The sequence below is a fragment of the Mercenaria mercenaria genome, chromosome 1, assembly GCF_021730395.1.
Source record: "Mercenaria mercenaria strain notata chromosome 1, MADL_Memer_1, whole genome shotgun sequence".
Taxonomy (NCBI): Eukaryota; Metazoa; Mollusca; class Bivalvia; order Venerida; family Veneridae; genus Mercenaria; species Mercenaria mercenaria.
Genome location: NC_069361.1, coordinates 35,618,426 through 35,746,080, shown reverse-complemented (window position 1 = coordinate 35,746,080; position 127,655 = coordinate 35,618,426). Strand labels below are relative to the sequence as shown.

General features: G+C 35.2%; 5 protein-coding genes and 1 long non-coding RNA gene across 6 annotated transcripts; 5 read left to right on the top strand and 1 right to left on the bottom strand.

Moving 5' to 3' along the window:
* The first annotated feature begins 32,196 nt into the window (after window positions 1-32,196).
* LOC128556153 (uncharacterized) lies at window positions 32,197-35,303 on the top strand. The gene is made up of 3 exons (XM_053540188.1): window positions 32,197-32,599; window positions 32,942-33,553; window positions 33,799-35,303. The coding sequence occupies exons 1-3, from the start codon at window positions 32,197-32,199 to the stop codon at window positions 35,301-35,303; spliced, it is 2,520 nt and encodes an 839-aa protein (XP_053396163.1).
* Window positions 35,304-53,278: 17,975 nt separating this feature from the next.
* LOC123523771 (galactoside alpha-(1,2)-fucosyltransferase 2-like) lies at window positions 53,279-54,706 on the bottom strand. Its single transcript, XM_053540103.1, has 2 exons — window positions 54,073-54,706; window positions 53,279-53,613 (listed from the first exon to the last, which is right to left on the bottom strand). The coding sequence occupies exons 1-2, from the start codon at window positions 54,704-54,706 to the stop codon at window positions 53,279-53,281; spliced, it is 969 nt and encodes a 322-aa protein (XP_053396078.1).
* A 15,561-nt stretch (window positions 54,707-70,267) lies between these two features.
* On the top strand, window positions 70,268-74,876 carry LOC123542318 (toll-like receptor 4). Its single transcript, XM_045328119.2, has 2 exons — window positions 70,268-70,323; window positions 71,645-74,876. The coding sequence occupies exon 2, from the start codon at window positions 71,667-71,669 to the stop codon at window positions 74,292-74,294; it is 2,628 nt and encodes an 875-aa protein (XP_045184054.2). The 5' UTR covers window positions 70,268-70,323; window positions 71,645-71,666; the 3' UTR covers window positions 74,295-74,876.
* Window positions 74,877-89,091: 14,215 nt separating this feature from the next.
* Window positions 89,092-95,152, top strand: LOC123542331 (uncharacterized). The gene is made up of 3 exons (XM_045328140.2): window positions 89,092-89,246; window positions 91,472-91,606; window positions 93,924-95,152. The coding sequence occupies exons 1-3, from the start codon at window positions 89,135-89,137 to the stop codon at window positions 94,109-94,111; spliced, it is 435 nt and encodes a 144-aa protein (XP_045184075.2). The 5' UTR covers window positions 89,092-89,134; the 3' UTR covers window positions 94,112-95,152.
* A 3,143-nt stretch (window positions 95,153-98,295) lies between these two features.
* Window positions 98,296-104,772, top strand: LOC123545687 (serine protease inhibitor Cvsi-2-like). The gene is made up of 3 exons (XM_045332002.2): window positions 98,296-98,442; window positions 98,707-98,823; window positions 104,629-104,772. The coding sequence occupies exons 1-3, from the start codon at window positions 98,406-98,408 to the stop codon at window positions 104,718-104,720; spliced, it is 246 nt and encodes an 81-aa protein (XP_045187937.2). The 5' UTR covers window positions 98,296-98,405; the 3' UTR covers window positions 104,721-104,772.
* Window positions 104,773-118,615: 13,843 nt separating this feature from the next.
* On the top strand, window positions 118,616-125,638 carry LOC123545688 (uncharacterized). The gene is made up of 3 exons (XR_006685415.1): window positions 118,616-118,875; window positions 119,886-120,005; window positions 125,537-125,638. It is a non-coding gene; the product is annotated as an uncharacterized LOC123545688 (long non-coding RNA).
* Window positions 125,639-127,655: the final 2,017 nt, after the last annotated feature.

Below are 127,655 nucleotides of genomic sequence, written 5' to 3'. Positions count from 1 at the left end.
TGCAAAGACAAATGTAATTTTAATTCTGTAACCTGCGCGGGATGTCAGTTCTGCGCTAATAGCAAATCCTGAATTTAAATATATTCAATTTATAAAACATATCATTTATGTACCTTTTAAAACTGTAGTAGAAATAGATAGAAACAAGAGTGGTTTCCGTCGTTTCTGTGCAAGACGTATGTCCTGCGTTAATAGAAAGTTTTAACATTACTCCGATAATTTCATACGCTATGTCAACTTTAATTTTGTTTTTACAAGTACAGACTAAAATTGTAGCTAGAATATAAAGTTACTTCTACATAATTCGCGGGATGACGGTCCTGCACTAATCGCAATTCCTGAAATGTCAACAATATACCAAATATATGTCATTTTTTACAATTCTAATTGATATTATTTTTTTTCATGCTTTTATAATGCAAAATAGATAGAATAACAAGTAAATTCCATCAAAACTTGCACCAAAATTTACATTTTGTAGCTGCGCAAAATGTGTGTCCTGCTCTAATAAAAAATCTGAAAATTACTCTGTGTACTAGAATATCTTTCATAAACCATGTAAATTTTATCATTGTTTTCCGGGCTGAAAGTCTAGCTTTTGCCAAAATGAATATCTTGATACATCTGTAATCGGCGCGGGATATCTGTCCTGCGCTAATAGCAAATCCTGAAATGATGCCGAAACTTCAAATATATAACTCTCACGATAGAATGACGTCACGTTAACGTGCGTTGACGTCAAAGATTTTGTTGCGAGAAAGAAAAAGCGCTTGTATATTTATCTACTGTTTTAGATTAAGGGCATACTGGTATTGGAATCGAAATAAATTATAGCAAAACCATGTTTTAACACTCTTTATACACTCGGGCGTTCATCAGGGCCGTCGCCGGCTACGTAAAAGTGGTCCGGCTTTCGGCGTCCCGTGAGTGCTGAAGACAGGAGAGGGGGAAATCACGAGAGAGGGATTTCCCCTTCCCTATCCTCTCTCTCTCTTAACGGGGGTTCGGGGTTCTCCCCCGAGAAATTTTTTACATTTGGGATGCCAGTAAGTGCGTTTTTCTTGCATCTCGAAAGCAGTTTCTGTTAAGATTTTTAGTCAATTTATGTTATTTTTCAAGGATAACTTTCCAACATTTGGCCATTTTTAGCAGATTGCTATAAATGTTGATTTATTTATTATAGTTGATATGTATGTCGTCATTATTTAAGATAGATAATCATATCTGAAAGTAATAATTAGAAGAAATTAGCTTTCGATAAGTTTTGTTTTAAACACAATTGATTTCCATTTTTTAAACATATAGCATGTTTTTTTTATTTAAACAATTATTATAGATTATAAAAGAAATCGTCCTTTATATCATACTGGATGAAAGATCCATCAGGAAATTGTTTAGTTATGATTAATCCAGTCAAGCAGGGTTGATAAATTAGACACGAAAGTGTCAAATTTGTTTTCACACCTTCGGACATTCATGACCGATACCACTCTTGGTGGATAGTTACATTAACAAGGCAATATTTTGACACTTTTAAAAGCAAAAGATGAAAGTTAATGCAAAAATCTGGTCCGGACGATTACATCCGATATCATGCTTGGCCAAAAAAGTGGTCCGGCCATGACCGGATCGGCCGGACCGTCCGCGACGGCTTTGTTCATACGTCGTACAAAAAAAAAGCACTCGGGATTCGCTCTCATGATATTATCACGCCCGACGTATAACCGCCCGTCGTGCATAAACATGCATAGACATACATCTGCGCAGATAACAAATGTAAAATTTCGTCCTCGTTATGACAGAAATCACTCTTTTTCTATTCATTTTTACAGTACTCATTTGAAAGTTTCATAAATAGTGTGTTTTATGAATGAAATATATTTGAAATACAGTGTAATTTCAAACTTTGCTATTAGCGCAGGACCGACCTCCCACTCAAGTTACAGCTGTAACATTATAGATCCATTTAGATTTGTAAAAAAACTACAGTTTTAGTCTGTAATCGTAAATCAAAGTAAAAGTTAATATGATTTATAAAAGATATTCAAGTTATCAGAGTAATTTCCAGATTTATTATTAGCGCAGATACACATTTTGCGCAGATAAAAAATGTAATATTTCGTTCTCGTTATGACAGAAATCACTCTTTTTCTATTCATTTTTTACAGTATTCATTTGAAAGTTGCATAAATACATGTAGTTTGTTTTATGAATGAAATATATTTGAAATACAGTGTAATTTCAAACTTTGCTATTAGCACAGGACCGACCTCCCAAGCAAGTTACAGGTGTAACATTATAGATCCATTTAGATTTGTAAAAAAAAGCTATAGTTTTAGTCTGTTATCATAAATCTAAGTAAAAGTTAATATGATTTATAAAAGGTATTCAAGTTAACAGAGTAATTTCCAGATTTATTATTAGAGCAGACACACATCTTGCGCAGATAAAAAATGTAATATTTCTATCTCGTTATGACAAAAATCAGTCTTTGTCTATTCATTTTTACAGTATTTATTTGAAAGTTACATAAATAGTATGTTTTATGAATGAAATATATTTGAAATACAGTGTAATTTCAAACTTTGCTATTAGCGCAGGACCGACCTCCCAAGCAAGTTACAGTTGTAAGATTATAGATCCATTTAGAAAAATTATAGTTTTAGTCTGTAATTGTAAATCAAAGTAAAAGTTGATATGATTTATAAAAGATACTCAAGTTATCAGAGTAATTTCCAGATTTATTATTAGCGAAGACACACATCTTGCGCAGATAAAAAGTGTAATATTTCGTTCTCGTTATGACAGAAATCACTCTTTTTCTAATCATTTTTTTACAGTATTCATTTGAAAGTTACATAAATAGTATGTTTTATGAATGAAATATATTTGAAATACAGTGTAATTTCAAACTTTGCTATTAGCGCAGGACCGACCTCCAACGCAAGTTACAGGTGTAACATTATATATCTATTTAGATTTGTAAAAAAACTATAGTTTTAGTCTGTTATCATAAATCTAAGTAAAAGTTAATATGATTTATAAAAGATATTCAAGTTATCAGAGTAATTTCCAGATTTTCATTTAGCGCAGGGCACCGAACGCATATCTTGTGCAGCTACAAAATATAAAATTTCGTTTACGTTTTGATGAAAATTAGGTCTACTCTTTATTCAATCGATTTTGTACTATAAAATAATAATAATAATATAGATAAGATCTGTAAGAATTTTCTTTTAATTCAGTACGATGGTAAAATTCAACAACAACACGTGAATATTTATCTTTTATCAACGTTTATCAACGTTTCGGCGCTTACGCCATCATCAGGATTTTTTTTTTCTTCTTTTAATTCTGTGACTTTTTATTTCATCTTTTATCTTAAACATGTTGAGAGATATGCTCCCGTTGGTAAAAAGAATATTATTGCGAAATTTCAAGAAATTTCAATATAATAAAAACGATATTTTGCTAAGTGTGTGCTCGGGTGAAGTAGAAAATTATAAAAATAGCCTAAAACATACCAGAGGACGACCTGTGCAAGCTGGAGGAAATCACACCTTCACGCATGTTTGGGTTTTATTGCATCGTGTGTAAGATCGGAGGTATTGAAACCTGGTGACTGACTGCCGTGAATTTACTGATGTAGAAACAAATTCATGACACATAATTTAAGTACCAAGATATTCAGCATTGACATCAAAATTTATTGATAAATTGACCAACTGCATGATTTATCAAACACGAAATGCAAATTTCAGATATATAAAGTTACATTTGTTATTTGCGCTGCGCATTTTGTAAATCGTGCAGGTTAAATTTATCCTGCGCAACGATTGGTAAATCGTTACGCATATAACCAACGTACAAATATTTGTTATATGCGCTGCGCGTTTGGTAAATAGCGCAGATTGGTTATTTGCGCTCAACAATAACATGGCGTAAGCAAAAGATAAGAAAGGTATAACATAACAGTTTATTTTTTAGCATTTTTTGAGCTAGATAACAGCTTCCGTTCTGACCACTTTCAGTTCCTAAGGCTAGTTAAATTCTCCAGGAAATTCGATTCACGCATTAATCAATTTTACGTTAAAATATTCATTTTTGCGGAAATGATTTTAGAAGATGCGGTGTTTATGGATAGCAAATGATCTAAAGATGGGAAACTGTACAATACATATCTAAAGCTGTAATTCTGAGACATGAAAAAAAAGCTCTCTGTTTTCCATTCCACGCTATCCCCCGGCTTTGGGAAAACCCTGTCTTAAACAGGTATTATATTTCCGCCTGTATAAATTTATCAAATATACTATGTGTACATTTGTATTATCTGCATTTTTTTGTCTTGTTTAGTGTCAGCGTTTTACAGCAGGTTTAGTTTTGCAAATGTAAACTAATTCATTTTTCTAACTCGTGGAAACGTAGGTCGATGCATATTTTAGTTGCTGTCACCATCGTCCTCGTTTCTTATATATAATAATGGCTTCCGGTGCGACAGACGATATCATAAATCACTTGTCCTATAATTTGCACTTATAGAAGCATATAATTTGCACTTATAGAAGCAACTCAAATATTAAAAGGATCGCTTATTAAGTGGCTAAGTGCTACAGTATGATCAGCCATTTTGGATTGTTAGCTTTATGTATTTACATTTTTATACACGGATTACGGGGGGCACGTGCACAGACAATATGCTCAAATGATGACAATCCTATGATATGGAACAATATTGCTGAAAAGGACATTGAATCTTGGCACCTTTGTTCAGATAAGTGAGTACATTAATTTGCATATTTCTTGTTTACAAATATCTTGATGTGGAGTTTTATTGCTTTAAATTCCCCGTGTATGTTCATTTAACCCATAGTTCCGGTGCGATATGGCCTATGTCATTAGTAGTCAATATTGAACGTCATGACAGATTTTGTGAAATTTGTTGAAACAGACACACAGAAGATGAATACCATATTACTTTAATACACCAAACAATACAGAGGTGTTAGATTTTTTTCATTATAATGAGAGGTCAACTATGCTTATATATGCGGTCATTTAGTTGTTTTGACATCAGTCGAGTAATAAATGAAACAATCAATTTATCTATTTTAACAATTGTTCAAGTTTAAGCCAACTTGAACTTTAATCACAGTTGGCACTACAAAGAAATAAATAATACCGAACACTTCAGTTCAGTTTTTATTTGGCAAATCGGCATACATCATGCCTTTGGCCAATTTAACAATTTTCAATGATGAATATGGCCAAGACATACAACAACATGTAAAAATACATTTAAACAGAATTGAATAACGTGTTGAAGAGTATTTTACAAATATACACAAACTATACATATAGCTTTTAAGAAGCAACTTCTGTTTCAAGGCTTGTCTTTCTAAACTGAAAAGCCTCATAAATATATTTTGCAGTTTTATATAACCCTAATTTACTTTTAGATGACATAATATTTACAAATTTTGCACACTAGGCCATGCACAGTGACCAAGGTACTTGTTTCTTAAATTAGCATATGCAGGACAGCTTAACAAAAAATGATACTCGGATTCAACCATATTGGAGTTACACATTTTACATATACGTTCATGTCTTTGAGTTCCATGAAATCTTCCAAATTCAATTTCTAGATTATGAGAACTCATTCTAAAACATGCAAAACATTTTCTTAGTTTAACATTTGTTATTGTATCTAAATATTTTTCATATCCAAAAAAAGGTTTAAATTTTCTATAATAATCTAATTTTGACACATTAATAATTGATTCATTCCATGATTGCAAATATTGATCTCGTAAACGCTGTTTTAAACAGGAAAATAATTAACATCTGGTCTAAAGTTAATAAAAATATCACTAAAACCTAAATTATGTTAATTGCTTTGTTGTAATTGTATTTAAAATAATGGATTAACAAAACAGAAAAATTGTTCTGTTTTGTAAATTTTCTCTTGTTATTGTTTAATCATGTGGTTGTACTTGTACATATTTATACAGTGGACCATATTGTAAATTGGCTCTGCGAAATATGTCATCCACTACAAATAAAGTCATTACTTACTTACACATGTACTTACTTACTATTTTGTCAAGTCATTAGATTCAGAAAGTGGTATTATAGAGGATTTTATGGCAGAAAAAATTTATAACATTTTACTCAGTAATGGCCTGTATCAGATAGAAAATCTGTGCTAAATAAGATGCAAGGTTAAGTCCTAGAACTGATAAACAGCAGAAATATAATTCATTTTAGAAGTACCAGTCCCAGCACACAGATAGTCTGCCAACATATTGAGAAAATATGACTTCTGATGGTATTTTTTGTTAATGCTCGGATATTAGTATAAAAGTGTTTCTTAGGATCGATCAAGAAATTTAAAAGGGGCTGTCGCCTTCTAGGGTTCCTAGTTAAAGTACAATGGGGTCAAAGGTCAAATAAGTGCATTTACAAATAAACTATGCCGCTATGCTTTCTTTTTATTTTCATATACCATCTAAATTGGTTTAAATATTGTGTCTCAACGCCCATTTGTATTTTGTAAATAAAACTGATGAAAATATATAAAATATATATATAATATATATATAATATTATAATGAATAATATATATCTGGGAAAAGTGGCATAAGATGGCAAAGTGTGTTTTACTTGACATGTTTGCTAATCTTTACATGTGGATGAACTAGAGAAATATTTTTGGAACTGTCATATCCAATGGTTATTTCAATGTAATTTCAAGGTCACAGACATGTCAAGGTCAAAACTGAACTTTTAAAAATGACTTCTATGTTATTAAAGGTAGCAAAATAGTGCGTATATTAATAATATACTCAACAACTTTTCTAACTCTACACTTGTTTTATTCCCTTCATCGCCAAATTTTGACAGATTTGAATGAATGTTATACACAATGTTAAATGATAACTTTATTATAATATAACATAAAAACGGCCATAGCCTGATGTAAATTCCCTTAAATTAAAAGTCACATAATTAGTAAATTTCAAATCACAGTAGTACACTTCGATCCTATTAATTCAATGAAATTCAAATTATTGTATTCTGAATGTTTAACTATTTTTAGTTGTAATGGAACATCCGTCTATATTTTCAATATGAACATGTTAATTTTTTATCAGATTTGTGACGTCATTAATGACACCACATTAATGACAAAATTGATTAATCCCGCAGATGGCAGTACTTACGGCACAGACCAGCACCAAGTTGAATACATTCTGTGACATTTATTTGGGAGAGGTGGAGGATGTACCGTATTTGAACGAATGTACGCACAATTGATATCGCCTATTTAATTGAACTGCTCATTTAACAATGTGTCCAATTTTCATTCAAATCTATCAAAATTTGGAAGAGATAAAAAATAAAAGTCAGGTGTTGAGTTAGAAAATTTGTTGAGGCCTCACCAAATTAAAAAGTTGTTCATCGGATTTGCCGCTCGTATATTTTCAGAAACACAAGAAAAATATTTTTTTTTGTTTTTGGCTTGCGCTCGCCCCATTGAAAAAAATCAATCCAAAATTTTTTGGTGCACTACTTTTTACGGACGTAAAAGTGTATAAATGCTTATAATTCCAGTCCTAGATTGTTCTCAAATGGATTTTTAATCAAAATAAATACATACTACGCACACATCGTCTATAATAAATCATAACACTTATATTTAGTTGCATTAAAGTTGTTTCCCCTTTATGCAGTTACGCCATTTTCTTCAAATGTTTACCAAATTACATGCTAAAAAATCGATTTATTTCATTGAAAACTGGATGAAGACAAGCTTACTAATTTATTTGATAACATCAATCTACATTATTTTGGTAAGGGTAAATACTTATTGATGCATGTCACTTATCTGTTTTCTGTTTTTCCTGTCCAAATGATCAGCATTTGCATACGGAAGTTGGTGGGGTAAGGAATTTACATTATGAGTTGTTTTCAGAACCGTTTCGATTTTCAAATTTTCCAATCATTTAGTTGACTAATGTTAATGCTACTGCACGTTAATCTCCATTTCAGACTTTAATTGAGACTTTGATTCAAAATATTTAAATTTTGTTATGAAAGTTTTAAGTTAGAAAAAGAGCTGTACAATAAGACATCATGCTCGACTTTTCTGAATTAGAGCATTGCCAGTAAAAGGGGCATGATAGTCAGAAGCTTTGAAAGTACAGAGTTATTGGTCATTATATAAAACTTAATATTTGATGTATCAAAAACTTTGTAAAGTCAGCTAAGAATGCTACATTTTCATAGCAGTAAATATTCAAGTCACATATGTATGTGATAAGTATGGTGTAAGGTTATGCATTGTTGTTTATTACATATTTTCTAACAGCATTTTCAAAAGCATGCATTATTTGATTACAGTGTACTGTATGACACTGTTAATACATTTTTTTCACCAGTTCGCTTTGTTGTGCGTCTGCAGGTCAGATTTTCTCAATCCCTGGGGACTTACTTTTTAATTTAAAAGGGCTATGCATTCTATTTTAAGGTTTTTATTAGTCAGCCGAGAGCCAAATGAAAATAAATATATTTCTTCGCTCTTCGCTCGCTCCTGATTTTCTCAAAAACCTAAACAAATATTTAAATTATTTTTTCGCTCGCCGCCTCAATTTTTTCAGAAAAAAATCCGATGAACAACTTATCAATTTGGTGTGGCCTTAGAAATAATATGTTTTAAAGCTACATCAACTAGAAAGATAATCTTATTGAATATTATTTTATAGGAAATTACGACAAAAAGTAAGATATGAGCCATTTTAAACATCTCCGTTGCCATGGTTACTTTACACTTTAAGAAAAATAGGGTACCATGTATAGTGCTTGGTATTTTGCTAATAATATTACCCAAATATTCCATGTTGGTCATTAACAGAATGGCACTGAAGCCGTCAAAAACCCCTATTTTTATACATAGTTGTTTAAAATGAGAGAAAATGCGTTACCATAGAAACACGAGCCCCGCGACATATACATTTTAAGCTTATATTAGAAAGCTAACGTGCATACTAGTAAAATTATAGATTATGCCGACTTCTACGGATATCAATGAAACTAAAATACACTGAAAAGTGTTAAATATCCGTATTTTCCTTCTTCTTTCAATATGAAATAGCTTTGGAGGGTCATGTTCTTAAAACCTGGATAAAAATTGAACTTGAAGGGACAGAGACAAACGAAACTGAGATTTTAGCAGTTAAAACTTCATATTACACGAAATACAAAAAGATGCCGGGGTTCAACTAATCTGAATTTACCCTTGTAACAAGGTAACCTACCTCCTTAAATTCTTTTTACAAAGCAAAGTTACGGAAAGAATATTTTCAAGGAGTGAAAGGTCAAATTCAAGGAGTTTTTTTCAAAATTCAAGTACTTTTCCAGGTTTTTTAGGGTTTTTGTCATTTTCAAGGAGTTTTCAAGGACTACCATCGAATTCAAGGACTTTTCAAGGCCTGTGCGAACCCTGGAAGAGTTCCTTAACCATCTCATTACCAAAGGGCTCCTCAGGTCTTTCTCAATTATGGAAGCAGATGCATTGTTTTCAGGCTCACCGCCTTCTGTGTGCGAATCGACAGAGACCTGTACCATGGCTTGACTCTGAAAGCAGACAATAGAGCTCATTTTACACTTACTATGACAAAGCTTTTCACATATATTTGAGCAACTTCATACATACATTGAGGTATTTAACTTCAGACACTCAAACAACCACAACCTTATCAATCTTTATTTATACAGTTTGAGATATTTTTTTACATACTAATACTTCTGCCTGACATACAGAGGTATCTGTTTTGAAATGGCTTACTCATATCTGGGCAAACTTGGTACAAACTTATTGTGGCATTACCAGCACCTAGATATCCTGCCACAACGCATACATGCAATGGTTATAATATCAGTATTATGTATATTATAAATGCAGCTGGATATAACTGGTCCATTACTCATTTAGACCAGGGCCGTAGCAACAGGGGGGCCAGGGCCCCCCCAATAATTTGACCGATTATGGTAATTATCTTAGCATTTTTACAGCGAGTCAATTTTAGCTTATTTTCATAATGTAATGCCCTCCCCCCTCCCCCCATCTGAAAATGCTTCGGTCCTGCAGACAAGTCAAGTTTTCTCTAAAATACCACAAGAGACATGTACAGTTGCCTCATTAGACTACTACTGTTACAGAGAGCTCTATCTACTGCTTACGGTAATTGTCCTGTTTCTGGTCATGGGCCTTTGTAATATAAGGTAAATTTTATCAGTTAGGAAATATTTTCTTTACAAAGTTTACTAAGTCTTGTTTCTTTGTTACATTAAATTTACCATAAGCTGGATGTTAACCTGTCCTATTTCTTTTTTTTTTTTTTTTTTTTTTTTTTGCTGTTTAGGCCTGCTATTACATTTTTAGGTTAAGGGACCTACTTCAACAATAACATGAAAATCTCAGAATTCTTAATACACATGTGTTTTGATGAATCTTTGGTTTTGAGTCCTCAGGTAAGTTCAAACAGACAATCTAAAATATGTTAAATTGTAGAGTGCAACATGACCAAATAATGCACTCACCAATAGACAGAGGACTGAAGGAAGCTGCTGTTACATTATACATGCACTTGCCTACCTTTGGCACAATAAAACTACAGAATGCCAGAAAAAAAGAAAACTGTGAAACAGTAAAATTGAATAATAGCCACATGTCTGTAAGACAGCGTGCTCCACTATTCAGGGATTTGACAGTAAAAGGAATATATGTCTGCATAAGAGACCTCTACTTTAAAAGGAAGATACACAAAGGGGCATAATTCCATCAAATACACAAATTTGAGTTATTAGGATTGTTACAACACATGCAGATGATGATGATAAAGATATATTTTGAGTTTCAAGTCATTATCTTATATAGCACCAAATTTATATCTGGAAAACGAAGTTTGTAAAAAATTTAAGTATAAAAGGGGCATAATTCGGTCAAAATTACAAATCAGAGTTATGGGGATTGTTACCACACATGCAGATGATGATGATAAAGATACATTTTAAGTTTCAAGTCTTTATCGTATATTGCATTAAAGAAGTATCCAGAAAGCGAAGATTGCAAAAAAAGTTTAAGTACAAAAGGAGAATAATTCTGTCAAAAACACAATTAGAGTTATGGGGTATGTAGCTGTACATGCAGATGACTATAAACGAATACTTTTAATTTCAAGCCATTATCTTTTAAAGTACCAAAGATATGTCTATAAACGAAGCTTTCGAAAAAAATTAACATGAAAATAATTCTAAATATAACTCCTTGGTGACCTTGACCTTGGGTATAATGGGCCCAGCCCCTACTTTGTTTGTATGCTGGACAATGTTTATGTGAACTTACAGTATGATATAAGCAAAAGTAACAAAAATATGACACAAAAACAAAGGTTGCCGAAAAACTTTAACCTTAACAAGAGATCACAGAGTGATCTTGGCGCCCACCAATGTGCCATTTTTGAGTGTTCCAAATTTCAAGACTTATTGACTAGCTCAAGGTCAAATTTCATTTCCGTACACAACACAAATCTATGCATGTGGTCCAAATTTGAAGCCTGTACCTTCAAAAATGTGAAAGTAGGTCACTAGGTCAATGTCAAGGTCAAAGTTTGTTTCGGTACACAAAACTATGCATGTGGTCCTAAATTTGAAGCCTGTAGCTACAGAAATGTGAAAGTAGGTCACTAGGTCAATCTTAAGGTCACAGTTTATTTTGGTACAAAAAACTATATAAGTGGTCCAAATTTGAAGGCTGTAGCTTGAGAAATGTGAAAGTAGGTCACTAGGTCAATGTCAAAGTTTGTTTCGGTACACAATCCTATGCATGTGGTCTAAATTTGAAGCCTGTAGCTACAGAAATGTGAAAGTAGGTCACTAGGTCAATCTTAAGGTCAAAGTTCATTTCGGTACACAAAACTATGCAAGTGGTCCAAATTTGAAGGGTGTAGCTCAAGAAATGTGAAAGTAGGTCACTAGGTCAAAATCAAGGTCAAATTTTTTTCGGAACACAGAACTATGCATGTGGTCCAAATTTGAAGCCTGTATCTTCAAAAATGTGAAAGCAGGTCACTAGGTCAATGTAAAGGTCAAAGTTTGTTCGGTACACAAAACTATGTAAGTGGTCCAAATTTGAAGGCTGTAGCTCGAGAAATGTGAAAGTAGGTCACTAGGTCAAAATCAAGGTCAAATTTTTTTCGGAACACAGAACTATGCATGTGGTCCAAATTTGAAGCCTGTACCTTCAAACATGTGAAAGTAGGTCACTAGGTCAAAATAAAGGTCAAAGTTTGTTTCAGTACACAAAACTATGCATGTGGTCCAAATCTGAAGGCTATAGCTTGAGAAATGTGAAAGTAGGTCACTAGGTCAAAATCAAGGTCAAATTTCATTTCGGAACACAAAACTATGCATGTGGTCCAAATTTGAAGCCTGTACCTTCAAAAATGTGAAAGTAGGTCACTAGGTCAATGTCAAGGTCAAAGTTTTTTTCAGTGCTCAAAACTATGCATGTGGTTCAAATTTGAAGGCTGTAGCTACAGAAATGTGAAAGTAGGTCACTAGGTCAAAACCAAGGTCAACTCATGTCAAGGTTCATCTTGCCACTCAAAACCATACATGTGGTCCAAATTTGAATGTTATAGGTTACTGACAAGAAGATTTTAAAAGCTTTTCCCTATATAAGTCTATATGAACCATGTGACCCCAAGGGCGGGGCCATATTTGACCCTAGGGGGATAATTTGAACAAACTTGGTAGAGAACCACTAGATGATGCTACATAACAAATATCAAAGCCCTAGGTTTTGTGGTTTGGGCAAGAAGATATTCAAAGTTTTTCCCTATATAAGTCTATGTAAACCATGTGACCCCCGGGGCGGGGCCATATTTGACCCTAGGGGGATAATTTGAAAAATCTTAGTAGAAGACCACTAGATGATGTCACATATAAAATATCAAAGCTCAAGGCCCTATGGTTTTGAACAAGAGGTTTTTCAAAGTTTTTCCCTATATAAGTCTATATAAAACATGTGACCCCCAGGGCGGGGCCATATTAGACCCCAGGGAAAGAATTTGAATCATCTTGGTAGAGGACCACTAGATGATGCTTCATACCAAATATCAAAGCCCTAAGCTCTGTGGTTCTGGACAAGAAGATTTTCAAAGTTTTTCCCTATATAAATCTATGTAAATTATAGAAATAAACAAAGGGCCATAACTCATTAAAAAATTGTTGAACCAGTCTGATTTTCAGGGGGACACAACAAGAGTACCAATACATCATTCTGACAAAGTTTGGTCAAAATCCCCCTGGTAGTTTCTGAGGAGATGCGATAACGAGAAATTGTTAACGGAAGGACGGACGGACGGAAGGACGTCGGACCACGGACGCAGAGTGATTTGAATAGCCCACCATCTGATGATGGTGGGCTAAAAATGTGAAAGTAGGTCACTAGGTCAATGTAAAGGTCAAAGTTTGTTTCGGTACACAAAACTATGCATGTGGTCCAAATTTGAAGGCTGTAGCTTGAGAAATGTAAAAGTAGGTCACTAGGTCAAAATCAAGGTCAAATTTTATTTCGGAATACAAAACTATGCATGTGGTCCAAATTTGAAGCCTGTAGCTACAGAAATGTGAAAGTAGGTCACTAGGTCAATGTAAAGGCCAAAGATCATTTCAGTACACAAAACTATGCAAGTGGTCCAAATTTGAAGGCTGTAGCTTGAGAAATGTAAAAGTAGGTCACTAGGTCAAAATCAAGGTCAAATTTTATTTCAGAATACAAAACTATGCATGTGGTCCAAATTTGAAGCCTGTACCTTCAAAAATGTGAAAGTAGGTCACTAGGTCAATGTCAAGGTCAAAGTTTTTTTCAGTACACAAAACTATGCATGTAGTCCAAATTTGAAGGCTGTAGCTTGAGAAATGTGAAAGTAGGTCACTAGGTCAAAATCAATGTCAAATTTCATTTTGAAACACAAAACTATGCATATGGTCCAAATTTGATGCCTGTAACTTCAAAAATGTGAAAGTAGGTCACTAGGTCAAAATAAAGGTCAAAGTTTTTTCATGTGGTCCAAATTTGAAGGCTGTAGCTACAGAAATGTGAAAGTAGGTCACTAGGTCAAAATCAAGGTCAACTCATGTCAAGGTTCATCTTGTCACTCAAAAATATACATGTGGTCCAAGTTTGAATGTTGTAGTTACTGACAAGAACATTTTAAAAGCTTTTCCCTAAATAAGTCCATATGAACCATGTGACCCCCGGGGCGGGGTCAAATTTAACCGTAGGAGGATAATTTAAACAAACTTGGTAGAGAACCACTAGATGATGCTACATTACAAGTATCAAAGCCCTAGGCTTTGTGGTTTGGACAAGAAGATTTTCAAAGTTTTTCCCTATATAAGTCTATGTAAACCATATGACCCCCGGGGCGGGGCCATATTTGACCCTAGGGGTATAATTTGAATAATCTTAGTTGAAGACCACTAGATGATGTCACATACAAAATATCAAAGCCCTAGGCCCTGTGGTTTTGGACAAGAGGTTATTCAAAGTTTTTCCCTATATAAGTCTATATAAACCATGTGACCCCCAGGGTGGAGCCATATTTGCCCCCAGAGAAATAATCTGAATCATCTTGGTAGAGGACCACTAAATGATGCTTCATACCAAATATCAAAGCCCTAGGCTCTGTGGTTTTGGACAAGAAGGTTTTCAAAGTTTTTCCCTATATAAATCTATATAAATTATAGAAATAAACAAAGGGCCATAACTCACTCATAAATTGTTGAACCAGTCTGATTTTCAGAGGGACACAACTAGGGTACCAATACATCATTCTGACAAAGTTTGGTCAAAATCCCTCCAGTAGTTTCTGAGGAGATGCGATAACGAGAAATTGTTAATGACGGACGGATGGACGGACCATGGACGCAGAGTGATTTTAATAGCCCACCATCTGATGATGGTGGGCTAAAAATAACCTAAGTATAAGACCTTGGTGACCTTGACTATAATGGGCTCAGCCTCTACACATACTTTGGTTGTATACTGGACAATGTTTATGTGAAGTTACAGTAAGATATAAGCTGGGGCGAGTAGTATAGCCCTCTATTCGCCGAATAGTGGAGCTAAAAAGGCAACATTACATGTATTAAATGTTTTTATGTATTAAAACATGTGACAATTAAGTAGAACCCTACAGGTGTACATACTATCTGTGGTTCAATGGCAGTGTTTATCTCTCTACAAAAAAACCTAAAACACTGATTTTATCCTGCTTGTTTTTATTTTGCATCTATTTTTGAGCCAAAATACTGCCAATTTAGTGCAATGCACCTGTTATCACTAGAATAAACTGGTTGTCAGTTAAAAAGAGACCAAACTGAGTATTTTGAAATACTAAAAGTATAAAGGATTTCTGGTTTTACTGTCAAAATTGTCAGTGGAAACAGCTGCTTGTATTAAGTCCCAATCCGTGACTCTAGTTACCTCCCCTGACAGTCTGTCCACAGAGTCACAAGCAGCTATTATCATAAATCAGTGTAATTTAGGTACTTCAGTCTTTCAGACATAATTGCAAGCATAATGATGATTTAATGGTGAAAAGAAAAATATCTGGAATAGCCAATTTATTCTTGTGCTTGTCTTGTGAAATACACAATATACGACCTGTCATAAGCACTTCGTAGTACCTGAAGAAAGTCACCCACTGACCTACATTATCGGTTTGTTATTTTGCCATAGGTGACGTCACATATTTATTACGTCACTACTGGTGTATTTCATTTATAGTGACGTCAGGTACCATACAGGATGAACACAACGTCTCAGGCTAATTCTAAATGTATTAGCGCAACATTATTTGTACATTTACTACGATCTAAAGTTGAATTATAAAATTTTAAGACAAAACCATACATGCCATAATTTTTCAGGACATTTCCGGGATTCTGAGTTCAAATTTCCGGGATTTTTACCCTTTGTCCGGGACATACACCGTGACATTATTCGTCTGTTTCATGTATAAATATCATAAAATTACATGTAGTTTCCGGAGATAAACATTGTTCACTCTCTTAGGAATAATTTGCTGCAAATATCGTCTAGCTTTCTAAGGGAGGTAAATAGGGTAATTCACGTCTATAGTTCGGCACGTGAACTGGTTGCGTTCCAGAGGTGAACAGACTTAGGAGACTTACGAAGAATTAACCTGGTCATCGTGATTTAGAATCCAACTTATTTGGTTTCATTTTAAAGCTTAAACGTTTATCGAATCATTAATAAAATGAAATCCTCAAAGGAATAAAATAAATCTTGTAGATTATAAATTGATATAAATATTTCGGGTTGGGTAAATTTTCATGGATCTGTCAGCAAAGGCATTCAATAGTCAAAATTTTAATTTAGAATATGTGTGACAATCAATCTACATTTTAAAAGATTACAACCTTTTAAAATAATTATCGTTTAATTGACCGTTTTCAGCCATTTCTTCCATAAAGGCTACATCAGTACATGTAGCTTCACCGCCTACGTGCTAAAAACAACGAGATTTTCGGCTATTGTTCCTAATATTAAATTATTATAAAACTGTTACTGATTGCATAATTCTGACAATTCATAATCAGGGTCATCAAAATAGCTGACTGTAAATTAATCTGGGTCATCAAAAGATCGTGGGGCGCCATCAATATGAGTGTTGATCGAAGCTGGCTTAATCAACATGTGTCCCGCTCGAGGGCATGAAACTGATATCGGATAATTAGGAATAAACAATGTGACACCGGGGACTGTTTATTGTGTTTTATAATGTAAAATTCAACAATTTATAGACCAAAAAAAGTTTTTTGGGGGGGGGGGGGTATTTTTGTTTTCTGTATTTTTAATTTTCCGGGACATTTCAACACTGTCCGAGACACCGGGACGAGTATGTCATTTCCGGGACAATCCCGGACAATATGGGACATATAACATGTATGCAAAACAAATATTTGGAAAGATTTATTCACATATATTCTCATGTGCTTGTTCCTTCACGAACACCTGGAATAAACATTGGTGAACAAATCAAGTACCCCTTCACATTGTGCTAAATGCTGTATGTTCATGCTGGAACAAATGATACGGGGACTGGAAACCGGCATTTATCTTATCTTATGCTGTCGTCCAATCGAAGCGTATATGCCGTAGGTTATTCTGCTATTACTCAAACACTTAAATTACGCCTTACAGTTTAACTCATCCTTTCAGTGAAAATCTGGAAAAGCATTTGTTGATTTTTTTGTTGAAAACAAAAGTTCTGCCATGAAATTATTGCTTGCATCTGTTTTTAAATGGAAAATATCTACATTAATGTTACTTTTCGCCCTGTGAAAATGGCTAAATCTAGACTTGTCTTACCCAGAGAGAAAGATGTCGTTTTTTACATGGTATTTGCCTTGTTGATTCAGAGTATTTAGAACAAAAAAATTAGGACATATTTTAATGAAAATAGCAAGTCAAAACTGTTGCCTGAAAATATTTGTTTATGATATTGCTCTGTTCTTCACCATTTAAATGCGTGTTAAACCAAAGAGCTATAAAAATAAATATACTTCTTTGGTTAAACCTAGATGATTTTCTGCAGTTTTATCTAAAAGTTTGGAATACTAAATGTATACAACTTCGTTGTCGGCCTTTTTAAAAAAAAATATTGTTATTTTAATTTAAATACATTGTATTTTTCACACATCAGTTTTAAGATTAAATTCATTAAACTAATTTTTGGAGTTTAAACAACAATTTCGTTTAAAACATTCCCTACGTTCAAGAAGAATGTTTGTTTCTGTATGTAGAAATCTGACATTATAAACAATAATTATAATTATGGATCTACAAGATTAAGAAAAGGGTCAGCTTTCTGTTATTTTCCAATTTTTTTATTAAAATCCAACAAAAATCGGCCCTTTGATATAAAGGTTTGAAGTTACGTGGTAAAATATTTCTTCAGGGAAGTGAGCTCGAGTTAATTCGTAATAATTAAGCATATCACCACATGCAGTCGCATGCTGTTTTTGCTTCAGAATCCCTTTAGATCAATCTCTGATCATCTAATTATCGCCACTTAACATGTGACTGGTGAACCCTTTGAACAATAAGTGTTATAGCTCCATGATTAACATGAGGTCATATGCTAATTACACGCTAATCGACAGTGGCGAAAACAAAATATCGATCGCTAACGACTGGTCGATATTTACAGGTATGGACGACAGCATTATACAGATAAAATTAATGTATTGATTTATACGGAGTTTCTACTCCCCGTATTAGACCTTCCTGGTTCATGTATATATTTGATAGCAGTTTTTCTATAGTTGTTTATGCAGAAGCATGTCAAATAGCGTTTCTATAGTATTATTAGTAATTATTCCAAACAAACAAATTTATGGTACCGTACATACATGTAATTCTTTATGTCCTATATAATAAATTAATAACCCTCTTTTCAGAACAGTTTATAAAAATAATCAGAATAGGATATTTTTATCAAACCCTGGGAAATTAAATACAAACAGTATAACTTGAGAGTGGTAATGCACTAGGATCTGCAAAGGTATGCAGTCGATACCTGGCTAGAATATGCTAGGGACTAAGGGTGTGAGGTTAATGCCTATATAGCCAAAACTAGAGTTGTCACAGGAGTGACGAATTATACCCCCACAATATGGCCTTGTCACAGGACTAAGCCAATGTCAAAGCAGAACTTGCTTGACGTTTGACCCACTGACCTCAAATTCAATAAAGGTAATCTGCTGGTCATGATGAACCTCCCTATGAAGTTTCATGATCCTCGGCCCAAGCGTTCTTAAGTTATTGCCTGGAGAAGCTGTAAATGTTACGGGTCATTCTGACCTTTGGAACTCAAAATCAATATGGGTTATGTGCTGGTCAAGACCAGTCTCCCTATTAAGTTTCATGATTCTAGTCCCAAGCATTCTGAAGTTATTGTTCGAATACCATTTTAATGTTCTGGGTCACTGTGACCGTAACTGTTTTGTGTTACTGTGACCTTGACCTTTGACCTACTAACCTCAAAGTCAAACTTGTATTTTATCGTGTTACACCTGTGTACAAAAATTTATGATCCTAGACCCAACCGTTCTCAAGTTATCATCTGGAAACCATTCAAATGTTCCGAGTCACTGTGACCTTTGACCTATAGACCTCAAAGTCAAACTTGACCCGTATTTCATGATGTTACACCTGTGTACCAATTAAAATTTACTATCCTAGGACCAAGCGTCCAGAAACCGTTTAACTGTTCAGGGTCACTGTGACCTTGACATTGACCTATATATAATCATAGGCCTAAGCGTTCTCAAGTTATCATCCAGAAACCGTTTAAATGTTCAGGGTCACTGTGACTTGACCTTTGACCTACTGACCCCAAAGTCAAACTTTACCTGTATTTTCTGATGTTACATCTTTGTACCAAAAATTATTTAAATTGGTCAAGCCTTTCATGAGTTATCATCCTGAAACCATGAAAACCAACAGACTGTCACCGACCTACATGCTCACTACTATATACCCCCCTAAAATTCGTTTTGTGGTGGTATAATAATTTGTTGCGACTGCAGCGAGATTGAAGACCATTTTACGGCTGCCACCAGTCATGTCCAAACTCAAGGTACATATATCCAGTTTGATTATTGTTATTATACCAGATTTATGTATTTACATAAATCTGTTTACCAAGTAATACACCCCGGAGGCATTGATTTTTATATTTCACCCAACGGTGAACTTAGATACTGATTGTGCCCATAATTTAATTAATTCATATTACATTGTTAAACAATGTCAGAAATTTCAACAAAGTATACATTAATTTAACCATTTACATTTTAAAAATCATATTTCATTTGTAAGTTTAAATTTTTTTTTTTTATTTAAACTAAAGCAGGGTTTTAGAAATCCCATGTCCGGAGCTTGGGGGCTACCAGAAAATTCTGTAGGGCTACTAAATATTTTCAGAGCGTGCCTGCTGGCGTACTTTAAAACCCTATATCGAGTAGCCCGGAAATCAATAATCTAGTCTTCACATATCAGGCCCTTCCCCAGAAATTTTTTAAGGCGCTGGGGTAAAGTTTGTGTGGCAGGATAAGGGGTGGGTGCGGGAGGGGTACCCCCTGCCGTGTTCGATTTTTTTTTTTAAATCGAACCCAAATTGTGCTTTTTTAAGTATAGCATATGCAAAAAAACACAACAACATGTATTTCATTACTTCTACATTTTCACATAATGTTATAACCATCAGTATATCATAATAATTATAGTGTTATTTCTAGAGCTCAAAAAGGTCAGAGTGCTGCCAAAAAGGGACAGAGTGTTGTCCGAAAGGGGCAGGGTGCTCTTTTCAACCTGAAAGTTATCATAGCAGTAGTTGCCTTTCTAGATGTCTATAGTTAATATGTATTCCATTTATCTTTATTGCACACTTAATGGAAATGTCACAGAATAAATTTAAGTGGTAAATCTTCAAAAAACCAGTAACAAAGTTTACAAAGGTTTTTTACTTACTTTATAGTTTAGGTTAAGCCATTCAAGCCTTTCTCTTAAAAAATGTCACCAAGAATGTCAACTTATTCATATGAATATGAAATAGTGGAGGGTCTTAATATATTAGCTTACAGTATATAATTTTGAAACCAAGATCATGTTGTAAACAACATAGTTAAAGGCCTGTTTCAGGTCACATTGTAAACTAATAATTATCAAAAGTCATGTTGTATCGATCAGGTCTTTCATCAATATTTCATTAACAGAAAAGTGCTATTACAGTCAGGTTAAAGTTTACTAAAACGCATATCCAAAATATACTATCCGGATACTGGTACACTTTCGGAATGTTGTCCGAAAGTAGTTTTTACTCAGTTACATGACCTACTAGGGTAAACCAGAGATAGTTCCTCAAATTTTGATGTTTCTCATCGTAAAAAAATACACCGACTGTCAGCTTTTTTTGAAGGAAATACGGAAAAATTGCATACCACATCGGGAGTAATAAGACTCGTGAACGGTCATTCTAAACTTACTTTTACTTTCGATATTCATTAAAATTTGTGCATTTTCTAGTTTAACTTACAGTAGAATCAAACTGCATTGATATATACTTGTTATTATACTAAACAACGGTCTAATTTAAATTTTGCACAAAGAAATCTAGGGCACTTTTCACATGCTTGGTAATCAGCTGGCCGCTTACGCACCCCTTTTTGACATTTCACAGCATCCATACTATTTATCAATTAGTTTTAACACTTCATTGATTCTCATTACCTGTGTGCACTCGCCGTGACGTAATTTGCTGATCAAAAAAATCGTCGAGGCATGTCAACAGGGAAATTACATATACACTACACATGAGGTATCTCACGGGGATGAAATCGCTTACTGATTTAAGACGCCGCGCTAATAATTGAGGCACCGCGCGGGATATTTAAGCGCTGCGGGAAGCTGTATTTCGTGTTTTAAGCGCGGCGCCTTATGCGGCTGGGGAAGGGCCTGCATATAATCCCACTTGTTTACCGTGTAATACATACCGGTGGGTCTTCCTCCACCATTTAAGCTGGAAAGTCGCCATATGACCTATCATGTGTTGGTGCGACGTTAAATCAAAAAAAAAAAAATTATCTTATGACCTATTGTCACAGTCGGCAAAAAATTTACTGTTTTTAATCGTACCCAGAGGCAAATGTTTATAAAGTGTTCACACAAAATTTTAGACTGATCCAAAAGCTTCCAAGTTGCTGATCTGTACATAGTGTTCAAAACAATATGCAAACCGGGCAGTCCCATTAGCTCAAATCTCCGCAGCCTTTGCAGAAAATTGGAAAATGTGCAGAGAGAGTAGAAGAAATGCGGAAAAGCATAAATTACGCATTTTCTCCAACATTTCCATGCAGAGATTTTACGTAAATGTGGAAAATAAGCAGATATTCAATACTTGGGTATTTTTCAGATGCGGAGATTTGTACATTAACTTTCCACTGTGCGGACTTTTCAACTTAGTCTATGTAGATATGCGGAGTACAATCATTTGGACTACCAGACCCCTAGCCACTGCTTAAGCGGAATGAGTAGAATAAAAAAAAGTGGAAACTCCACAGGTCGACAAAAACAAAAATTTGCAGGCTCGGTTTGAACCCACCTGTTCAAGGACGGTTGTGGAATTGCATGCTACCTCTAGCCCCGGGTTGAGCAGAACTCAACATTTACACATGCTACATTGTCAAGACTTAGTAAAAAAATAATTTACTGCAGTAGAGACATTCACAGGTGTGTTAGGCAGTTGTTTAATAAAATCAGTAACTGCTCCAAAATAATTCCTATAGTACTTCGCGATTTCAAAATTTAGTGCCTATGCTGGAGCGAATGTAGGCAATACAGTGGGTGGGGTAAAGTTTAGTCAAAATAATTCGACGTTCAGATGGTTTTATATTTGTGACTGGCAATCAAAACAAGTACGATTCTTACATGCATTACAAAGATCTATACGCAAACTGTCTCCTAAGACCGCAATAACTTGAGTTTTGATCGCAAATGCATTCCACCATCACAAAACGAAAAGAATCAATGCCTACATCGTCTCGGCCATTGTTGTTGTTGTTCACTCTAATCCGTTCTGTTCCCTCCGTATCCTGCATGTAGTCGCAAATCCACAGTCCAATTAGAAGTTAATTCAGTTGACAATGAATCTTTCCAGTAGCGCATAATTACGAAAAATAATCTACTTAAATATTGAAAAGACTAGTTAGCGGGAATCATGTAACTGTGTAGAGTGTGTGTAAGTTTTGACACCGGCTTAAAGAGGTACATGACACTGCGCAACCGATGTGCGCAGGATATGTAGGGGTAGGTTATTAATAAAACCCGGCCCAACCCGGCCCCGACCAAACCACGGAAATAGCCGATTCCGATTGTACGGAAACCACCGGAAACTTACGGACGGAAGGCTAATATAATTACGAATGGTTATACCGTCATCTTAATCAAGGCAAATTTATGTGTATTTTATTTCATTATTACAAAGTACAAGCAAAGTATTTAATATTGATGATACGTATGTTTGATGAAGTATTGCACTTGACATAAGCAAAGACCTAAAATAACAAGATATTTGAATCACACTCAATCAAAGAAGTAATACGTTCGGCAGTCGATGTGTCATTTTGTGTACCGGACAGACATGAGATAGCAGTTTGCAGGATACTTTCAACAGAACTTGACAGGCTAGTTAATGGTACGTCGTTATTTCACACCTAACGATGTGACACTAGGTTGTGTAGTACGGCGAAGGGGCCTTTACCGTGCACTGGAAGTATTTATAAAATTTGGTTGCCCAACCAAGATAGCGTTTTAGCATAAGTATTAATTTAATAAAAATATCTTGCCTTAGGGAACATATGAATATAAACACTCTTATATTAAGGTTGTCAAAGATTTGCATTGATAAGTACACATTTTGCGAAAATTAACTAGAAATGATAGTTTATGAAATTATTATTATACTCCTTTTGCCTGTCTCGGTTGCGCAACCAAGATAGATCGAAAATAGATGAACTTCGAAACTATGCGCTGTTTTCATACTTGCCATTTGTTTCAGGTTGTTGAAGTATTCAAATTTGAATATAAAACTATAAATTATATCAAAAGCTAAAAAAATAGTCCACTTTTTACATTTTTTCGTATTAAAGGGAGGCAATTACAAAATTTCATATTAAAAAGTATCAAAGTAAACATTTCCAGAAGAGGTATAACTCTATGTAATAGGTATTTGTTCCTGAAATACAAGAAAACTGAAAAAAAATATCATCAAATGTTGCTCAAATGATAAATCATATGATTTAGCTTTAAACAAAACCGGGTGATATGTATGGAGATGATACCCGGAGTTACAGTAAGTTGTAGAAATGAATGAACTGGAGTATAAAATATGAAAGATCGGTGCCGTTTCCAAATCTTTTCGCAAAGTTTCGAACCCGGACCCCCACCCTCGAAACATGCCCGCTCAGTCTGTTTAAAACAAAACAATAAAAAAAACGGTAAATATCTAATATGGATAAATGGGAGGGTAGTGATAGCAATGAACTTTCGTGTTTTAACAATTTACTGCTAACGTTATTTTTGTTTATTAGATAATTTAATTTTTGATTTCTCTTTCTTTTATATTTGAAATAATACTAGCATATCTTTTTAACACAGAATTAAAAAAAAAAACCGGTCTGGTCGGACTACGAACTATTTCAGCCTATGCTTATACAACTATTCACACAATGTTAACTTTTTTGTTTTTAAAATGAACATTTTAAAGCATGGATTACAAATGTGTGCAATTCAGATGTTAAATTATTATACCCCTAACAATGTCCAATGCAATTTTCCCATTAGTTTAACTTGAATAACATATCATATTTCCAAGCGTTTTTAAATCTCGTGCGCAAAATTGTTATTTTCAATTTCTGCGCATGTGATATTATACAATTATTGCCTTTTGGTGAGGTCGATATGAGCCGCGCCATGGGAAAACCAACATCCGCGCAGTCTGGTCAGGATCCATGCTGTTTGCTAACGGTTTCTCTAATCGCAATAGGCATTGTTGGTTTTCTCGTGGCGTGGCTCATATGTAGATTTATCGGCCTGATAAAAGCAATATCAACCTCGGGCGAATTTATCGACTTGATATCGCTTTAACAGGTCGATAAATCCACATATCGACCACACATAAAAGGTGATAATTGTTTTATTATTAAATCCAGCCTACCCATAAGTATAAACATTAGATACAAATGTCTGCAGCCTTAGGTCATATTTCGTGGTTAATTGTATACGACGTCGCATTGTTTTAACGTAATAACGTGTTGACGTCACAGCTGGGGGTCAATACGTGTGTTTGGCTCCGCCTTCGAGAAAATACGACTTTTTATTGTTGAACAAGTGACTACATCTAGAACAATGGAAAGGACTATAAATATAGATTTAATGATAAAAACAATAATTTCATATCACATGCGCAACAACGCTATTTTGTTTTTCTGCGCATGTGATATTACATTTTCATGTCTCCCTATGAGAGATCGATACTTTCGTACTGATTAAAAGACGATGCACTTATTTATACATAGGATTAAATTACTTTATCTTGTGTTCATACATGTGTGAACCCGGCCTATTTTTCTTTTCTGCTTTTGAATGATTTGTTCTACATGCAAAATTTTGAAAACAATTTTTCATCAGATATTAAACTGAAACTCGGTAGCCTAGAGGTAAAGCGTCCGCTTCGAGTGCGGGAGGTCGTGGGTTTGATCCCCGGCCGCATCATACCAAAGACGTAAAAAATGGTACTAGTAGCTTCCTCGCTTGGCGCTCTGACAGCATTAAGAGGATAGTGCTAGGACTGGTCAGCCCGGTGTCAGTATAATGTGACTGGGTGGGGTATCATGCCACGTGTCTACGGCGTGATATTCCAGTGAGGCAGCACTATAAAGTTGAGCATTGTGCTCACTGCTACAAGTAGACACCGTCGTTTATATGACTGAAAAATTGTTGAAAAAGACGTTAAACCCGAACACACACACACACATAAACTGAAACTATCACCATCAGATTGGAAATTAACTAACTACTAACTACTAAGAAAATGAGTGCTCTCATTATATGTTTCGTAGTTATCGCCGTTTTTCGAATGTTACTGCTGCTGATTTTGTTGAAGTATGCCCATAAATACAGCGATATGTAACCTCAAGACTATACCTATCAAAAAGTTTTTTTTATACAGCAAAGTCGCGATAATTTCTAAGTGCTTACTAGTAAAGCCTCCTTAATTCTGTCTTCATTATTTGGTAAGTAATAACTTTTTTAATGTTAAAACAATCATTTCACCGGTAACATGGCTGCCATGTAAAATAACAAAAAACGGTCAAGCCATTTGAAAATCAACAATCTTTGTAGATACATCTTAAAGAAGTCAAAAAATTGCTACAGATGCGTATAAAAGGGACATTATTGTACTAGCTTGATAAAAACAAATGAAAATATACATAATAGTGTAGTATCAGACGATCAGCCATTCCCTTTGTTTGAGAATCTTCGCGGGTCAGTTGATCCGAAAACAATCAACAAATATCTATCCTAATATCTACTACGGATAATGTCTGAAACCCTCAGTACTCCAAATCTAAAGAGGGGTCATATGGAGACAGTAAGTCCATCTGAACAGGGCCAGGATCATGCTGGAGCTCCAGACCCGACCCGCTCCAGATTGTTGTCCCCCGACATGTACCCACATGCGCCACAACAAATACCTGTGCCGCTTGATCCAAATCAACAGCCACCTCCAGGTGCCACTATGCTAAACATTGTCGATATAATTACATCGGTGGTATCAAGCCCTCAGATAACAGAACAAATAAAATTTGCCATGACCCCAGTCATATCAACCATAGTAGAAGCCATAGTTAAACCTGTTGCTGAAAATTTGAACAAATGTTTGTCTGACATAGAAGAAATAAAACAGAAACAATCAAACTTATCTGACCTCCAGTCTAACAAAATAAAAAGCCTAGAAGCAGAAAATAAAAAAATGAAAATACAAATACAAAACCAGCAGGAAGACATCACTGAACTGTCAAATAAACTTTCAGACCAGGAACAATATAGCAGGAGAAATAATCTCAGATTTCACAACGTTAACCTTAATGAAACAGGTGTAAAGTGTGGTGGATCTACTGGGGCTAGTAAAAAATCAACAGATGATGCAGTAGTTGAAATCTGCCAAAAAATGGGCCTCACCAATATTAAAAAATCAGACATAGACAGAAGTCATATCATTGGAAAAGTTAACAAGAATGGCAATTACCAAATTATATGTAAATTTGTGAGCTACAGAAGCAAAAATGACATCTACAAAAACAAATCTGAACTTAAGAAAGCAAAAACAGAAGCATTCAGTGTATTTGTCACAGAAGACCTAACAAAATCCAAACAATTCATTGTAAATAGACTGGGGGATCTTAGAAAACTCAAGAAAGTTCACTCCTATTGGACAATAGATGGTAGAATTTTCTACAAAATCACAGAAGATGGTTCAGTCAACATGGTCAGATTCATTGAGGAACTGAACCATCTTATGCCAGATGGAGCTGCCAGACCTGATGAGGAGTCTATGTACTGAATTGTTACTAATTTGTTAATTAAAAGTCAGTCTTCCAGATACAATATGTTTTGGTACAATATAAAAAAAATATATCAATTTGTATATGAAATTTACCTACCCACATTTGTTTGTTTACATTTGCCTATATACAATTTGTTTGAATTTATTTGGACCATTTGGTTAATGAAAATGTCTGTGTTATTGACATAATATTTTGTGTACTACATGCATAAAATATCAATTTGTATATCAAATTATTCATTTAAATTTACTTAGTATTTTGCCACCACACAACTTGCTTGACACATGAACATATTTAACTATGCTGTTTATGGAAAAAAGTATGTCTTCTTGATACACCATGTTTGGTTTCTACATACATAAATTACCAATCTGTATATCAAATTTATTAATCTAAATCTATTTTAATTTTGCCAAGTTACTAGTTCTTAGAAACATGAATATATTTGGCTATATATGTTATCATTAATAAAGTATGTTTTCTTGACATAATATGTCTTGCACTATCTAATACATTCATTGGTCTTACCTAACTTTGTGCCACAACACAATTAGCTTGACACATATATTTGACAATATATTTTTGCCAATGTTGTTTATAAAAAAAAAGTATGTCTTCTTGATATACCATGTTGGGTTTAGCTATCTGTAAATCAATTTTACTTGGTTAAATTCATTTATAATTTTTTGCCCAATTACTACTTGTTTGAAACATGTACATATATTTGGTTTTACATGTTGTTCTTGAAAAGTATGTTTTCTTGACATAATCTGCTTGGCACAACATACATAACTGAAAAACTTTTATTCAGCTTTAAAAATTCAAATCAAATTTTCTTCTTACATTACACAATTTGCTTGATATATGAACCAACCTGACCATGTTGTAATTATTATACAATATCCATGATACATACACTCACCTGACTATGTTGTTATTATTATACAATATCCATGATATATGCACTCACCTGACTATGTTGTTATTATTATACAATATCCATGATACATGCACTCACCTGACTATGTTGTTATTATTATACAATATCCATGATACATGCACTCACCTGACTATGTTGTTATTATTATACAATATCCATGATACATGCACTCACCTGACTATGTTATTATTATTATACAATATCCATGATACATGCACTCAACTGACTATATTGTTATTTCAATACAATATCCATGATACATGCACTCACCTGACTATGTTATTATTATTATACAATATCCATGATACATGCACTCAACTGACTATATTGTTAATTTTTATACAATATCCATGATACATGCACTCACTTGACTATGTTATTATTATTATACAATATCCATGATACATGCACTCACCTGACTATGCTGTTATTTTTATACAATATCCATGATACATGCACTTACTTGACTATGTTATTATTATTATACAATATCCATGATACATGCACTCACCTGACTATGTTGTTATTCTTATATAATATCCATGATACATGCACTCACCTGATTATGTTGTTATCATTATACAATATCCATGATACATGCACTTACCTGACTATATTGTTATTTTTATACAACTTGCTTGATACATGCACTCACCTTACAATGCTGTTATTGTTAAAAAATCTACTTGTTGCAAAAAACTATCTGACTATGTTGTTATTATTATTCAGTCTGCTTGATAATGTACTCATCTGACTATGTTTGTTATTATAACACAATTTGCTTGATACATGCACTCACCTGACTATGCTGTTATTATTGTACAATTTGCTTGATACAAGAAACCATCTGACTATGTTGTTAGTATTATACAATTTGCTTGTTACATATAATTATCTGACAATGTTGTTATTATTACACAATTTGCTTGATACATATACTCATCTGACAATGTTGTTATTAAATTACACAATTTGCTTGATACATATACTCATCTGACTATGTTGTTTTCATTATACAATTTGCTTGATAAAGGACCTATTTGACTATGTTGTTATTATTATACAAGCTGCTTGATACATGTACTCACCTGACTATGCTTTATTATTATACTATATGCATGATACAAGAACCCATCTGACTTGTTGTTATTAATACACAGTCTGCTTGATACATGTACTCACCTGACTATGATGTTATTATTATACAATTTGCTTGACAAAGGAACCCATCTGACTATGTTGTTTTTATTATACAATCTGCTTGATACATGTACTCATCTGACTATGCTTTATTATTGTACAATATGCATGATTCAAGAACTCATCTGACTATGATGTTATTATAATACAGTTTGCTTGATACACAAACCTATCTGACTATGTTATTATTATTTGACAACCTGCTTGATACATGTACTAATCTGACTTTGCTGTTATTATTATACTATATGCATGATACAAGAACCCATCTGACTATGTTGTTATTATTATACAATCTGCTTGATCCATGTACTCATCTGACTATGTTATTATTATTATACATTTTGCTTGACACATGCACTCACCTGACTATGATGTTATTATTTTACAATTTGATTGATACAAGAACCCATCTGACTATGCTGGTACTATTATACAATTTGCTTGATTCATATACTCACCTGACTACGTTATTATCACTATACTATTTGCTTGATACACATACTCACCTGACTATGTTGTCATCATTATAGAATTTGCTTGATATATGTACTCACCTGACTATGTTGTCATCATTATAGAATTTGCTCGATACATGTACTCATCTGACTATGTTTTATCATTATACTTTGCTTGATATATGTACTCATTTGACTACGAATATATTTAAAGTCATTTATCTTTATTCACTATACTATTTGTTTTATACATGAATCAGTCGGCCAAATTGTTAATGAATCAGTCTGATTTATTGATTTACTATTTGAGCACTACATACATTAACTATCAATTTATTTATCAAATTTATTTACCTTTCTGCCACCATAAAATTTGTTTGATACCTAAATTTATTTGAATTTGTTGTTAATGAAACGATCTATTTAATTGGCTTCACATATTGTGAACTTCATACATGAAAAATCAAATTGTATATATTTCATTACCGAATTCATTTATTTTAAATACATGAGCTAATTTGACCTTTGTACAATTTTGATCATACACAAACTCATTTGGACCTATTGTTGATGAAAATGTCTGTTGATCTGTCTGTTCTATTTATCGTTTATTTAACGTGTCAGGTACTACAAACATATAATTTATCAATGTGTATTTTATTATTATTATTACTATTTATTTATTTTACTCAGCTAATTGTCATTATACTTTTTGACAAATTCTTCTTTTTTACCATCAATTAAAATCCAATGTAACTCATCCTGAATGATTACCAGTAGCCTAGACCAAAATGTACATAAATTAGCAAACATACAATAAACAACATCAAAGTTCACTCTAAACTCCATTTTTTCCGCTATCTAAAATCCGATATAACGAACACTATATAATACACAATGTAAAACAAAAATATTTCACTGAAAACAAAAATTCCATTTAAAAGGCAACAACCCAACTGCAAACAACTGAAATACACAAAATATAGTCTCGATCACACGTTGAAAACCTATTTTTCTATACAAACTCTGTAAATTTACCTAAAATATATCACGGAAAACATGTGGACGACGTCTGTATTAAACTAATTGTCACCTTTATGTCATTACTACACCAATACTGACTTCCTACAAAACCATGCATGATTATCATGCGCAAAAACTTTTCAACATTTATCTTCTAATACACATGTAGTATGTATACATTAAATAGCCGTAATGCTAGCGAGCTAATAAGTCAAGTTTCTTAAAAAAAAATCACCTTTATGTTTAAACATCTCTTGCCTATTTCAAGCAAGGGTCTCTTAAAATTAGCCCGAAATTAAAGTAGCGCGATTTACTACATACTTTGAACTGAAAATGTTATGTCTAATCTATACAAACATCTACTCGAAGTACGTTAATATTTCCAACGGCAGTCTTGCAATTTCTTTTCGTGCAAGAACTGCAGTGTTTGGAACATTGATTTCGTTGGAATAACTTGCATTATGCCTTTACATGTATCACTACGATCTCAAATTAAAAAGTTATCAATATTTAACGGTTACGTAGCTTTAATCAAACGAAAATTTCTCGTTGTAAGCAAGTGTTCAATATAAGGGAGAATATTCGTAACACCGTCTCATTATGCTTGCTGGAGTAATCTCCCATTTTATACTCGTATATAAATTATTGTTGTCTTTTTTTCCTTCTTTTTTTTTTAAACATCTCTAGGGTCTATAAAGTATTTACAGTCTATAACTAGCCAATGAACCATAGGTACCCACACCTCATGTGAGACAACGTATCACATATTCGCAACTGTAAAGATCAGAATCTTATTTCATACATTAAGCAGTTAAGTTTCAATGGCGATGACCAAAATGTTTCGGAAATTAACATGAACTCTCTATTGTACATATTCATTTTTACACGTCTTTCACTTATTATTTTAAAACTTGTAATTTATGCACGTTCCATTCTCTCGTCGTCGGAGGGGCTGATCCGCACTATTGCAGCAAAATACCTCTATCGAAGACTGGTGGCTAAACTACAGATACTAATCACATATCAGCCTCCTTGATCATGGAAATTCATGACTCAAACAAAAAGCGCCATCCAGTCACACTTTTCTTATGCAATCACTTAAACATACATGTACATTCTGTTACGGTCAGTACTTTCATTCGAACATACATATCTTCTCAACTGTTGCCTCTACTTCTCATAATCTCTGGAAATGTACACCCACATCCAGGACCCAATAGTACAATTTCATCAGAAAATTCATCTTTATCCGCATACAGTGAAATATTGCAAAGTGGTCTTTCTGTTATGCATTTAAATATTCAAAGTCTCAAGCCTAAAATTGACATTTTAGAAATAGAAGCTCAGCCTTACGATATTCTTATCTTCACAGAATCCTGGCTATCTCCTGCAACATCAAATGACGATCTTCTTATACCTAACTTTCAAACACCGTTTCGCTGTGATCGTAATGATCGCATAGGTGGAGGAGTCACTATCTACATTCGAGATGGCCTTCTCGCCAAACATCGTGACGACCTTTCTGTTGCTGGAATAGAGGCTCTCTGGCTTGAAATAAATTTCAGACATCGTGTCATCATTGTAGGAGGCATCTATCGTCCTCCGGATTCAAATAATCAGCAATGGCTTCTTCTTGAACAGTCCATAGACCAAGCTTTTAACCAACCTTGTGATAATATCCTAGTTGCTGGTGACTTTAACATCAACATCCTAAACACTCAGACAAACAAGATATCAAATCTAATTTCCTCTTATCAGGCAGAACAATTAATTTCATCACCAACACATTTCACAGAAAACTCATCCTCTCTTATTGATCTCATTTTGTTAAAAATAATAATCACGTACTAACAAGCTTTGTTGCCGATCCATTCATTCCTGACATGATTCGATTTCACTGCCCTATTGTTGCTGTTCTTAAACTAGACAAACCTATAAATACTACATTCAAAAGAAAAGTATGGTTGTACGACAAGGTAACTATGATCAATACAAAACAATACTGCATAATACTACCTGGACACCATAATAGAAAACACTGACCTTAACAAAGCCACTGAAGACATCACACACGCAATATTAACTGCAGCACTACAATCAATTCCAAATAAAACAGTCACAATAAGACCAAACGACATTCCTTGGCTAAATAACACGATAAGAAAGGCTATTAGGAAGCGCAAGAAGTTACACAAAACAGCAAAACGACTTAACACTGAACAAGCTTGGACAATGTTTAAAACAATACGTAACGAGGTTACAAAACTAATACGAATATCAAAACAAAACTACCAAAATAAACTCATTGAACAAGTAAATTCCAACACAATAACAGCAAAACTCTGGTTCAAAACTGCTAAAAAACTAACAAATAAAACAACAGCTCAGACAATTCCAACGCTACAAGACCAAAATACACAAGCATCTACAGACCAAGAAAAGACAGAACTCCTTAACCATTTCTTTTGCTCACAATCCACCATAGATGACACTAATGAAATTTTGCCACCATGCCCATCCTCTACTACAGCTACCCTAACGAATATTCTTATTACACCAACAGACGTCTCTGATGCTATATCCCTCATTGATCCATCTAAAGCATGTGGTCCTGATCTCATCAGCCCTAAACTTCTTCGAGAAGGTAAGGCAGAACTTTCTGAACCTCTTTCCAAGTTTTTCAATAAGTTATTGTCGTATGCCTTCTTCCCCTCGTCCTGGAAACTAGCAAACGTTACTCCAGTTTTAAAAAATCAGATCCCTCAAAACCTTCGAACTATCGACCAATCTCCCTTCTAAGTTGCATAGGCAAACTTATGGAACGGTGTATTCACAAATATCTCTACAACTATCTCACTCAAAACAATCTTCTTACTTCTCTTCAATCAGGCTTTATCAAAGGTGACTCTACAGTGAACCAACTGGTATATCTTCATAACGACATCTGCAATGCTCTCGATAACGGCAAAGAAATTCGAGCCGTGTTCTGTGACGTTTCAAAGGCCTTCGACAGGGTGTGGGATCGCGGACTTCTTCATAAGCTATCCTCTCTAGGTGTTAAGGGCTTACTTCTGGACTGGATAACCTCATACCTTTCCACGCGTAAGCAGCGAGTTGTGTACGCAAATACATTTTCCTCTTGGTCGACAATCAACGCTGGTGTCCCGCAAGGATCTATTCTAGGGCCTTTGTTATTCCTAACATACATTAACGACATTGTTTCAAACATCGGTTCTAAAATTCGTCTTTTTGCAGATGATACTAGTCTTTATATCATCGTAGATGATCCAGCTTTAGCCAGTACCACTCTGAACACTGATCTTGAAACTATACACTCTTGGTCCAAAGCATGGCTTGTGACATTCAACCCATCAAAAACAGAATCCATGATCTTTTCAAGGAAACTCTACAAACCCAATCATCCTCAATTAAATATGAACAATATACCAATCACTGAAGTGACTGAACACAAACATCTCGGTCTCACCTTTTCCTCGGATCTAAAATGGTCCTCACATATATCTATTACTTTGAAAAAAGCTTGGCAACGAATTGGAATAATGAGATCCCTTAAATTTCTATTAAATCGACAAAGTCTCGAACGAATGTACTTTTCATTTATTCGTCCAATCCTGGAATATTCTGATGTTGTTTGGGACAACTGTACAGAAGCTCTTAAGAATGAAATCGAGGCCGTCCAGAACGAGGCTGCACGTATAGTCACCGGTGCCACTAAACTCTGTAACATCCAGAAACTCTTATTCGATCTCGGTTGGGAACCTCTGACAGAACGACGAAAAAAACATCGCCTTGTTTTGTTCTATAAAATGGTCAATGGTCTATCACCCGCCTACCTGTCTTCACTAATTCCTGAAAACCAACATAATATCAATACTAGATTTAATCAAAGAAACATCAGAAATATCCTTTGCCAGTCACATTCATACAAATCTTCCTTTCTTCCTAAGACAATAAACGACTGGAACTTACTTCCTCAACATATCAAATTATCTCCTTCAGTCAATGCCTTCAAATCAAATCTGAATAAAAACCTACCGAAATCAAATCCTTTATTTAATGCTGGATCCAGAAAAGGCCAAATTCTTCATGCTCGATTACGTCTAGGCTGTAGCTCCCTTAACTATGACCTCAACCGCCGAGGAATCACAAACACCGCTAGATGTGATTGTGGTGAGATAGAAACTGTCGACCATTATCTGCTCCATTGTCGAAAATACCAAAATCTTCGAACTGACATATTTTCCAATCTCCAATGCGCTCTAACTCTTAACAATCTACTGTATGGTGATGAACATCTATCTTATCAACATAATATTTCCCTATTCACTGACGTTCAACGATTTATCATCTCAACAAATAGATTCAGTACATAAGCTGCGACAATCAACATCTCCCCTCTCCCACCCCCAAACGACGACGAGAGACAATAGCATAAACATGCTCGTTAATTCTTCAGTCATCATTAAAACACATACACACACACTCACACACACACAAACAAAAAAAACACAAAAAAACCCACCCCTAAAAACACACACACACAAAAACTTTGCATTATGCATTTATTTTTCACATTCATATTCCGATTAACACAACATGATACACATACTTACACAGCCTAGTTACTATTCTTCATCTAACCTCTGTTTTTCTTATGGAGCGGAATTCATATAAGTTTTAAGTAGCTTGTTTTCCAATCCATTCGATGGAAAATTTCTTTGTTTGTTTGTTTGTACTATTTTGATTGATGTATGTCTTTTAATCAAACTTTGTTAATTTAAATATAGTACTCATGTTTGTATATACAATTTGTGGAAATAAATACAGTTTAAACTAATCATTTCATTAATTTTTCGGTATAATAAAATAAATAATGTATTCCTGAGAGGGTGATCCCTCGAAATAACTCTATCCGTGACTAATATTTTTCAATGCGACAATTGTAAGTTACTGTAGAGAAAGAGTTTAGTATTTAAAATGTAAATGTATAATAAAATGTTAACGAAAATGGGCTTAAAATCCCAAAAGGCCACAACAGGAAATAATTCTTCCCGGCTAATTCTGACTTTTAAGTTGGTCGGGACTTTGATATGCACAGTCAAAATTTCCCTAGCACCGCAGTGAAATGAACCTGGTAGTCATTTTATAATTTTATTTCATTCAAAAATATTTCAGGAACATTTTCAGAAAATAAAAGATACATACTGAGTGGCGAACAATCAGTAAAATGTTTAATAAGAAGTACTATATTGTGTTTTTCATTACGCCGCTTTTGTGTGTAACATGTATTCAGGTATACACGCGTATTCTTGCATAAAAACTACTTTTTTTCACTGGACCCGCCCATGTATAAACGGGAGAAAAATCGTGTGCAAACAAGGCAATTCACGTGCTGTTAATACATGATTTTTATTTTTGAAATGCTTTGCCAGGGACGTATGTATGTATTTCTGCGCAGACTGATATTTGGCATCTGCATCTTGTTTCTTCCATAATAACCCCTTCTTGTAGCATTATAGATACATTGTAATCCATAGTATGTTTAGCTGTATCAGTTTCCAACCCCAAACGTACTGCCCCCATCAATGTACGCTCTAGCTTCTCTTAGAGTTTACTCCCTTTACAAAGCGTCTGTTCAGTTATTGTAAATAACTGTGATAAATAAGTATCGCGTGTAACTTGTGCTATTGCCCGTTTTTAGGTATTATATTAATGATTTTTGTTAGTATCAGTCGGTTTGTTTTTACCTGATTGTTCGCAGAATTCATATAATAAACCTCGAAAGCTAGTCACTAGCTTCGTACTCATCCGTACTCTGTTTGTTCGTACTCAAAATAATTCGAATGTAAAGTTGTTATTCTTAAAATAATTGTGTTCCTGTTTATCAATTTTTTTAGTTATATGCAAAATTATGTGTAATGTAACGTTTGTAATAACTAAAAATAAAAATAAGATGCTCAAAAACCCTCAAATCACGCTTTTAGTAGTGTTGTTGTTATGTGTGCCCCGGTTATGGATATTTAAAACATGTTTACCGTTTCCAAGAACAACAAGAATGGTAAATAAAAAATGTACCGGAATCGTCAAGTCATCACATATGAAAACAATGCATTTAGTCGTCGTGTAATGATTTTTTATGCAAGAATAGCGACAATACACGTTTGTTTTGTGTATTAACGCCTGCAGAAGCCCTTGGGATATGTTTGTGACCTCGACCTTCGGTCTCGGTCACAAACAAACCCGCGGGATTCTGCAGACGTTAATACACAAAAAAACGTGTATTATCCCTACAACAATAAAGATCGGAAAGAAATCGAAAATGGCTAACAAAATAAGAATATAATTAAAATGAAACTTATGCTGTTGTAAACTTTTTTTGGTGATTAACTTATTTTCCCTTGGATACAAGCATTTGTATGTAAAAATTGAGTGTGCAATAGCTGCGCGTGAAAATAGGAAAATAGGGTAGGAGAAAATTAGAACATTATACCGCGAAAACGAAGAAGGAGACCCCTGTGTATTTTTCGCTCATATTACAATTCAAATTTTTTTTATCATAATTGTATTTGTGAAAAAAAGAACACACTACTTAGTCATTCCGTTTGAAAATATATAGGTTACTTTTTGGATATAATGGACAACCTCCCCCCCCCCCCCCCCCCCCCCCCCCCCGCCACAAAAAAAAAAATTAATCTCCGTAAAAACAGAAACGTCACAACTGTATATATTTAGGGTTGAGCTAAAATGTGATTTCTCGGCGCCATTTGCGTAAGAAGTACGAATTTTACCTTTTCAATACAATGTAGGCCCTAATATCGGGTGAAGATCAACTTTTACTACTATTTAAACAAGTTATGAAGGATGAAACTTGTTTTTGGAAAATCCCGCTCATTACACCTTCTTTACCATAAAGTTGAAAAAAATATGTAAGGTTAAAACTTTTCTTACTCTGTATATAAAAAAAGAAAAAGAAAAAAAAGAGCAACAGTTTAATTTGTATAATTACAATAGGTTTGGTTCTACCAATGAAAAACTCACAAAACGTAGGGTCTCAGAATGCGACAGCATTAAAGCTGCCCAATATAGATCCAAGTACAGTTCACTTCCGGTGTGGTCACGTGACCATAGTAAAGTAAGCAATGTTAGAGTAAATCGTCTGCAGTACACTGTGATATTGATAAATTAACAAAAAAAATCTTAATGAAGAAATTTGTGAGATTTGAAGAAACAACATCCATTCAAAGTTTTATTTTGCTTTTTCCAGACTTATTTGTAAATTATGATTAGCGGGCTCAAAAGATTCTTCTGTACAGTTGTTATGTACCCAAAATGCCGAGCACTAGCAAACTGACTGAAAGGGCATTCTGTATACAATAATATATCAGATCAACCTAAATAAATTGCAAAGTTTTGCAAGATACGTCTAACCATTGAAGTTTAATCTTGAAGTATCTAAATGCATAATCTGAAAGTGTACAGCATTGGTAAATATCCAAACGAATCTTAACAAGTTTTTACTTGGTCTTTTTTCACAAAACAGTGTGAATCGTTCTATATATTGAGTGCAGTTAAATGGTCATTTTGTTCACATTTAAAAGATTTCTTTTTTACGTCGAGTTTTGGTTCACCAACTAATGTGAAATACACTGGATGACTGCTTCCTGGAAACTAACCAGTACTCGCACCGAAAGAAGGGACGACTGTTGGAGTCACGGTCAAAATCCGCTGGCAGGATTCGACCCCGCGACCTCCGGATTACGCGACATCTGTGCAAAAATGGAAAAAAGGTAGAATTTGTAACTCCATTCTACTCTATATAGTTTTGAACTAATTTGAATATAATTTAAGTAAGTCAGTTTATTCAGAGACTACTTGCAAACTTGAAAAAAATAAATAAATAAAGATGTTAAAACATCATAGCAACTTGCCGAATATGAAATCGATTATCGAAAGTGCAAAGACTATGCCACAAACTGCAATGTACCACAATATATATATTCAATGTGTGACTTTCATCGTACGTCAATTCAGTCGACTAAGTTCAATTCGGTTTTGTTCCAGAGATACTCAAAATACTGCGTGAACAAACCTATCTCAGTATTTGTTTTTATATATTTATACAGGAATATTTAAAAATATGGGGTACCGTGTGTAAAACTTTTAAATATTCAACGCTGCATTCTTCGTCCCGTAATCGGAAATCCCGACCTATCCTAAATTTTTTACATGACCCTAAATGTTTTATGGTCTTTGAGATTTTTAAAAACTTTTTATGAAAAGTTTTAAAAAAACTGCTCATTCTATTCTTTAAAAATTGTCAGTAATATCAGAAATTATTCGTATTCATTTTTTTTTTTATTTAATAAAAATAATTTCCGGAAAGTCTCATTGAATAAAAAGTATTAAAAAAAACCCTGCCTATTTACTCCCTATTTTTTAGGCATGTTACCGGACACAACGAATTATTTAGGCTTTGGAAATGGACAGGTGAAACAAAAACTCTTTGAAGCCCGAGAGGAATTCCTTTCTTCGAAGTATAACAACTTTTTGGTCAAAACGTGATTATAAAATAGTATATAATGATAACGATACAAAATTTCGGAAACTAATTAGAAGGCTTGTCAAAACAACGCTATCTAAAAGTTTACAAATTTTATTAAGACGTTTTTGCAACCAGAAAGAATACGCAGTCTTAACCCATTCATCAAAGAAATTCCTCGCGGGCATCATAAGGTTCAGTGTTTTTTCTAAATTCTAAATATGTAAGTTGATATCGACACGATATCATTCGTAATTATATTAGCCTTCCGTCCGTAAGTTTCCGGTGGTTTCCGTACAATCGGAATCGGCTATTTCCGTCCGGGCTGGACCGGGTTTTATTAATAACCGTAGAGGTAAGCCGAATGAGGTCATGAATATGCAAATGAAGTATTAAGCGAATATGAACTGCCGTCGTGTGCGTAAACACACTGCACCCAAACGGGCACTATACCGATGAAACGAGGTACTAAGTTTTTTTAGTCCAGTGTGTGTGTATTGAATCGTATGCGCGGATTATGTGGTAGGCGTAACGAGGTTTTAGGAAAAAGTACCTCGCTATTTTTTTGTACCTCTTTACGTGGGTGTGTAAACATATGTGCTACCTCGGTTTGTGACTTACACCAACCCACACACACCACCACCACCACAGCGACAGGATGAGATAACGAAACAACACAACAACAAAATAACCCTAGCAAAATAGCGTTCATTCGCCTTCCGTTATGGCGATGGCGAAGGTATGAGACAACGACAAAACTAAATTAAAACCCCAAAAGATCGTTTTTCCGTAATGGTTGGGTGATCAGGAAAACATGATCAGCCGCTATATATGTCAGCAAAAACTCTCTAGGAAAATACAAAACATAAGGGAGAAAACTGTTCCAAGTGTTCCACGTACAATCATATTTTGATTTGAAAGTTGCTGAAATATTATTTATTTCAAAATATATGAAAAGTAGCTCTTTATTACTTTTAAAATTATCTAAGGTTTTTGAGGTTTTTTTTTCTTTAGTTTTTCATATTTAAAAAAAAATGAATTCCAGGAAGCAGATCAAAGAAATGCCACCAGATCTGTACTAGGCAAGAGGTGGAAAGATGAAGCTGAAATAGTTTTAATTTGACATTATGTATAAATGAAACTACATCAAACGATATCTCTTCTGGAGTTATCTCGATTTAATAACAATTTCATTTAATAATATATCGGCATATTTCTAATTAGGTGTTCCTTTTTGGACAATCGTGATTTTTTAAATTTAAAACTAAACCGGGATGCGCGATGGTACGATGACGAAAACGCGATGGCGCGATGGCACGATGATGAAACAACGATGGTACGATGGTGAAAACGCGATTGCACGATGATGAAATCGCGATGGTGCGATGGTACGATGATGAAATGTCGATGTAATATCGCGTTTTCATCATTGTACCATCGCGTTTTCACCATCGTGCCATCGCGTTTTCATCATCGTACCATCGTGCCATCGCGTTTTCACCATCGTGCCGTCGCGTTATCATCATCGTACCATCGTGGTTTCACCATCGAACCATCGCGTTTTCACCATCGTACCATCGCGTTTTCAACATCGTGCCATCGCGTTATCATCATCTTACCATCGTGGTTTCACCATCGTACCATCGCGTTATCATCATCGTACCATCGTGGTTTCACCATCGTACCATCGCGTTTTCACCATCGTACCATCGCCTTCCGGTTAGAAATGTAATAATTATAGTCCCGTACACTTGTGTTTTTGTCAACAATAGATAGAATAGAACGTATCTGAATGTATTTTGTGAGACAAATTTACCATTTAGATTCTGCTGTTTTGTTCAGTGCTCAGTTAAATTGAAACTGTAAAATCTTAAAGGGCTACGCCCTTTGTATTTTATGTATGCATGAAAGTAAATAAAAAAGCTGGGTTAATAGCACATGGTATTATTCAAACTCAGCTTATTCTTGTTGGGATGGGAGAAGGTACATAGTGCAATGTGAAAAAGAGATTGTATCATTAGGGCCCGTATTTTACTGACAAATATACTGTACCACTGCGCATGACACCGGAGGCGATGGTACGATGTTGAAAAAAGCCATGGTACGATGGTGATAACGCGATGGTACGGTGATGAAAACGCAATGACACGATGGTGAAAACGCGATTTTTACGATGATGAAAACGCAATGGTACGATGATTACGATTTCCCGAAAGCGATTGTACGATGATGAAAACGCGATATTACATCGACATTTCCCCCATCGCACCACGCGATTTCAACATCGTTGCCATACGTTTTCACCATCGTACCCTCGTTGTTTCATCATCGTGCATCGCGGTTTAGTATTAAATAAAAAGCCACGATTGTCCAAACGGAACACCGTACTAATCACAAAAGAAAAATGTGACAGTAAGATCCCGGAAACATTTCGCATAACCCTGAAAAACTGGTTGTATTTTCTTTCCTCATTTATCTCTGCAATTTGCAGAGTAGTTAAAGGGCAACAACACTTCCTCATATTCGCGACAGAATGTTATGAGTTATCACGCTTTAAGCAAATTTACATGATTGTATAATACAGTCAAACATTCTTAAAGACAAATTGAGAAAAAAAGACCTTCCCGTCGTTCTTTTTCTCTTCTTCTGTATTTTCATCTGTAAATGATGGGCCCGAAGTAAATAATGACCGCTCTTTGGTCTCTAGTATTATACTGATAACAAATGATAGTACAACATATTTTTAAAAAATGATTTATAGCAAAACCCTAATTTAACACTATTTATACCCCTATGGGCGGTTATACGTCGAACGTTTACGGGGGCGCATCCCGAGTAAAATAATTTCGTACGAGGCGTAAACACCAGATTGCATAAACAGTTATTGTAAATTAAGATCTGTTTCTTCATGTATGGCGCCAAATTTTTAGGGGTCGTGTGTGTGTGTGCGTGGGTGTGTGTTGTGTCTATGTGTGTGTAAGCTTTGTCCGATAACCCATCTGGGCAAGTCTCAGTACTGTTAGTAGGAGGATAGTGCAAAATACAGAAGACGCTCCAAGGTCCAGAAACTTCCTGGTTCTTTAGCGTGCCAGGTGTAAAGCACCCATTCACGAGACTCTTTCCAAATGCAGTATGTTTGTTGGAGAACGGGGCTCAAACTCACGGCCTCTGGGTTTCGTATTCAAACAGTTTTTACACTGGACAACTGCGTCCGGACTAAATGGTAGGTCTCAATTCTTTGTTTTTTAATATGCCTGAACCGGAAATGGTGACATGTCTTGGATTGGAGCGTTCCATTGGAGCGCAAATGATTTCAAAAAAATCTGCATAGCGAATAACCAGTTCGTGGGTTTGTGTAAAAATTAATCAAGACAGTTGTGCCATGTGACATTTCGTTTTAAACATGTTTTAAATAAATATCATGTCGACGTGATATCAACATAATAGCGTTGTGATTATTTAAGCACAGGTAGTCGGTTTAGAATAATAATTAACAATATCCTTTCCGCAGCCTTAACGTACTAAAACGTATTAGCGTCTGATGGCCCTTTCACGCTTAATATTTATTAACGAAACTTATTTTGAAAATATTTCTGAAATGTCTAGGTCTGCAGCTCTCAAATACGGTTATATCTTACATCTGAGGCTTATAACTGACACTCTCAGACAAACATCAAAATGCATTTTGAGCGATTGATGAAGTTCCAAATTATCAATGTACCCTTGGTCCGTTACGGACCCGTAGGATTTCTGTTTATCCCGAGCTCAAATATTTTTACATAGATTAAAAGCTTACATGTTGTACTAAGCCAGGTAATTTCAATTCGTAATAAAGTGCTGAAAATTGGCTCCCCAATAGCAAAAAAAAAAAAAAAAAAAATAAGTCACGCGCATACATTTAGACGGGGTTCCCTGCGCGTGACCCTGACTATCTACGAATCAAAATGCGGCTTTCGTTTTCAAGTTTTTGCATTTCTACTTTCATTTTATTTACTTCCGGAAATAGCTGAAGGTCGAGTGACGTCATTTTCTTGTTGTCAAAAACATACATATGCCTGTCGAGATTGGCATAAATATGTGCTGGCCGTCCTAAGGTTATGCCCGATATTGTTTTAGGATAAACAGAATACGCAGAGAAAGATATTTCTCTCTTTACACCTAGCTCTAAGAGCAGCGCTAGTGCACAGCGGATTCAGTAAGTATTAATTTGCAACACTATATAGATCTAGTTCCAATTTACTTTTGGTTGTTTAGGGATATCTCTAAATACGAATATTTCTTTTCCCTAATCCTAAATTCATTTTATGAATCTGAAAAAACCATAAAAAAATGTCATTTAGTCAAAACAAGATACTTTTGAAATCATTAATATTCGTGGGGACTTATTTCGTGGGTTTTGTGGTTGAGTCAATCCACGAATTTAATCCCAACGAACATGTAAAATTCCCCTTCATTTTATGTTCAAAAGTTGAAACCACGAATTCATATCCCCAAATTTCATGCCCCACGAAATTAAATGATTTCACAATAATCAGAATGTGTTTGATTTATGAGATCATAAAATTTATTTATGATTATCAACAACGCATTTTCAATACATTGTGTATTATTGTACAAGTTTTATTTATTATATGATATCATCAAATCGATCTAAGGATTTCCGAAAATATTAATACCAGAAATTATAAATGATATCAAAAATGAATTTGTGACATCCATCAATAAATTAACGATTGCGTATCAATAGCAAAATTGCACCCGTATGTATTTTCCATACATGTATTATCTGCTACACGAACAGCTCAAAGTTCGGTAATCCTTTTCCACTAGGGACCGTTTCAGTACATGAAAAATTATTCAAGTGTTACACATAAAATTAGAAAAATACGCTTACCAACACTTTCCACATGATTCATGTGATTAATACAAAATATAACTAGTTACTTTTAACACGTTGAAAGTACAGAAAATAAGGCCAGTAGCATTATAAATACCCTTGAGAAAGCCCAGAGCATATCTGTCGCCAGATGATATAACAGAGTTAGGCGTTATTCCATTCGGATTGTTGAGGCATAAGTTTCACATAGTTTAATCTTTGCTTTGGTCTTATTGGTGACGTTTGTAAAGACATGCTATTGTCATTCTTCTTAATGTGTAAAGTTATCTTGATAATTTGATCAATTGACAATCAATTATTTTACGGACTAAGTTATTGAGTTTCTGTAACCCAAACAGATAAAAATGATCAAACTAATAAGAGGCTCTTACAACATTCCACTCCTTAAAACAAAACAAAATATATATCGGTTAAAACGTTTATGACTATTTTAGATCCAAGTTTCAAAACCTACTTTGTCATGTCTGTTTAAATGGTATACAATTTGTTTTGCAATTCAAACAAGGTCAAGGAAATGAACATACTAGGTCTGTTATTGTGGTAGTTGCAAATGTCGGTTGCGGGAATAAAACATTCGTAGATCTGCGCTCTCTCTATTGTGTTTAGTGTTTGTTTAAGAAATAATATATCTCATCCAGTGATTTGTCGTTGAATAAATCATTGCTTGGAGTTCAGATGCGAAGGAATTATATCCGAGTGATGTAATAATACGCATCTGAACGACAAGCAATGATTTATTCAAGAGCAAATCACTAAATGAGATATATTATTTTGATTCTAACACGTTACATAGGATTTTAAAGTACATCCTTGATGACATGCATTAAATATTTGCCCGTTTTCAATAGGTTTCTTTTCCAGCGCGCCGCTATGCCGCTGGACGCCATGACGTAATAGTTGTGACGTCAGAACAGTGATTTGTTGTAAGATAATTCACTGATTTCTTCCTTCTTTGTTTAATAGGAAAATGAATCGGATCGTGTTAGAATATGCTATAAATATATAAAGTTATGATATGTTAGAAATATATACTAGTATTCTTGAATGTATTTCTGTATGAAGTTTAAAGTCGTAACTGGATCCCGTAATGATTAATACATGAAACATACAGAACATCTTTAAAATCCTTCATTCTTTGAGCATGATATAGTGACACTTTTTTATCCAAATGGTTTCTTGATATACCATACAAATGTAGCTGACCATTTAAAGCTACTTGACCACGGTTTGAGTAAAAGTTTTCAACATGTTCTTTTCCTCCCAAGTTTCGGATAGAATGTATATATAACACTAAAAATGATAAAGTGGGTGAAAATAAAAGTTAGATATTGGTAAAACTGCGAGAAGAGTGCACATTTTCTGTATTTTTTTCAAAAGCGTTGCATCGCTTTACTAACTTCTACACAATAGTTTGGGTTATTTATAAGAATATCTTGCAAAAATCTTAAGTCAACAAGTTTGTACCACTAGTCACTTTCAGAGTAGTTACTTTTCATGGATTTTTGGGAGAAAATAATTTTTCGCCTAAAATGTGTGGGTTAGTCCCCTTAAATGTTTGTTTATATTAACGCTTAGTTTTGGCGATTTAATATTGCATTCTGTGCTTCGTTTTATGCTCTATGTCATAATTATCCTATTTCAAATGAAATTCAACAATATCATGCTCCAAAATTTAATGGGTTAAAATCTGATTGATATCTTTTTTAAGATTATATAAATCTGGTAAATGAAGTTGATATCCACCAAATGAAAATACAAACCTGTAATTGATTACTAAGTGAATATTAAGTTTGATTTGATAAGAAGCATGGCATGATGCTCCCTGATATGATTTTTCTCAATCTTATCAAACATTTATAATGTCTAAGATCAAAAAGTGTTAGGACATTGGACAATGACTTTGCTCTTTTTTATTTGTCAAAGTATATAAGAAAAATTCCGCTGCATTATGTCGCGTGATGAAAACAAATTTAGATGTTTCTGCCTATATGAACGATGATTTGCTATTACAAAACAAAATAATTTGAAGTGATTATGACACCATTCATTTCTTTGGATAATATGAGGCCTTAACATTCAAACCATAACCCAGATTGCATTGTTAAGATATGAATGACTATTGGCCTGTAAGTTTGAATTGTTTAAATTAACATCTAAGGTCGATTAAAAAGATTAACCAGTTTTATGTTTAGATTAATAGTCCTATTGCATGACTAAATGAAATAAATCAAATAATAGCGGAAACCCTAGTCCTGTATAATGCATGATTCAACTAAATGGCGATTCTTATTTGAATCGAACTTGATGGAAGACATACTAACGTCAGTATAATTGTTATCATAGTGAATTTATGCGATGGAGAAAGTAAATAAAATATTTTCAGATTAGATTTATCCTTCCCTCCACATTTCCATGTACTGATACTCATACCACCCTGGATCTATAGCAATCATATTGTAATTTAATGTAAAAATATAATAATCACGATACTAGAATTATCGGCAATACTACTAAAACAAATCTTTAATTGACTATCTAAGTCACATTGAATATTTATTTTTTTAATTTTGAGTAGGCAGTAAACTATTTTATTCCAGGTATTTATGACAACGCATGACATGAAGAAAGATGACCTATGTATAATTATGTTTCTTTTCATTTATGACACTTTATTTTTGCAGATGAAGTACATGAAAATATACAACATTATATAGCTTTTAAAAGTGTTTTTTTTTTATAATTAGTGAAAAAGGAGGGGCTGTGTGAACCTTACGAATTTGATTTTAAAGTATATATTACAAGTATATGAACTTAAAGAAAAGTGAGGACTGAAAATTCACTTATTTTTTCAACATGTAGTTTCAGTCCAAAAAGGTAATGACCGTCTCCTAATATTTTCAATGTGATTATTAATAATATTTTGCTAAGTTTTTCCGTACACTCATCTATAAGAAATATTTATGGATAGACTGCACTTTAGCTGTTTACATTGCACATGCTAAACAAATTAGGGTGTGGTGGCAAATAAAGTTACCACCTTTTAATTTTTACAGACATTTTTAAACGTCTACTAGTGTAGGGACAGTTCTAATCTAAACACATGTTTTCTGATATATATCTGTTTTATCCCAGGTCCAGTACTCCTGCCTGTGGTATCGCTTGCAACATGTTAATATGTGACATATATCAGAAGTAAAACGTGATCTGTAGGTGGACACTTTAACCATGTCGCTTAAGGGTTAAGCCAACGGAAAGACGGTTGGAAGTGGTCTATATGTCTACTGACACTACATTTCTCACGATCTGTGTTCACTGAACGAGTTTGTCAAATTTCATTACCACCATTAAAGTAATTTCGAAGGAGAAAACACAAAGGTCACACTAGGGACTGAACCTCATGATTCGTAGGCTGACATTTACCACTTTTGCCAGATACTAATTAACTAATTAATACACTTATGTTTTACCTGACAAATTAGAAATGTTTTAGTTTTTATTAAGTAATTACCATATGGTAATGCCAAGGACATAAAAATGACAATACTGTGCTCGAAATGACTGAATATTGTTCAAACGACTTTATCTTTTTTTGTAGTCTGATGTTCGTAAAACAGTTGCCAATTTTAAAGATTTATGAAAATACCAAGCTCTTTAATAAATGTGTGCATATGTTTGGGTAGGTAGGGGAGGGGGGCGGGTATTTCCTTAAATATCAAGTGATGCGACACCAAATCGCCCACTTTTTGGGGCTGCAAATAATACATATCAGTTTGGCCAAGGGCCTTCATACATCATTGAGTACCTGTGTCAAGTAGAGGATTCCTGTTGTTTTAGTGTTTATTGCACCTAAGTACAAGGTTACGGTAAACCAATTACATGCTCTTTCAGCTACAAAATGATTTCATTCCTATTTGTTTTCAGGTTTTAAACTTTAAGCTTTAAGATATTAGATGCTTAATAGTAAATTGATGAGAAAAATACGGGAGCAAACATTTGAAATCATCTCCTGGTTTTATATAGTATCCTCTACAACTAGCACCAGATTCTATAGGTTAGGTACTGATCAATACCCCAAGACACTTCTTTTAATTCCTTTTTTTTTTGTTAATTTTCTCCTCTAGTGGAATTATTCACTTGTCTCATGCGATCAAAATTTTTCTTCCCCGAGCTAGATCTAAACAATATCCGGAGAGTCTGTAGTAATGTAGACTTTCATACTACTATTACTGTATATTTAGTACAAATACATTGTTTCATATCCGGTTAATGGTACAGTTACCTGTATTCACTGTTGTCCAGCTAATTAATAATTCTATATTTAGCCGTCACTTCTGCACATAGATGAATATTCCGGTTACATGACTGACACATCTTGCAGCCAACTCTTAATTAAAACTGATTTTCCTCCGGAATTAAAATCATCCGCTTTTTTCAAAATCCAGTTGCTTCCCTTGTTAAATATAATTAAAGGCTACACGAAAGAAAAATTAACACAGAAATGTAAAAAGTTACCGATCAACCACCGACTCCCAGACACTCCATTTAGCGATATTGGTATCAAAAGAAGCATGTTATCCCTTCATTACTGGAAGAAAGATCTTTACAGCCTCTGCAAGAACAAGATATTCAGAGTCCGACCAGTTCTGTAGCTTTCCTGCGGCGCTTCCCTTATTTTGTCGCAGACGAATGACAGATTGCGGCAAACAGCGCATGCGCTATATTTTTTAACTTCAATTCGAGAGTACACATTGGTCCTAAGTCAAAAGTTAGGACTAAGTCTGTGACTAAAGATAAGATTGTTCATTGAAACGGTCTGAAGTGCAGTCCTTTTCCATCCTAATTTTGGTCCTAGGTCCTAGGACTTAGGACTGACTGAAGATTCTGCATGAAATGCGGACCTGGAATTCAGTTGGAAAATACTACTTGCAATCTCTCGATCCCTTGGTTTTACAAACTTTGATACTTTGTAAATGTGGCCTGTAGCATCATGATAAAGTCCTCTCAAATTCGTTCAAATGGAGGCACTTGGTACCAATTAGGGGCCATTAGAGCTAAAATTAGAAATACCTTTGAATAACTTCCTCCTTCAAATGAACTGTTTGATGGATCTTCATCAAACTTGGTCAGTACCATCATAATACCAGGTCCTTCTCCAGTGTTTTAGGGGCCACTAGAACCTCAGTTATTTAAACCTATAATTATGTATCTTTCCCTATAAGGGGCTGCTAGAGTTATAAGAAAACCTTCAAACAACATCTTCTCAACAACCACATGATGGATATTTGTCAAACTTGGTCTGTACTGTAGCATTGTTAGGTCCTCTACAAAATTTTATCAAATGAAGGTGCTTGGCACCTATTAGGGGCCTTGGCAACTATAAGGGGTGGCTAGAGCTAAAAATAGAAGTACCTTTAAAGGACATTTTCTTGCTGGTTTCTTGATGGATCTTCATCTAAATTGGTTTGTATCATTATTATAAGGACCTCTCGGTTATGTTCATTTGAGGACACAGCGCCTTTTATTAGAGGGTACTAGTTTATACTAAGCACAGTTATTACCATTCATGATTCAGTGTGTGATACATATATTAAAGGTCAAAACAGTAATGGTTAGGTCAGGGACTTGAGTCTGCCATGGCCCTCTAAAGTAGTAGACTATACCATTACAATGATACATAAATAAGAATATCCTTCGGAAGCATAGAACTCAAACAAACAAAATAGCCCTTGGTTATGAAATTTGCAGCACCCCTCGTGCCCACTGACTCCAAGGATCAGAATAAGACCATTTAGCTCACTTGAACCAAATGTTCAGTGTGAGCTATAGTGATGGTGCTGTTTCTGTCTTTTTACTGTGAAACAACTTATTCCCATGAACCACTTGATGGATAAGCCGCCAAACTTGGTCCTGTCTAATGTTTGTTCTCCACTTTCCCTTCAGTTACTTTTTGACTTGGCAAATCATAGACCCCTGGTAAGAAGTCAGTGATAACTCGTAAATTTTGCCAAAACATGGACATTTTAGATTAAGATAACAATACGCTTTCTTTGAAGTACATGCAGGGCTCCAGATAAGATGCATATTAGGGTAAATTACGCTTTGAAATAATGCATATATGCATATCTGATCATTTTAAAGCGTATAAAAATGTATATGAAATTACAGAAACGCATGCAATGACTTTAACTAACGTAAACAAAATCTGAATCATCTGGATGCTTTACCTAACAGAACACGGTCGGCATTAATTCTCCCATATTGAATGTTCACACGCACTGAATGGTGCTCTATAACCTAGGTCAAACTAAATTATACACTCAATGCATGCATAAATCAAATGGTTGGGATTTAACATTGATGGAATGGCAATGTATTTTAAAGCGGTGTTGATTTAAAATATCAACCTCCCTTGCAGAGTAAACAACAAAAAATGTCTCTTTTTAAAGAATGTAAAAAGGGAACACTCTACACATTCTTAAAACCAACAAAAATGATCCCCAAAACATAGTTTAAGGTATATTGAATATTCTATTGGCTTTGGTAGCGAGTGTGAAGCCAAAGCAAGCCAAGGGAGAAAAAAGAAGCACAAACTTGAATGCTGAATTAAAACTGAAACAAAGGCATAGGTGTTACCAAAGAAGTATAAAATTTATTATTATAGCTCTTTGGTGTTACATCCAGTAAATATGTTATAAAACTGATTTCTGTTTTTTCTTTCACATAAATTTACAAATTTTCAGAAGTAAAATTACTGGAAGTCAGTTTCAAAGTTTACCATTTTACTCATTCACAAAAACTATGATGAGTAAATCCTAATAGGCCAAAAAACATGTCAACAAATTTTTAGCTTGACTATACAAAGTATAGAGAGCCATCCTACTCTGCCTGGCGTCGGTGTATGCGTCCTTCCTCGTCCTCACTTTGGTTAGAGTTTTGATGCACTTTCTCTTTATCTTTCTTATTACGTGATGGATTTCCTTCAAACTTAAAATAGTTGTTCCTCATCATCACCCACATCATATGGCACAAGGGACATAATTCTGGCACCAATATTTCATGAACTATCCCCCCTTTTACTTAGAATTTCAGGTTAAAGTTTTGATGCACTTCCACTCTATCTCAGTTATTCCTGAATGGATTTGATTCAAACTGAATTTAGTTGTTCCACATCGTCTCCTACATGATACGACACAAGACCCATGACTTTGGTACCAGTATTTCATGAATTATCCCCACTTTTTACTTAGAATTCAGGGTTAATTTTGATGCACATCCACTCTATCTCAGTAATTCCTAAATGGATTTGATCCAAACTGAAAATAGTTGTTCAACATGATCACTCACACCATATGACACAAAGGCCATAACTCTTGCATCAATATTTCATGAATTATCCCCCTTTTTACTTAGAATTTCAGGTTAATGATTTGATACTCTTTCACTCTGTCTCACTTATTACTAAATGGATTTGATTCAAACTTAAAATAGTTGTTCCTACTTATCACCCATATCATATGACTCTTTCACCAATATTTTATGAATTATGCCCCCTTTTTTTGCTTAGAATTATACTGATATAGTGTTTTGATACACTTTATCTTTACCTCTCTTACTACTTAATATTTTTGACACATACTCCAGCTGTTGTGCAGTATCTTCATCCACCATTGGAGTAATTGAACACTCCAGTGACAGCTCCAGTTTCCTCATGTGCTCAGTTTCACTGAGAAATAGTTGATTGCACTGTCTCCTTTTGTTGCTAATTGCACTGAAAAATACATTTTTAGCTTGACTATTTGAAGAATGTTCCAAGCTTTATCACCCTGGTGTCACATCTTAGTTTAGGTTTAGCATGCAAGTACGTAAAGCTATCATTTATAGGCAGATAGCTTTGAAACTTATTTTTTCTTTTTCTTGGTCAATTACTAACCTTACTGGGTCAAGTTTCATAACTCTAACATGCATTTAGGCCAAATTATGCCCCCGTCTGGACTTAGAAAATCCTGGTTAAAATTTTGCATGCAATACTATCTCAAAACCTGGTTCAAATATTGAATTGAAACTTCACCTGTTTTTTTCCGGTTATAAAAATAGGCCACAACATCAAGTGACTTAGTCCCATGACTTTGACATGTATTTTGCAAAATTAAGTCCCCTTTGCACCTATAAACTACTGGTTTAAGTTTTGCATGAAAGTAACTATCTCCAAAACTAGTGCAGATACTGGATTGAAACTCCATAGATATTTTAACATTTTGGGAATATTCCTGTATCTGGGATAACAATAGTAGAGCATTGGCTGTCTTACAGACAGCTCTTGTTCTTGCTTAAACCACTGATACTCTGCACATCCTACCCAAAATGCAGGGATGTTCCTATGAAAAGTAATTCCTTGCCGATAGAATTAAATTTATTTAAGATGTCTTAAAAAATAATGTTCATACTATCCCTGAAATTTAGATGTACAAGTTACCGGTATGTCTGGTAAACAAAAATACAGTTAATTGTTTGGGATGAAGTAAATAAAATAAAGACTTCTTTTATGTAATACATACATCCTTGGGAAATATTTTAAAGATATTACGGCCAGTATTAAAATATATTACACCTTTAATAGGCTTTGAAGCACAGATAGAAACAGTATCAATTCTATCAGTTTAACTTTGCTTGTTTTTCATGAAACATGAATTTTAGAAAACAATAACAAATGTTTGCAGTATAATGATATAATCATCTGGACAGTATACTGACGGACAAACCAGTTGAGCACATAACACATGTACCACCATATATCTCATCTTTAGTCCTTTAGCATTTCTGCGAGTGCACATGACCTTCCAATCAGATTTGATTTTGCCTGCTCCCTTATGCTATTTGTTGTATTGAAATGCAGAAATGCATTGAGAATTATTTTATGTGATTCCAATCCAGTGAGATGGGTAGAAGTCCTCTTTTATAAAGTATTTGCTGATTTCTGAGCCTGGTTTAGGATATCCATTAAAATAAACGACTGAGCCTCCTGCCAGCCATCCACCCCACCAGCCAAATGTTCCAACAGAAATGATCATGTGATCACATAATGACATAATGGCAAGGTCGTATCCAGGGTGATTATATGTGCTAAAAATAACTTCATGCCCGAGATCCAGAAGATGGCCTTTACACCAGGCTATATCATTTGAAAATACAAAAAAGGTGATATTTCTGTATTTTGTGCTGTATAAGTCCATGGCTTTTTGATAATAATCTGTAAATAAAACAAAGGTCATTTAATTCGAAAATATCCAGTAAAACGTTCTGGCATGAAGACTCTATCATTGGGATGCTGTATCTAGTGCATATGTTTATATTTTTCAAAAATTGTAGCCGGTGTTAGAGAATTCAGAATAAGTTATTTGTATCTTTTGTATTCAAATAGACTCGGTTTGTATCTTACCCAGTCCTTAAACTTAGATGTTTACAATGATGTCCTGTTAGCAAAAGCAAATAAAAGGTAAAATTCTTTAACTATTCTTGCTACATTTTGCATAAAAGAACTTCAGATTGATATTTTTATCTCAAAGTCTTTAGAAAGTCTGATACTCTTTAATTATATTTACAATGCAATAGCTATGTCAGTATGTTTTTGCACACCATAAAAAATGGGACATATGAATGTTTCAGTTTATGCCCCTATAGAACCAAGTAGAAAGAACTGTTGTCATACCTGCTTCGGGTGTAACACGCCCTAAATTCCTATGATATTCACTAAGAAAGTCCCCTCTTCTAACGTGTATGCCTATCTTCACCGTGTACTGTGTAGTACTGTTGTGAATGAATTGTCTTGCCTCGTCAAGTATATTGCTTTTGAATGTAAACAAATCATTAATGTCATTTTGAACATGCACGAAGTGTTTAAAACTTTGTAAATACCCATCCAAAGTCCAATTAGAATTTAACTTTAGGACTGACATATCGGTATACCTTGTGATGTCACACTCTGCAAATACGCCTGCATCTGTCTCCTGGTATTTGATAAATTTAGTTAAATCAACATTTAAATTACTTGACTGCGGTACATCAAAAACAGAATCTATGTCAAAACTTGTCGAAGAAATAAATGGTCTGTACCCGAATTTATCTGCAATGCCGATTAAACTAGCTATCTGAAACATCTGGTTACCAAGGCGACCTCTGCCAGGGTATACAGTCAACCATGTTTCCCCTTTGGAATGTTCATCCATGCCTTTATTTCTAGAGAAGAATGCTACATGTATACTTCCGCTGGAACTGTTCTTTTCCTTCATTGTTGTAACTTTATTTTGATGCAAGACTGATCTTTCCTTATGTGCATCTGCCATTTTTTTTTCTTTGGACAACTTCGAATATACTGAAGCTGTATTCAAAGGCCAGTTGCTGACAATATCAGAATAAGTCTGATGTTGAGAGTTTAATCTGTCTTGTGAATTTGGTTGAAGAAAACTTTGAAAACATAGCGTGAATGAGAATGAAATAATAATCATCCATTTGTAAAAGACACAGTGTTGCTTTCTCATCTAAATGGAACTAATTCTTATATAATAATATTGATGATGATAATAATAATATTATAATATGAAAATATATGCGAATGAGTCACTGTTTTATGTTCTTTCTTTTCCAGTTGATATTAACCTTTGCCAATATGTTTCTTTCCAAACCATGAGCAAGTTTCAAAAATTTTCATTACATGTATAGAAATATTATAGACACAAATTTTGATTATGTTAAGACAAATATTTCTACAGCAAAAAATAATTTGTTTAAATACCAAGTAAATCCCAACCTCCACACACACACAAATACACAATCCGTAAATTGTAATTGTAATTGTAATTTTTACATTTTTCTTTATCTTTAAATTTAATTGTTTCCCTTGTGCTGGAGGGAAGTTATCATAATACATTTGAATATAATTGCCTTACTGATGTGTAAAACTGATTTATAGTTATCAGTGTTTTTTTGCTGTACATGTATTTCGAAAATTCAAATACCCAGAGGGTAAAAATTATTCAGTCAATAGGTAAAACTTACAATAATGCAATACATGTATACTGTGTTTTTCCAGAGCTTTTGGCATATTTGCTGAGGTTCAATAAGTAGAAATATTTACATATTTCTAATGTATTCCCTATTTGTAATGAAATAAACATTTTAAGAGCAATTTAAGTGAGTTTTTGGGGAAAGCATTGCCCGGCAACCAGAATTTTTACCTTATTTGATTAAGGTTTTTAAGCGTTAGAATTCCCGGATATATTCTAAGACGCCACATTGCAAAAATTAAAACCACCGACATAAAACTTGCATCTTAGCCATAAACATGAACTTCCAATGGCGAAAGTACTGTACATAGACAGCACATGATTTTGAATGATTAACCTCCCTCACCTACCCCATACCTCAACGCTTTCAAGAAGAGGATATACCAGTATTGTTAATGTTTGAGCCTACAAGAGTCAAACTTCATAGGATGATTGCCTGTGGTCAGTAAATGACCTAATTGGTCAGAGGTTACTTAAGGTCACAATGACATTGATAAGTAAGATGGCATTCCTGCATACCAGAGGCCTACCATGGTTCCCTAGTGCTCGTCTCGGGATTTTGACCAACCTCTGAGAATGGTAAGATGGTTGCCATTCAATAACTGAATAATGATTAAGTCCACAGTACGCTTTAAAGAATGATTGCCTATGGTCAGCAGATGGCCGCTATTTTTTTTTGGTGATCAGTAGATTAAAGGTCATGGTTACAGTGACGCTGAGGCTGAAAATCATTTCTGATCAATAACTCAAGAATCTTTTGGCCAACAGCCATTCAAACTTAATAGGATTATTGCCTTTGGTGATCAAATGACTGTTGGGGCAGTAGGTTTAAGTCAAGGTCACAAGGACCTAGACATTTGAAATGGTTTCTGTTATATAACTAAATGCACAGTCTTCGAACTAGAATGATTGTCTATAGTCAATAGATGACCCTAATTGTTTTTGTGTCACAGTATTTCAAAGGTCAAGGTCACACTGACCTCAATACTGAAAGCAATTTCTGCTTGATAACTAAAGAACGCTTTTTCCAATTGCTGTATAACTTTATTTCATAGAATTATTGCCTGTGGTCAACACAGATTTACCATGATATTTTTGGTAAATAGGTCAAAGGTGAAGGTCTTGACACTGAAAACGGTTTCAAACAATATTTGGTTTACTTCCGGTCTTATGATGTCTTAGGATGATTGTGTGTGATCAGGAAATTACATCTATTCTTTTTGAGATCAAGGTCATCGTGACCTATAAATTAAGAGTGGTTTCTGAACAACAATTCGAAAACACTTGGACCTGCCTCCTTTGTTCGTTTTGATTTTAGCTCACCTGAGCACAAAGTGCTCATAGTGAACTGTTGCGATCATGCTGTGCCTGTCGTCCATCTGTCAACAATTGTGTTTAAACAACATCTGGTGGACGGATAGCTCAGTGGTTTGCACACTGGCCTTCCAATCCTGAGGTCGGGGGTTCGATCCCCGGCACCTACTCGGGAATTTTCAGAAACGCTTTTCAGTGTTTCCCACCCAACTAGAGGTGTACTGGTCAGGAACCCAGGCAATCCTTGCGTGTATCAGTGCTTTACACTCACGGGGGAGGAAGTGTCACACGAAGGATGGAGTTCTTCTGATAACCTGTCATGTTTTCTTCTGATAACTGTTACGGAGTTCCTGGAAAACGTTACAGAGTTCGTCTGATTTCTGAATGACGTGCCAAGAAATCGTAGGAAAAATGGTAATTATTTATCTTTAAATAGAGAGAATGGGGTGTAAAACTAAAGTTTGATGATCAAGGTTGCCCGATGTCTTGTGCTATGCATCAGAAAAAACTGTTTAGTCTAATAATCAGCGCCACTACTTTGAAAAGAAGACATTTTGAGTAAAATATCGAAATCGTTTGCTCATTCATACATATTATTCTTCTTATTCACGTTCTTCATCCGCAGCACATGCAATAGAATAATTTTAGTGCAAAGTTGCAAGCATATACCACTTTCTAACAATTTTATGCCCGATTTTTCAAATGTTACGGAATTCCGGTGATAACTCTGAAGATGTCACAGAATTCTTATGATAACTTTTATTACTGCCAGGGTGTTTCTTGAGCTATGTTAAGATACTTTTTAGCTAATTGTATTATTTAAAAAGGGTGTTAACGATGTTCTAACGTAATATATTTATCCAAGGCACAGTATTGTGGTTATATGATGTACGGTATGTGTCTTTTGTAAAGTTTAAAACTATATGCAGTATAATGACATATATAGTAAAATACGAATAGATAATAAATGCAGTAAATTGTATTTTTCGTTCTATCAATGGATGTGCTAATGTTCGTGAACAACGATTTATTGGTTTCCGTTTTGATTGATCACTGAATTGAAATCAAATTCGTTATCTTTAATTTGGGGTACATCTATTTGCTGCATTTGCAGAGGCTGTCTTTTTCTGAAGTGGTTGATCGGATTAATATGTATGACTGCTGTTGTCATTGCATGCAATTCAATTGCTTGTCTAATTATGCATATTCATACTATGGCCTTTACGTTAAGTTAATATGTAGTAGGTTGAAAAGGTCAATATGCTAGGTAAAGCTTTAGATAATTGTCCTTTGTTTCAGGATGCGACAGTCAGATGTAAATACTGTCACAAAAGATTCCCGACACCGTCTGAAGCAGTTGCTCATGTTGTAAATATTCATCCTGAAAGGAAAGTCGCAATTACAACATTGAGGCCATGTGGCAAATTTTAAACACGGACGTTTGATTTACTTGGGGAAGACATTGGACAGGACGAATCAAAAATATCTTATGATGAAGAAAGTGGCTTGATACAAGTGTTGACGAAAGAAACTACAGAAAGTCCTGTACAAAAATTAAAAAGAACAAGTGAATGAAGTATTGCCATGCAATACAAAGTCCCCTACTGGAAGGCACCTAATTTTCTCTACTGCAGTATAACATAATGAACTGATATCTGTCAATGATGTATAAACAATATTGTACTATATATACAATATGTTATAACAAAACACTTGGATTAAAATTTATATATATAAAAACCTATAGTTGTTTTCATATTGAATTTTTCTGGCTGATTATAAAAATGTTATCATGTAAGTTATTTATAGTAACAACAAAGGGAAATTAATCTTTAAAAAAAAAAAAAAAAAAAAAAAAATCTATATAATATAAGTCCACAAGAAACTCTTTACCAGGTAGAGATAGGTCAAAATACACCTAAAAATTGGATGTAACATGCATGCTGTACCACAGAAAAGTGGTCTCGATTTTTCTCTACCGCCAGTAATAAAAAAGTTACAATACAATCTATTTATAGTAATAACAAAGGGACGTAATTCTAAAAACAAGGGTGCCTCATGGTGGTGAACATTTGGTCCAAGTTACATCAAAATCCCTCCATGCATGAAGAAGAAATGTTCCGTACAAAGTCATTCTTGAATTTGACCTTTGACCTCTAAATATGACCTTGACTTTAGATCTAGGGACCTGGTTCTTGCGCATGACATGTTGTCTCATCCAGGGGAATATTTGTGCCAGCTGATATCTAAATCCTGCTTTGCATGACAAAGTTATAGACCGGACAGGAAAAAAATCCTCTTGACCTTTGATCTCAAAGTGTGACCTTGACCTTTAAGCTAGGGTACTGGGTGTTGCGCATGACACGTCGTCTCATCATGGGAAACATTTATGCCAAGTAATATTGTAATCCCTTGATGGATGACAGAGTTCTGGATCGGACAGGGAAAAAACCTTATTGACCTTTGACCCCCAATTGTGACCTTGACCTTTGAGCTAGGGGTCTGGATTTGCGCATGACACGTCGTCTCATCATGGGGAACACTTGTGCTAAGTGATATTAAATTCCTTAATGAATGTCAGAGTTATGGACCGGACACGAAACAGACCCTGTTCATGCTATGTTAACATTTGACTGCTAAGTGTGACCTTGACCTTTGAGCTAGGGGTCTGAAAGTTGTGCATGACACATCGTCTTATTATGAGGTACATTTGTGCCAAGTAATATTAAAATCCCTTCATAGATGGGAGAGTTATGGACCGGACAGGAAAAAAGCCTTGTTGACCTTTGACCTCCAATTGTGACCTTGACCTTTAAGCTAGGGGTCCAGGTTTTGCGCATGACACGTCGTCTCCTCATGGGGAACATTTGTGCCAAGTAATATTAAAATCTCTTCATGGATGGGAGAGTTATGGACCGGACAGGAAAAAAGCCCTGTTGACCTTTGACCTCCAATTGTGACCTTGACCTTTGAGCTAGGGGTCCGGGATTTGCGCATGACACATCATCTCATCATGGGGAACATTTGTGCCAAGTAATACTAAAATCCCTTCAAGGAAGGGAGAGTTGTGGACCGGACAGGAAAAAAGCCCTGTTGACCTTTGACCTCCAATTGTGACCTTGACCTTTGAGCTAGGGGTCCGGGTTTTGCGCATGACACGTCGTCTCATCATGGGGAACATTTGTGCCAAGTAATATTAAAATCCCTTCATGGATGACAGAGTTATGGACCGGACACGAAATTGCGGACGTACGGACGGACGGACGGACAGACGGACGGACGGAATGACGGAAAAGTGCATTCCTATAGTCCCCGAAACTGGTTTTCAACCAGTAGGGGACTAATAAATACACCAACCAAGACTGTGCATAAACAGTTGTTTAAGGACGATGGTCAGCTTGAAGCTAAAGATTCTGATATCAAAGGTAAAGACCTGTTTAAAGTTAAAATTTTTATAAAATAGTTAATATTTGGTCCTTATTTGTATTTGTTAACAATTGTTTTGTTGCAGAAAAACTATACTGTTGATATTGTCCATAATAAAAGTGAAGTGGATATAATTCTAAAATAATTAATGAAACTGTGTATAGGAACGCGATATCGAACAACGCAATTGCCGTGTCATGCTATGACTTTTGAACAGGAAATGCGAAAGCGGTCCAAGCGATTGATCTTAATTCAATGTAGGCCATATCGTAAAAGGTTTGCCTGTTAAATTATATTTATACGATATCGCAGTATTGTCAACTTGAGATTATCTGCTACCTTGAAATTTACTTTCTCAAATAAAATGCTGTCGCAGGACATTCCAGGTATTTTTTATACGCCCGTTTAAAAACGGGACGTATTATAGGAACGTCCCTGGCGGGCGGGCGGGCATCGTCCACAGACTTTGTCCGGAGCATATCTTCTACATGCATAGAGGGATTTTGATGAAACTTGGTACAGTTGTTCACCATCATGAGACGGAGTGTCATGCCGAAAAATTAGGTCCCTAGGTCTAAGGTCAAGGTCACACTTAGAGGTCAAATGTCAAATTCAAGAATGACATTGTCCTGAGCATACCTTCTTCATGCATGGAGGGATTTTAATGAAATTTGGCACAATTGTTCAACATCATGAGACGGAGTGTCATGCGCAAGAATCAGGTCCCTAGGTCTAAGATCAAGGTCACACTTAGAGGTCAAAGGATACAAGAATGAAAACCTTGTCCGGAGAATTTCTTCTTCATGCATGGAGGGATATTGATATAACTTGGCACAAATGTTCACCACCACGGGACGGTGTGTCATGTGCAAGAACCAGGTCCCTAGGTCTAAGGTCAAGGTCACACTTAGAGGCCATTAGTGACAGCTCTTGTTTCTATTCTGAAATCTTAATGTTAAATGGTTGTAAATTATGTTATATTGCTTTAGTTCTGAAATCTTAATTAAAAAGAGTTTTGATTTATGATATGTTGTTTTCAGTTTTAAAATTTTAATTATAAGAATTGTGAATTATGAGTTGTTTTAGTTTTAAAATCTTTAGATAAAAGGTTGTGAATTATGAGATGTTTTGGGTTTATGTGAGAAAGTAAATTTCAAGGTAGCAGATAATCGCAAGTTGACAATACTGCGATATCGTATAAATATAATTTAACAGGCAAACCTTTTACGATATGGCCTACATTGAATTAAGATCAATCGCTTGGACCGCTTTCGCATTTCCTGTTCAAAAGTCATAGCATGGCACGGCAATTGCGTTGTTCGATATCGCGTTCCTATACACAGTTTCATTAATTATTTTAGAATTATATCCACTTCACTTTTATTATGGACAATATCAACAGTATAGTTTTTCTGCAACAAAGCAATTGTTAACAAATACAAATAAGGACCAAATATTAACTATTTTATAAAAATTTTAACTTTAAACAGGTCTTTACCTTTGATATCAGAATCTTTAGCTTCAAGCTGACCATCGTCCTTAAACAACTGTTTATGCACAGTCTTGGTTGGTGTATTTATTCTTTTTAATTTTTGTACAGGACTTTCTGTAGTTTCTTTCGTCAACACTTGTATCAAGCCACTTTCTTCATCATAAGATATTTTTGATTCGTCCTGTCCAATGTCTTCCCCAAGTAAATCAAACGTCCGTGTTTAAAATTTGCCACATGGCCTCAATGTTATAATTGCGACTTTTCTTTCAGGATGAATATTTACAACATGAGCAACTGCTTCGGACGGTGTCGGGAATCTTTTGTGACAGTATTTACATCTGACTGTCGCATCCTGAAACAAAGGACAATTATCTAAAGCTTTACCTAGCATATTGGTCTTTTCAACCTACCACATATTAACTTAACGTAAAGGCCATAGTATGAATATGCATAATTAGACAAGCAATTGAATTGCATGCAATGACAACAGCAGTCATTCATATTAATCCGATCAACCACTTCAGAAAAAGACAGCCTCTGCAAATGCAGCAAATAGATGTACCCTAAATTAAAGATAACGGATTTGATTTCAATTCAGTGATCAATCAAAACGGAAACCAATAAATCGTTGTTCACGAACATTAGCACATCCATTGATAGAACGAAAAAATACAATTTACTGCATTTATTATCTATTCGTATTTTACTATATATGTCATTATACTGCGTATAGTTTTAAACTTTACAAAAGACACATACCGTGCATTATATAACCACAATACTGTGCCTTGGATAAATATATTACGTTAGAACATCGTTAACACCCTTTTTAAATAATAAAATTAGATAAAAAGTATCTTAACATAGCTCAAGAAACACCCTGGCAGTAATAAAAGTTATCATAAGAACTCTGTGACATCTTCAGAGTTATCACCGGAATTCCGTAACATTTGAAAAATCGGGCATAAAATTGTTAGGAAGTGGTATATGTTTGCAACTTTGCACTAAAATTATTCTATTGCATGTGCTGCGGATGAAGAACGTGAATAAGAAGAATAATATGTATGAATGAGCAAACGATTTCGATATTTTACTCAAAATGTCTTCTTTTCAAAGTAGTGGCGCTGATTATTAGACTAAACAGTTTTTTTCTGACGCATAGCACAAGACATCGGGCAACCTTGATCATCAAACTTTAGTTTTACACCTCATTCTCTCTATTTAAAGATAAATAATTACCATTTTTTCCTACGATTCCTTGGCACGTCATTCAGAAATCAGACGAACTCTGTAACGTTTTCCAGGAACTCCGAAACAGTTATCAGAGGAAAACATGACAGGTTATCAGAAGAACTCCATCCTTCGTGTGACACTTCCTCCCCCGTGACACTGGGCACGTTAAAGAACCAGGCTGTCTATTCGCAACGACCTAGGCTAAGTTAGCCAGACAAGCCTGTATCTGATTTCTGATCTCTCTGTCATGGGGGCTTTGTCTCACTCTGTCCCTCTGGTCAGATTGCTCTGTGTCTGTACTAGTAGAGGATGAATTATGCGCCCTGTGTGGCTGCATTTGAACTATGTAAAGCGCCTTTGAACGTGAAATTGATCATGAAAAGGGCGCTATATATATCTGGTATAATAATAATAATGGATTTTGATGAAACTTGGTGTGGATGTTCCTTGGATGGCCCTCTACCAAACTTATTCAAACAGTTCCGCTTGGTTGCACATAGGGGCCACCAGAGCTAAAAATAGAAAAATCTTCAAACGATATCACCTAAACCGATGGTCCGATTTTGAAATAATTTCACACAAATGGTTCTTTTGTCACCCTCTTGTTCAGTTTATGTCAACTTGTCAAAAAACGTGGCCGCCAGGGGGCATGGTCACTTTTCCCTATATGTTTATCGTGGAAATTAAAAATATCTTCTTGAGTTAGACTGCTAGCCCGATTTTAAAATGATTTTAAACAAATGGTTCTTGTGTGACACTCTACCATGATTGTTCAAATTATTTTGATTCATCAGTAAAATGATTTTAAACAAATGGTTCTTGTGTGACACTCTACCATGATTGTTCAAATTATTTTGATTTATCAGTAAACGTTGCCGCCAGGGTGCGTGGTCTCTTTTCCCTCTATGTATATAATAGAAATTAAAAAAAATCTTGTGTGAAACTGCTGGCCCTATTTTAAAATAATTTTACACAATGGTCCTTGTGTGACCCTCAACCAAGATTGTTCAAATTATTTTGATTCGTCAAAAACATGCCTGCCAGAGGGCGTGTTCACTTTTCCCTATATGCATTTAGTAGGAACTTTAAAAATCAAACTGTGAAGCCAATTTTAAAACAATTTTACACAAATGGTTCTTATGTGACTTTCTACCAAGATTATACAAATTATTCTGATTCATCAAAAAACATAGCTGCAAGGGGCGTGGTTTATTAGCTTATGTGAGCACAAAGTGCTCAAGGGTGAGCTTTTGTGGTCAGTGATTGTCTGGCGTCCGTTGTCGTCTTACAACACCTCCCAGCCTAAACCACCAGTCAAATTTTGATGACACTTCACAGGAATGTTTCTTGCATGATCCTTACTGAAAAATAGTCAAAGAAATGAATTTCATACAGAACTCTGGTTGCTATGGCAACTGAAAGGAAAAACTTAAAAAGATTTCTTGTCCAAAACCACAGTAGTTAGGGCTTTAATATTTGGTATGTGGCATCATCTAATGGTCCTTTACAAAATTTGTTCATATTTTCTCCCTAGGGTCAAGTATGGGCCCGCCCTGGGGTGGGGTCACATGATTTACATAGATTTATATGGGGAAAAACTTTGAAATTCTTCTTGTCCAAAACCACTGGGCCTAGGGTTTTGATATTTGGTATGTAACATCATCTAGTGATCCTCTACTAAGATTTTTCAAATTATCCCCTGAGGGTCAATTACGACCCTGCCCTAGGGGTCACATGGTTTATATTGACTTATACAGGAAAAAACTTTGAAAATCTTATTGTCAAAAACCACAGGGCATAGGGCTTTGATATTAGGTATGTGACATCATCTAGTAGTCCTCTACTAAGATTTTTCAAATTATGCTTCTTGGGGTGAAAAGAGGCCACGCCCCGGGGTCTCAAGTTTTACATAAACTTGTATAGGAGAAAACTTTAAAAATCTTCTTGTCTTAAACCACAAGACATAGGCCTTTGATATTCAGTATGTAGCATTGCCTTATGGTCCTCTGCCAAAATTGTTTAAATTAAAACCCTTTGGTGAAAAGAGACCAACCCCAGGAGTCCCAAGTTTTACATAGACTAAACAGGAAAAAACTTTTAAAATCTTCTTGTCTGAAACCACAAGACCTAGGTCTTTGATATTTGGTATGTAGCATTGCCTTGTGGTCCTCTACTAAGTTTGTTCAAATTATGTCCCTGGGGTGAAAAGATGCCGCGCCCTGGGGGTACCAAGTTTAACATAGACTTATATAGGAAATTTTTTTTTTAAATCCTTTGTTCTGAAACTCCAAGGCCTAGGCTTTTGATATTTGGTATGTTTTATTGCCTAGTGGTCCTTTACCAAGATTATTCAAATTATGCTCCTGAGGAGAAAAGAAGCCCCACCCAAGATGTCCCAAGTTTTACATAGACCTATGTAGGAAAAAACTTTAAAAATCTTCTTGCCTGAAACTGCAAGGCCTAGGCTATTGATATTTGGTATGTTGCATTTCCTAATGGTCCTGTGCCATAATTGTTCAAATTATGCCCTTAGGGTGAAAAGAGGCCCTACCCCAGGGTCCCCAAGTTTTACATATACTTAAATAGAGAAAAAAGCATAAAGTTCAAGGCTTAAGCCTTTGATATTTGGTATGTAGCATTGCCTAGTGGTTGACTCTAACAAGATTGTTCAAATTATAACCCTGGGTGAAAAGAGGCCCCGCCCTCGGGGGTCACTTGTATATGAGTTGTATAGGAAAAAATACTTCAAAAATTATCTGATTATATTTCCTAGATTGTTTAATTATAATTGCCTGATGACCCCAAGGAATTAGGGGTCACTTGACTGTGACCTTAACCTACTGACCTACTTTCTTGTCTTTTAAGAAACAGCCTTGAAATTTGGATGACATGTACAGTTTTGCACACCGATCATAACAGCATAGAAATTTGGACCACGTCAGTAACTTTCGATCAAGATATTAATACTCATCTTTAATGTTCCTAGCCCTGACCTACTGACCTACCTTCAGATTTCGATACCCACCTTTAATGTTCTTAGCCCTGACCTACTGACCAACTTTCTTGTTTTTGAAGCTACAGCAAAGAGATTTGTATAACTTTTAGCTCACCTAAGTACGAAGTGATAGCCCTGTGTTCGTCGTCGTCCGTCCGTCCGTCGTCGTTGTCAACAGTTTGACTGTCAACACTCTAGAGGTCACAATTTTGGCCCAGTCTGAATGAAACTTGGTCAGAATGTTATCCTCAATAAAATCTTGGACAAGTTCGATATTGGGCCATCTTGGATCAAAAACTAGGTCACCAGGTCAAATCAAAGGAAAAGCTTGTTAACACTCTAGAGGTCACAAGTTTGATCCAATAATGAAACTGGGTCAGAATGTTACATTCAATAAAATCTTGGACGAGTTTGATATTGGGTCATCTGGTGTCAATAACTAGGTCACCAGGTCAAATCTAAGGTCATGTGGGGTCAAAAAGTAGGTATATCATCTCCTATCATCATAACATCTCCTCCAAAACCACTAAATGGATTTTGATGAAACTTTACAGAAATGATCTCTGGGTAGCCCTCTTTCAAAGTTGTTCAGATGGCTCCGGTTCATTGAACATATGGGTCAATATTATTCAGATTGTTGAACAAATTTATAGAAGTTACATTACATAGTATGCGTATGCAATAAAAAGGTTATCATCTTTGCATCCGTAAATATGCACTCGTTCTTTAGCGGAAGAATATTGCGCTCCTAAAGTCGTACAATCTATTTCCGCTGCAAAACTCCTGCATAGCTAATAACCTATGAATATTGTGGTGCTTTTAAATACGAACACCATCTCATAACTCTTAACACTGAAGTCGAACTGAGAAGGCACCTGTGCCGATAGAAAATTAATTGTGTCCGAGAGGGTTTCCATCCCATGTGCAGAGAGTCAAGAGGGATACTGTGAGGCAAAATTGAGCCGCCTGAGAGGGATCCCGTGCATTAACGAAATCGAAAGTAGAGCGTTTTTAAGGAAATAATATAATGAAAATAACCACATATTGTATATTTACAAATAAGATGGGATCAACGGCTTCACATCTAAGGTACTAGATATTTGCTATATTCAAGGAAAGTCGTATTTAAGTTTCATAAATATGACCATGGCCCGTATTCATAAGGCTCCTAAGGAGAAAACTAAGGGAAATCCTTAATTTTGTAAAATTTCCTGAACAACATAGCACAAAAGGCAAGTGTAGACTTTATATAAAATTTATTGATAATCTATATAATATAGTATATTACTATGCCAAACTGTAAGTGACAATAATGTTAGACATTTCAACTATCTCGACGATTGTCCACAAAATGGTTTGGAACTTTTCTCTAAGATAGTGCCTGAGGGAAAATTTTCCCTTAGGAGCTTTACGAATACCAGCCCAGGACTCGTTTTCGGCCTCAGCTGGGTATGAGTTTGAAATTTTGAAATCAATTTTACTAAAACTTCAAGATTAAATTTCAACTGATACTGACCATCAAGAAGAAATAGTCACTTGAAAATAGTTATTAACTTAACATTTAATTTTTAACAGGCAATTTAGATATGAATGACACAAAAGTTTCAGTATCAAACAGCTGTGACTGAAAATGTTTTGTGAACACGGGGCCAGGTTACTAATATCACTTGCCGGAGAAATGGCTTTGACGTAACCGTTCATTTCGCAACCTGTTTTCTGTTTTAGTGAGGGATTTGCGATAGAGAATGGGTAGTTTTTAACATATTTTATCAATAGATGGATGTCGCTTCGGATCCCAGCAAATACGCAGATCTGTTTCTCTAGTTCCAATCGAGTCAAAGCGTACGGTCAGTGCAGATTTGTGGACGAAGGAACAGAACATGGCATGTTGTTACGAACTGACAACAGTTGTGTCTCAGTCAAATTAAAGGTACAATATTTGGTACATGAATTGGACTAAATCATATTCATCCATATGTTTTGTATGTTTTATCAAATTTTGTTCTTATATTTGAAAACTATTGTTGTGTCTCAGGTAACACTCCGAGGTCAAAGTTTTAATGTGTTTTTGTCTAGTAAGTCAATGCGCTACCTAAGTAACATATAGCAAAACCAGTCACCATAATAAAACGATATGTTGAATGCAAGATTCAGACCCCAGAATTAAAGGCCAGGGACACATTTAAAATAATTTAAAAAATGACTGCAAGGGGATGCCAGTAACTATATTATTGACAAAGTCATTCCCCTTTTATTATTTAGAAAAAAAAATCTCCCAAATTGAACGTAAGATTAAGTGAATACTATTAAAAAATCCAATGACTATAACCGTTATAACTGAAGTGGTGTAATGACTCCCATTTAGTGATAGCTTTCGTTACATGTATATTTCATTTAATAGCATTATAACAAAACCGAAGTTTTATAATTACACATGTCTTACATTTCAGGACATGTAGTTGACTGATCAACACGAGAATGGGGTTAACATCTTACTTCCTCCTGGCTATCTTCTTTCGTATCTTGCACACTGTGCAGGCTGAGATAATTAAATCAAATTGCAAATTTGGTCACCTAGATGAGGAGTCATTTTCGGAATGCGGAAATCAAGGTTATGCTACGAGATGCAACGATACAAGCTTGACGCAAATTCCAGACTCTTACCCAATGCCACAGAATTTTACCAAGGTTACCAAATACCTGAGTGCATTTTTCATACAGCATCCAGGGCCCTGTGTCTGATGATTCAGAAGTGTTGAGCTGACGAACCTCGATGTTTTTAAATTAACTTTGCAACCCCCGACCCCTCGCCCCTCCTACGTCCTTAAAGAACAAAATGCGGTTTGAGATTTGTGATCTTGCAGTGACCATGATCTTTGAACGATCACCCTGTACATTATATTTACTTGATAACTGACAAAAGTCAGTGAGGAGTGTAATGACAAGGAAGCATAACCCTAGATGGTCACAGTTTTGAATTATCTCCCTTTTTTGAAAACATTGTCCGGGGCATTAACTAACAACTTGGTACCTTCAATACTTTTTGAGTTATCCTCCGGACAAGAGGTGTGACGGACGGACGGATGGGCAAGGTAGCGACTATATGCACCCCCCCCCCCCCCCCCCCCCCCCCCCCACCACTTCGGGGTGCATAAAAATTGGAATCAAGAATATGTACAAAGCTTTTCTTTGATCTAACCTAGTTGCCTTGTTAAAGCCAAGATGACCGATTTCAAACTTTGTCGAGAATTTGTTAACTCAAACCATTCTGCCTAAGTTTCATTCCGATTTGGCTAAACACAACTTTTCTCTGATGGACAGAAAAACAGGCAAATCCAAATTCATATCACCTACCGCATAGTGATGATATAATAACCCAAACCTTATTGCCGTTATAGGCTGTTTTTCCTACCGCGCACAATATAATCAAATTATGTTGAGATGACCCCCTTGGCTGAGAAGAGAATAGTGGTGCTCCTAGTCGCACGTGTTTGTCTGAAAGAAAGGGCATCTGCCGTTTTGTATCTTGTGTATCCAGTTCCTCCATCAACATTAGCCTGTTTGCTTCAAACTTTCACAGATAAACAAGCATGATATGCAGGTGACGGTAAGTGAAGGATTTTTTGTTGTCTATTTTTACCACAGTTATAGCCTTTGATAGTTTTGAAATAAATACATTTTACGCATGTCAATTTATTGAACCTTGACAGGTCCCTCCATCTGTTACGCCAAACGTGTGCTTCGGTGTCTGGCATAACTTCATTCTGAACTTAACCTACTAAGTCCAAAACAGCAGAGTTCATATAACTACCATAGGCACAATTATCATATGAATATTCCCATTTCGTTATCAGCTACTGCCCAAAGGGACCTTGACCAACCTAATCCGAAAACCATCTGATTCGTCTGTTCGCCAAAAAAACCAATCGTTCTATGTTTTCATGTCTTTCGGAGAAGCCATTTTTAATAAACGGTCAGGATGATATTGAACCTTTTCCAAATTACCTAAATTGAAACGAGCAGTTATATCAAATTCAGATGTATTATTTCGCTCTTGGCGGTAAAGAAATCTGAAATGAATGGTGGAGAAAATCACTTGACAAAACCTTCAATTTGTTCATTCATCTGCTGATAAAAAAGGTAAAAGTATTTGAGAGTTTTCAAGAATTATCTTCGATTAAAAGCTGTATTTAATCATACATTAAAAATATAGAACATTGATTGAAAGTATTTATAGGCGTTTTCTGTAGATGTTATCTGATTACGCAAAGAGCTGATTAAAAGGAAATATTATACCTTTTTGATACTGCGGAAGTTAAAACGCTTGAGAAGTTCGATTTTGTATTAAGGAAGTTTTAAAAAAGCAGGAAGTATCCTCCTTCTTGTATATTCAGCGGCAATAAGGTAGGATTAAATACTAAACTTTCTACCCAAAACGTGAGTTGTACACGGTATTTCTTTGACTATTAAAATATTAATGCACATTTTTCAACATCAAATTGATTTCAACTTTCGTTTGACTGTTTATTTTAGTTTGTTACGTTCTGTAAACAGTATTTCAGTAATGTAACTAAGGTTGTCCGTTAAACACACCATTGTTCCTTGATTTCTACACTAACATAATCTGTGCAAATAGAGTGGATGATAAACGATCTTAAAGACAAAGAATGACGCTTCCCAGTAATGATGTGGTAAAAAACTTATTTTATGGATGAGAGTTTCATTCGTTGATATACCCACCCAAACTATATTGCAGAGATGCAATATTATATCATATTTATTATTATTTTATCATATCGCTGGTTATGGAATAGTTCATTATTTAAAGTTATATTAAGAAATAAAAGAAGACGAATCTCTATTATGCATGGAATTTTATAAGATCTGTGAGCATACTCATGATAAATACATGTATTCAGTTTATCTAAAAGTCAAAATCATTGCAAGATGGCAAGACATTTCCGGTTTAATACCCTGTAAATACAAACTTCCAAAATCATTTAGTATCAAAACCGCAGAAATTACTTTTTGGCAGAGACAAATTAACAAGAAATATTTTGCCTTTCACAATAAAATAAAATTTAAAAAAAAAACAAAAAAAACAAAACAGAAGGGATTATATTTTAACAATGACAATGGTCTTAATAAAATGTTCTAGGTGTAAGTATCTATGTTGTTTCTAACGTTTATATTCATTCGACTACCTATTTCTCAATTAAAAAGCTTTATAGATTTATGTCCCGAGATTTCGGGTTTCTGTTACATTTTCACTTTTAATAATTACAGAAACTTAACATTACTCGGATTTTCCTAATAGCATTTTCTTATATATTGCCGGAGTAAATGAGAAAATCTGGGAAAAGAAGGCAGTATGAAACACAACCAAGCAACATAACAGGAGAATATGTACACGAGAGATAATGAAATGTTTGACACCCTTCACACCCACTAGCAGCATCTTAGGCGAAATTCTATAGGGTGTGACACGGCTTTTCGCCTGTAGTGAATTGGTGGCTTATTTTCGAAACCGGTTTATTTTCGAAACCGGCTTATTTTCGGGATTTCAGGTTATATCTGGAGTTCAAATTACTCCCCCAGATTGAACATAAGATACAATGATTAGTATTCAAACAAATCAGTGACTATAACCATAATAACTGAAGTGTGTGTCATGACTCACATTTAGTGATAGCTCTCATTATTACATGTATTTTTCTTTTAACATATTTATAGCCAAACCAAACTTCTTACATTTCAGGAAATATAGTTGACAGATCAACATGAGAATGGTGATACTTACTTACTTTATCCTGGTTATTTTCTTACGTAACTTGCATTCTGTGCGGGTTGAGATAATTAAATCAAAGTGCGCGTTTGGTCACTTGGGTAAGAAGTATTTTTCGGAATGTGGAAACCGAGGTTATGCTATGAGATGCAACGATACAAGCTTGACGCAAATTCCAGACTCTTACCCAATGCCACAGAATTTTACCAAATTTCCTCCACCTCTGTGTTTGTTAGATCTAAGCTACAACGAATTCAGTTTGGTTGGAAATCAATCGTTTGTCAATGTGAAAAATTTAAACAGTACAGACGTGTTATGGTTGTATCTAGACTACAGCAAAATCAAATCTATTGCTTCGAACGCCTTTGAAAATCTGACCAACCTGCTTTACTTGAACTTGACTGGAAATTATTTGAATCAGCGTTGTAGTTTTGGGGACGGCGTTTTTAAGCCTCTACTGAGTTTGAGAAACATCAATGTGAAGGAAAACAGATTAGAAACATTTGACGATATTGGAAGAGAACTGCAATATTTGAAAAATCTGAGGGGCATATATATGGATTTGTGCGCAGATTGTGTGTTTGGAAAGAATTTCAGTAAACTAACAAATCTAAAAACTCTAGGTCTATCTGGAAGATCGAACAAAGCTTGCAATGCACCATCTATTAAAAATATAACGTTTCAGTACGTTCCGACAGTAGAAAGATTAAATATATCGTCGTGTCATATACAATCAATAGACAAAAACGCCTTCAGCTACCTTAAGAATATCAAGCTGTTAGATATATCCTATAATGAGCATCTGAAATTTACTGGAATGAATGAAGCATTGTATGGTTTAAGGAACTCGTCCACTTTGAAGTTATTAAATGTCAATAGGATACATCAGTTGTACGAATTTGGGATACAGCTTAAATTGACCGACATAGAGAACCTTAAAACCCTACATACCCTTGAAACATTACATATGGACTTAAACAAGATAGAAGTTTTTGATGAAAAAATACTCAACCCTTATCAGTTCCCGAAGACGCTTAAAGACTTTACGCTATCTGGAAATCGACTTACATATGGAAAATATGTTGAATATTTAAGCAAAGCAATCGGCATTGAGTCACTTGACTTGTCTAGGCAACACTTAAACTATGACCCATTTTTCCGCGAACGCTATGAAAACAGACAGATGTCTTCAAAAAATGGCATGATCAAAGATTTTTCCAAAATATCAACAGAAGAAAAATTTCCATTCAACTGCGATATTTATTTACCCCATAGTCTTCGTAAAATCAAATGGAGAAAAAGTTTCATAAATCTTAAGATAGTTACTCCAATAAATATCTGTGGTGCAACGGGATTGAAATACTTAGACGTATCTTTCAACTTGATTTCAAAATGGAATGCGCCTATCTTCGGAGTGGAACATGTGACTCATCTGGACCTTTCAGAGAACGTTTGCGACGAGGTAAATCCTAAATTCTTTTTAAGGTTTAAGTCGTTAGAGCATTTAAATCTTTCCGGAAACAGCTTAGGGAAGGTTTTTGATCCAGATTTGAATCCGAATGCAAGTAAAATGTTCAAGGTTCAGAAAAACATAACAAAATTGGACCTTTCGTTTAACAAAATATCCAGCCTTCCGTGGGATATATTCAAAAATTTACCGAATCTTAGATATTTGGATTTGAGTGATAACAGTATTGATGAATGGAACTTCTCTTTGGAAAACAGTCACTGTCTACGTAGATTGGATGTGTCTGGAAACAAACTTTACTATCTTCCCGGTAGTTTAACCAAATACCTTGACTCTATTGCAATGGGAAATTGTAATAAAAATAAAAACGTAAGCGTAAACCTTTACTCGAATCCGATAGAATGTACATGCAAGACTCTACCATTTCTCGAGTGGATGCGGGATTCTAAAGTAGTAGTAAACTTTACAGCGAAAGACACTTGTCGACTCAACGGTGAAAATCAATGCCTGGAATACCAGCATCTTGAACAGATAATTAGTATTCTTAAAGATGACAAATGTCTAGATCGGAGTTGGGTGACATGGACAATAAGTGCTGCTGGTAGTGTTTTTGTGTGCCTTTTGACTGTTATCGTCTGCTGCACAATGTACAGAAACCGTTGGAAACTCCGATATCTTTACTACAGTAGAAACAGACGTTACATTCATGAAGGTTTTGAGCGTTTGTTCGAGAACGATGCCTTTGTATCATATGCAAAGAATAATGCAAGTTTCATCAAAAATGAGATGGTTCCTGCTCTTGAGACTCAATATGGACTACATCTTTGGGTAGCAGACAGGAATTCAGTTCCAGGCACGTCTGTGGCTGAGAATATCTGTCACGGTATTTACAACAGCCGGAAATCGATTCTGTTAATAAATAAGGCATATCTGAATGATACCTGGTGCGATTATGAAATGCACATGGCGCATACTGAATCTATTGAAACAAAGAGGAAAATGATTATGATTGTTCTGATGGAGTCTATACCAATGGATTCGTTGCCAATCTGGCTGATGAGGCTTCTTCAAAGTGAACGATCCCTGGAATACCCAGATCATCGACAGGATATAAACACCTTCTGGATGAATCTTGCAGATGAAATTCAGTGTTAGCTGGCATCCAGTTAAAAGTATCTTGTTTTATGGTGGTTATATTAATATTCCAAACAACTGTTTTCATATTTGTTTCGGGAATGATTATTTTGCAACGTTAGACGGCAAGGTTGCAGGCCCGTATCCAGGATTTTTTTGCTGGGTGGTAGGGGGGTGCAGCCTGGGGGGGGGCGGGGGGTTCGGTAGGGGTATCCCCTGCCGATGTCGAAAATTTTTTAATATGGCACATGAAAAGATGCATTTTCCTGCTACCTGAAACACCTTTAAGGATGCACGAATGTATTATATATTTAAGGAAAAGTCTATCTTTTAATCATTTCATCAAGCATTTTCAGTGTATGTATGATTGTACAGTCACAGTGTAGTGACATCATTTTTCTGTATGATACCCAGGTCTCAGTGTATTGGCTCTGATTTATTTTTATAGCTCTTTGTATCTACCAATCCAGTGTTTAACCAGCTACAAGTAATAAAGAAGCTAGTGGTTTGAAAATCAACTTTATTTATCACAATAAAACAAACTATATGATTGTGAGCAATAATTATACTACATTTTAATCAAATGAATAAAATTAAATTTCATTCATTCTACCCTTTTCTTTCAATCATAATATAAAAAAACTTTTTTTTTTAATTAAAAAAAAATAATATGTGTAATTTCACTAAAAAGAAAGTTATCAAAAACTGCTCAAAATTGATATACAAAATGACATGATTTTTAGAAACTACCCAGTCAAGGACCGCGTTTAAGGAGATGTCACGGCTGAGATAGTTTAGCATTATTACAATACACAGTCGGTATTGAAATTGTGTTTCCAATACATGTGCTCATTAGATAAATCCTCAATATCTATGTGAAAATAAGGGATATGTTTTGTATGATTGCAACACTGTGAGTTGCTCTAATTACTGACAAATGACTGAAACAATAGGAATTCGTACGAGAGATGGATAGACAAAACGACAGTGAGGTAACAATATATTCTTTTATTGTTTTAATGTACGAGATGTAAGCTACAATAAAGAATACCCATTTTATGAAAATCAAACTGGAAGTTAGAAATAACAGAAACAAATTAATTAGGTCATGAGTCATCATATACCTGTCAAAATTTGTCATTAGTTTTCACGAGCTGTCAAAATTACTTTTATCTCTCTATTCTGCAAATGCATTGTTTTTGAACGTATCTTGGACGGATATTGTAGTGTGTAACTTACTTTACATTCCACATTAATATTTGTGCTTGAAATTGCTTTGTTGAGCTCACCGACGTCACATATGAATGTCTATTGTTTTAGTTTACTGTCTGTTATAAAGGTATCAAATCTCAATATTAAGATATAAGAATTGTTCCTTTCTGGAAGACAATGGAAACTATTTGGTTGAATCATAATATAACAGTTTTTGGAAAGAACTGAATATTCTTTGTTTTTTTTTGTTATTCACCGGAAATTCAAAAAGTGACATCACCTTAAAAAGCAAGCGATCAATGAAGCATGTACAGATAAACATTTACCTGTAACATGCCTGGGGCTAATTTCCACTACCGGACATGGTTTTATGGCTCTTTAGCCTGTGTATTGCTGTCAAATCAAGCGTTGGTGTATAAATTTGTTAATTGATGGGCACATAGTAATAAAATTCGTAACTAGCCAGCCAGCTGGGGGGGGGGAGGGGGGCGGGCCCCATGGTCCCCACCTTGGCACGTGCCTGAGTTGTGTAAATAGTTCATCAATGTTGCCGTAATACTAATTTTTGTCATCTAGGATTTTTGTGGGCAACGAAGCGTGACCACAGATTAACTATACCATAAATTTACAAACGATACGCTTATCCGAAACCGAAGAACAAGTGGTTCCATTTCCTCCATAAATTTTACGTAATTTTTCAGAAAGCTTCTATAAGATTCAACTTTATCAAAAAAAATGCATTGCTTAAGTACATATTTGTCGTAATCTATATTTTATAACAAAAACAAAGCATATGAAAATGAGCATGCTTGCTTTGATCACACGACCAAAACAATTCTTCATCACATGACCAAAATAAATAACCTACAAAAATAGTACCATCGTTAAAGGTCAGTAATTCAAATCCTTCTTTGTTTCATATAAAAAACGACAACTTCAGGTCGTCTTTACGTATCTTTAGAGAACATCACTTTTTCCTACACCTATTTTTCATGGATGTTCTATCACAAATTAACGAAAAAATGAAAAGAAAATAGGGGGTTATGTAGTTCCTAGTGAAATGCCAGTCTCTCGTCCGCGCAATAAACACCTACTTCCGGTTTCGATCTGCAAAACTTGCCAAGTGGGGTGTTTGAACATGAAAACCGTCTAATTTCATGCAGATTGTATTCTAGTAGTGAAAAATGGTGATTAAAGCACTCGTTCTACACGAATTTGCGCAAATTTTTTTGGAAAATTAGGATCTATTTATTATGGACTTCTTTCTTACACCACGGAAGCACATTTTCGACCGAATTACTGACCTTATTCCTATAAGAAATGTTTCTTATCAAATATCACACTATTTTCATTTCTATTTTCAAGAAAGATGTAATACCAAACATATTGCCAAGTTTCATTGTGAAATTTCGAGATTTTAGAGAAATATAGACATTTAATAGAAGCCACCCCCTACCAATTTACTGGGCTAAATTTTGGCCCTATGGTCCTTTTATTGTATATTCTGGTAAAAATTTCACTCGTTTGCATTATTTTTCACTTGGATTCTGAAATATCATTCATTCCGTCATGAATAAGACCAGAAGGATGCATTTTGCGCATTTTCTGACATTCTGGAGACAAATTATTGGCTTTTTAATCCCAGAAATCGCTGCTGAATAGGCGCATCTACTCAAAATATGGTCAAAATTCAATTATTTTTTTCAAATTTCACTATTATTTTGCATTGGAAACACCCTTTTATATCATATACAACCGATCTATGAATATTAAGTCTAATTGCGATGTGTTTCGAGAAAGTCTTATTTCAGCTCTTATAAGGCCGGATAATCTGTATTAAAATCAAGTTGCGTCTTTTGTAAACATTTTAAATTAATACTCATTTCCCGCTAGAAAAGTTAATCGGAATTTTTTATTATAACAACATCAAAGAGCTTGTTTTTGGTCACATGACAGGACCTGAAAACATTTAACTTTCATGGCGTGGTTCTATTTGATACGATACTGAATGATAAAATTGCACCCGTGTATCCGTCAAAGTTTGTAGCACAGAAATGGGTTTATGGAAAGATATATTGCATGAAATCAACAGAAGAGGTATTATCTTATTTATTTTTCATAGAGAAAGATACGGTCCTTTTATAATATTTACGTAAATAATTTTTATTTGCACGACTAATAGCTATAGTTCATTACAGAAATTGTCAGCAAAACTTTAAAAACTACCATTGATATTATTATATTGGAGGTATTGATTTGTAAAAATGAATGCATTGATATTATTAAAATGAAATCAGTACTGCAGTAGAGTAAATAAAATGATAAATTACATTGAGAAAAAAATCTTTAAACTAAGATTCTCATAACTAAACATATTAAAAGATTCAAATACTAATTGAGAGGGACTAGAATGAAATTAACTGGCCATAAAGTGGGTTTTGATGGCATGCTTGAATGTGTGGGAAGATTCAATACACCTAAGATGTTGAGGGAGACTGTTCCACAGAACAATATCATTAAAAGCAAAATATTTTCTACCAAAGCTTCCTACCTTTGGTAAAGAAAATCGCCATGTGTCTCTAAAAGTGTAGCTAGCATCAATTGAATCGGAAGAAGGAAATGCAGACACTCTGGATCCGGTACAACGGTCATGAACATGAGTAAGGGGTACAAAATGCTCCTTAAGGTATTCTGGTGCTGTGTCTGACTTTATTTTATGCACATGACAGACAGTTATCTGATCTACTCTCTTTGAGACAGATAACCAGTTAAGAGTCTTGAACTGATCTAACCCAACATGAGACCTACTATCCATATTCAAAACAAATCGAACCAATTTTTTTCCGGGTTGTCTGAAGCCTATTTTTCCAATACTAGGTCAAACTAGGGTACCAAAAAGAACAAACATAGTCAAAGTGACATTGTCATGACACGACCAAAAGTTTCCTAGTGTGAAGATCCAAGGACTGACTCTTTCTATGAAAGTATTTCAACCGGGCATTTGACTTTGTAACCACTGACCGTGCAGTTTCATCACCGAAAGAATTCTGATCCAAAGTAGACCAAGATACTTAACTGAACTGGTGGCCTGGATACTTGGTCCATTACACAAAATATTTAAAGTACTTTGTGACCTTAACCTATGCTTTGAGCCAAAGATAATAGACTTTGTCTTACCAAGATGAAGTGAAAGAGTAGATGACCCCTATTGGTTTTTGAATGACCTTATTAAAAGTTAAGGTCACAGGAACCCGAACTTTGAAAACAGTTTCCAACCAATAACTTTAGAATCATTTGACCCAGAACCTTCTATCACGATGATAGGAATTACAGGGCAGATGACCCTTAATGTTTCTGGGGTCACTTGACTTAAGGGAAAAGTCACAGAGGCCTGAAGATGGAAAAACTCTTTCTGGGTCAATAACTTGAGGGTCGCTTGTTCCAGAATGTTGAAACTACATAGGATGATTGGACATGCAGAGTAAATGACCCCTGTTGATTTTGGGCTCACTCGATCAAAGATCAAGGTCACAGGGACCTGAACATGGAAAACGGTTTACTTGAGAACCACTTGACGCAGAATTTTGAAACTTCATATGGTAATTGGACATGCCAAGTAGCTGATCTCTACTGCAGACAACTATTAGTGTCTCTTTGTATTTCGCTCCTATCCTCTATTGACTTCTTCCCTATTACGACTATACATGTACATTGGGGGAGACATGGGCATCTTCTAATTTGAAAATTAATTGCCCTCCTTCTTTCTGTATTATCTTTTTCATGCCTCGTTTTTTAATTTCTTTGTTGCATCTTATAGTTTTAGTTTAGTTTCCCTAGTATTAGTATGCACGTGCTTTTAAAAGCCTATTATTAATAATGTGCTCCTGTCTTAGTTTGTCTTAGTTTAATTAATTTTATGTAAATATGTACTGAAAGTTGTTGTGTTTTTTATGTTTTAACTTGCTTGCTTCTTTTTTCCTCTTCTGGTGTAGCTTCAGTGTGTGTGGAGTGGCCGTACCGCTGGCGTAGCCAGTCGAGGTAAAAAGAATATGAATGTGATATAGGGTAGATGACAGATGTGGGTGTGGCGAAGTGTATGACCCCTCCAGGCCCTTTTCCCAAATCTACACCTTTCTTTCGGTAGTTTTTGGGACACTTACTTTGATAGGGTTTTTGTCTTACACTTGCCACAATACCCATATGTCATCTACTTATTTGTAATAAACTGAATTTTACTTTGCTTATTTTGTATCCCTCTTTTCTGCATGTATAATTAATCTTTATTTGCTTCGAAGGGGAGTAACAAAGTCAGTAATGTATATATATATATTGTTACAGAGTTACTTCCCTAGCTCTTTTATGACTGTGCTTTTCCTTTACAACTGTTTTTATTTTATTTTGTTATTATTATATCCTTTGTTTGTCGGAAAATAGCTTTAAGCTAATGTTAATTGTTAAATTCATATCCGACGTTAAATAAAGTTTCTTGTATCTTGTATCTTGTATCTTCGAGGGAGGAGGGGTATATTGTAGATATTATTGTTTGATGATAGATGTTGGTCGGTCTGTAGACCAATCAGTTTCCGGATGATAACTGGAGAACGTTTGGGCCTAAATCATGAGATCGGGAGATTTGTCATGACCAGCAGATGACCCCTATTGACTTTGAGTTCAGTAGGTCGAAGGTCAAGATCACATTGACAATAGAACTTTTTTGCCAGAAAATTAAATTATGCTTTGGTCTAAGATCACATTTGATACGGAGGTCATTTAAGACTGGTAAATGACCCATAATTATTAATCTAAGGTCAAAACGTCAAATAACTAGTAGGCAGTGACCAAATAATTTCTGTTCCTTGTCAGTTACTTCATGCAAGTGTTCTACAAGCTCTTGTTATAACTAGAATCTCCAAACATCACATAATTATCAAATAGTCCTTAGCTTACATTTACTGTTCTTTGTTCCAGTAAAAGCAGTGTTTTCCCATTGTTTTGTTAAAAAAATGCTCATAATTCAAAAAAGAATTTGAGTAAGATTAACAAAACCTCAGAAAATTTTCAATAAGCTCATTAGCTTTGCTCATATATTATTTTATCCCCACTGACAGAGTAAAAGCAGAGTTTTACCCCGTTATTTGGTAAAAAAAGGTGAAAATGCTTATTAATCAAAAGTAGTTTAACTAGAATCACCAAACTTAAGCTAACTGTTCATGCCCATTACCAGAAGCTGTCAACCACTGCCCACATCAGTCCTCTCAGTGCTTTGATTTACTTAATATATCCATTTAGGGTAATATAATATCACCATGTTTATAATTTAAACACAGTAATGTTTAGAGGGGCAACTATTACTTGATACATTCAAACATTGGGTTTATATTATATACCAGGTGACTTCATAACTTACTTTGGGCAAAATTAAATTCATCATTTTATTTTGAGGTTGGAGGCCTCCACACGGGCATTTGTCATTTCCCATACTACCTGTTTTAACATCTTGCATGCTTTTAATCGTGACAAAGAGCTATAAAATAAAAGTATTTCGTATTTCTTTAATGGTGCTCATTTTTTTTTTGTCTACCGATAATTAATTCTTTGCTTTCAAGGGTATCCAATAATGTTTACTTTGAAGTATTCGAGATTGTAAAACAAAGGTGGCTGTCAGATTACGGTTAAGAACTTTATCCACAAAGGAAGTGGCCAGGGGTCTGGTAACCTCTAGATCCGGAGTCATTAGTATGCTACTGTATTACTAGTGTATAAGGTAATTGCAGGTAAATGTTATGATTAGTTGTCATAAAGTTGCCTTTATTGTGTCTTTTTTTAGCTCCCCTGAGCATAAAGTGCTCAAGGTGAGGTATTGTGACCTGTCATTGTTCGGCGTCCGTCGGCGTGCGGTGTGCGGCGTGCGTCAACATTTACCTTGTTAACACTTTAGAGGCTACAATTATGACCCAATATTTACGAAACTTGGTCAGAATATTTGTCTTGATGATTTCTTAATCAAGTTTGAAACTGGATCATGTGGGGTCAAAAACTAGGCCAGATTAAAGGAAAATCTTGTTAACACTCTAGAGTCCACAGTTTAAGTTTGAAACTCATGGGAATTGTTCAAAATGTTTTTCTTGATGACCTCTAGGTCAGGTTTGAATCTGGGTCATGTAGGGTCAAAAACTAGGCCACCTGTTCAAATCAAAAGAAAACTTGTTAACACTCTAGAGGCTACATTTATGACCCTATCTTCTTGAAATTTGGTCAGACTGTTTATCTTGATAATTGTTTGTCCTAAACTGGGTCATGTGGGGTCAAAAAACTAGGTCACCTGCTCAAACCCAAGGAAAAGCTGAATTACACACGAGAGCCCTCATTTATGATCCAATATTTATGAAACTTGGACAGAATGTTTATCTTGATGATCTTTAGGTCAAGTTTGAAACTGGGTCATGTGGGGTCAAAAACTAGGTCAGTAGACTAGATCAAAGGGAAATCTTGTTAACACTCTAGAGACCACATTTTAATGAAATCCTGGTCAAGTTTGAAACTGGGTCATGTGGGGTCAAAAACCAGGTTACTCAATCAAATCAAAGAAAAACTGTGTGTGTGTACGATAGGGGCTGCATTTTTGACTGGATTTTCGGTGAATTTGATCAAAATGATTTTCTTGATGAAATCTAGGTCAAGATCGAATATGGGTCATCTGGGGTCAAAAAGTAAGTCACCTGGTCAAATCAAAGAAACACTTTGTGTATGTAATAGGGGCTGCATGATCAGAATGTTTGTCTCTTTAAAATCTCAGACAAGTTTTTATCTTGGCCATGTGGGGTCAAAAGCTAGGACACCAGGTCAAATCAACGAAAAAGCTTGTTAGCACTCTAGGGGCCACAACAGGTTTGTACTGGTACAGAACCCAGGAACACTGGTTAGGTTAACTGCCCGCCGTTACATAACTGAAATACTGTTGAAAAACGGCGTTAAACCCAAAACAAACAAACAAACAAACAAACATTTTTGTTCAGTCTTCATAAAACTTGGTCAAAATGTTTGTTATCGTGAAGTCTTGGATGATTTGCATTCTGGGTCATGTGGTGTCAAAAACTAGGTCACTAGGTCAAACATGTTTACACTGTTATGGTGTGTTACTCAGGTGAGCGACCTAGGGTCATCTTGGTCCTCTTGTTTGTAAATATTTTATTCATAATTAGCTTTCACTCAGGGCACTCCTCTGTGGGTCGCCGTTTTACTATTTTCTAGGCACTTTTTATATCAAAAAATCATTTCTTGATATCAAAAATTCGATTTCTTGATATAAAGAAATCTTATTTAATATCAAGAAATGATTCTTGATATCAAAAATTAAATTTCTTGATATCAGAAAATCAATTCTTGATATCAAAAAATAGTTATAATTTTTGATATCAGGAAATTGAATTCTTGATATCAAGAATTATAATCCCTAATACCAAGAAATCATTTCTTGATATCTAGAAATAGAGACTATTTTTTGATATCAAGAAGTCAATTTCTAGATCTCAAGAATCATTTTTATATCAAGAATTCGATTTTATGATATCAGACCCGATCAAGAAATTGAACTTTCGATATCAAAAAATGTCTATAAAATAGTAAAACTGCGCCCCCCACCACCAACCCTCTCTCTCTCTCTCTCTCTCTCTCTCTTTCTGTCTCTCTCTCTCTCACCGTTTCAGAAAAAGTGCATTTGTTTCAAATCTTTTAAGAGATTTTATAAAGGTTCTAATGGAATATTTTGATATTGTTTAAATGGGATTAGATTTATGACTAGTTATTAACTATAATATGACATTTTTTTTCAGACGGTTAGTAGGGGAGAAAAGTTGGGGAATGCATGGACTGACAGGGCAGGGGTGTGGAAATTTGTCCACGGACACTTAAAAATCCACTTGTCTGCAGTCAAATTCGCCCGGATTTGTAATATTAAACCTTCATGAAACTGCAAACTGGAGAGTTCTTTATTTAGGACAATGAACAAAAGCGTATTACAGTAACAATAGTAAAAATAAGCTGTTAAAATACTTGCCTGAATAAAAGTCTGAAATCGCGTAAGCAGGGTAACGGAACGTTTGGTGCCATGCCCAAAACACCGTCCGCGCAATGGTGCAAAGCCAGACGAATTCATAGAAAAACTCTTAAAACGTTCCTACTTGTTTTTAGCTCAATGTCCGCTCAATGTTCTTCAAATCCACTGGGCAGAAATACATCAAACTTCATAGGTGTCCCCCTTTCAAAATTGTCCAAAGAATTGAATTCCATACAGAACTCTGGTTGCCATGGCAACCGGAAGGAAAAACTTAAGAAATCTTCTTGTCCTAAACCACAGTGCCTAGGGCTTTGATATTTGGTATGTAGCATCATCTAGTGGTCTTCTACCAAGATGGTTCAAATTATCCCCCTAGGGTCAAATATGGCCCCGCCCTGAGGGTCACATGGTTTACATAGACTTATATAGGGAAAATTTTGAAAATCTTCTTGTCCAAAACCACAAGGCGTAGAGCCTTGATATTTGGAGTGTGACATCAACTGAGTGATGGTCCTCTATATAGATTGTTCAAATTATGCCCCTTGGGTGAAAAGAGGCCCTGCCCCGGTGGTCCCAAGTTTTACATAGACTTATATAGGAAAACTTGTAAAATCTTCTTGTCTAAAAGTTCAAGGACCAGGCCTTTGATATTTTGTATGTAGCATTGCCTAGTGATCCTCTACCAATATTGTTCAAATTATGCCCCTGGGGTGAAAAGAGGCCCCGCCCAGGGTCACTTGTTATCGTAATGTAACAGGTTTGAAAGGTTCGAAAGGTTCGAAATATTGTATATTCTATAAATCATTGTTTAATATGTTACGGAGAAAGATGATAAATAGACTGGCTCCCGTCCCTATGTTTGTTCTACAGATATATGTTTATTCATTAAGAGGGAAGTAACTCCAGCAGGTTGTTTCTACATTGACTTTTTTTTATTGTCCCTGGCTCCGAACATAGGTATGGTTCAGCCATCAGATAAAATGTACTATTTTAGAGGCTAAAGATTTTCTTATTTTGCTTGCAGTATTTATATAAAAAAAATAACCATGCAGCCAGGGAGCCAGGCTAGATGATAAGCTGTAATGCTTGAATCTAAATAAACATATTTACAGCATATTTTTTGTTTGTGCTCTTTATGTTGTTTGTTTCCCTTTTAGTTCCAAGGTAATTTTCTTAGCATGTAACTGTAAATATGCTTGTTTTTAGCTATAAGTTAGTCAATGTTTCTATGTGCTAATCCACTTTTGGTAGTTTTAATACTTACTAATTTTATGTTCTATAAATGTGTTAAATTTGTTTTATTTAAATAGATCTATGTCTTAAAATTATAATAGTAGCTATATTTATAATTACTATTACTTTTATGTTTTCATGAATTTTCTTTATTACTAATTTTTCTTATGGACACTTTAAACCTTTCATAGAAACTAGTTGTTTTAATCTAAATCAACATAATATTACTGACAGATATATGTACAGATCAGTCAAACAAACACTTGTAGACCAATTTAAACAGTTATGGCACGCACAACAACAGCAATCAAATAAAGGTTTAATTTATAGCAGTTTTAAAGAAAGCCCGGAAATCGAAAAATATTTTAAAATTTTGCCGATGAGAGATTGTATTACACTGTCTAAATTCCGCACAGCAAACCATAGGCTCCCTATAGAAACAGGCAGATGGGATGGGACTGCTTTTCAGGATAGGAAATGTAATTTATGCGATAGAGAGGAGATATGCTCGGAGCGGCATTACTTGCTTAGATGCGACTTTTTCCAAAATCAAAGAAATACTTATTTAAGAAATATTAATATTCCCGAAAGTACCGACTATGGTTTCAAAACCCTATTAACCTCAACTTCTGAAAGCATCCTGAAGAAAGTGTGCAGTTTCATAACTGTTATAACTAAATCCTTCAATAGATAAATACCAGTGTCTCCCAGCTATGCCTATAGTCTTTTATTTTCTTAACATATTTCTTTTATCTATTTTTTTGCAAACATTAATAGTGGAAATCATATTGCTGTTAATAGCATTTGCTGTTGTTAAGTACAATGAGTACTTGCTATTGTTAGGTACAATGAGTACTTGCTATTGTTATGTACAGTGTCTGCCTGAACTTATCATGTTAAATGCTGTTTCTTTCTCTTCCAATTTTGGATACATAATTATGTTATTTCACTTTTTTTTATATCATACATGCCATCCGCGCATTGCTTTTCTTTTTGCTGACAAAAGCATAAATTAATTACCATGTCTCTCTGTTTTTTTACTAAATCTTACCCATTTATAGATTCTTATACACTGTGAAATTACCAGATATACTTCGCTCTAATATTTCGATATTTCACAGAGAGACATGAAATAGATAAAACACATTGGTATAATAACACGCTAATTTACCTTTCTGTAATAACCCCATGTTGTACTATAATACCATGTACCTGGGTGAATAAAAGACTGAATGTTCTGTTCTGTTCTGTTCTTTAATATATTACTCCATATATATGTTTCAATATGCTTAAAGCATATTAATTATTATTATGTTTTCCTTTTTAGCTGCTTTAATTATCATTGTTAATCTCTGTTCTATATATGTTTGTCGGAAAATAGCTCATGAGCTAATGTTAGTTTGTTATATCGTATCCGACGTAAAATAAAGCTTCTTGTATCTTGTATCTAGCATAACCAGGTTTGATAATTCAGCAAGCGTTCAATATTTTCAATTTATAGATCAGAAAAGAATAGAATATTTACGAACGTTCACACTTGTTTGAGACTTTGTGGGCGGGAAAAATACAGAACTATGCACCGACTTGCGTAATGATACACAACTCTTATTTAAGAGTTTTGTAATGAATCTGTCCATGTAGTTTGAATATAATGATAATAAGTTATTGAAATTTATAATAAGACATGTCTGCTCATCTAAAAATTAATTAAATGTTTAAAGTATAGAATGTATTAACCTTTTTTCATGTTCACATGAAAACGCGCTCCATGTCTGTACTTTTTGCAATTGATATTGTAAATGTGAATTTCGGTCTATAATATTTCCCATTACCCATTGTAAATTTTGTGTGCAACGCAACAATAAATATTTCATTCAAATGAAATATTTATTAATTTATTCTATTGCACAAAATCAAAATCTGCATTTTGATAAAAGAGCTGCGATATAAACGCGTAATTTCAGTTTAATATATTGATAGTTTATCTTCGGTCAAAGATTAATGTAATAAATTCAAAATAACGAACAGTTCTCTCTTTAATTATATTTTTTTCTCGCTTTGGTATCGACAAACAACTTGGTATCAACAAACAACATAGAGACAGAAAATTCCATGTTAATTTCTTGCGCTCGTCTCGGTTATATACAAGTTATGAAACATAACGTGATAATGATTTATAAACATTTAGTTTACATATATGGCCCATTTCCTGGCTAGCTTGCCAGTAGGGGCCTCCTTGGCCGAGTGGTTAAGGTCGCTGACTTCAATCATTTGCACCTCACCGATGTGCGTTCAAGCCTCACTCGGGGCGTTGAATTCTTCATGTGATTAAGCCATCCAGCTGGCTTACGGAAGGTCGGTGGTTCTATCCAGGTGCCCGCTCGTGATGACATAATGCACGGAGGGGCACCTGGGGTCTTCCTCCACCATCAAAGCTGGAAAGTCGCCGTATGACCTATAATTGTGTCGGTGCGACGTTAAACGCAACAAAATAAAAATAAAATAGTTTGCCAGGATCCTATATATTGTGAGACATATCATATACGGCCCATTTTTAATTTATGTTTTCAATATATACGTATCATGCTTTAAAGATCGTGACGCCCCCACACCCACCCCACAAACAAAATAAAAATAAAATAGTTTGCCAGGATCCTATATATTGTGAGACATATCATATACGGCCCATTTTTAATTTATGTTTTCAATATATACGTATTATGCTTTAAAGATCGGGTCTCGTGCGTGTCCACCATTCATCAATAGATTTTAAGTTAGAGATGTTAAAAAAAAAAACCGAAACGTACGTTCAGTGAGTTACCTAAAGATCAAGGACACACATCATATGTACGTTAGTGTTTGGTCCATAATTCTGCCAATTTATGTGTCACACAACACGCATGCCAGCAGGTTGTTAATCAGATTTTGGTCAAGTAATGGATTTGTTTTAAACAACTGATCAGTTACACTGAGTGCAAAGTATATGTTAGATCTACTGGGAATGATTTTAAAATTTGCCTTTCCTATCCTGCTTGCCTATTTAGCATGTGCATAGATTTGATATACTTTGAATGGTATGAATATAAGAACTAATGTATTTAATATGCCAAATATTTGCATTGAAAATTATCAACTTGAATTATCGACTTAGCCTAAAATTATTAGAAATGCAAGTTTGTAAAGTTTTTATTACCTCCCTTTGCCTATTTTGGTTGGAAAAATAAACATGGAGACTACACGCGGTCCTTTGGTTCTTATTGTTGAAATATCCCAATATCTATCAAATACAAATGTAAAACTAGAAATTATTTGAAATCAAAAGAAATACTCCGCTATTTAAGTATTTTCATATTAAAAAGGACAATTACAAAAATATTTTGTAAAAAAAAAATATTTCTCATGGGTATCTAACTTCATCAATTTAACAATGTTCCAACAGAATAAACAAAATAATTAAAAATGTCATAAAATGTTGCTTAAATGTGACAGACCCAATTTAAAAGTTAATGTAAAACTCGGGGGACAAAGGTCAAAAGATTCTATTAAATAAACTACCTTTCATACCACAACGCCACGAGACGTTTTGTCAAACGCAAGACCCAGTCCCGTAGTTTTAAACTTCAGACGAAGGTCAGATTTTTACGCGTGAGTGGGTCATTAAATAACGGGAAGGGTCGATTTTCAACGTTGAAAATTGATCATTAATCCGTTGAAAAATGACTCATGGGGTCAATTTTCAACGGGGTCAAAATTTAATGTTTCACCGGCAATGGATTATGCCTTTGCGACCAGTGCAGACCAAGATCAGTCTGCACATCCGTGCAGGCTGATCATGGTCTGCACTGTTCAAATTTTCAATGAATATGCCTTCGAATAATAAATGGTATTGCCCAAATTGAATGATGGATCAGTCCATTATAGAAATTTAGCAGGGTAAGGGTTAAGGAGTTCACGCTTGGAGTTCAAAGATTCAGTGTAGTTTCTGTTTCATTACTCCAACATAGACAAACCAGTTGTTAGTTTTCGTATAAATGTATTAATGTATGATCATACATATAGACGAACTATATGCCACAAAATGTCATTTGATAAAAAAGAAAAGCGCTGCCTCAGGCAACCACGGATTTAATAACATTGTCTGCAACAGTACTCCTAACTGTAACAGGTCAGCAAGCCGTGTCTCCAATTCGTCCCCGATATTTCAAAACGTCTTTTTCACTGGGAATTAATTCCGTGTTTGCAATATATTAGACGACGCATTCGTATAAGTACCGTGTGTGCATGTCCAGGTGAGCAAGCTAAAGACAACCACATGTTGAATGGACTGTCGTCAAGCAACCGTGATCATCCACCTGTATAAATGGGACGACTGTCGTCTAATTTTACTGTTTCTACAAGTCTTTTGCAAGGGAATAGAATGGATTTCAGAAGCAAAAACATGATTTTGTCTGGCTTTATCTTCTTATTTTCAGGTATGTAAATTGACTGTTTATTCAAACTGTTTTTCTCTCTCTAATAACTTTAAAGATTGTTGAAGTATGGTATACTTTAAGACACATGTGCAATTTTTCAAACTTTATAACGACATTAGTTTTGATTTTTAAGCAGAAGTTAAGATTAATCCTATAACAAAAATCTTTAAAAAAGATTGTCGGCGAATTGTAGTAAGACAAGAAGTTTATGAGGTTTACATATCGTGTTTTTCTATTATTTTGCAAATAGCAATACTAAACGCCGCACTTAACAACAATTTAAATGGTTCACTTTTAATTGTTCACAAAGGTTTCGTTTGTGTGCAATTTTGTTTCGTTTATTCCACGACGAATAATTACAGCAGCGGTCTGGAAGGCACTTCTCTACATAGAAGACTCTAATCACACCCTTGTTCATGTGATACGCAGAATGTATTCAGCTCTTACTGTTAATTGATATATGTTGGTATTTGAACAGGTTTTTATCATATTTATTAGTGATGGGCCGACAATCGGCGACAAACGGATAATCGTCGGCATGGCATTTATGATCGCGATCGCCGACTTTATTTTTTCCCTGACCGATTAATTACTTGGCACCCTAAATGGATATTTTAGTTGTTTCTAACCCTTTTCTTTCTGGTATTTACGGTTCTTTGGGACGGGACAGTTACGCCAGGGGAAACTACTCTTATGCATAAAATGGCTACTCTCAATGTCTCGAAAGAACTCGCGGTCATCTACTGATGGACAAACTCTGGACGTTAGTTTGGCAGTTTGCATAGCATGCCGTAAGATTTATGCAAGCAATATGTAATTTCAATTTTTAATTTTGTGGGACTGAAAACATTCCAATCGTTAACTTAGAATTAATAAATCGTTAGTACTTGTTTTTACTCCAAATAATTTTAACTTAATTACACAATGTCACAGGATTAATACCGTCTGTCTGCACCCTGGTGGAATTAAGACAAGTACCTGATTTGAAGTTTACTATCTTCACAAATATTTTACTTTTACACTGTTAACTTACTCGTGTTAATGGTGGGATACAATAAAAATAGGGTATTTAATCTCTGACAGTGGTTCATTTGATAAGTAATGAAATAAAACATACACTGTGAAGTGAACTTATAGATATGCAGCTAAAATAACCGATTATCCGATTATATCCGATTAATCGATTCGGTTGGCTTGTCCGATTATGCCGATTAATCGGTTGGCAAATCTAACCGATTTGCCCATCACTAATATCTATTAAACTTACTTATAATTTTTTAGCTATATCAATATTCTTGCTAAATATGCTGAGCGAAACTTAGCTTTAAAACTGTGAACAGCGTCATTTAGTATAAACGCTTTGTTTACATTTCACTCAGCGTAGCACAATCAGCAGAGTGAAACAAATAGACACTCTCGTCCAATGAGGCAGAGTGTTGCATAAATCTTTAATTTTGATAAATTATCTATAATGCGTTATCAAGTAGTCTGATTTGCACACTGAAGTCACGTGGCATGGGTCGGTCAAGGTCACGAATTCGTTCTTAGTACGGCATTCGCCGAAAAATAAGTTGATTATTCGATTATTTCAAAGATATCCGATTATCTTCAGATGTTCACTTCAAACTAGAAAATCTTCATACAAAATATAGATCTAAATGTATGTGTACCTTGAGATACATCCATAAGTGTCATGCAGTAACAATAATTTGTGAAAAACTTCCAGTTCTTTTCAATGGAAATACCAATGTTTTTACTAGGATGATGTGAAGTCACAAATATTCGTATCTAAAATGTATCATTTGAATTGTAGGATTTCAAAATTTCTAAGGGAGCCCTATGTCCGTATCCCTTACGTAACCCCGTACTCCCTCCTCCGACATGTGCCCCATCCCCACCATTCACGCTACCTGTGTTTGTACCGGTAAGGTAGGTTTCTTTCTGCTCAAGAACGTATTCTTTAACCCGTTTGTTCCAAATTAGATAACTATTTCACTTCAACCTGTTTGTGTCAAACCGGACGTCTTTTATTTTGTAAATTACTCTAGCAAGCTTAAACACCTCTTAAATCTCAGGCTGCAACCTATTTCTGCCAAATAAAATGGTTTTTATTTTTTAACCCGATCATGTCAAATTGAACATATACCCGTCGATTCTTTACTTTTCAATGCCAGATTTAATATCTCAGTTCATATCATATTAAAAAAATATTTTTCTTGTTTCAGCTCTCGGCTGGTCGGCAGCATTTAAGTGCTATGAGTGCAATTCTATTACAAATTCGGCCTGCGGTGATCCGTTTGATGCATCTTCCTCCTTTGAATCAAGTTCATCCGCATGCACTGCATGCGTTAAAAGCAAAGGTACTTTTTTCATACACATATGTAAGTAGTTTATGATGCTCATCGATGTGGGTTCCAACATTCGCTAGAACTGTAGAGAATTCTTCATGTGAGGAAGCTGTCCGTCTGGCTTACAGAAGGCCGGTGGTTTTATCCATGTGCCCGTCCATGCCTGAAGTAATGTTTGGAGAGACAACGAGGGTCTTGCTCTATCATAAAAAGTTGGGGGAAAACGCCATATGACCTACTGAATTGTGACGGTATAACTCTAAACCCAACAAAAAAAAATCAGTTTGTGTACATGCACTTTAACTTCGCAATAATACTGATGTTTTACCTTAAAAAGCGTCAGAAAAAAAAAACCTATAATTTATAGGAAGTTACATATTGAATCTTTTTTTTTTTTTCGAATTACAACATGTACTGGCATTTAAGCCATTTTGTGTATAAAAAACACATAGAAGTTTTAAAGGTGCCTATCGGCATAAAGTAATTTACCGTCATTGAGAACTTGACATTTTTTTAAAGCAAAAGAAATTTGTGACGGAAGCTTCTTCAAAAAAATGAAGATGAAAGGCTTTCTTTTTATGTGTGTTTTTTCTTTCACACAAAACGTCAAAAACTTTTGTACCTTGGTAATTTGGAAATGTTTTGTATAACATTTACTGCGACTTTCATACTTTATGCGTCATTTTTATAGGATTATACATCAATACAATAAAAGCTAGTTATTTTTCGTGTTATCATATTTGGAATGACTAGCTTTATATTTTCTTTCACTGCGTTCAGCCAAACATCTTTACTACCAGATTCTAGCAGAAAAAATCAAAAACAACTGAACACAATATAGGAGTGGTATGACGGACTATGCTCTGTATTTTATAAACATTTGAGCCGCGCCATGAGAAAATCAACATAGTGGGTTTGCGACCAGCATGGATTCAGACCAGGATCCATGCTGTTCGCTAACGGTTTCTCTAATTGCATTAGGCTTTAAAAGCGAACAGCATGTTTGGATCCATACTGGTCGCAAACCCACTATATTGGTTTTGTCATGGCACGGCTCATTTCAGGATACATCATTTCAATAAAAATCTATCACATAAGAATAGTTCCACACAAAAAAGCCCCTTTAAAAACCTGTGACTTCCCAGATACTCACATTATACACTGGAAAAACATATTTGGAATTAATGATATTCGAATTAATTAAACAGTCCAGAACTATTCCACGCTCTCCAGTCAATGGTCTGTGTTATACAATCACTTTGAAAAAAATTCTGCGCAAAGCACACCTCTCGCTTTTAAACATGAAACAAGAAAAACAAAAATCGCCAGTCTGCAAAAGAAAAAGTACGGTTAAAATGTGTACTTAACTGATAAAGCAAATGCTAGACTAGCCACTAGACAGATAATAGATATATTTCTAAATTTTTCCCCTTTTTGTCGAATTCAATTCCATAGAGACAAAAGCCAGTCTATTTTAGAGATTTCCACAGAGGAATGATGTTAAAATTATGATATTGGACATAGGATATAGACTAGCTCAGTTCACTACATTCAATCATAAAAATGTAAAAAGATGTATCATAGTCTGGGTGCTAGTCTAAGCAAATGCATGAAGGGTCGGTGGGTAGGTTGATATGTCATGTACGTAGTCCATCAAAACCTCGAATGACCACAAAGAACCGTAAAGCCCTATATAATATAGGTTACTTAAAATAGAACACGAGAAACCTTTCTTTATAATAGTGTAATACGGACGAAAATAAATACATTTAAAAGTGGTGGATTTGTTCGAAAGTTTAACAAATGATCGTTTACACTTATTTGTGTTCACCGAGTGCTTAATACACGGGGTATTGTTTTGGCGGTTGCCCAATATTATGCATAAATTTTATAGATACACGTTGTCTAAGGAATCGCAAGAATTAATTTATTATACATGTAAAAAGTTACGTTATACAAATACAAGTGTTTAAAATTATACATACCCCCTTTATCTAACATCATTGATCGGTATATTCAATAAATTTTGAAGATACAGACTGTTTTAAAACTTGCCTTTTGGTTAAGATTGTTGAAATATCCCATATACATCAAATGAAAGTGTAAGACTTTAAATTATATTGAAATCGAAAGAAAATCCTGTTTTTGAGAACCCCAACATAAAAATAATTAAACTTGCATTTCTAACAGGGATCTTATTTTATGTTATTGATCTTGCTGTTTATTAAATAAATCCCTTACAGAATATATTGCAATGAAAAATGTTTATAAAGTGTTTCTTAAATGTGATTGCCCTCCTGTAAAATGCTGCGTATCTTTTATTTTACAGTGGGAGATCTTATTACAAGGTCCTGCTCCACAACTACATCTACTGACGATTGTCAGACAGACAATGACGTGGCGGCGTGTTCATGTACTTCCAATCTGTGTAACGGAGGATCTAGCTCTCGACTCAAAGTCACTACTGTTGCCTTTATAAGTTCCCTCCCTTTGATTATCTACAAATTTGGCTTGTAAAGTGGATTTCTCTTCCATCTCTTCTTTTGTGTTTTGTAAATTATATCATTTTCAAATTTAACGATGTTGCCTGTAATATGTTTTCCATTTTTCTATTGCCTGTTGTTAAATCAATTGATATTACATGTACCTCTTTTTGATGCCTTCATTTATAACGTTCAAAAGTACACGTGTTCGTGGTAAAATAGCTTTCTCATATTGTACTCCTAGTGTAAAGGTAGCAAGTTGTAGTTGCCATATTGATTACAGCTTGTATGTTACGGTCAAAGTAAACTGTAGCTCCGGAACTGGAAGGCTATCAAAGGAGTTTTGTCTGCTATCGAATATGCACGTGCAAACCCGTGTATACGTTTAAGTGTTAGTAACATCATACTTTATAAACAGTGCGATAAATTGCATGTTTGCTGTGATTCATAACACTTTAACAAGTGTCTGTATATCGAAGGCTTCACTAGCCCCTAGACTATGGTAATTTTTGTTTTCCATTTTAAGTTTGTCCAGTCTCGAAATCTCTAAAACAGACTGTCTCTATAATCTGTAACAAAGGAAAATAAAAATAATAAAAAGATGTTACGATTGTAATGTAATACCTAGGTTTATAATTTTATATTTTGGTATTTCTTTCGGATAATTAAGATTTTAACTGTACATTTCAAAAGTCAGACGAAACTTGTCAACTTTGCAGTAGCTTCGGGGTAAAAAACATTCGTTAATATCCAAGTTTAATTACCAGGTAGACAGGAAGTGAAATAATGTGTCTGCTGTGTTTTCCTGTATAACACTTTATAAACTCAATATACTCTGTGATCAGGGAGAGGCTGCCCAAGTGGCGGGCTAAGGGATATGTCGTCCCGCTCTCATGAGCTGAATGTTAAAAGCTAGTCTGAAGTACATTGATAATTAAGAACTTGTGTTAATAAAGTTGTTAACAGAACTGTTTTAAAAATCTATCAGAAATTGATTATATTTGTGAAATTAGACTGAACATTTATAACTAACTGTGCATTGCTCTTCGTAGTAAATAAAAATGTTAGAACTGTCGTAATGTGTTGTGTTCACGACAAACTTCAGGTACACAGACCAAGTGCTACGTTACACAATATACTTTATTATTCGTATTGTGACACATCTCATTAAAGCAAGTCGTCTTTTTAAGTTCATTGAAACTACTCACGGTTTTCTTCTCCTATAAATCTACCTCCCGTAAAAGGAGGTAATCCCAAAGCAAAAAAGTATGCTTTTTTCCCAATTCTGAATTTGAAATTCCCAAATGAGTGTTACCTTCTAGGGTGTTAGCTGTTTTGAAATGGTTTTGCTAATTTGTATGTATATTTTAGTTATAAAAACAACAGTTTAGCAAGTACTGAATTTCAATCCATTAATATCTTACACAAAAATAGTTTTACATAGATTTTGGTTATTTGCAAATTTTCCCAATTCTGACAATTTTCCGAGAGCATTTTCCCAACTCCACTGGTGATGGCACGGCATTCTCAAAATGATGAAAAAAGGCCTGGTACTTCACCTTTAGCAAACGGTCCTTTTTTATGAAATAAGATTTCGTAATTCATAACAAAGAAATAGTATTTCGCAATTACGAAATAGAAAATATTATAATACCTAAAATCTCGATGTCACCTTAGGGACTCCATAGTATTGTACTGCAAAATACCATAATTTTAGATCATGTAGTCTGTACTTTTTCGTATTTAGATCAGAAATGCAAATGTCAAAAGCTGTTCAGTAAGTAACAACAGTTTAAGGTAACTGACATAAATTATAATGACAATTGATAAATTTCCTATTCTCCGTACGCAGTTTCGGCAGTCTTCAGGTTTTACCATGTACGCGCTGAGCCTTCTCAATGAAAGAGTAGGACTTTTCATTTTAGAAATTTATTTATGAAAGAAAGTATATTTTATGTTCTTGTAAGAATTGCATATAATCTACTATATGTATACTTTTAACTATAAATAAATGACGTACATTTCAATAAACCAATGTAACATGAAATATGTTGTCTCCTGACCTAACCCGAAGGAAGAATTAGTGATTGATTTTACCTTTGCGACCAATGTAGATCTTGATCAGCCTGCACATCCTTGCAGTCTGATCAAGATCTGCACTGTTCGCCATTCAGTCAGTATCTGTTTGGTAAGCACACCTTTTAATAGTTAATGGTGCTGTCCAAATTTAAAGATGGAAAAGTTCATTATAAAGATTTAGCAGGGTAAGGGTTAATTTAACGGGCCGGTAATGACAACAAAGTCCGCAAATTACGTATTCCCTGTATGTAATTTCGGCATTTCCCGGTTTTACGGTAAGTCACGTGCGCTTTTTACTTCTCTCTGCCGAAGAATGTCGAATTGCGTAACAAAAATAGGTAATCACACGGAAATTGGTGAATATGTTCACGGGTCACTATCTTGATAATATACTGAGTGAAAAAAAAAAAACGTCATCATTTCAATATGGTTAAAATGTACATGTATTTATAAGGAAATTCTCTGTGTAAAATTATGGCCCATTAAAATTACAGCATGCTGCTTTTGCAAATTATGATACCCTGCAAGTTCGCTAGAGAATACAACAACAAATGGACTCAAACTTGTATTTTCAAAAACAAAATAATGTCCAAAATATCTGAAACAGTATCTGTGAATTGAAGCCTATTCCATCTCAGTAACGTACATTTTCATTGAGCGATTTGCATATTACTAAGTCTACATTAAAAGGCGTTGTTTGTGGGATATTGTACTATGCCTCCTCATTTTTTCAGTTGACCTTAACTCAAGAAATCCAAATATTCAATTTGCTTATTTTGAAAATGTCCGACTTTCTTTACAGTTCGGAGTTGCCTAATGCACGTTTATGCAAATTTTCATCACAATATGTACAGGTATAATACAGACAGACCAGATGGAGAATCTTGCGCTTAAAAGTTTTAAACTTGAAAGTGTTGATGAATACGAGCCAAGGGAAAAGCATATGGCTTGGCTGTCAATATGGTAATAAGTAAAGCCCCGTCTACATACTGCAAGAAAATCTTGTAGGGCCCATAAATCACTAAATATTTTTTCTCTTTACAAGCCATTAGTGCTTTGCAATATTTCTTGAACTTGGAACACACATTAATATTAAATGGAGAGAAATCATGACAGGTAAATAAAAAAGATGGCCGAAATGATACAGAGTGTTTATAAAGATCAAATATTTGGACATTTAAAAATGAATCAATAGTGACAACATTGATTGAGAAAAACTCTAGTTGAAGTGATACATATCCAGATGAAGAACAAAGCTACTTAAAAGATATTATTTTAGGAAATATGATAAAACGGTCATATTTTGTTAATATGTGACCTTGTGAGAAACATCATTGATAATGTGAAAATACTTTTTGAGGACACCGAACTTGCTGATGTTACTCTTCCACTGGAGTACTAGATATAATTTTATTACTGAATTGTATAAACTTGGCTTTTGAGCATGTCATTCAATTAATACATCATTTTTTTCTGCTGTCCACACTGCCATGTTTATTTCTTAAATTATCAAAGCCCAGTATACAATGATGATTTTATTAGATCTCAATACACATATAATGAAAAAAATGTAAGCAAAATGCCATACTGGGCAGGTGCTCCTCATCAAAAACCCTTTACCAGAGCATTTGACAGCACTACCATCCAAGAAAAATAGGATGAGTTCTAAACGCTACAGGATTTTAATTGTAGCCGAAAATTATCTGGAAGCTGCCACTCAAAAAGACACTAATAGGGGACACAATGTACTGTCTACACTATACAAGTTGCTGCCAGTGTGATTTATGTCTTGTGCAAGTTTTATTGAATAATGTAGACGAGCCTTAACCCAAGAGCCCAGCAAACACTCTGCGCATCGAACTTTGTTGTAAGATAAAAAAAATTTGAGACTAACCGAAAAAAAGCCTACTAAGATGGTTAGTTTATGTAGAAAAATATGCACTGCTATAGAATTTTCAATGGCTTTGTAAAATCATCTATATATATGATATGCGAGATAACCTTTAATGAAAAGTGTGTCTTGCACTACTATCGCGTTTCACGATTATGACACATTTAGGAAATATACGGTTTGAGATAAGAATAATATACCTCAGCTCAAAAGGCAGGTAACTGAATTGACATGAAGTAGCACTTGCTGCTTTGTTGCACTGACATGCAAAAATATATGATAGATATCTATATAATTGGCCAGACGTTCCAAAAAAAAAATCATTTACATCGTGACAGTCGTATATAAAACATTGAAAATGAGAACTACGTTGCTTGTCTTTGCAGCGGCACTTGGTAAGTGAATTATTGTTGGTAATAATTGACATATGGGAGATGTTGTTGACATCTATCTAACTTGAAAAAGAAGTTTTATTTAGAAGAACTAATATCAACTTAACATCTCTTTTCTTTTCCTTTCGTTTTTTTTTTTATACTTTTTACAACAAAACTAACCCTAGGTGTCATACATACCGCTTCTATTAGTTATTTTTTCATCTTTTATCCCACAACGGTATTAAAATCGTTAAAATTTACTTATTGCATTGACATTGTTTTCAGTTGCTTATACCCATGCTGAGAACTGCACCACCACTAGCACCCAGAACCAGTGTACAAGTACCAACTGTTCGCGAGGCTATCTGAAGGAATGTGCCAACAATGTTTGCACGTGCAGTCGTAAGCACAAATAATATGAGTTTTTTTTCTGATCTACTTTAAAACTTCCAAATATTCGTATTATATGGTTTTATTCAAATATATTTCTTTGTTCCGACCGAGGAACGTTATGTAGTTACTGTCCAGATAATTGAGCCGTGCCATGAGAAAACCAACATAATGGCTTTGCGACCAGCATGGATCCAGACCAGCCTGCGCATCCGCGGTCAGGATCCATGCTGTTCGCGTTCAAAGCCTATAGCAATTAGAGAAACCGTTAGCGAATAGCATGGATCCTGACCAGACTGCGCGGATGCGCAGGCTGGTCTGGATCCATGCTGGTCGCAAAACCACTATGTTGGTTTTCTCATGGCTCGACTCAATTATATCTATTGTCCGAAGCGTTTCCTTCCACAAAGCTTCATGCAGATTATAATAATCTGTCACTGGTTGTAGATTCAGATAGGAGTAGAATCTATCCGGTTCGAGGGTAACTGTTTTGGCGGTAACGAGGCCCTTACCCGAGAGCCGGGTATTCCCATCTGCATCTACAACCAATGGTAAATGCATACCGTATTTAATAAATTAAAGCTTTCTTTCTAATAGAAGAGTATTTAAACAAAGCGCGGGAAATTAACGCCCGTAAAGAGAAACGATGTCATGACTTTTGGATTACGCGCAACAAAAAAGTTCCAGATAAGTTTTATTTCTCGATTAAAAAACAAAAACAACAACAATATCTTGCCGAAGAAAACATTAGGTGCTATAGTAGTCGCAACTTGACCCCGATTGTTGACCTTTGTATTATAATACATAATGAGGCACAACCTTTTATTGAAAGGTGTGTACGTGAAACACTGTATACAAACTCATTCCAAATAAATATACACGGCCACCATAAGCACTCCTTATTTCTATAGTGAAATAATCGATATGAATAATCAGCCGAGATCAACCATCGCGGTCAAGTTGCGACTACTATAGCACCTAATGTTTTCTTCGGCTAGATGTTGTTGTTGTTTTTGTTTTTAATCGAGAAATATGCTTAAAGGAAGTAGAACAGAATCTATCAACGTATGTGATTTTATTACTTTTTACATAGAATTGAAACGTTAGGACGTTTGCTATTCCAACAGCTGCCGTTTGTTTAACACATAGTCAAGGCCTTCGGCTGGTTGGTCGCCTGATTTATCACGGTACAGTGTTCAGATCCATTTAAAATACCACTAACCACAGTACAATTTAGCTATAGATTCATTGTTATAGAAAAAACAACACTAACTAACAATAACTTAAGCAAATATTTTAAAATAACAGACTTAATTAAGTAATTACTTTTTTTCGTGGAATTGGGGCCAGAATTATGAACTGTGGTAAATAAGTCGATAAACCACAAGAAGGCATTGATTGTTTTCATTCTTACATGCTCATTTAAATGTTTTGATAACTTGAAATTATGCACGGCTTAATTTATCCGGATAGTAATGAACCGGATGCCATGCGACAACTAGACGTCATAATGCTCTCTTACCAGTCAGCGCGTCAAACGTTTATCGAAGAATATACAGAGCTTGACCTTCTTCTTTGTTTAACTGGCAATCCAGCATGGATATTAGAACGATGCTTTTGTAGTATTATAGATATATCAATTAAAATAGATCTAGTAAGCAGCGTTTGATCCAATAAGTCAGTGTGACAAAAAAGCGAAAACTTCAAAGATAAAGAATAAATTGTGGCACTCTGGTCTGTTTAATTAAAACACAGAAATATTTGGTACACGAACAGCCTATGTATCAACAATCTACCTGAACATTACATGTTCTACCGTAAACAGTCGTAGCTAATCGAATATTAATAGCTCCGAATGCTCTGCTTTTGGATCACACAGTCATCTAAGGAAACACAATATTTAGTATATTCTAATTCAAATTATTTCCTCTACAGGTCGTCCAATTAACTGGTTGTGTCATAGAGACATCAATATTTTTTTTTTTATTTCCTCGTGCAATTACGAATGTAGGGATAACGCATGTTTTTTCTTGTTTTAACATCTGCAGAATCCCGAGGGATTGGTTGGTGCCCGAGCGCGTTTGGATTTAATTAGTCATAAAGTTTTGAAAAATACTAAATATTCGATAGCCAAACCTTTATGTTTACTGTTTAATAGGTCTTTAAACGAAGGTATTTTTCCCAACATTTGGAAAAAAGCCATGGTAATGCCACTCTTTAAGAAAGGCGATATTCATTCGGTTAGCAATTATAGACCTATCTCTCTCTTAAGTTGTGTAGGTAAATTGATGGAAAGAAAGGTGTATAAATACGTATACAATTATCTCCACGAAAATAAGCTACTTTATTCGCATCAGTCAGGTTTTTTGAAAGGTCATTCAACAGTTTATCAATTAATCGACATACTAGTATATCACCAAATTACTCAGTCACTAGACTCGAAAACGAATACTTGCATAGTATTTTGTGATATTTCTAAGGCATTCGACCGCGTCTGGCACAAAGGTTTATTATTCAAATTACAAGAAAATGGAATAATCGGAAACGTCCTTAACTGGATTGAAAATTATTTATCAAATCGCTGTCAGAATGTCTTTGTAGGGACGTCTCAATCAGATTTCAAGACTGTGATGGCTGGAGTTCCACAGGGGTCAGTGTTAGGTCCCTTGTTATTTCTCATTTATGTAAATGATAATGTCGACAATTTATTGAGTATTTCCCGTCTATTTGCCGATGATACATCTTTGGCATGTACAGCAGCAAATATTGCAGATTTAGAAGGTATTTTAAACCATGACCTGTTAATTGTGTCTCAATGGGCTCATCAGTGGCTAGTAGATTTTAATCCAAATAAAACAGAGGCAATTCTTTTTTCAAACGTAATGCCACACAATGTTAATCTTACTTTTGATAATGTTCCAGTTAAATTTGTTAGTGATCACAAACATCTTGGTGTGACTTTAAGTAGCAATGGTAAATGGCATAAACACATTGAAAATATCTTACTGTCCGCATCAAAAATTTTAGGCATTATGCGCAAACTGAAATTTTCATTGCGCAGGAAATCTTTGAATCAAATTTATATATCGTTTCTCCGACCATTGCTAGAATATGCAGCTGTCGTATGGGATAATTGTACAAATTTTGAAAAAGATAATCTTGAAAAACTACAGAACGAAACTGCAAGAATTGTAACTGGTACAACGCGATCAGTATCGTTAGAAAATCTCTATAGGGAAATAGGATGGATATCTCTGTCCGAAAGACGGGTATATCAAAAATTGATATTAATGTATAAAATAAAACATAATATGGTCCCAGAATATTTAAGTAATTTATTTCCTAATGTAGTCGGTGACAATAACCCCTATAACTTAAGAAATAATGAAGATTATGAAATCTTAAGAAGACGTACCGAAATATTTTCTAGTTCATTTATTCCATCTTCTATCTCATTGTGGAATGAACTACCCATTGAAACAAGACAACTAGAAAGCCTATCAGCTTTCAGAAAGTTATTATTGACCACACGGTTTAAAGCGCCAGAAGTACCGGAGATATATTCCTTTGGAGATCGAAAATATTCAATTTATCACTCTCGACTAAGAAACAAATGCAACAACTTGTGTTTTGATCTTTTTAATAATCATTTAGCTACCGAATTGAGTTGTAGTTGTGGATATTATATTGAAGATTGTGAGCACTATATTTTTCAGTGTCCTAACTTTATAAATCAAAGAATAGTTATGTTCCAGTCAACCAAGGACTATCATCCTTTAAGTACAGATACATTACTTTTTGGAAACCCTTCTTTATCAGTAAACGATAATATTACTATTTTCAGAAGTGTTAAAAAATTTATTCTAACACGATCCGATTCATTTTCCTATTAAACAAAGAAGGCTGGAAACAGTAAATTATTAAACAAAAATTCACTGTTCTGACGTCACGACTATTACGTCATAGCGTCAAGCGGCGCGCTGGAAAAGAACCCGATTGAAAACGGGCAAATATTTAATGCATGCCGACAAGGGCTGTACTTTAAAGTCCTTGATAACGTGTTAGAATCGAAATGATATATCTCATTTAGTGATTTGCTCTTGAATAAATCACTGTTTGGAGTTCAGATGCGAAGGAATTATATCACGACGGAACGTGCATATATAAAAAGGTGTTATAATAGCACGCGAGCGCGAGCACACATTTTCTCTCCTGTTAAAACACCCCCGAAAAGTGACAAAAACCGCAGTTTTATGCTAGAATTGCATTTTATGCAAGAGTGTCAAGTTAAAAGATTTTTAGAAACTGCAAATTGAGATCGACATTGCTTATCTTTTCTGGTATGATATTCGCTTACTTTTCCCTGTATCATAGGCGTAGGAGCAGGGGGGGCCAGCGGGGGCCAGGTCCCCCCAAAGCTAGGAGAGGGTGGGGGGGGGGAGCAAAGCATAGTTTGGCCCCCCGAATATTTTGGAAAAGAGATATAAATTGCAGTCTAATATAACATTTACTTAGCATCATATAATTCTTTTCAACCTGATTTCTGATTTGCATTTGGCCTTCCCTTGTATTCTGACTAAAAATGTCTCTTTCCGTAGTGTGAGTACTGAAATCTGTACGCGCCACGCCAAGAATTGTTTTCATTTTATAAAAATAATATATCATTGAGCGCAATCACTACAGTTCCGGTTTGAGCGTCTGCAAAATCAATGTAGGCCTAACTATTAAGCCTGTTTACGCATGTAAACGTTATGTATTTTTTTGTTTTTCATTGTCCATTCAAGGGAAATGATATTTCCACAACTTTATACCACAATTAGACAAATGCAGTGCTAATTGATTGTATGTCCAGGGCTTCAACAGAAGAATATAAAAAAAATGGCACACTTAATTAGAACAATACATAATATGACTGATTAAGACAGTTCAGTGCCTAGTCGTATGTGTATCATCAGAATAACTCAATGATTGCTAAAACATAAAGGTATGAGGGGCCTATGGCCCAATTAATCCCTGTACAAGGCTTTGAGTCTTTGTCACGAATAATGCAACGAGGATACCTTGCCGCTAACCCCCTCCCCCCCCCCCCCCCCCCCCCCCCCTCCCAAACCGCCGGTCGAAAAGGTTTGCCCCCCCCCCCCCCCACAAGTTAAATTTGCTCCTACGCCCATGTGTATAATGCCTTGTAATAAAAATCGACATGAGATGACGTCATAAAGAATTTTAAATGCACTTTCAAACAGTAAAATGATATATTGTGTATCAATTATGTATTTCTGCGTATATCGGCGGTTATGTCAAAATGTGATGCGTGAGCGGTGTACATGTACTTTAAATAGATATTGTGCCATACACTTCAAATTTTATTCATGCATTTTTGAGAAGAAAAAAAAAGAAATATTTAAATGCGATTAAATTTATAACTAATAGCGTCATACAGAAATAGAAATTTGCATTTTAAATCTACATGGTAAATTTCAGTGATGATTTTTTTTTCAAGATTTGCAGGCGATCAGTAGCACCCGCATGTACTAACAGAATTGTCGACTTAACCAACGATATACGCCATGGCACTTACATTTGAAGAAAAAATGAAATGTTTAAATGCAAAAGAAAATTTGTTGTAACTGTTATTTCTTCTTTCTATACAGAAGCACGTTAAAGTGTTCATCCACGCAGAATTGTACGTTCCAAAATTCAATAGCATTTCGTCCCACGTGTCAAGAGTAACCATGCATACTACTAGTAGCTTTTTGCCTTAGGTAAAATTTATTATTTCTATGTTACTGTAATATAAAATTTTATTTTACTCCACAGCAAACACATGTACCACACAAGGTGATTGTGCGAATTTTCTCAACTGCAACAATCAGTGGCATTGCGTTGACAACGGCTGTAGATGTTACTGACACGGACATTTGATATACAAAGGCTGGTCTTCAGCAATAAATTTAAAGCATTTGTACCATACTGTTTCTTGTGTATTCTTACAATTGTTTCAGGTGCCCGTATCGACAATATTTGTGCAAAAAATAATAAGTCCCATACGGTTTCCTTGGTTACCCTACCCGAATGAGATATTATAGCAGAAGTATATGGTTGAGGATATGTCATGTTTTGTATACTTGAATTTGATTGCATTGGTTGCATTGTGGGTGGGGTATTGTATAGCACCTGTCGTGCCTGTTGAAGATGATGTACAGCAGAAGATTGTTCCACATTGTATTTATTATGTTCATAGTTATTTGCGACAGTTATACCATTTGATTCCTTTTGTTCATTATTCGCCGCCATACTTTTATTTACACCGGGCCTCTCTTCACGGTCTGTTCGTCATTTTTCCCTGTAAGGATGTGGGTGGGGTATTGCCGCTCTTTAAAATATCGCCTTTTTTACCACCTTTAGATTTTCTTCTCATCTCATACTTCGTTCGAGGTATCTTTTATATAACTGGCTTAATTAGCAATACATCAGAAACAGTCCTTACACTTCAACTTCAATGTACAGCCCATTTATTTTGTTACCGTTTTTGTTTACATATACGCTGCCGCCATGATCACATGACTTCTGCACTTTAAGCAGATATCTAATATATCGATAAATATTTCAAAAACATTACTCAAATACAATTATGCTTCCCTTAAATATTAGGGTATACATGTATCATATTAATGCCTTTGTGACATTGTTTGTTTTTTTTCCCGTGTGAATGTGTGTGCGTGTTTTTTTCAAATTTATTTAGGCGTATAATTCTTTATGCGGCATCGCCCGTTCCTTCCTTTGTATTGTGAAAGGCAGAAAAAAAAAACGTTATAAAATGCAGGGCCGTAGGAACAGAGGGGCGGGGAGTCCCCCATTAATTTGACCGAATAAGGTAATTATGTTATCAATTTTTGGACAGCGAGTCAATTTTAGCTGTGCCCTGCAGTTTTGTAATTGTTTTAGATGGGTGGAAACGTTTGATGCCGCAAATTTTACCAGAGACAGAAGCTCGACAAACGGTCAATTTTTGCTCGTACACAATACAATTATTCTACTTGTTAACTTTAATTGGATGTGTGAGATATGCTGAAAACTGAAACTGTCATAGTTTAAGCATTAGTCATATGTGCATTATGGACCAGTCTGAATGGCAAACAAATTTTAGGTAAAAATGCAGCATTTCCCCCCGTAACTTTACAATGTCACAAAAGGGACATAATTATTGATAGGAAGTAACTGCACATAACTACGTAGTACTTGATGTTGATAATGTGAGCCAAGTTTAATTTGAATTAAATAAAGAGGAAATGAAAAATTTGAGAACAAAACGTTACGATGAAAAAATAACTTTTTTCAAAGTCCAAACAGGGCCGTTGTATTAGGCCAGAATAGTAATCTGAAATGAAAATCAAAACATTATACGTAGATGTACCGTCAAGTCATGGTCAAAGTGGACAGTTTGACGTACGATGTAGATGTACATTTAAAAGTCGGAAAAAAGGGCCATGACTGCAGTAAAATGTAATCAGATATAAACGCCCCGGAAATATGCCCATGTCCAACACATGTTAATATACCAACTTTCATTTCATTCGGATGGAAAACTGAATGAGGAGTTGAGTAAACAAGAAAATGTGACGTACTACGCCACCGGACAATTCAAACACTATTTGCCTCCAGGTATAAAAAGTAGTATGCCTACAATACCATAAAAGGCATAGAACGAAGTTTATTAGACTCAAAGCAGAAGAAACATGGATTACGATACCAAAAATAAAAACACCGAAAGGCTTGAATTTATTTCCATAGGCTAAGTGATGACATCCTGTACATTGCTGGACCAGCAACTGTCGCCGAACTGATATCTGCTACTTCAATACCCAAAAGAGAAGAAAAAACTTTTATTAACTTTGTGAAACCTGAGTATCTTATAACACCTTATCATCGTACTACAGGCACCGAAAAACGCACCAGAAATCAGAGCAGCCAGTTGAAAAACATACAGCAGCGGAGGCGTATAGAAATGAATGCACCTAGTGCAATACATCATTTAAGACAGCATCGAGAAGTTGGCACTGACATCGAAGATCGAAAATCGAAATTAAATTTCTAGCCAGCTTTAAACTTCGAGCCAGCTCGAAGATCGAAATTCAACATTGAATATGAATTTCGTGCTAGCTTTTAACTTCTAGCCAGCTCGAAGATCGAAATTCAAGATAAAATTTCGAGCTGGAATTGAATTTCGAGCCAGCTCGAAGATCGAAATTCAGATTTTGAAAAAGTTGAATTTCGAGCTGGGGTTGAATTTCGAGCCAGCTCGAAGATCGAAATTCAGATTTTAAAAAAATTGAATTTCGAGCTGGGGTTGAATTTCGAGCCAGCTCGAAGATCGATATTCAGATTTTAAAAAGGTTGAATTTCGAGCTAGGGTTGAATTTCGAGCCAGCTCGAAGATCGAAATTCAAATTATGAAAAAGTTTAATTTCGAGCTGGGGTTGAATTTCGAGCCAGCTCGATATTCAGATTTTCAAAAAGTTGAATTTCGAGCCAGCTCGAAGATCGAAATTCAAATTATCAAAAAGTTGAATTTCGAGCTGAGGTTGAATTTCGAGCCAGCTCGAAGATCGAAATTCCAATTATCAAAAAGATTTTCAAAATCTGAATTTCGATCTCCGAGCTGACTCGAAATTCAACCCCAGCTCGAAATTCAACTGTTTGATAATTTGAATTTCGATCTTCGAGCTGGCTCGAAATTCAACCCCAGCTCGAAATTAAACTTTTTCATAATTTGAATTTCGATCTTTGAGCTGGCTCGAAATTCAACTCCAGCTCGAAATTCAACTTTTTCATCATTTGAATTTCGATCTTCGAGCTGGCTCGAAATTCAACTCCAGCTCGAAATTCAACTTTTTCATCATTTGAATATCGATCTTCGAGCTGGCTCGAAATTCAACCCCAACTCGAAATTCAATTTTTTCAAAATCTGAAATTCGATCTCCGAACTGATTCGATATTCAACCGTAGCTCGAAATTCAATTTTTTTTTAAATCTGAATTTCGATCTTCGATCTGGCTCGAAATTCAACCCCAGCTCGAAATTCAACTTTTTCATAATATGAATTTCGATCTTCGAGCTGGCTCGAAATTCAATACCAGCTCGAAATTCAACTTTTTTATAATCTGAATTTCGATCTTCGAGCTGGCTCGAAATTCAATACCAGCTCGAAATTCAACTTTTTTATAATCTGAATTTCGATCTTCGAGCTGGCTCGAAATTCAATTCCAGCTCGGAATTCAACTTTTTCAAAATATGAATTTCGATCTTCGAGCTGGCTCGAAATTCAACCCTAGCTCGAAATTCAACTTTTTAAAACTCTGAATATCGATCTTCGAGCTGGCTCGAAATTCAACCCCAGCTTTATATTCAACTTTTTGAAAATCTGAATTTCGACCTTCGGGCTGGCTCGGAATTCAACCCCAGCTCGATATTCAAGTTTTAGAAAATCTGAATTTCGATCTTCGAGCTGGCTCGAAATTCAATTCCAGCTCGAAATTCTATCTTGAATTTCGATAATCGAGCTGGCTAGAAGTTAAAAGCTAGCACGAAATTCATATTCAATGTTGAATTTCGATCTTCGAGCTGGCTCGAAGTTTAAAGCTGGCTAGAAATTTAATTTCGATTTTCGATCTTCGATGTCAGTGCCAACTTCTCGACGCTATTCAAGACAGTCAATCTTACTGCAAGATTTTTTTTCTATTAAGGTCAAAGGCCAACAAGGCTTTTTTCCTGTCCGGTATTTAACTCAACAATTTTTGATATTACTTGGCATATATGTACCCAATAATAAGATGACATGTCATGCGAAACACCCAGACCCCTATCTCAAAGGTCAACGTCACGCTTAGTGTCAAAGGTCAATAAGCTTTTTCCCTGAATTGTTAATAAAATCCAAGATGTTCCTACTTTAAACTTACTTTTCCCCCGTTTCGTATTTAATATTATATGTTATGCTATGAATACTGTCTTGTATGTTTGTGGTTTTCATTTTCTTATTCCCCCCTCTCTCTCTCTCTCTCTCTCTCTCTCCCTCTCTCTCTCTCTCTCTCTCTCTCTCCCCCCCCCCCCCCCAAACACACCCTCTCTCTCTCTCTCTCTCTCTCTCTCTCTGTTGTTTCTGTAATGAGCAACTTTTAAATAAGTCTTGTCCCGGACTTATTTTTAAATATTTTTAATACACAATACTTGTATTCAAACTACTTGGATATTTTTTTATTAAACTGAAGATTTCGGCATGCATGGTGTCGGACATGCAATGCACGTTCGCTTCTTTCCCGCCAAAACTTCGATAATGCTTCAGTGCGAAGACTGTTTCTCGGATGAATTGTAAACTGCCCAGATATGGAAACAAAATTATTGCTGACAAATTACCAGACAGACACGATTTCATGGCACTATTAACCCTTAGCCTGCTAAATTTCAAAAATGGACTGGTCCATCATTCAATATGGGCAATACCATTTATTATTTCAAGGGGTTTTCACTGAAAATTTACTGACTGAACGGCGAACAGTGCAGACCATGATCAGACTGCACGGATGTGCAGGCTGATCTTGGTCTGCACTGGTCGCAAAGGCAGAATCACTTGCTGCCAGCAGGCTGAAGGTTAACACAATGAAAGAAAGCAGAATTTATCTTGAATATTCATAAATTTAACATGTCTGAAACATTGTGGAATGATGCTAATTTCACTTGGGTAATGATTACATTTTACTCGGACTATATCATAGTTTCCCTGTGTAAAATCTCAAAGTTTTATAGTTTGTAGCATCGTCCGTGGCATGTACAGTCAAAAATCTTATTTGATATCTGAAATAATGTGATGTTTATTTCTTAAGACAGTATATGTTAATATACCAACGATGAAGGACAGGCTTAACTGATTACAATTTTCAACAGAAACTGCATTATAACTGAAATGCTAGTTATGATATTAAGCTGCCCAGTCGCAGTTAGACTTTGACAGATTTTAATACATTTTGTATAGATCTTTTAATATAGAACCCCACAAAATTAGTTTTTAGTTTCAGCATCTGATCTTGAAAATTAGGCATGCTCAGAAAGTCGAAAAATATACGACCAGTCACTGTGTATTTGAAGCCACAAAGCAGAACCTCCTCATCTTCAAGCTGTGTTGCACCTCAAAATGTTAGCAACGCATTTTGATACTAGTAGTCACTACAAAATTCGGCCAAGTTTTGGTACTACCAAATGCGTTACTCTCAACGCAAATTGGTAGTTTACAAAAATGTAGTACCAAAATGCATTAGATATGTACACAGCCAACGCAAAACGGTATTAATAATAATCTCATGATTCACAAAAAGAATATTTTGTGACGAATGGACACTATTATTTCAAAGAGAGTCATGATGGAACTTAATCGCTCATCCGACCTTGACCTTTGACCTTTGAATAAAATTGCACTAGTTTGATGACGCTGGTCGACGTTTTTTTTCCCATTTTATCTCGTTTTATCACACGTTGCTTTATTACACGTTTTATTGCTAGCATAGCAATGTATATATATATATTGTTTCGTGTTATAGCATCTGCAGACCCCCGAGGGATCATTAGGTGCCCGAGTCCGTTAGGGCGAAAGTACGTTATCCCTATATTCTAATACGACTAACAATTACAATGCTTTAATCATCACACCGATGTTATGTTGACGTCACGACGTATTACCGTTTCCGGTCCTGGTGTGTTTTAACAAATACCTACTATTGGCGAATGCTTGCGCGTATAAACAGTTCCATCATATTTGATATAAATTTTACAATAAAGAACAAATTAGAATCGGAATAACTTATAGCAAAACAGTGCTTTATCATTATTTATACACGATGGACGGTTATACCTCGGGCGTAATAATTTCACGAGGGCGCAGTAAAATGTTTATATCAGTAAAATGTTTACAAAATGTTTCATGTCGTTAGCTAGTACATTTGAAATTTATTCCGATTGTTATAATTGCAGAAAAACCTGATTAATCATTTCAGCAAGAGAACCGAGTGCTCGGGTTCTTTTCACATATCTTGTTTCATCCTAAGTTCTCTCCAAAGCATAGATTTTTGAATCCCATTTTTAATATCCTGTTTGCAATTAAAGGGGTGTAACTCCAGAACTACTGGGACGATCCGACTGATTATCGAACTTGCCAGATTTGTTAACATTCTGACCAAGTTTGGTGAACAGTGGATAAAAACTGCTCAAGTTAGATAGCGAACAATTTTTGGAGCCACCCGCCCTCTACAGGTGTTCTCATAATAGACTTACGTCGTACACAAATAAAGAAAAAAGCCAAAATCTGCGATAAATATTTAGAAAAAATCACTCGCATTTATATGTAGATAAATGATAAGATACATGACATCGTATATATACCTTATTGTGAAAGAAGCTTCATTTCTGTGTGAATGATATGTTTCTTACACATTTAAACACACAGAACCCACCATTTCCACGCGTTGTCCGGGGAGGAACGTAAAATACCACTCGCACATTAAAATAAAAATCAAAATCTAACGACGGAAAGTTTAGATTTTTGGAAAATTATCCGAGTAAGCCCACTTTCACATTTTACCATTCTTTTACGTTGTATTTCAAAGACATCTGTGGTGGACTCTCGAAACCCCCTACCTTTGAAGAGAAAAAATCTTTTTTTTTGCCGGATGAATTTATCTAAGACCCCTAAAACACGCACAGAATTCACCATTTATGTTTATGTAGGATATTTTAGAAAATATCTAGGTGGAGGACCCACCTTTAGCCTGCTGGCGGCAAGTTTTTCTGCCTTTGCGACCAGTGCAGACCAAGATCAGCTTGTACTCCTTCGAATAATAATTGGTACTGTCCAAATTGTATGATGGACTAGTCCATTTTAGAAATTTAGCAGGCTAAGGGTTAAATTGCATAGAAAGCGTCGTTTGAGGCCCCTTTCACCTGCTCATGAAACTAGATTACATTTTGGTTATTTTATACGAAAACTATATCTCGGGAGGGGAACTCCGAACTTCTGGGGAGGGCCCTAGATAATGTTGGAATAACTTTTGGCCCAACCCATTTGTATGTATTTGATTTAATACTGTATTAAATGTGATGTATACATGTGTGAATATAATATATATGTCTTTTTTGCCGGATGAATTTATCTAAGACCCCTAATATAATATATATACTGCTACTGATGATAAACCCGGACAGATGATAAAGTCGACCACCTTGGAAATATTCGATTGCAATCGGTTATTTATAAAATTGAACACACCATCTAATAGTTTCCACTTACAACACCAACGGGTGTAAACAAAACAAAATTGGTAAATATTCTGTATAAATAAATGACATACATTTATCTGTATAAAAATAGGCCTATTTAACCAAAATTACTGGGGAAGAGGGTGTCTTCTGCGCATGCTCACTGTCGACACATGAAGGCCTGACATTGGGTCACTTTTCATTATTTGATCAAGAATGACTGTTGCAGCTTTTTGGGAAAAGTTTCAATATAATACGACGAAGAAAATTTTGTAAATGACAGTGGTCGAATTTATCATCAGTCAACATTCGTACAGTCCCCATTTTACAAACCTCTTTCAGGGCCTCACTTCGTGTGAGTTTGCTTACTAAATATAAATTTGAATTAGAGCTATGTAAAGTTTCCAGAAAATGTTAAGCATTATTTTGATACCGACCATTGATTACAATTTGCAGAAATAAAAAAGTTACAGGTAAAATAACTCATTTTCTGTCCGGGTTTATCATTAGTACCAGTATACAATAAAATATGATTAAACTAAACTCCCCCAACACTTTTATAAATAGGAGACATTCCCTCCGTTCACCTCTCTCTTTTGTGCATAATGTAAAAATGAGTACAGCCCCTGATGTAGAAAAAAGCTCCCAAAATAATTCCATTCTATGACCCTTAATTAACACACATATACAGATCTACCCTTGCAACGCATTTTGTCGCTACCAAAACTCGGCCGAATGTTGGCAGTGACTACCAAAATGCTTTGCTACCGTTTTTAGGTGTAATATTTGAAGCTGAAATGACGTCACGAATAATACATCACAATTCCTGAAGTTGTTTGGGTTTTTCCAGATTAAACAAAAGTTTCTTTGACGATGCACATAATCAGCTTGGGATGTTTGCAGGTAGTCTTATATAATTGTTCAATCATCTTTTTTATTTGGTAAACATTGTCGAAATAACGAAACTACGATTGTAAAAAATCGAAATCACGATGGTGAAAACAGGAAAATACGATGATGAAAAGTCGAAACTACGACTGTAAAAAATCGAAACCACGATGGTGAAAACACAAAACAACTTCTCCTTTCCCCACTTACTGTAGATCTACTTGAGTGTTTGGACAAACGGTATAACACCAGGATAAAGTGAACACATAGCTATTCTACATAACGAAAAAGGTCTATCGTATTCGTTCATTTCGGTAAAATGGTAGAAATGCAGCCATTTATATCCATTTAGTTTCTTTCTTAGTAAATTTCATCGTGCAAAAAGAAAAACAAGAAAAACTGACTTTACACGTTACGTCATCAAGGGCGTAACCAGGGGGAGTGCGACGGGTGCGATCGCACCCCCCTTTTTCGGCAAAGCTTGCATTTTTCATTACACCAAAATACCCTTGAAAGCCCAGTCCTTGATTTTTTTCGGCTCGCTACGCTCGCCAATTTACATATATTTACTAATATTGACGCTGTAACCTTTGTAAAAAGTCTGTTGATTACCATCTATATCTCAAAAATCAATGGACTGAGCACCGGCAGCTTTTTACCTAACGTTTCAATGTTGAATCTGGCGATTTTACTGAAGGTTGGATGTATCTATCAACTAACCTGATGAGAAATAAATCTAACATAAGTTATTTTGTAATTTTTACATGAACTGCATATGAAATCAAATTTTACAGCTGTGCCTTTTCCTTTTAGTGTATTTTTTTAATTGTAGATATATTGTAAGAAAAATACAGTGTCATGCTACAGCTGCTAAAACAGAAAATTTATTTTGTCGTGCGTTATTTCTTTTCTTTCTATAGCTGATACCTAATTCACATTTCACCCGGGCGGCGCGCGATAATTCCTTGCGGATTTTTGGGCATCGTAAATGGCTATGGGCTACGGCGTATGTGTTCACATTATATACAAGCATCGTGCCATTTTTGTACTGGTTCTATGTATGGAAATCGTACGAAGCCCGTACTGCTTCCGTGCATGAAGAGGCTGCGCGGAGAAGATACAAGGTAAAAGCCTGGACGGCAGTCTACGTGCTTAGAAATTCTGGGGGTCAGTCTGTCTACCATCTCCCGAAACATGGTAGGCTCGATTATGAGGTAAGCTTAGAAGTCCCCATAGGATTCCGGCATCAACTCCTGCATCAGGATGTCCAAGTGTCCGAGGGTGGCCCGTCTCAGCAGCAAGGGTTTCACGCATACCGTCCTCTTCCTGTGCCTCTGTCGGGCCTGCTGCTCATCAAGAACGACCAGGCTTGTAATCATCTGCTCTCTTCTACTGACCTGCCTCAACTGCAACCGCAGGTATGCCGCTCTGAGTCTTAGGTTTGCCAGAGCGTGTAGTCATGTCAAGCATTTCAATGAACGTAATCAATATATTACAGGTAAACTTCTTCAGCAAGGCTACCGTTATTACAAATTGCGTAAATATTTTGCTAAATTTTATTATCGTAATTCTGATTTAGTTTTAAAATTCAATAGTAATTTAAAGACACTTCTGCGAGAAGGTATTTCTAAACCCGTTTTTTATGGGGATGTGGTTTACAAACTTCGTAAGGTCTTGGGTCACGGTAATTTTCCAAATGTATTTGGAAAGATTATCAAACGTTTTATTAAAAGAGGTTACGACCCAACTGTTTTGAGACATACCGCATGTTTAGTGTTCAACCCGTTTACAGTTGGACACTACGCTTCCCTCTTTGATTGCGTCTGACGGAAGAGGGGAGGACTCTATGATAAGCAGTTTTTAAATCCTACCAGGACTGAACTGTTTTGATATTTGTCTTCTGGCCTGTTTCGTCGGGCCCTTAAGGGTGTTTCTCTTGTTGCTCTGTCTTCTGAAAAGGCATTGAGTACATACGTTTTTGGTTCTTAAGGTTTGTTTTTTATATATTTATACACGAGCATTTTTGTGTTTTACATGCCATGCCTTTTTGTTTCCTTTACGTGTGTAAGAGATTCACCTGGAGGGGATTACTTTTATTTACACTGTCCCATGTCTTTGGAAAAATGGTGGGGGTAAGAGTGAGGTTAGGTGCACCATAAACCGGTTTAAGCTCCCCAGTGGTGTTTTTGCCACTGACCGTTCCAAGGCGGTGCCCCACTGTGTTCCTTTGTTTGTTCGTTTCGTCTTATGCGTTGGCTTTGTGTGCGTGTGTGTTGTTCGTTTTATCCTTATGTGTTGGCTTTGTGTGTATATGTGTGTGCGTGTGTGTGTGTGTGTGTGTGTGTGTGGTGCACGCGTCTGCGTGCTGGGGGTTTCGTTTTGAGGAGGCTACGTTTTTGGTGCGTGGCATTCCCTGTTTGATATTTTTCTTTGTTTTTTAGGAAAACTATCATTTCTCCGACAAATAATGAAAACATGTCGGAGATGGCCATTTATATATAACCATCTGAAAAATGTGGATGGTGTGGCCGCTGTAGGGTTGCCGAACGATGATTGCTTAGTATTCGTGCGTTTTCATGGGTACCGCACGGGCAGCTAGCGACAACCTTGCGGCTGTGCGAGGGCCATGCAAAGGTCCCACGAGTCTACAATCTCCGTACGATTTCGTTTGGGCAACATATCCATGAAAAATCGCGCGTTGGCTGCACGGTCAGCGCAAGGCCTCCTAAAGATGCCCGTGCAGGGATTTGCAATGCCATCTGCAACACGTCTACGAGTTACGGGCTTTCGAATTTTCTAATTTGTATAACTTTTCACTAAGCAAAATCGTAGAGGCTGCGGAGCCCGTGAACAAAAATTGTTCTGCCGCCTCTTGCACGGAAAGGAGGATACGGGCAGTCTACGGGCTCCAAAGACACATCGCAGGCCAAATGTAAACTAGGCATTACTTGCCAAATATTCTCAGCTGTGTACATATACATGTAATTATTCTTTGTATCTTATTATATGATTCTTAGAAAACCCAGAGGATTACTTTTATGCAAAAATGATTATGTATAGCTTTATACCTTTTCACAATAGTGGAATGAAATATATAAAAATAACAGTTTAAGTTTACATTAATTTCTAATAGATGGTACGATGTAAACTTTGTTTCATAAACAACAATGACCTTATTCTGTGCACATCACATCTGTCAAATATTTAAAAAAAAAATAGTATGTCTTTCTTGATATTACTTTTGTATTATTATCATTATCTTAACTTACTGATCTGAACTTAAAAGACATTATGTACTATTCACAGAAAAAAAAAGCGAAAAAAACAAGTCACATATCTACCCATCAGTAAGCTTTCAAATACACGCCAAATCGCACGAAATGACTTCTTAATTTAAAAATTTTCTGGGGGAGGCCCCCATACCCCCACCTGCGGGAACTTAAAAGACATTATGTACTATTCACAGAAAAAAAGCGAAAAAATGAGGCACATATGTACCCATCAATAAGCTTTCAAATACACGCCAAATCGCAAGAAATGACTTCTAAATTTAAACATTTTCTGGGGGCCGCCCCCATACCTCCACCTGCGTGAACTTAAAAGACATTATGTACATTCACAGAAAAAAAGCGCAAAATGAGTCACATATCTACCCATCAGTAAACTTTCAAATATACGCCAAATCGCACGAAATGACTTCTTGATTTAAAAATTTTCTGGGGGAGGCCCCCCATACCCCCACTTGCGGCAGGGGGTTACCCCCTCCCACACCTACCCCCTTGTCAACTCGCACCCCCCTCCGAAAAATCCTGGTTACGCCTATGGTCATAGGTGTGACATAATAATATCTAGTAGGCTCTTCATCATGACAAAATGTAAATTACAGTTCGCGAAAATACATGTACACTAACGAAATATCATTCGCACTAGTTTATTAATTAATAGTCCAGGAATCAGCAAATTTTAAATAGAGGTGGTTGCTGAAGATCTCAAACCAGGCCACATCACATAGCAGTTTTAAGGTAAATATTTACATCCATAAAATATATTTAGAAAAAATCTAGATCTATATTAAATGAGCGTCGTAAAAACTGAGTTAGATCTTGTATATTTTTTAATTAGGACTTAGATAACTAGGCCTACTCATTTAGTAACTCCTAATTATGACTAGTATTTTCGAGTCAGAAGTTACTAGATCTACCGCCTAATTCAGTCCTTATTAGCAAGGGCGGATCCAGGGGGTGGGGGGCGCGCCTCCCCTAACATCGCCGGAGCATAGGTAATTTGTCTTTTGTTCTGGGTGAAAAAATTGCAAAATATGCATTTTTCTCGCTCGCTACGCTCGCATAGGTATTTATCTTTTGTTCTGGGTGAAAAAACTGCAAAATATACATTTTTTTCTTGCTCGTTACGCTTGCATATGTATTTGTCTTTTGTTCTGGGTGAAAAATATAAAATATGTATTTTTTCTCGCTCGCTACGCTCGCATAGGTAATTTTTATTTTGTTCTTGGTTTCTTCTAGTTAGGACTTAGACTAGTCAGTCCTTCTTAGCAGATAGTTACTCCTAGTCATGACGTAGTTACTTCTTATTTAATTAGACATGTGTGACGTAAGAGAACTGACGCGGACATTGGAGAGCGGAGTATATTTTGGATTTGTTTTTCTTAAAAACATCAGACATGTCTAAAAATGAATTCTTTTTTAAAATGAATATCATCTGCATATCAATACTACTCCAATCTGCGTTGCCTTTTAACTCGAATGGAAATTGCATTTAGAGGGTATCTGCGTGGTTAACCTCCCCGACTTTCTAAATAGACACTTGCCCTTTACCACTGTCGGTTCGAAAGTCGCTTGGAAAGTATAAGTCATTGAAGTGAGGCAGCCTTCTAGCTGCCTTACGATAGATCGGACGTTTTACCAAGAAGTCCATTTTTGAACAGAACAGCGGTGATGCATTTTACATGTCTGGCTTGAACATGGCTTCTCAAAAACGAAATGTGGAAATTCGTAGTACAGCTCTTCTTAAACTTTCTATAAGTACGTTCCATGAGCAGGCTCAATCAAAGCAAGCCTGCAACGTTTTCGTTTTTGTGGTGTTGTCGTGTTGAGCGACCTGTGGAGTTTCCATTTTTCCTATAAAATTAGTAGGCTAATGCATTTAATTAATATCAAATAACTTTTCTCATCTGCCATATCAGCGTCAAATATTTATCTAGCGTTGTGTCATAATGAAAATCAATGAATCAATTTTTTAAGCAACAAGAAAAACAAACTAACTGCTGTCGAGTTTAGAACCTACACGGCAAAAGATCTGAAGAACATAATCAGAATGCTTTACCGCTAAGATAATTTGTAAGTGGTATGAAAGCAAGAATTATCTATTCATATATATGTGTTCATATTATTGTTTAAATGCCTTAATAAAAATACAATAAACTACTATCAAACTAAAAGAAATATTTATATTTTTGACCAATTACAAAAATAAAAATAAAAATGTTGAATTCTCTATGCTTCATTTCAATCTATTTATAATTATGTTTGTAAACATCACGTTATCGTTGGGGCATAGTACTTAAAAATACTTTAATCTGTGTTGTGTTGACGTGAATGCACACTTTATTATGACCTTGATTGTAAAATAAAGAAAAGCCCAGCCTGAGGGGCTTAAATAAATCCATCGAATTGTCCCAATACAACCTTTGTGCATAAATCACTCAAAGCTGCACGAGCTATATGTGAGATCTGATGAACAAGTCAAAAGGTCGGACATTAGTTTGACGGGTGGAACTGAAAACAATCGTAAAGAATAGAAAATGATGCAGAAGAAAAGCCTACGACGGCCTGATAGTAGCATGTTTCACGGAAGCAGGTACGTTATAGCTTGATTACTTTAAAACTTGGTAAAAACTAGGTGTGATTCTAATACGTAGTCTTGTCGAATTGAAGGACTGTGCAGACTCTGCTTGAAATGCTTCTACTGACAAAATTCGAACTCTCCGCCTTCGGACTAGGGAAATAGTGTTCAGTCAATAACCGTCTGTGTATGCATTATTAAATGCATTAAATTCTATAAAATAGATTGTGAACAGTTGAAGTACATGTGTTATATAAAAAAAACAAAAAACACCATAATCACAGTGACCATAATACCTAGCAAGATGACTTCTATAGAAAGTAGTTTCTACTTCTTCAGAGCAATTCTGTATATATTTTATATGCTATGAATATTACGGGTCTGCCTGGTATAATTTCAAAAATGGGAATTTACCCGAGGGGTGGTCTCAAACTCTTTAGTCTTCACTTCGACACAGGTTTTACTGGGGTAAAGTCAAAGCATTCAAACCTAGAGGAAAGAAAGAAAAAAATGCGTTCAGGGCTGTTTTCCAACAGTATTTCAGTTAAGTAATGGCACACAATTAGCATAACCAATGCTCATGGAACATGTACCAGCACAAGTAACTGCCAACTTCTCCATTCAGATACGACATATTCCCCCCCCCCCCCCCCCCCCCCCAAAAAAAAAAAAAAAAACGAAACAAAACAAAAAAAACACACACACGGAGAACATACTCCCGCGATCCGTAGACTAAAACAATTACTGATCGCAAAAAGATTTAACAACTGTGTATGATCACAAGGCTCTTATAAATCAACGGTCCACAGATAATGCTACATGATCGGTTCAAGTTCACCACCATATTTTGTTGGGCTACAGTCAAAATTTGAAGAAAAAAATCTGGTCTTCTGTCGAACCTCGGGCAATAGTTATACTACTGACCGGCAAGACATTCCTATATTTGTATACTACAGTCCGCTGACTTATATAAAAAGTCCTGTAATAGTCATTTATGTAGACTAATTTGAACCTATGACTTTCAGATGGCATCACCGGTTATAACCAGTATCAAGTAAACGACAGATCGAGTTAGGAAAAAACTAGGAACACGTACCAATTCCGACTGAATGGTGCAAATACAACATGTATTTAGAACGGCGGAGGTAAGTTAGCTTTAAACCGTATTTTATGAAAATATGTCACAGCAATACCAAACACTACTCTCTGGCTTTTTAGCTCGGCTATACTCGACCCCGGTGTCCTTCCGCATCCGCACCTTTGTTAACGTTTTGATGCATTTTATCTCTGTTATTACTCAATGAATTTGCTTCAAACTTAAAATAGTTATTCCACATCATCACCCACATCATATGGTGCAAGGGTTATAACTCTCACACCAATATTTCATGAATTATCCCCCCAGAATTTCAGGTTAAAGTTTTGGTGCACGTTCACTCTATCTCGTTATTAAAAGATTTGATTCAGACTTGAAGTCATTACTCACATCACATGACAAAAGGTCTATAACTCCGGCACCAATCGTTTATGAATTATGCCCCCTTTTTACTTAGAATTCTTTTTTTTTTTTTTTTTTTTGTTGGATTTAACGTCGCACCGACACATGATAGGTCATATGGCAACTTTCCAGCTTTAATGGTGGAGGAAGACCCCAGTTAGTTTTGATGCCAGTTCACCATATCTCTGTTATTACAAAAGGGATTTGATCCAAACTTAAGATAATTGTTCAGCATCATCAACTACATCATTTGATCGTCTGTGTCGGCGTCGTTTTAATTGTTCGATAAGGTCCGCCTTATTTTAAAAACATTAGAGCTACAGCTTTGAAATGCCAAGAACCATAACTCTAACCTGCATTTTGTCAGAATTGTGACCCTTTTTGTACTTAGAAATTCTGAATTATAACATTTTTCTTACACACTGACCAGCACTTGCAGACGAGCAAGGTACCAACAGGCGGTGTTCTTCAAACATTTCACAGTCAATTATCAAGTTAGCTCACTCTTGTCTAAATTCAAAGACAATTATAGCCCTTTTTCGACTTAAAGGATTTGATTAAAGTTCTGCGTGCAAATAACTATCAAGCTAAGTGAAACCATATACTGATACCTTCTAGTAACCGAAAGAGATGATCCTTGGTTGATTTTAATGTAAGTACAATCTTTTTAAACTAAAAAATCTGGTTAAAGTTATGTGTGCAAAAACACAAGTCATCAAACATTGTTTTTGGATATTTCTTTCCTTAACCCTAAAACAGTACAGTAAATTGTGGAACATATTTAAATTAAAAAGGTTTAGATTCTCGTCCGATCACTGTTCTTTTAACATCCTTCATTCATTAATCAATATTTCTTAGTGAGAAAATGTATCTTTCCTAGCGATATTTTTCGTGTTTTAGCTCGTCTGGGTTTAAAAGATACCTATGAGGGTTTCTCGTTATTTGATCGCCGGTGTCGGTTCAAATTTTTGCTTAAGTTCACCTTTTCTCATAAATTGTATGAGCTTTAGTTTTGAAACTTTGCGCACTTGTTTATCATAATAAAATGAGCAAATAGGTCAAGAACTAACACTCGTATGCAGTCAGTCAGAATTATGTTCCTTTTTTGTATTTAAAAAAATGTTGTTTTTTTTTTTTTGTTTTTTTGCTAAAATACTTGTTTAGGTTCACATTTCTCGGTTACTATAAGAGAAATAGCTTTGAAACTTTGCAGCTATTTATCGTCATTAGGTTAGTGTGTTGACCAAGAACCATAACTCTGGCATTGCATTTTGTCAGAATTATAGCCCTTTAAGTACATAGAAGACTGATTTTTTCCCCCGTTAAATCTTTAGCTCCACTATTCTGAGAATAGGGTTGTTATTCTATTAGCCACGGCGTCGGCGTCGGTGTGAGCTTTCTTGGTTAAAGTTTTTCGGCAACCTTAATTTGCTTTGTTACTATTGCTTATATCTTACTGTAACTTCACATTAACATTGTTCACTATGCAAACAATGCATTGCAGGGGCTGGGCCCATTATACCCAGGTTATTTGTAAGGTTAAAGGTTTTTTGGCAACCTTTGTTTTTCTGTCATATCTTTGTTACTATTGCTTATATCTTACTGTAAGTTCACAAAAACATGGTTCAGCATACAAACAAAGTATGTGCAGGGGCCAGGTCCCTTATACCCAAGGTCAAGGTCACCAAGGTGTTATACTTAGGTTATTTTTACGGTTAAAATTTTTCGGCAACCTTTGATTTTCTGTCATATCTTTGTTACTATTGCTTATATCTTACTGTAACTTCACATAAACATTTTCCAGCATACAAACAAAGTGTGTGAAGGGGCTTGGCCCATTATACCCAAGGTCAAGAACACAAAGTTGTTATACTTGGAATTATTTTCTTGTTAAAGTTTTTCGAAAGCTTCGTTTATAGACATGTCTTTGGTACTTTAAAAGATAAAAATATAATTTAATTACATCAAAATAAAGAATGTCAGTACCCCTTCCATACTTGACCTTTAACCCCTCTAAATAGTAGGGTCTCTTTATATGTTGGTGTATCTTCCTTTTAAAGTAGAGGTCTCTTATTGAGACATATATTCATTTTGCTGTCAAATCGCCGAATAGTTGAGCGCGCTGTCTTACGTTCAGCTCTTGTTTATTTAGGTCATAATATAACAGCTATAGATATGAAACTTTGTAAAATTGTTTATTATCATTAAGCTAGTTAAAGTGGGTCAACACCATAACTCTTCTTGCATCATATTAGAATTATGGCCCTTTTTAATTAAGAAAATTGGAATCACTCGGTTTAGGTTCACTTTTTAAATACTGTAGCTTTGAAACATTAACCTTTAGCCTGCTGGCGGCAAGTAGTTTTGCCTTTGCGACCAGTGCAGACCAAGATCAGCCTGCACATCTGTGTTTGCTACTCAGTCTGTAAATATTCAGTGAACACCCCTTTGAAAAATAAGTGGTGCTGCCCAAATTGAATGATGGATCAGTCCATTTTAGAAATTTAGCAGGCTAAGGGTTAAACATTTTTTGTCATCAATAGGAAAGTAAGAATGTCAGTAACCATAACCTTTTTCTTACGTATTGACTTATGTCAAGCACTTAATGACGAACGTCGGCACACATAGCTGCTCTTGTTAAATTTAGAAATACTTCAAATTATTAGTAGTGCTTTAAGTTGTCTGTAAAGCATGTCTTGTGTAACTCATACAGTGAACCGTTGATGGAACCTAGCTTCTTGCATTTTATTCTGTATTTACAAGTTTTAAATAAAAAGTAAATAACAGTACAAAAACATGTAATTGATAATTTAGATATCCTATAGTTTAGTTTCACAAATTGAGCCATATTCTTTTTTTTTGTTATATTTTGCACACCAAAACATACAAAATGTACTTTATGCTTATTACACAACAACACGTTAATCAGCTGTGTTCTTGTCGAAGTCGGTCATTGAATTGAAACATCTTGTACTAAACTGAAATGCAAACACGATTTGTGACACGTTCGTGTTAGAGCTCTGGATACTTTGGCATTTGTAACAAATAGTCGTATGTAGGTGAGAGGTTGATATTATCGCGGTAAAATCAAGCTCCTTACAATGTTCAAACCTTGATCTTTTGGGCTAGGAGTATAATTTACTCTCTGCTGGACCTGTAATAGAGTACTGCGAAAGAACACCAGTAAATGTGGGTTGCGCACGCAAAATCCATAAATAAAAAGTAAATAAAAGTAGAAAATGTGCGGTGAAAATGGTGATGACTATTTTATCTAAGAAATACTTTATTTAATATTGCGCATTAATGTGCAACGACGGGTAACTAATCTACGGAAGCCTTTTAGGGACATTTTGTCTTAGTTTTTATGCATAACCTCTTATGTATGACATATTATGTGTTACGTATTATCAGTTACCTCTTACATGTTACGTATTACCTCTTAGGTGTTATATCTTGTGTGTTACTTATCAAAAGTTAGATTTGCCTAGTTCTCAATAGGGAAACAATATTGGCGGACGTAAACGATAACTGCTTGTGGCATTTTACCCCTTTCGGTGACCACTAGAGCTAAAACTAGAAAAAAGCTTTAAACGACCTATGCTATGAACAGCATGATGGATCTTGATCAAACTTGCTCTGTACCACCATTATAAGGTCATTTCCAGATTTGTTTCAAAACGCGCAATGGTCCCCTTTTAGGGGCCTCTAGAGCTAAACACAGAAATACATTTAAACATTTTTTTTCGTGAAGTCTGTTGCTGAATTATCATTAACCTGTGTCTGTAGTTTAAACACGGGGGATTTGATCCCTTTCTGAAGCCATTAGAGACAGAAATAGAAGTACCTTTAAACAACTTTTTCTGATGACCACTTGTTTACCATCATAGTATACATATGTAGGCAAGACTAAATTTACTAGGACAAAGTCTTTAGCTCAGTTATGGCGTTTTCTTTTGGCATAGAAATTAGTTACGTTTCGCATACAATTCCATATTTTTTTCTAAAATGCTTGATATATAACTTCGAAACTTTGAACACTTGCTTACCATCATGGCCACACATTGCCATATAGTGCAAGATATATCCTGTTATCTATCTTTTATCTTTTGTCAGATATTTTGAACCCATACTTCCATTAATCTTCGAATAGTCCAGTCAACCGACAGCTTTTTTTATTGTTGTTTCATGGGAGACCTAAAATTGTTCTTGTCAGTACGTCTGTCCGAATATATGTCATGTATATCTAAAAAAGTATTTAACATAGAGTCACCAGACCTAGGATTGTTATTAAACATGTTACGTTGTACTTCTGGTGTTGTGGTTTGAGTTTTCAAAGCCAGACCATGGCCATGACTTAAATAAAATTTACTTGCTGTAGAAGGAAGTCGGGGTTTGACTGTTCCTAAAAATAGAGAATGGCTTAAACTGGCGCAAATGGGCATATGCAGAATTATAAATTTCATCACTGCCCATAAACAGGCTCGATAAAACCCATTTTTTATTTCCTATTGATTCATTTCAATTTGTTGTCGTGCAGGATTATATATTTCATTACTGCCCATAAACAGGCTAAATAAACCAATTTCTTATCTTCTGGTTTTTTTTCTCGGTTTGTTATCTTGCTGCATTATATATTTCATTACAGATCTTGTGCGTCGTCTTTGTTAACTGCGCATTTAGCAATCTCTGAAATAACTTATGTAACTGAACACTATATTTATACAATAGCTCTCTATATAGCATCTTGTACATGTTTGGAAATTTGAACACTATTGGTTTCAGCAGTCTTACTAGACATTCTGAGTCTTGGCTATATATCTTCCCATGGGAACCAAACATTTCAAAGCATATATTGACATCGTCTTAGCGTACTTCCTTGCCAAAATCATACGGATCAAATACTTTGGTAACAAAGTACATTAGACCATGCGGAATGTAGATTCAAGTTAACAGAACTATTTGGTCGAGCTTTGTGAAAGAAAACTTTATACATTCCACATATCAGTAAAGGATTCAGTTCATGTTTCCCGCTTTACCTCTACCTTACGAGTATAATCTAAGAGGTAATAAATAATACGTAACGCATAATACATCAAACACAAGAGGTAATGCATAAAAACTAAGACAAAATCTCCCTAAAGGCTTCCGTACTAATCTGTTTGTCTTGTGTTATTTCAGCCTGATCCAACTGCAGACAGTACTGATCTATGCCTTCAAACTTAGATTGACAAATGAAAGGTCTAGTGACGATAAAACACTCGCACGTGCCGATGAGAGCATGTAAGTTGAAATAGATTAAATAATAGGTTGTATCAAATGTTTGGCGTCGAGGGAATGAAATGAAGTTATATCATAATTTTCTTTTTACGCTAGTGTAAAAAAGGTGATACGTTGGTCGAATTGGCTTGATCTTAAACAGGTAAAGAAAGAAGAATGTTTGATGTTTTAGCAGGAAAAGCTAACATGTGATGAAAAGAATAATACATTTTACAGTGCACCGGTGGTCTTGCGGTAACACGCTTGTCTGTCAATCCAGAGGTCAGGGGTTCGAATTCCGGTTCAGGCACTGGAAATTTCTGAGATATTCTTGAATGTCTTCCACCTAATTAAGAGGCCTGTACTGGTTCTTCCCAGGAAAGATGGCTTCACGTGTATCTGCGCTATACATCGAGCACGTTAAAGAACCAGACTGTCTATTCGCAAAGAGCTAGGCTAAGTTAGCCGGACAGGCCTGTATCTAAAAAGGATTTCTCTCCATCTGTTCTTGGGGCTTTATCTCACTCTGTCCCTCTGGTCAGACCGCTCTGTGTCTGTACTAGTAGAGGATGAATTTGGCACCCTGTGTGGCTGCGTTTGCTATGTATGTACAGCGCACTTGAACGTGTTTATCATGAAAAGGGCACTATATAAATCTGGTAATAATAAAATATAATAATGATGATAATAATAATAATAATAATAATAATAATTTTTGCCTTTCCACATTGAATTTATAACACTCGTCGGATAAAACAAATAAAATGCAATAAAATACAGAGATTCGCATTTTATACTTTTATTCCGCTTGTTAACAGATTAATTATGAAAAGACAAGCATGTAATATCCTCTTTGTATATCACACTGAGCTGATAAGTCTTCCATAACACAAAGTACAGGCCCTTACATTATGGCAAACGGTTATTTTTGTACTGGACTATAAATTATTCAGAGGTTAATATATCTTTAATTCTTTTTTGTGCTCTAGTGCCTGTAATGTATAATCCGTCTTGACAAGATGTAAATTTCAGTTGTGAGTCGCAGATCCACATGTTTTCTTTTTTTTCTGTTTTCTTTTTCTAAGGAACATAACTTTGAAAACTGTACTTCATGAATTATGTTTCTCTTTTACTTAGATTTTCAGGTTTAGCTTTAATGAACTAACTGTACCTCTGCAACCATCTAATATTGTTAAACTTGCAGTCTGACCCTTTTGCTTTTGTATGTAATTTTTAAACCGATGCATTTATGAAATTCTTGCAGTTTCTTCGCAATTTGCATTCATTTGCACTTGCCATTTGCATTCACGTCTTATAACTAGTATTTCCGTATGGAGAAAGCAATAAAATGTGATTAAAGTGAAGAAGCTATCGTTCTTGCTTGTGGAAGGTCGGCGACTCTATACAGGTTTAATCACCCGATCCTGAAATAATGCTAGGACTGAGGGGCATCTGGAGTCTTCCTCTATCATGAACTAGTTTACCATGAGCATGTGTGACGTTAAACCCGACAAGTATCGTTCAGTGTGTTGATCTGACATTGAATGAACATGTTCCATCATCTATAAAGTTATGCCCCTTTTTAGAGTTGTGGGGGAGTTTCGTATTTGGCACGGGGAGTTTCGTATTTGGCCCGGGTACGTTTTCTAAATAAAACATGCAGTTGTATTTTAAATGCATATATATTCAATTGGTAATTTATGATGTTTATTAAACTAAGGATTTCCGCGAAAAATTACAATGTAATTGAATATACTAGCTCCTTAGAGACGGTCGGGTCTAAAACTTACCTAAGGTATTGATCAAAAGTCGGTAGAAGGTCAAGCATCAATCTAGATTAATCTAAATACATGTAAATTATTAGAAGATACTGTTCTTGCCGCAACTACATGCTATAGAATTATACAATATATTTAGGTCATTGTCGTAGAGATCTGAAGAGGGGTGCAACTTGGCCGCTTTTGCCTAATAATTTCAACCCTGAACACTAAAGTTCGGTATAAACTCAAATCCTCACCTTAACATAAATTAGCTATAAACT

Coding starts and splice junctions, on each gene's coding strand:
- LOC128556153 (XM_053540188.1), top strand. CDS start 32,197: ATGCATTTAAATATTCAAAGTCTCAAGCCTAAAATTGACATTTTAGAA. Junction 32,600..32,941: donor TGATAATATCCTAGTTGCTG/GTGACTTTAACA, acceptor ACACCATAATAG/AAAACACTGACCTTAACAAA. Junction 33,554..33,798: donor CCCTAAACTTCTTCGAGAAG/GTAAGGCAGAAC, acceptor CTCTTCAATCAG/GCTTTATCAAAGGTGACTCT.
- LOC123523771 (XM_053540103.1), bottom strand. CDS start 54,706: ATGGCAGATGCACATAAGGAAAGATCAGTCTTGCATCAAAATAAAGTT. Junction 53,614..54,072: donor GCGTGTTACACCCGAAGCAG/GTATGACAACAG, acceptor TTTTATTTACAG/ATTATTATCAAAAAGCCATG.
- LOC123542318 (XM_045328119.2), top strand. CDS start 71,667: ATGAGAATGGTGATACTTACTTACTTTATCCTGGTTATTTTCTTACGT.
- LOC123542331 (XM_045328140.2), top strand. CDS start 89,135: ATGGGACGACTGTCGTCTAATTTTACTGTTTCTACAAGTCTTTTGCAA. Junction 89,247..91,471: donor CTTTATCTTCTTATTTTCAG/GTATGTAAATTG, acceptor TTCTTGTTTCAG/CTCTCGGCTGGTCGGCAGCA. Junction 91,607..93,923: donor TGCATGCGTTAAAAGCAAAG/GTACTTTTTTCA, acceptor TTTATTTTACAG/TGGGAGATCTTATTACAAGG.
- LOC123545687 (XM_045332002.2), top strand. CDS start 98,406: ATGAGAACTACGTTGCTTGTCTTTGCAGCGGCACTTG. Junction 98,443..98,706: donor TGTCTTTGCAGCGGCACTTG/GTAAGTGAATTA, acceptor CATTGTTTTCAG/TTGCTTATACCCATGCTGAG. Junction 98,824..104,628: donor CAATGTTTGCACGTGCAGTC/GTAAGCACAAAT, acceptor TTTACTCCACAG/CAAACACATGTACCACACAA.